Source organism: Xenopus laevis, chromosome 2L, assembly GCF_017654675.1.
Source record: "Xenopus laevis strain J_2021 chromosome 2L, Xenopus_laevis_v10.1, whole genome shotgun sequence".
Taxonomy (NCBI): Eukaryota; Metazoa; Chordata; class Amphibia; order Anura; family Pipidae; genus Xenopus; species Xenopus laevis.
Window position 1 is genome coordinate 97,094,725 of NC_054373.1, and position 123,582 is coordinate 97,218,306.

The window sequence follows — 123,582 nt, forward strand, 5'->3', positions numbered from 1 at the left end:
ACAGTAATATGAAAAAGTTTGAGAGCCCCTCTTAAAGCTGGCCATAGATTTTTAAAAGATCAGATCCTGATCGTGAGACCACGATCTTCTCAGAACGATCGTGTTATCGTACGAATTTACCATCAACTAAAAAGACGAATTTGCCAGGAAAACATAGGGGAGCTGCCTGCTTGGCCCTGCAAACATAGAGAGATTGCACTGGGACCGACAAAGATTTTTTGACCTGGACGATCAATTTCCCGACAGATGTCGGTCGAAAAATCGTAAGATGTACGATCGTTCGAATACCACTAACCGCACGATAATTTTGAAGGATTGGTCGGGCTTCCCTAAAATCGGTCGTTCGGCAAGAAGAATCGTCGTGTCTATGGGGACCTTTATTCTTTGAAATTTTGTTTATCATTGGCTGAGCTTTCAAAGTAGCAACTTCCTTTTAATATATAACATGCTTTATGGAAACAGTAGTATTTCAGCAGTGACAAAGTTTATTGGATTAACAGAAAATATCAATATGCATAAAAACAAAATTAGGTACATAAATTTGTGCACCCCAACAGAGATATTACATCAATACTTAGTTGAGCCTCCTTTTGCAAATGTAACAGCCTCTAGACGCCCCCTGTAGCCTTTGATGATGGCGGTATTTTTGACCATTCATCCATACAAAATCGCTTCAGTTCAGTTAAATTTGATTTGGACAGCCTGCTTCAAATCATCCCATAGATTTTCGATGATATTCAAGTCTGTGATGATATTCAAGACTGTGATGGCCATTCCAGAATATTGTACTTCTCCCTCTGCATAAATGCCTTTGTAGATTTTGAAGTGTGTTTAGGGTCATTGTCTTGTTGGAATATCCAACTCTTGTGCAACTTCAACTTTGTGACTGATACTTGAAAATGATCCTGAAGAATTTTTGATAATGGGTTGAATTCATCCGACCCTCGACTTTAACAAAGGCCCCAGTCCCTGAACTAGCCACACAACAAAATTACAGTAGAATGATATCTTGATTAATGTGAAATTAGGTGAAACAACCTTATCCTGCATAATCATGCACTGTTGATTGTAAGATAATGTTGTGAGATCCAATCTGTTCTTCCTCAACACATATCTGTCAGGAAGTGACCTTCCATGATACCAATTTGGTGTCAACTGTGCCCATAGGCTTGAAGGTAACTTGCTGCAGGACTGTGAAGACTGAAGCACAATGACACACGAGATTAGTTGCCCCCTAGCTCAGGTGCAGGTCTGATTTTCGTGTGGGGCCCTTGTGATCATATATATATATATATATATATATATATATATATATATATATATATATATATAAATATATATATATACACACACACACACACACACACAAATAGCAAATCTACTTTATCTGAGGACATAAAAGTTTGGGAACTGGATATCGGATTAATTAAGAAATACCACAACCTGGAAATTCAAAAATAAGCACCTGCTCTGAGGCCACTGAGAGCAACATCCAAGGGATTAGGGAGCAACATGTTGCTCACGAGCTACTCGTTGGGGATCACTGCTTTAGACCTACCAAGCCAGCTCCACAGTGGTGTCACAAATCTCTTTTCTGTCTTGAACATATTTGGCTGCATAATCTACTTCAGTTGGATCTGTGAGTATTAACCATGTGAATTGTCTTTGACAAGAAACCTAGTTATCTAGCATCTTACTTTTATTTCTATAAAGCAGTAACGAGGTGCAGTTGAACAACACCCTCTCTCTCTCTTCGGGGCAAATTCACTAAGATGCGAAGTTGCGCCAGGCGCAACTTCGCCGCACTTCGCCACACTTCGCCAGGCGTAGTTTCGCCAGGGCTCCGCAAATCCACTAAAATCCGAAGTTGCGCACAGGGGTAGCGTAAGGTTGCGAAGTTGCGCTAGCGTTGATTCGCTATATAAAGCTAAGTTGCGCTAGCGAAGGCTAATTTGCATACGGCGTGAAATTCAAATGCACTACAAATGCCTAGAAAACCTTCAAATCAGCAAATAAAAATTTTATTTTGCCCTACACATGTGCCCACTGTCTAGGTAAGTTGCCATGAGTCAGGAAATGTAGGGGGGAGGAAGGGGAGCCCCAAAAATGTTTCGATCTTTTTCAGCCTATCAGCCATCATGTAGAAAACACGCCAGCGTTTTTTGGGACTTAGAAAAAAAATTTACTTTTTTTTAAACAATCCCTATCTACTCTATTGCGCTTCGCCAGGTCTGAGGTGGTGAAGGAAGTCTAGCGTAAAAGGTAGCGTTCAGTACACTGCGCAAGTTAGTGAATTTGCGTAGTTTCGTCGCTAGCGAAGATTCGCCTGGCGTAAGGTTGCGAAGTAACACTAGGGAAACTACGCCAGCGTTCGTTAGTGAATTTGCGCAGTAGCGAAAATGCCAAATGCTAGCGAATTAACACTAGCGTTCGGCGCTTCGCGCCTTAGTGAATTTGCCCCTTCATCTTCCCCTTAGCAAGGGACCATCTGGGTAAGAGAATCCCATGTGATCCATGTTCTACCTACACAAGCTTGGGAAGGCCCTTTTTAAGCCAAGAGTAGGGTTACATTTACTACTAAGTAATAGCATATTTTATTAACCATAGAATTACTTGAGAAAATTAAAACCACCTTCTTACTCCATATTAGACACACGAATTTCTCATATAGAGTTCAGTTGTTTTATAGTCTATAATTCACAGTTGTGATATTTTAGATTTAACTGGTTAAGAAGCTCCCAATGATTATAAGTAGAACAGTTAAGATCATGGCGGCTCTATTGATTACATGTTCCTATGTTTGTCATTACATGATAACCAGAAACACGTGAACTCAGCCCTAGCAACAGTACATGTGCCAGCACCAACGTCACAGCCTGTCACAGAGCCGATAAGATCACCCACCCACCCTGTCACTGTCCTTGCTTGACTCAGAGCGGAAGTGAAGTCAGTGGGAAATAAGAACGTGGATGGGTACGGTATCCATCTTAGGACAATTGTCTGAAAATCTGAAGCGTGTCCTCCCTCATCGACTGAAATATCTGTATTGCTAAGAAATCCTTATTGTAACCAACCCCTACTGCTGATGACTGTTATGCGATCTTCCCTTACTTTGTGTTGATAGGTCCCACCTGGTCCATTCATCCGCCTCCCTGTGATGTCATCCTTCATCCCTCAATGCAATGTCATATCTAACCCCGCCTCTGAGCGATGTCACGCCACGGCCTTCTTTCATCGTTCTTATAGGCTGTGTAATAACAAGTCTGTAGCCCCTAAGGCGTGACATCGCATAGAGGAGGGCCCAGATGAGGCTGAATGGGGAAGCTGTGACCTGTCAGGAAAAAGTAAGAGGAGCTCGCATAAGTTAAATGGCAGAAGGGAGGAGGATGAATAGGATAGGGCCTGTCAGCACAAAGTAAGAGGAGCTCGCATAACTGTTACCAGCAGTGGCCGTGGGGGAAGTGCAATAAGGATTTCTTAGAAATGCACGGGGTTTAAGGGGAGGGGAGAGGGCAGAACTACTTAAATTCAGTGCGATTTCCTAAAAGGTTATCAATCCGCCTGGTTTCATTCAAGTCTTTTCATCACAAAAGAGCCCGATAAAAAAAGTAGGTCTAAAATCCTATCAGTTGCCCATTCAAATGGAAAGGTTGAGTACATTGCGTCTAATATGTTGTACTGTATCATTTCAGGCTGTAGAGAAAGAACCCGTTTCTCCCTGAAAAAAAGTCATAAAAGAGTAGCGCACTCTTTTGTCTGAGCGGACTGATGCGAAGCAGGGGTTGCTGTGCGTCCTATTAAAGCAGTGTCGCAGCGCTTGTGACGTTAGTGAGAGTTCTGAGGCTTACTGTGGGAGCGAGCGAAGAGGCGGAAAGGAACACAGCCCCATCTGTTTACAAGGTCTATTACCAGCAGCCCTGCTCGTGTCTGGATTAAATATAACTTGGAGCTGTGCCCCAGTCATCAAATAATAAATGTAACCAGCTGTAATACTTTCCAGTTCTTTGCACTTGTAGCCGTAGAGTTATTGTTGGTACATGGTGCTGGGCGAGAAACACAAAGAAACAAGACGACCCTCAACTGTGAAGATTTATTGAGGCTGTTACAGCTGCAGCACCTGTCATCAAGCATTACCCTGAAGCAGCACCCCCCAAAGCACAGGGTCGCAATAGATTCAGCCCCCTAATGTTGCAGCTTGTGCCCTCCCAGTGTGGCTGTGAAAGGGTGGAGACATTGGCTGTCACATTTAAATCTGCACAACAACATGTTTTGACTTCTGCATTCTGAAACACTATGTATTGTGTATCCATGTGCATTAACAGAGGCATGGGAGGGTAGGACGAATATGAAATTCTATCTCTGGTCACCGAGTCAGTAAACTTACACCAGCATCTTGCAGCAGGAGCACCAGCACTCGCCTGGGACCAAGCCCTTCTCCGTTAAGACTTGCCAGTAAAATCTATCTGGGGGTTCTGTGTAAGAAAATAAACCCAGTTCTTAATTCTGAAGTTTACCAGCATCTTCCCTTTACAGCACCCCAATTACCTTGGTTTTAAGATTTATGAGAAATCAAGAAGATTATGGACATTATTTATGCACCGTTTACATGCCGTTTGTGCTGGTACAGTTAAAGAATCCTAATACAATTCTGACCAAGGATTTGTAGATGGATGACCATCATGTTACTGACTTGAGGCATAATAACTTTCACCGTCCCATTGGTGCTCTTCTGGTTTTTAATGATCTTCCCCTCAAATCCATTGAGTTAAGCACAGCAATTTAGAGGGGATGCACAGAATGGTAGCATTAACATTTCTGGTCAATATCTACAGTTTCAAAAAAGAAATATCCCAATTAATTTTGGGGTTGTGGAAGGAGCAAAAGATAAGCTGCCACGGAATAAACTGTAAATTGGAACTTTGAATGAGCTTTTCTGTGGCTACAACCTGAAGGATGGAGGTGGTGGGAGATTTTGAGTACAGCAGAAAGGATCTTATTGGCCATGGGGCGTTTGCTGTCGTCTTTAAAGGGCGTCACAGAAAGGTAATGATATTGCAGAACTTATTTTGCATGGTAATTCTCAAATTATGCTACTTGCGTTGGCTGGTTATCACCTTAATATTCTTTTTCTTTGTGTTTTCGCATTACTGATTAAAGTTAAACTATCTACCATGTTGTTTGGCTGTATGGGCCAATGTAGTTATACGTTACACTTCAATAAACGCACAGGGTTTTACCACACTTGCATGGTGTCTTGTCTGCTGGTAATTCCCTTTTTCCAATGTAGTTATAGGCTGAATGGAAAAAAAATATTATATTTGCTCCTTTTTTTAAATATGTGCACATGTCACTTTATACCTGGTAGTCTCAGAATCAACACAATTAACTAAAGCAGCCAGCTGAAAAATAAGGTTTTCCTTCTTTTAAAAAATTTTACTTGGCAGGTTTGTCTGAAGCGCTACTCCCAGATTTAGTGATCCGTTCCCATGTTGCTTTTAAACAAAGTGGCTGTTTATCTTCAAGGGACAGTAGACCATAAATGCCTTATAGCAGTGCTTTTCAAACCTCTTTGTAGTTTACAGATTGTTCAGTATCACCTTAATGTTTAACAAAGTTACAGCTTTATGAAAACATTTCTGCTGTAATTTCTTGACATGACATGATGTAAATATTTCACTAAAAATATCACTCTTCGTGGCCTTTAAGACTGGACCTTGGGGGAGCATTATGCCTAAAACTCTGCCTCACTGGCCTTGTATATATTGATAATATCTAGAAGAGTAAAATAAGCATTCACTTCAAATCTCATGCTAACTGGCTCTCAGTCTGAACATATAGAAGAGTAAAATTAGTATTAGAGCATGTAGAAGAGTAAAATTAGTTGTCATCTCTAACCTTACCCTAAATGACCTTTAGACTGGACAGTTAGAATTGTTTATTACATCAAAACAAGCATTACACACTGATTAGTCCAGGGGTCCCCAACGTTTTATTTTAACTTGTGAGCCACATTCAAATCTAAAAAGTGTTGGGAAGCAACACAAACATGAATCCTAGGCAGTGCCAAATAAGAACTGTGCTTGGCTATTTGTTGCTGGCATCCTGCAGTGGGCTCTGTTTGGTAGTGCACATGGTGTTTATTCCTCAAAGTCTTGCCTCCAAGCCAGGAAAAAAAAGAACCTGCTTTGAGGCTCCTGGGAGCAGTATCAAATGGGTAGGTGAGCAACATGTACCTGGGTGGCAGCCCCACAGTCAGTTTGGGAGCCTAAATACTTAAAGGGATCCTGTCATCGGAAAACATGCTTTTTTCAAAACACATCAGTTAATAGTGCTACTCCAGCAGAATTCTGCACTGAAATCCATTTCTCAAAAGAGCAAACAGATTTTTTTATATTCAATTTTGAAATCTGACATGGGGCTAGATATTTTGTCAATTTCCCAGCTGCCCCTGGTCATGTGACTTGTGCCTGCACTTTAGGAGAGAAATGCTTTCTGGCAGGCTGCTGTTTTTCCTTCTCAATGTAACTGAATGTGTCTCAGTGAGACATGGGTTTTTACTATTGAGTGTTGTTCTTAGATCTACCAGGCAGCGGTTATCTTGTGTTAGGGAGCTGTTATCTGGTTACCTTCTTATTGTTCTTTTGTTTGGCTGCTGGGGGGAAAAGGGAGGGGGGTGATATCACTCCAATTTGCAGTACAGCAGTAAAGAGTGATTGAAGTTTATCAGAGCACAAGTCACGTGACTTGGGGCAGCTGGGAAATTGACAAAATCTCTAGCCCCATGTCAGATTTCCAAATTAAATATAAAAAAATCTGTTTGCTCTTTTGAGAAATGGATTTCAGTACATAATTCTGCTGGAGCAGCACTATTAACTGATTCATTTTGAAAAAACTTTTTTCCTATGACAGTATCCCTTTAATATTATATACTATGGAATTGATAGTTGTGTGGGGTATTCTTGAGTCAAAGTGAGAACCACTGCAATGCTTACAGTGGAGCAGATTGTAGAAGCAGAATGTTCAGCGTGTGTATTACTCTCTCACAGGTAACTGTTTTAAAACACTTGGCCTCTGTCACAACAGCAGGCTCACACCTTCATTATGAACAGCATATTTGCAGACACAGGCTTCAGTTAATGCTGATGATTTGTCTAAATTATGATTTTGGTAATTCCTCCCACACTTCAAAGGAGAAGGGAAGTTTAATTAGCCCCTGATAAAACTGACTATAATGTGTGTGTGTGTGTTAGGGATTTAAATTTTAATCTCCACTAGTGAAGGGACTGATGTGAAAGATGTGCAATCTTTGTAAAGTGCTGTAAAATATATGTTGGGGCTATAAAACGAAACAGTATTTATGTACTCCTGTTTTAGGGCCTGAAGTTGCCTCACGAGGAAACTTCGGGTGACTTCGGAAATCGAAGCGCCGCGAGTGCATTGGCACAGGCGTTTTCTCATTATAGCAGGGGGAAGGCAGTTCAGGAAGATTGTCGCCCCGCAGAAGAGGCGATTAGTCCCCAGGCAACTAAATCTCGCTGAATCTGTCCGTGTGCCCCTGCCCTTACTTATGTACTTTATTTATTTTCTGTTAACATTGTATCACTCCAAATACATTTACATGAATTAGAGCTCACTGAAATAACTGATTCCAGTACAAACAAAATCTAACAAAATAACTGCCTTTGTACAAATTCTGCATGTAGAGAGACAAGTCTGGTGATTTTAATAGAGTGAGCTCTAATACATCTTCTAGGCAAGAGGAGCCCCCTATAAAATATGTTTGATCATTCATCTGACACCCAACTTCTGAATAAAGAAACAGATGCAGAGAGAGAAATAATGAAGATAAACCTGATTATTTCAGAAACGGTACAGAATTTTTAATTGATTGTATTTATAATGTTTCTGATTTGGGTATGCTGAAGCTTTTATTAAATTTTAATTTCTGCGATAACTCCCCTTTAAGCATGTTTCGAGTGCAGAGCCCTGCATCTGCCCTTCTGAATACAACACTGCCTGTGTTAGGCACACAGTATTTGTGAGGGTTATGATGGGAGCTTCAGAGGACAAAGGCTGCAATGTGGCCCTATCTCACAGGTCTGACCTGCACGCTGTGGTTTGCATGACTTGCATAATGTACCTTGTGTTGTAAAATATGAGAATATTAGAAGTCATTAAGGAGTTTAATGACCATAGAAAGGCACAAGGTTGCAGTTATTTTAGGAAACTTCTAATATTCTTATATTTTAAAGTAGGGGTAACATAATTTACTATAATGTTTACTATAATGCACAAGATTAATCATTAAGCACTGTTTGTATGGTTATATTTTACAGGTTATGTATGGTTTTTGCATTTTATATAACTTATTAATTTTTTCATATTCACTTCTTTCGCTTAGTTTTTAACCAAAAATGTATTTATAAATACAAACTGGTATGGATTTACAAATTTATACAAACTGGTTGTGATAGTCTGTGAGATTTCTGTTTTTTTTTGTCAAACAGCTGAATATGGAAACTATATATATATATATATATATATATATATATATATCTATATATATATATATATATATATATATATATATATCTATATATATCTATATATATCTATATATATCTATATATATCTATATATATCTATATATATATATATATATATATATATATATATATATATATATATATATATATATTGTGAATAAAGTACCCCCTCTTGTAAAATATAAGGATATTATAAGTTACCGAGGAGTTTCATGACCATATAAAAACACGAGGCCGAAGGCCGAGTGTTTTTATACAGGTCATGGAACTCCGAGGTAACTTATAATATCCTCATATTTTGCAACTGGGGGTACTTTATTAATTATAATACACAAATTTCAATGAGTCATGTGAGAGAAATGACATCAGAACTCACCGTTTATAACTGATGACATCAGAACTCACCGTTTATAAGGATATAATTTACAGGATATTCATGGCTTTTGTGTATTATATATATATATATATATATATATATATATATTGTTATTTTATTGTCTGGTGTAGTATTTGGTGTTGTATGATTAATTATGCTTTTACTGCCATTGTAGCATTTAGTCTTTCTTGCGACAAAGTTATATGTGAAAAACAACAGGAAGAGACTGCACTACAGGATGTTTATATAGACAGACACAAAAAAAATCAGTGTAAGAAGTCTTACAAAAGATACAGAGCCAATGTTATATTAGAATGTTCATGTTAGATACAATGGTAATGTTTCTATGTGGGTACTAGATTGCTTCTCTGCACGAGAAGTTTCAGGGGCTATTCCCATTATACACAGTCAAATAAACACTGAATCCTGTAGAGGCCTCTGACCCTCTAACCTGTCCTGATCAGTATCTGAATGTCTCAGTTCAGATCTTCGTTGTGATATGACCAAATCACCAGCTGATATTTATACCTCTATGGTAAGAATGTTGAAAGAATTGTTCAGTGTAAAAGTAAAAACTGGGTAAATAGGTTATGCAAAAAAAAAAATGTTTCTAATATACCGTATATACTCGAGTATAAGCCGAGTTTTTCAGCACCCAAAATCTGCTGAAAAAGTCTACCTCGGCTTATACTCGAGTCAGTATAAAAGTTACCTAGCTAGGTACATGGGCGTCCACAGAGGAGGCAGTGCCGCTTCCCCCTTTCCCGGCCGGATCTTCCACTAGCTGCCCCGTCCTCCCAGTGCGCCACTACCTGGTCCTGGACTGTCAGATATTTCGCGTGTGCGCACTAGCGGTGCGCTGCACACTGAAGCGCATGCAAGGGAAACAGAATGCCAGAGCCCTCCCTTTCCGACTAGCTAGTTCCGGTCTTCTGCCTCCATGGCTCGGTTGCTCCCCGTCCTCCTCACACTGCTTCTTTGCGGCTACGTGCGGCCCATCTCTTTTTCGCTGCTGCCCAACAGCCGCAGCAGCCAAGTGCGGCTAAAGGTAAGACAGTAGAGGAAACAGATGGGGCGGGGAAGTAATTTGTTTGTCCACAGAACGAGCCGCGAGCCTGTATAGGAAGGAGGCTGCTGATGTAAGTAGCGATGTGAGTGACAGCATGGAAGGTTGCCCACATATGGCCTGGTGTGGCTACTCGTTGAATGGAGTGAGCCTCTGCCAAAGGAGAGACAATGCCCATTATTGCCCTGTGTGTGTTACCCGGGGAAATGGAAGATTTCTTTTTGAGGAACATTGCAAGGGGGTGGATAAATGTCATTGCTGCGTGTGGATGCTGTGACATCGCATTGAACACATTGTTTGTTGTTATAATGTATAAAGGCACAGAGTGTTCTCAGAACTGCACTGTTTTTGGATCTGGTTAAAATAAAAATGTCCGACCTAGTTATTTGTCGCTTCATCTGCACAGTTTTATATAGCAAGTATATAGTATAGGTATGCAATGGAACAGGTTGATCTGTCATTTTTCACCCTCGGCTTATACTCGAGTCAATAAGTTTTCCCAGTTTTTGTAGGTAAAATTAGGTACCTCGGCTTATACACGGGTCGGCTTATACACGAGTATATACGGTAGTTGGTTAGCCAAAAATTTAATGTATAAATGCTGGAGTGACTGGATGTCTAACATAATAGCCAGAACACGAATTCCTGATTTGCAGCTCTCTTGGTTTCCGCTTGAGGGGAGGGGCACATATGTCATAACTGTTGCTTTTGAATCTGAGCTGCATGTTGAGGATCAATTGTAAACTCACTGAACAGTTTTGTTCCATGTTGCCCCCCATGTCGCTGTCTAACTCAGAGTTAGAGAGCTGAAAACCACAAAGTTGGGTTCTGTTCTTTTATAATAGCCATAAACTCACTCCTCCAGCCTTTATAGATTACATTTTTGGCTAACTAACTATATTACAAACATTTATTTTGCACAACCTATCTATTTACCCTGTTTTTATTCTTACACAGAACTGTTCCTTTAAAGCCTTGTTTTAATTGTTGACTGTCAACAAAATAATTTGGGTTTCAACTTTGGCTAAAGAGCGTTTGTGTTACTGAGAGGCATAGGCAGTCTGTACGAAAAGTAAACAAATGCAGAGTCAGTGAACCATCAATGTTATTCTATTAAAAAGTGTCTCTTAAAGGAATTGTTCAGTGTAAAAATAAAAACTGGGTAAATAGATAGTCTGTGCAATATAAAACATGTTTCTAATATAGTTAGTTAGGCAAAAAATGTAATGTACAAAGGCTGGAGTGACTGGATGTGTAATATACTAGCCAGAACTCTACTTCCTGCTTTTCAGCTCTCTTGGTTTACACTGACTGGTTACCAGGCAGTAACCAATCAGAGACTTGAAGGGGGGCCACACGGGTCATATCTGTTGCTTTTGAATCTGAGCTGAATGCTGAGGATCAATTGCAAACTCACTGAACAGAAACGTACCATGTGGCCCCCCTTCAAGTCGTTGACTAGCTCAGAGTTATAGAGCTGAAAAGCAGGAAGTAGTGTTCTGGCTATTATATTAGATATAAAGTCACTCCAGCCTTTACACATTACATTTTTGGCTAAGTAACTATATTAGAAACATTTTTTATTTTGCACAGCCTATCTATTTATACAGTTTTTTTTTCACACTGAACTATTCCTTTAAGAGTGTGTGTTAGGATAAAATAATCTGTTGGTGGGATCAAATCCCCAGCTCATGGACATGCTACCTCTTATTATGGTGCTGTTCACAAATAATACCCTTCTGCAAACAAAACAAAAGGAAATTCAGCTGCATATTTCTTGTCCCACAAATATCCAATTGCTGCCACATTGCAATATATCAAACTTAATCATTTCCACACATTTCAACGATGCTTAAATGCCTGCTGGCAAGGATTGGTTCCTGTTTGAAACCAATAACGAATTGCAAAAATGTAAAATCGATCTCAAGCATCAAAAAGAATAGGACAACTTTCAACAGAAATAGTTTTATTGACTTTTATTTACAATATATCACAAGAATGCTGGAATAGTCAATCATTTTTAGAAAAACAGCTCTTTGGTAATTATCAGGCCTGCCCATTGTGTTGTAATTATGAACTTTGATGCTGATGAAAGTACCTCTAAGGCTGGTAAAATGCAATATTTAAAAAAAAAAGGCTCCCCTGCTTTATCTTATATATAGCTGAAGCAATATTTATGTAACATTTGAAGTGTTAAATAAAAACCTTGTTTTCTGTCTGTATTTGAAAGGAATTATGATAGCTTTAGTAATGTTTGCCTTTGTCCTGGATTTGTCATGGAAATATTTATAATGTAATAACTGGCTATTTTTATTAAATAAAGCCGTGTTACTTACATGATATGAACTTTTTAAATGTGAGACTGATTACCTAGTTTGTCTGAAGCCATATTTCTAAGAGTATGCTCTAGAATGAAAATCCCTGCAGCAATATTGATTTCCCGCATATGCAGATTGATAAATAATAAGTAGGGATGCAACGAATCCAGGATTCGGTTCAGGATTCTGCCTTTTTCAGCAGGATTCGGCCGAATCATTCTGCCAAACCGAATCCTAATTTTCATATGCAAATTAGAGGCGGGATGGAAATCGCATGACTTTTTGTCACAAAACAAGGAAGTAAAAAATGTTTTCCCCTTCCCACCCCTAATTTGGATATGCAAATTCGGATTTGGTTTGGTATTAGGCCGAATCTTTCACAAAGGATTCGGGGGTTCTGCCGAATCCAAAATAGTGGATTCGGTGCATCCCTAATAACAAGGATATCATTATATTGCTAGCAGTATTATTTTCCTTTGAACACTCTGCAGCCTAACGTGTTTACATTGATTTAGCATGCTTTATGCAAGTGGAGTGATTTATCTTAAGGTGGGCATGCACTTTAAGATCTGCTTGTTGTCAAGGTAAACAACCAGCTTTTATCAATGCTGGGCCAAGCTTCCAGAGCGCCCTCAGCAACACAACCAGCCTCTCTCCCCCGCACCTTGCATGTGCTGCAGCACCAGAATCACCAGCCTGCGGTGGGGGGGACAAGGGCCTAGGGTAGGCAGCAGAACAGGTAAGTTCCTACCCATAGTATAACTACTTTATCGGGCAGATTTATCAATGTTTGATCTGTAAAACCAGGAGATTCTTGCAAGGTTCATGGATATTCAAACTTTTATGAAATCGGCCCAACTGGCTGGTCGATTGCTAGGCCAGTTAAATAAACTCATATTAATCAATATAGATATTTATCATTGTTCAAACATTCAGGATTCATTACCCTGCAAGTACAACTAAAGCAATGACTGGTTAGAAGGCTGTGTGCAACCCTAATTATTATTGTAGATGGCCCAAACTTTATTACAGATTCAACAACATTGAGAATCCTTCTTATTAGCCTCATTCTAACCTTCTGTTATCTAACCTAGAAATAACACATTTTGGCATAATGATTTTGCACAGTAATTAAAGAGGATTAGGTAGTCCATACTGCTGTTTAGTTATTTGATGGTAGAATTTCTGTTTAATGCTTCCTGTTTTAACTGCACAAATCAGATTTAATTCTCATTTCTAACCCTTGCGAGACAGAGAAAAGTTTTGTTTAACAATGTTTCTTTAAAAATACAGTCTTAATTTTGCTGGACTACAGATCTTAGCCATTTTGATTGGGGTGAAAGTATTTTTGGAGTATGCTGAAACCTATACTTGTTCATTATTAGTTAGATTCAGAAATTATTCTGAAATGATCCAATTGAATCAGATTTGTTATTTGATATACTAAAAAAAAAAAAATTTGGAATTTATGAAGTTGGGCAGGTTGCTTTACCTGGCTCATACATACATTAAAATGCCTGTGTTTTCTTTTTCAAAATATGTTTTTGTTATGCATGCTGCTTATAATCACATTTTCAGCTAGACATGTATTTACTAGTGGTGTTCACATATAAACCATGCCAACAATATTGGACATAACTGACTGTAAATCAGCTGGCAACCTTTCTTGCGGCTACTGCCAGTTTTTCCAAACATCTTTTTGTTAACTGCTTAATTAGTTACAATAATTTCGAACAATTTTTACAATTTTTTTTTATTTTATTTTCTTCAGAAAACTGACTGGGAGGTGGCAATTAAAAGCATCAATAAAAAAAACCTGTCCAAATCACAGATCCTGCTCGGCAAAGAGATAAAGATTTTAAAGGTAAGGTGTTTATCTGAAATCCTGCAGGTTGTATGCTTGTTTATACTAAACTGTGTAGGCAGTATTCTTTATGGCTTCATTAAACAGACACGTCACCTTATATGGACAGTTTGTGCCCCTTCCACCTGGTCTGCCCAAATTAATGCTAACTCCCATTGAAAATGCACAAACTATGGACATCAATGTCAGGAGCATAATGATTAGGGGAAGTGGTAATAGGCATAATGGGGATGGTCAAGATATAGTAGATGCATCTGGAACTTAAAGAGTTGTCTCTGCAATAACAGCTAGTAGCTAGTCCGTAAAGTCTAGTAGGGCATGACAATATACAAACTAGACCACCTCGTTACTAAAATAATGGCTTACTATATTTCATTATCTTCATTTCTCTATATTTTATGCATTGTAGACTGAGCTCTGGGCTCATAATATGAACAAAATGTATTACAGCACAGAGGTTTATATTTGAGCTCCCAGAACTGTATGCAGTATGTATATATATATAATAGATAATACGTTTGAGATTAGGACACTGTAGGATAATTGGCTGTTTTTATCCCGGGCCTTTACCACATTAACACGACCAAGGGGCTAGAAAGTAGCAACCAGGAGGACATAAAGTAAAGGCTTTGTGATGCACCATGATATGCCAGCAAATTAGCCAATCTGATTTCAATACAACAGAAAGACTAAGTACATGCAAAAATACAAAATAGATGGGAAAGTAAGGTATAAAGTAGATGTGTTTTATAGAGGTGGATAGCTGGGGAAATTTGTCAATTATCATTGTTATGCCCTCTGCTAGTTGAGCTGCAAACCTTTTACTGAGGTATCCCTTGTCTGCCTTCTCTTCTTATATACATCCTGTTAGAATTTAAATATACAGAAGCACTTTATTTGTGTCAAACACATGTAACATTTTGGGCTTAACACCAGCCTTTTTATAGAGTATTTGTCAAGGTGTTAAAGGACAAGGAAAGTAGGGATATAAATACAGAGGTAGCAGACCCTGCTACTGCAGGGGGGCACAGGAGGTATAGGGGTCCATTGAGGCCCTAATTTATATACACATTCTATAAATATTGGCAAAACAAGTCAATCTAGACATTTTGGGGACATGGTAAATAATTTGCTGTAGGGCCCATTAAGATCTAGTTACGCTACTGAAGTAAATCCTCTTTGTGCAATGGCGACAAATGTTAGGCATCTCCCTGTCAATAGAAATGCTATATTTGTTCAGCCCAGGAAGTTTCAGTTGCATCATTATGGAGTATTTTGCTTACCTAGTTCCATGGCAGACTTAAATTTAGATTAAGATTCGCCCATGCCCCGTAGTGCAAAGTCACGAACATTGATGCTGCTGCGCATGCGTGAATCTATAGCTGGCAGAGGGCAACTGCAAAAGCATGGTAAAATGGCAGCCGGTACAGTATTTTCTTAGCAGGAGCACCGACCTGCGCGACAAACTTAACATTTTAGTTCACTGTTACCTAAAATGTTGCCCCCCCCCCCCCCCCCCCATGAATAAGGCTTTCCTTGTCCTTTTAGCTAAATCATAGCAGCTTGTTTGTGGCACAAATAAACCAATATTTGCACATTACTGCTGTATATCTGATTTGTTTAGTAGTATGTTATCTATGGCAAGGGTTGTAGAGGTTGCAACTGATACTACAAGTGGAATTAGGGCTCTTTGTAGCAACTTTACTAAAATCTTCCATATACTGTACATGTTGGTGTTATTTGCTACATATGGCATTTTGACACATGATCTGTCATATATTATCTGTTTATTTTTGGGGATCAGACAAACAAAATATTTTTTAAATAAATCAAGCACAAGTTGCGAGATTATGTTTATGGGGAATGTGGAATACTGCCATGGCTAAAAGCTAAATATCTTTACTTTGAATACTGTAAATTCCCAATAAAGTATCATAAATCATTCTGACGTATGATTCTAAAGATATACTGTACTTGTCAGGCTGTTGAATTGGCATGCAGATTGGCTGAATGTTGTTCTGTTAAGCAGTTTTGTGCAAGTTGGTCATTTTTTACATTTGAAAATTGATATTTCTTTTTTTAAAGCTGAAACACGGTTAAAACACTTCACAGCATAAGGACATAGATTGTGATGCCTAAACTTTTAAAGGCCTGTTTACCATTTCCCATATGGTGAATATGGTGACTACACGGTTACAAAAGCCATTTTTATTTAGCCATTTCTTTTCCATCTCTGCATCATTTCTCTCCAAATAATGATTTGCATTGGGAAGGAAGGGTATTTTCTCTGACAGTCAGGTGATGTTTGATAAATGTTGAACTTTTGAAAATCCTTCAGGATTCCCCAGTTTAATATTTACTAAATGTACCTCTGAACCAAACCCCTGTTTGTGTTTGCATCTTAATGCTTTTGTGGTACAGGTATGGGACCCATTATCCAGAATGCTCGGGACTTGGGGTTTTCCTGATTTGGAATCTTTCTGTAATTTAGATCTCTGTACCTTAAATCTATAAAAAAAAATAATTTAAACATTAAAAAAACACAATAGGTTTGTTTTGCCTTCAATAAGGACTAATTATAACTTATTTTGTATTAAGTACAAGCTACTGTTTTAGTATTTCAGAAAAAAAGCAAATCACTTTTAAAATTTTTAATTATTTGATTATAATGGAGTCTATGGGAGATCACCATCCTGTAATTCGGAAATTTCTGGATAACGGTTTTCCGGATAACAGATCCCATACCTGTACTATACAAATAAATAAACCATACACAAACACGTCTTTCTTATACACTTCCATATAATCTTCCATCGTTTTATTTGCTACTGCACGCAGCTTCAGTGCCAAACCTTTCTTGCGTTTCCATGGTAATGAGTGAACTCTCTTCAACCCTGATGGTGCAGCATTCTAGGCAAAATTTGGTTTCAGATAAAAAGAAACACTCTTAAACATGTTTCAGTGTAGAAGCTGTAATATAATCTCAGTCTACAGAATTCTTTAAAATGCATTTTTAAATTTCTGCCTTCAAAACAATGCCGAGGTCTAAATCTGAACACATTCTTATGATTTTTAACTGCCACTGGATTAGAAGAATCTTCTTTCAGTAATGTAACTGGATCAGCATTTGAACCATTTTAATTGCCTTTTTGGTTTTTTTGTACCTAAATCATCACTTTATAACACAAACATATTACAGAGATAATTTTTCTTTAGGATCTGTTTCGTGAACCGTAATATAATCTTCTTAAGTTAATAATTAGCATTTTAAGCAACCATAGGTCTTTAATTTGGTGACAATTCGTAGATGAAAAATCCGCTGCATCAAAAAAAAATGATGTATGTCAAAATTGATGCGCGCATAAAATTTTTGGTGCGTCACAATTATTCAGACGCCCATTGACTTTAATACATTTGGACCAAATAGTCGTGTGTAAAAAAATTGTTGCTCGCGTCAAAATTGATGTGCGTAAATTATTTTGACGACCATTGACTTCAGTTTGTTTCACAAATTTTTCGTTGTATGACTAATTTCACAGTAAATTCTCAAATTTTTTGGCGAAGCGAATCGGCACACATTCACCCATCACTACTCACACACCCTCTTTTGCTATAAATATGTACAAGGACAAAAAGCACAGAAAGTACAGTACACTGTATCCCAGTTAAATATTCATGCACACACGTGCTCTTAAATGTCATGTATCTAGTGTTCTGCTCTATATGGGTACTCTATAAAACTAGACATAAAATCTTCACTGCAGGGAATAACATAATATCAACTTGCATACTACAGGTATGGGATCAGTTCCGGAAACCCGTTATCCAGAAAGCTCAAAATTATGGAAAGGCCTTCTTCCATAGACTTAATTTTATCTAAATAATCCAAATTTTTTAAAAATGTCTAATTTTCTCTGTAATAATAAAGCAGTACCTTGTACTTGATCCAAAATAAGCTATAATTAATCCTTATTGAAAGCAAAACCAGCCTGTTGGGCTTATTTCACATTTACATGATTTTCTAGTAGACAGGGTATGAAGATCCAAATTACTGAAAGATCCATTATCCAGAAAACTCCACATCTCAAGCATTCTGGATAATAGGTCCCATACCTGTACTTGATAAAATTGTTAAGCATCAGCTTAGCATTGTGAATTCTTTTTTATCTGTAATGCTAATAAAGATGTAAATTCTTCTTCTAAAAGGGCCCTCTGTCATAGAAATCAGGTTAAGTAAGTAACCTGATTTCTGTGACAGAGGGCATTTTATAGGCCTGGCAGCTCCGTTAACCATGAAAATATAAGCATCCTAAAAGTTTGGTTTTCATTTATTTTTAAGGAATTTGGCTTGAAATGCTGTTCATCTTAGACAGCCAGTGGCACTGTACATGTTAAATGTGGTTTGGGCAGTTGTTGAGAAGTGACGTTAGGGGTAATTGGAAATCATTAGGAGAAGGTGACGTTACTAGTCCTAGGAGCTAATGCTTCAGGACATATAGAATGCAAATCTGTTGTGCTGCCATGTAATATGGAATAGTATTCATTACTTATGCATCTTATACCATGAATTTAATTTAAAAGAAAAACAAAAAGCGGGCTTAAGTGAAAGTGGCATATGACATAAGAGGTTGGATCAGGTGGAGATGTTTTGTGCTACCAGGTTAAGACAGGATTGGGCATTGGAGCAGATCCAGCATATAAGTGTATGGCCTAGGGGCAGAACAGTTGGAAATTACACAATTGCTGTCAAGTAAAACTAGGGCATGTGCAGTGAATCAATAGAAAGAATAATGAGAACCAATTGGGAGACTCTTTGGGGCTAAATATCTTCACAACAAAAGGGCTGTTTTGCCTTGGGCTTTTACAGAATAATACTACAATAATAAACAATACTCAAGAGCCATAAGTATGTAATATTTCCTCCCACACTCCAAAAATACAAGCAGGTTAATTGATTCTTCTGTGAATGTAATAGGGACTATGACCACCACTGGGACAGGCACTGATGTGAATAATGGATAATCTCTGCAAAGCTAAATAAATACAGAATAATAATTATAACAACACCATTTTCATGTGTTTTTTCAGGAGTTGCAGCATGAAAATATTGTGGCCCTTTACGATGTCCAGGTAATTTAAATCTATAACATAGTCATATCCGCTTCATTCATACTTAAGACACTGACAAATTCTAAGTAAAGAATATGCAAAAAGACTCTAACTGGTGTTCCAGTTACTTATTTTTACAATGTGCTTTACTATTTACTATTTTGATTCAAAGATATATTGGATTTGAAAAGTGATTATTTTGCATGTTGAACATACTTTTTAAAGCTGTGTGTGTACTATAGCAGTTACCCTCATTGTCTTGTTATCTTTCTCCTACTGTCATTCCCAAAGTTTACTTGTTTTTAAAATAATCATGCGTGAAAATGGATGAAATAATCTGAATTTCTTATACTCCAGTAAACCTCTTATAAAGTAAATCATCCCTGCACATGTCGCACTATCCAACCAGTCAGATATCCAAAAAGTTCTCCATAATATGTTCATGTTTAAATAAAACCACTTCTGAATATATATGTTACATATATCCTTTACACATGCCATTCTGTAGAATTTTTGTGAAAGGGGCAAAACAAAACTGCTCAATTCAGAAAGCTTAACTAACTTGTAATCACGAAATATAGTGCTGCAAAGCTATTATTTTTTCACCTTACAGAAGAATCTAATTAAACTTCAGTTTGTTCATAGGTGTTCATTAGTTTCAACAGAAAAAAAACTGTACTTATGATGACCCCCCCTATATAGCTCCACTTCTTTTGGTAGATTATTTGTCATGCCTCACAAAGCAATGTCCTGTGGAAATCATATACTGTAAGACTTTTTTTATTAACCTTGGAGACAAACATCAGTGATGTTGCCCATAACAACCAATCAGCAACCAATCAGCAATTACATTTGAACAATCACCTACAAGTTATAAAACGAAAAATCTTATTCGTTGCTATGAGCTACATCACCAGGGATGTTTGTCGCCAATGTTAATAAACATGTCCCATAATGTAAGGAGCTCATCTGCACATTTGGAATGTGGTATGTGTATATTTATGGCCCCATTTTGTCTGACATTCTTGATACACTGTGTTTGCTCTTTTGAAGTATCAAAATAAGCTTCCACCTTTTTTTTGTGTGTACCTTCCACACCTATACTCTGGAACAGGGATCCCCAACCTTTTGAACCCGTGAGCAACATTCAGATGTAAAAGGAGTTGGGGAGCAACACAAGCATCAAATATATTCTTTGGGTGCAAAATAAGGGCTGTGACTAGCCATTTGGTAACCCATATGTGGACTGTCAACCAACATGAGGCTCTGTTTGGCAGTACATGTGGTTTTTATACAACAAAAACTTGCCTCCAAATCAGTAATTCAAAAATAAGCACTTGGTGTGAGCCCACTGGGAGCAACATCCAAGCAGTTGGAGAGCAACATGTTGCTCACGAGCTACTGGTTGGGGATCACTGCTCTGGAAGGTGAACAATCCCTTTACGGCTTTTCACGCTTTACCCAAGCAAACACTTTTTCAGTTGAGTTATTCAGATTGTTCTCCAGAAATAAATACTTTTTTCAATTGCTTTCCATCTGGCTCTGGTGTTTTGAGTCTGGCAAATGCAGATTCTGTGCTGTTAACATTTTGCAACATGTATTTGATACATTTCTCAGCAGCATCGCTGGAGTATTGGCAACTATTGTATCAATTCTAACAGCTGCCTATAATAAACCCAGGGATCCTGCTCAGCTGGAACAAAGATATGAAATGTATCATCTAAATGTATCAATTAAATGCATCACTTTAGAACAGTTTAGACTCTGAGTTGGAGACCCCCCCCCCCCAGAGCAACTTTAGAAAGGTAAAAAATTACTCTTCATTATTAAAAAAACATGTTGGAAGGTGAACAACCAATTTAAAGTTAATTCTTCACCACTTTATTTTACACCATGTTGTTTCAAATAACATAGGAAGACAAATGGGAGCACTCCCCCTCTCTCACCTGCACGAGTAATTCAGCGAACCTGTATGCTTACACGCAACACGCCCCCGGTCCAGGCCAATATCATGTGAAGACATTACAGAACTTGCAGAGCATTTCGGCGGCTGAATTCATAAAATCTTCATTTATTAAATATAATTAAAAATATAATTAAAAGCATTTATATCATAGCAGTGACATATACCTCATGCTTGACGCGTTTCGTGGCGTCTCGCCACTTCCTCAGAAGCATAAGTTATGCAAACCCCCTGCACCAATTGATAAAGCACCACAAGCCACACCCCATAAAAACATTAACCCCATTGGGGATTTATAGAACTGATAAGTTGATACAAATAAATAACATTGTGCATTGTACAATCGCATTTTAGCGTTCAATGGAGTTTATCTACATAATTGTGGAATGTTACAAATTGCTACTATATGTATATTCTATTAATTATATTTAATAAATGAAGATTTTATGAATTCAGCTGCCAAAATGCTCAGCAAGTTCTGTAATGTTTCAAATAACATGAACGTTGTTTGTTAAGGTTCTTTTTATACAATCCCATGATGTAATTGTCGAATTTGCTGACAACAACAAGCTGACCTTTAGAGTGTTTAAGTTAATTGATTGAAACCTTATTGAAATTGTATATCTGCACCTGCAAGTCACTTAGCTATTTCTACCATCTCAGTATATAGTAAGCATTAGCACACGTACTCATGCTCAAATTTGGGCAGATGCCAAGTTGTTCGTGTTTGTCATGGGACTTCTCATAGGATCAGTGTCCTATTTTCAGTCGGGTGGAAAAGGAGAGATATTTTAACCTGTGCTTGCTGCTGGAAAAAAGTCTCCTTGTGTTATGTAACCTTTATATTCCATGCTTTAAATCAGTGTTATGGAAAGCCTGCACAGAATGTTTATAGAAAACCTGCTTTCCAGCTTCAAGTAGATCTTTCTTGTATAACTAGAATTATCAGTGTTTTGAAATACACCATTTTGCTAATTAAATTGTAAGAGGCTTTCAAACGTACATTAGTTACACATTTCCAGTGAAGTTATTTGTAGCTGTCATTAAATGCATAATCTGTATATCCTTGGCTATTTTCTGCTATTCCTGGAGTAGTCTGCTGACTCTAACCAAGACTTCCGTTCTCACAATGCCTTACACAGCATTTATTTAAAGGCTGTTAATTAAAGAATAATATTGTGGGAATTGGACATGGTTGGAGTTGGGTTGACTACTACAACATTGTTTCAAGAAAATGTTGAAGTTGTTTATAGAATATGGAATAGAATTATGGGACCTGTTGTATAGAATGCTTGCGACCTGGGGTTTTCTGGATTACGGATCTTTCCATAATTTCGATCTTGTGTACCTAAAGTGTTCTAGAAAATCATGTAAACATAAAATAAACCCAATAGCCTGGTTTTGCTTCCAGTAAGGATTAAAGGAACAGTAACACCAAAAAATTAAAGTCTTTTAAAGTAATGATATAATGTACTGTTGTGCTTCACTGTTAAAACTGGTGTGACTGGTGTAGCCATGGAGGCAGTTATTCAAAGCTGAAAAAGGAGAAAGGCACAGCATACACAACTGATAACAGATAAGCTCTGTAGTATACAATAGGATTCTTCAGACCCTATCTGTTATCTATTGTTTATCCTGTGCATGAATGGCTGCCCCCATGCTCACATAGCTCTAAAATTCAACCTTTGATAAATAACCTCCTCTATAATGAGCTCTGCTTTCTTACATCTATATAGCCCCTAATAACTTAGCTAGTTGCAAATATAGCATTAATTGCCACAGAAATAAAAATTCAGTATATATTGTTAAACTATACATTTTTAAGAGTTTTAGTTAATATTATGTATTACATATTTTAGCCACATTGAAGATATTAAGGGGCATATTCATCAAAGTTTTTTTTTTTTACCCCAAATTAACTCGAAACTCAAATAGTATCTTAATAAGAAAAAACTTGAACATCTAAAACTCAAACGAATATTACCAATTCAAAAACTCAAATCGAATTCAGACAAGACCCTGAAAAAACCTCAAATGTCAGGAAGGCTATTAACATCTTCAAATGGGTCACTGGACCTCTACCATTGACTTCTACTTGAACTCTGCGATTTTTAGGTGGCATAATCAATTTCAAGTTGTCCCCAAGGTCGAGGTATGATAAATCTGAAATTCAAATTCGAGTTTGGATTATTCCCAACTTGAATTTGTGAGTCTTGACCAAAAATGCAACTCAAAAATTCGCATTTACCATTCGAACCTTGATAAATATGCCCCTATTTTTTGATTGCCCCACCACTACCTTATCTTCTCTGAAACACTGCTGCAGGGGCTTTGTTTCAGCTTTAGGATAGATAATTTGTTGCTGACGGTTAAAGGGTTAAAAGATATTCGATTTTGTACTGATAGGTTTAGCTGTGATTGATTGTATCTCACACAAATGCCAAATGATATAAAAAGAGATTTGTGTTTTGTTATACACAGTGTGACCTTCAGTTAGTCACAATTAACATTACTATTTTACTGGAAATGTACCAGGAAATGTAATTGATGTATTGCTTTGAAAAGAAATGCTGCAATCTTTATGAAAGACTGTTCTTGCAAAAATGCATCATGTTTTGTGGAGCAGCAAGACAACTTGTATTAACAGGTGCAGTTTGAAAACAAGTTCAAATACCAGAATACAAAATGTACCCATCTTTTCCGTGAAAGAGCTGCTGTGTTAACGAATTTGTACCTCAGTGCACAGAACTGCAGCACTTCACAAAAGTGATTAAGTTACAAGTATATGGTGATTAAGTTACAAGTATATGGTTCAAACTATTTCTTTAAATGCTGAGTGAATTGTTCATGAGAACCATTTGTTCTTACCTGTTCAAAGTTCAAAGTATGTTCAAGTAAAAGGAAAAACAATTATAACCAGTTCCAGGATTTGTGAATTCTGTATTCTACTTTCTGAAGGGGAAAACAAATACCAGTTATTTTTATGGTGGTGTTATATATCTGTGCTGAGAATTTAGTTATGTAATGTCATGAATTTGTGATCAAGCAAACTAACACAATATTACTCTGGATGTTCTATTACGGCAGGTTTCCTAGACTTTAAAGAGGTGCTGCATTTTTTAGGAACAGTTTGACTAGGTCAGTTCAATTAAACTGCTAAATTTCAACATTGATATTTATCATTGGCCAAGCCTTCAGGATTTGCCAAAAAATAACTGCTTTGGGATTTGCCAAAAAATAACTGCTTTGGGATTTGCCAAAAAATAACTGCTTTGGGATGCCAAATCCCATAAATGCTATAGGCAATGACTATCTTTTTAGGGCAGGAATGCCCATATTTTACTGAAGGTCTACTTTTCGTGATATTTTCCCATTATGATCTACATCCATAAGAGTATTGTTAGCTCTTCAAAAATATTACTTAAACATTGAATTATGAGAAAAGGTATATTGATAGATTTAAAAATCTATTTCTTATGTAACCTTAAAATAATAAATATCTGAATGAAAAGCATGAAACAGGAGGGTGATAGACAAGCTGTTTGTTGACAGAGGCTTGAGATCTACTCATCACCAGCTAAAGGTCTACTGGTAGATCCCTGTTACTACCAGTTACTTTTTATACAATGTTGCAAAAGTCTTCCCAATACATATAATAACTTAAAAACCATTGAACACGTGGAATGAATGTATATTGCAAAGTTGCTTAAAATTATGTTTTCTTTTATTAAGCAAAAATTCCTTTTTTGTGGAAAGGACAGTTTTTCTTTATAATTATTTGAGTTCCAGATATAAAATCAAAGAAAAGAAAAATTGAGAATACTGGAAAAAGAAAACAAATATATTGGATATAAAATACCCAATAAAATATAAATATATAACTTAACTGTGGTGTCACTAGGTATGTCACCAGTCCGTTAAAGTTTTACAATCTGTGCCTTACCAACAGTTTGAACCATCTGTTGCTGTTCTCTCTGTCTGTCCAGATGGGTTCAATAAACTGTCTTTGTCTACCTACCTTTCTCTGTGAAAGTACTGAATCAGGAAGGCAAACACCCCAAGATATACAAGTCACCTTAAATAATAAAGTACATTATTCCCTATATAAGTAGTATAGGGAATTTTGTTAACTTGCAGAATTCAACAAAAATATGGCAACTGTACAAAGTAACTTTACTGTACAGATACATAATATAGTCACGTTTCCAGTCCACTGAAGGTGTAATTTTGAATGTTCTGTTCACTATAAGCTATAGCAGAACTATGATTATACTGGCCTGTACTGCAACTTGAATGCCATAAAAAAATAAAGACATGTAAGATCTAGTATTGTTTCCCTTTATAACGATAACAGAATGTTCTCTTAGTCCCTCTTGTGTAACCCCCATCTACCCCTCGACAAAGCTGCTCTTATTTTCCAAGCACTCTAAATAACAGTCTGCTTATTTTCTAGGCTTGACAACAACTTGTTCATAATGGAAAGTATGAAGCGACAACTGTGTATTAGATGTGTGTTGCTTTATAATGAATGTAAAGTGGCATAATGGAATTTTTAAACTAGTCCTTTCAACATGGCTGCAACTGACCCTTCTTTATAGTTACATTTGTATTTAATTAGAATACATCATAATACTACCATAACTTTTTAGCATGCCTCTATTTTCTCTTATTCCATCCTTCTTATGTTTATTTATTCACAATCATTTTTTCTCTCTAGATCTCTGTTCATGGTTTACATGCAATATATTCATAATTAAGACTTAATTCTGCCTTTAAAAACAGCTGTTTTTTATTTCACTATGAAACCTATACTTCTTACCATTGGTATGAAGTCATGATAGGGATGCATATGTTAGTACAGTACAGATATTTCCAACTGTTGTAATGACTTCTTTGTCAATTCATTTATTATCACCATAGACTGCTGTAGCAGAAAAGTCCACTTGTTAGATGGGCCATGCATACACTTCATTAGGAATTCATCATCAGGAAAGGTCATACTATTATTGCAAGATTGTCTGTACACGTCGAGATATTGGCAAAACTTTTGTAACCTATATATACAGTAAAATGAACTGTATTAGAAATAAATGGCATAAGCAGTAACCCAACAAAAATACATTTAACTATATAGCAATGAAGAAGAACTAAATAATTTTCCAGTAACAGAATGTGTAGAATACAGCAACCACTGAAAATAAATAAATGTCCAAGGTCACTTTAAGAGTCCCGAGTGTGCACACTATTTTTGGTCTGTGAGGTTTAATTACTAATATTAACTCTGTATACATACAGAGGTATACGTATAGTTTGGCAACCTGGGGTGTGTAAAGGCAAAGGTATTTTAACAAATCCCAGCATTAATGAAGCACAATAAACCCTGTGAGGCATAGCAGGTTTAGGGGAGTAGTTGCACAGTTTTAATCCATACTTAGACTGTAACAGAGAAAGGTTTTATAAACCCGTGAGGAGAGGCAGTGTAGGGCCAGCGTAAGAGGACTGTTTACGTCGGGCCCCCTCAGTAAATTTTTTGGCGTGGGGGCCGACATTACCAAGTTATTCCACTGATCACAGGGCTGAAGCCCAAAATACTTTACAGGAATTACTGCACTAGGGCACCTACTGTATATTCGTACTGTAACTCTCAGACACACAACACAGTGTTCCCAGCATTTTATGACAGTGGCCCTAGCAATATATTACACAATGACCATTGCACTTTAAGGGGCAGATTCACTAAGGGTCGAATTTCGAAGTAAAAAATACTTCGAAATTCGACCCTCAAATTGAAATCCTTCGACTTCAAATATCGAAGTCGAAGGATTTAGCGCTAAACGTTCGTTCGATCGATCAAAGGATTTTTCGTTCGATTGAACGATTAAATCCTTCGAATCGAACGATTCGAAGGATTTTAATCCAACGATCGAAGGAAAATCCTTCGATCAAAAAAAGTTTAGCAAGCCTATGGGGACCTTCCCCATAGGCTAACATTGACTTCGGTAGGTTTTATCTGCCGAAGTAGGGGGTCGAAGTTTTTTTTAAAGGGAAAGTACTTCGACTATCGAATGGTCGAATAGTCGAACGATTTTTCGTTCGAAACGTTCGAATCGAAGGTCGTAGTCGAAGTAGCCCATTCGATGGTCGAAGTACCCAAAAAATACTTCGAAATTCGAAGTATTTTTCATTCGAATCCTTCACTCGAGCTTAGTGAATCGGCCCCTAAGAGTCAGTGCTCCCAGCACTGCATGGTAGAGTGACTCCAGTATTTTGTGAAGCAATGGCCCCATCAATATATGACACATTAAGCGCCAACATTTAAAGAACAGTGGGGTTTATTTATAAACATTGGGCAAATTTGCACCCAGGCAGCAACTCATGTCAACCAATCAGATGGTTGATTTCAGTGTTCAACCTGCAGTTGACTGGAAAAAAACTAATCACTGATTGGTTGCTATGGGTTACTGCCCAGGTGCAAATTTGTCTGTTTATAAATGAGCAGTGAGTGGGCCCAGCAATGTATGGCATTATCCTTGGCATTATATGATAGTCAATACAGTATTTCATGACACAGTGACTGCACCAATTCCAGCAATATATGATTTGGCAACTCCAACATAGATTTGTGATGGAAAATAATTATTTATTAAGGGAAAAAAGGAACATGTCCCTGAATGTCTTTTATTAACTTTCTGACAGCTACAACAATTTTAGTGAATGATGCTTGGTCGATCAAGAATCTAGATATTTATCATTTTAAGATCTCAACCAATTTAGACGTGTTCTGAATGACAAAAGTGGATACAAACATAAACACAATACAGGTATGGGACCTGTTATCCAGAATGCTCGGACATGGGGTTTTCCGGATAACGGATCTTTCCGTAATTTGGGTCTTCATGCCTTAAGTCTACTAGAAATTCATTTAAACATTAAATAACCCCAATAGGCTGGTTTTGTTTCCAATAAGGATTAATTATATCTTAGTTGGGATCAAGTACAAGCTACTGTTTTATTATAACAGAGAAAAGGAAATCATTTTAAAAAATTTGGATTATTTGGATGAAATGGAGTCTATGGGAGACAGCCATACCGTAATTCGGAGCTTTCTGGATATCAGGTTTCTGGATAAGGGATCCTATACCTGTATATACATATCAAGTACATAAAACATTTCACCATTCCCAGGGTATGGAGGGGGGCAGTCGGAGCATTTTACTATGGGAAAGTGTTAGTTGTAAAGGGGATTCTGGCACACCTGTCCAGCATGACTGTTGGATATCACCTGTTCTAGGTGGATCAGCAGGACAGTGGAGGATCCCCTGAAGGTAAAGGCAATAGCTGACAAGTTTCCAGGTTTTGCACGGTGCAGCATGCTCTACTGTATATACTTCACCTGCAGCTCCGCCACTGGATTTGTGTGGAAAGTCTCCCGTGGCGACTGGGTGGGATTTAAAAAAAAATATTTTTTAAAAATATGTATTTATCATTATGGCACCCGATGGTTACCCCCAAAAGCTGCCGCCCTAGGCACAGGCCCTCAGGTGCCTATCAATAAATGAATTGCTTAGGCAGTCCATTCATAAAAGCAGTTATGGCCTTATAAACTCTGAACTAACAGCAAGAGTGAATGCCTCTGGCATGACTTCTCAGACATTCTCCCTAACTAATGGCACCAGGTAAGCCTGCCCCCACTCTCTATTTATTTTTGATTTAACTGTAGAGCTACTATTGCAAACAATAAGACAAACTGATTCCATTCAGGGTCTTCATTATGCAGGCTTAGAACACAAGAAATGCCTGTATGCAGATGATTTGATTATAATCACCATAAACCCGCAAACCTCTATTCCACACATTCTGCAAAACGTAGAGTATTTCGGTGCAGTATTATACTACAAAATTAATGCTGACAAAACACAGGCACTCCCCCTAGGCATTGGCGGGGAGATAGTAGATGCCTTGAAACAAGCCTTTGAGTCTGACTGGCACATAGACTACCTTGATTATTTAGGGGTCTAGCTGACCAAATCTGTTCATAAATGTAACCATAACAAGATGTGTACCAAGCTTTCAAAAGAGTTGTAACAATACAAATTGACATAAGTATCCTGGATGGGATGTTTAGCTCTTATCAAAATGCTTATTTTACCTAAGATACTCTAATTATTGAAAGCAATCACTTTTTCTGCTAAAACTTGTTTTTAGTTAGTGTGTTATTTATGTGCTGTGAGCTTTTGATTATAAAGACTGCTTCTTTGTAGCTCAGTGTCATAGGACTGGTTTACTGCACTTCTTTTACTCATACGTGAAAGGCGTCTTTTCCTCAGGGTCTAAACACTTGCTGGACAGTTTTCGAACACTTTAAGCCAGAACTGTGACTTTAGCTACACTGAACAAGCTTTTTTTTTTATAATCTGAACTTGCGGTAGGTTAACAAATGCCTTCAAAGGCTACATTTTTTTTCTACGTCTGTCAGAAACATTGCCTTTCCTAGAAGACTTCTTTCTAGGAATTCAAGCCCAACTGAGGAATCTGGGCGTTTAAAAATTGAACCGCTGCATGTGTCAAAATATGCTTAAAATGAGCAAGTGTGCACAAATTGCGGTCTACATATACCTGTATTTTGTTGTCCTTTCTTAATTAACTATATCATCGTGACTTTTTAGGGAATTAATCTATTACTCCAAAGGGTTAAGCTTGTGTACGTTCTGACCCTGCCAGTATAATCTTGTGATTGTTCAATCACACCAGTACAGCTCCAAGCCAAATCCAAGTCTTTGAAAAATTGGAATCCTGGGCTAGAAGGGCTAGAATTTGGCCAGGAATTAAATGCATGCCTCCCTGTGACTTTTTCCACATAGATAATCTGAATTTAACAGAGACTGCTAGTTTGTGATATATAAAAAAAGGATATATATATATATATATATATATATATATATATATATATATATATATATATATATATTCTTTTTTCACTTTTTTTTTACTTCAATTAAAATGCAAAGCAAACACTTTATATTGTATATTGTTAATTATAGGATAAACTGTGTCCTTTAGTGGCATTGTGTTAGCTGTAGGCTTTATTTTCTTTACAGGTTACCAAGGTAATGGCGGTATGTAAATATGTCATTTTTGAAAACCAGGGGAAAAAAAATGCATATTTGACTAAAATCCTGATGATGATCCTGGAATTTCAGTTACCTAGTCAATGTTGTATATTTTACCCATAGCTCTAATTACCTGTATTCTTATTTTTTTTCAGGAAATGCCTAATTCTGTTTTCTTGGTTATGGAGGTATGTTTTTTTGTTGTATAAAATTATAATATTTTTATTGTAAATATTACATCTATAATGATTACACCAGCTTGATGCTAAAGTGCAGGCTAAGGCAGAAACATCACCATGTTGTGAAAACAAATAAAAGTAGTAAATACTGTATCCAGTGCTACCTTAAAGTGATACTAATAGTTGCCAGGTTTTTATAGGAAAGTGTCTGCCTTACTAAAAAAAAAAGGTTCCTTACATTAAGTGGAGCATTTAATACCTTGCTTCCTCTCAGAACCACTGTTACTCACCTATTGGTCAGAAACAACTCTTCATCTATGGCTGCTGTAGTTTTTTTGTAGGACTGAAGTACATTTTGTTTTTAATCTTAGTTCGTAAAATTTCCACTTTAGAATACAAATGGGAATCAAAAATGTAATTAAAAGGAAAATTTTTAATGCCAATGTCTACCAAAAAACTTTTTTTTGTTGCTTAATAAAATAGAATTGTGTTTTATTTTTAATAGTATTGCAATGGTGGAGACTTGGCTGATTATTTACAAGGTAAGTGTGTCTGGCTCCCACACAGCCAACTTGCTAATACTTGCTGGCTGATTCTAACTATTTTTAATCCACATATTACACGTACAAAGGCACTTCGATTATGGAGTATTGTAACTAGATCCTGTTGTTTTCTCAGTTTCATTGTCTTGGCTGTTGTGGAGCTGTTGTTAAAACTAGAGAGCACATTCTACATTTAATACAGTACTGAGCCTGCAGCCCTTATTACATTGCAACATAGTGCTCTAATTCTTTGAAAATCAAAATGATCAGAAATGGTACATATGTTTTATAGCGACCCATAATGTTTTATGTTTTTATAAATTATATTTCTAAAGAAATTTAGCTCTTTAAAGGAACTGTAACTCAAAAAATGAAAGTGTTTTAAAGTTATTAGAACACTGGTGCAGGTAATAATTGTGTATTTGCTTAAGAAACAACTACAGTTTATATAAACAAGCTGTTGTGTAGCAATTGGGGAAGCAGAAAGGTGCAGGTTACATAGCAGATAACAACAGATATGCTTTGTAGAATGCAATGGGTTTTGTTCCTACACAGGAAGATGGAAAAGAGTCTGATGCCATTCATGGATCACTGCAGGGCTACAGAGTAAAACCGTTCCTATATAAAATAAGACATTGGATCAACAAACAAATTTAAATTTATCAAAATAGTTTTACATTTTTGACATTACTGTTTGTTTAATAGGTTGTAATATGATGATGGGGTTTGTATATCCCTTTTGGAGAACTTTTAGTTGCCAATGTGTACTGACCCATGGAAATCATAAGATGGCCTATGGAACTCTGTGTTTAAAGAACAAATTGCAACATAACACTCTTCCAAAGTAAATAGGACAACTGGCCATACATGAGACATTATAAGTTAGAAACTCTGCACCTCCAGAACAAGTCATCAGCATAGTGCCCCATGCATGTGGTGTGCATTACCAATATGTTGCAAAATTCATCCACATATCTGTTGGGCAGGTAAGAAAGTTATTTTGGAGAGAACGGCATCAAACCATTAATGCAGTCCTCTCACTAAGGCTGCATTCATTGACTAGTGAGCCAAATTATAGGATCCGTCCAATTTGGCCCAGCACATGGGTGCCAAATAGAGCAAAGTTGTTGGTAACCATTTTGGCAAATGAGTGGATCTTTATGAATATGCTCCACTTAACATATCCTTCTGCATAGGCATACCTAACCCTAATTTCTAAAGCACTTTTTTGCTTATCTTTGCCTTTACAAAAGAATATATATGGTAGCCATTTATTTAAGGTCTCTTTGAGCAAACCTTTGGCACTTGTGTGGTGAAGATGAGGATAACTGTGGATTAGTATGGGATAAGTATAAGAAACAGTCCATGATGCAATTATTCTTTAAGACTTCTTAGACTAATTTAAACATGTAAAAAGGGCAATTTACCATTAAGACAATGTTTCAGTGCCCTTAGATGTCATAGACATGTTACACTAAAGTGGAAACACTGGTTAGATCACAGATATCTTTGTAACTGAAGGGAAAAATATTAGGTAACAGGCTAATTATATCACATGGGCATGTTTGCTATTTCCTACAGACTGGTAACCTGCACTTCTGCAGCTATCATGTATCAGCATGTCTCACAAAAAGTTTTGTTTGCATACTGATTATTGTTAAAGGGAATCAACGCCAAAAATAGATCTTGCATAATGAAAAAAAATTAATTCTAAGCAACTTTCCAATAAGTATTAACATTTTTATTGGCTTTATTTGTAATTACATTTTAAAGCAGTATGTGTTAAACTGTGTCCGTTCTCTGGTTCTGACTTTTAAAACAATGCAGCAGAAGTAAGGATTCATCCAGGTTTGGTAAAATAATTTCTGCTACATTGTTTGAGGTGTCAGAACCAACAAAGGCAAATATATAAACAGTCAGAGACATAATGCTTTCAGTAGGACTTTAGTTTACAAATACCTGTAATATCACAGAAATTTTGTAATTAATGGGCAAATGCCATTAATTCAAATATATGCCAAAGTCAAAATAAACTTTATTGTCATCTCAGCAGTATAGTATCTATATGCTGATACAGCTGCATTGTTTTTTTTATCTCTGGTGTCAGATTCACCAGTATAGGTGGCTAGCTGTAGAAATGCCCCCCTATACCAGGACCCCACCAGTGTGAACCTGTACCTTAAAATGGACCTGTCATCCAGACACAAAAATCTATATAATAAAAGGCCTTTTTAAATTTCTATTTTTTATTAAAGCATTCATAGCTTTTGTAAGCTCATATAAAAGCTCAGCTGTCAATCAAATATTGTCTGCCCCTCCTCTATTCCCAATTACTTTCACTTTTCATTCAGCACTTCCTAAATGTCACTGCTCACCCCACATTCCCCCGTTCTCTTTACCATAGCCAGAGCAGGGGGATGGACATTTGGTCCCCCATTCTGGTGCACAAACAAGATTCTGAGATGATGCAAGGCTTGCATTAATAACAGTGTCCACAAAATGGCTGCTGCCTGCTTGCTATAATTATAAATTCCCAGATTGAAGGAAACAAGATTCAAATAAATTATACAGTGTCATTAAAGTTCATTTTGCTTGACTAATGTGATAAAATAGGATTTTGAATCATTTTTTTTGGTGACGGGTCCCCTTTAATACTGTTTGCTGCATGCATGACCAACGGAAACTGCAACACATCAATTTGCTTAGGTAACTCCTAATAGAAGAATGTTCTTTTATGGAAAAGGGGTATGTTGGAATAGTAATGAAAACCATTTACTGCATCTAGTTCCATAGCACGCATATCTCCCAGCATATGGACCTCACAGAGGTCGATATGCTGATTTATCAAGGCCTCGAAGTGAATCGAGGGAATTTTCGAAGTAAAAAAATTTGAAATTCAAAGTAATTTTTAGGATACTTCGTCCATCGAATAGGCTACTACGACTTCGAATTCGATTCTAAGTAAAAATACTTTGACTATTCCACCATTCGATAATTGAAGTACTGTCTCTTTAAAAAACTTCAACTTCAATTTTTTGCCAATTTAAACCTGCCAAAGTGCTATGTTAGCCTATGGGGACCTTCTAGAGCATTTTTCGAAGTTTTTTGAAGTCGAAGAAAAATCGTATGATCGAAGGATTTTATCGTTCGATCAAATGATTTCATTGTTCGATCAAATGATTTCATCGTTCCATTGAAGGATTTCATCGTTTGATCGAATGATTTTACTTTGACCACAAATGGCCAAATTCGATGTAAAAAAACTTCGACTTCGATATTCGAAGTCAAAGTATTCCAATTCGCTAGTCGAATTTCGAAGCTTTTTCTACGTCGAAATTTGACCCTTGATAAATCTGCCCCTACGAGTGCTTGCATACCAAGCAAATCATAAATAAAAGGGATAAGCTTAAAGGTTTTTAAAGGGATAGTAGAGGGGATAAGATTGTCAAAGACAGCAAACTCACTTTTTTTTATGCCTGTTAAGTCGTCTTGATGATGGCCTATAATATGTTTAGCAACTGCAGATGTTTTTTTTTAGTGGCATGGTAAGCTAAACTTATTTAAGAACTGAATATATTGGGGCTCATTTATTAACACTGGGCACATTTGTACATAAGCAGTAACCCGTAGAAACCAATCGGTGATTAGCTTTTTTCAGCCAGCTGCTAGTAGAAAATTGAAAATCAGCAATCAATCAATGACTGGCTTTTTTAAGTCACCTGCCAGTTGTGCAATGTAAGCAAACCTATGATTGGTTGCCATGAATTACTGCCCAGGTGCAAATTTGGCCAGTATTTATAAAAGACCCTCCAGATATGCTAGTTCAGCAAGCATTAAAAGAGTTGTTCAACATTAGTTTAACTTTAAGTACTATGTGGAGATAATATTCTGAGACAATTTGCAGTTGGTTTTCATTGTTTATTATTTGTGTTTTTTTTTTTAGTTATTTAGCTTTTTATTCAGCAGCTCTCCAGTTTGCAACTTCAGTAATGTGGTTGCTAGGGTCCAAATGACTCTAGCAACCATGCACTGATTTGAGTAAGAGACTGGAATATGAATAGGAGAGGGCCTGAATATAAAGATGAGTATTACAAAGTAGCAATAAATGTGTAGCTTTATGGAGCATTTATTTTTTTTAGAATTAAAAAATTTACCTTTCTGTAACATAGTAAAAGTTAACTTAAAGATGAAACCCCCCTTTTTTAGCTTTCGTTTTTATTTGATGTGAATGCCTCAGGTTTGATCATTCTTCCCAAGGGCCCCAGTGATGCCTGAACCTATTCCAAAGTATTTCATAATCAAGATGTATTAGGCAGCTAATTTACCTCACGGAAGAAAGTCTGGCTTGATGGCTGGACAGTAGATTGGCAGTGTTCCATTAAAGTAACTTGGCTTTTATTTATTTATTACCTCAGATATCCGGTCTAGATTGTGAGTTAAGTATAAGAGTAAAGTAATTTGAATATTTGTGATTTCATTATTGCTATATGTATCCATCTTTTTTGGTTGGTTATGTTCCATCAAATAACAGCCTTTACTGCTATGGTGGCTTCTGCTCATCTTTGTTATTGAAGCCACTGATATCCCCATATGACAGCAGCAGGTTATAGTGCAAACTAGCCATATGCTCTAGATATGCTTTATTTAGCAGCTTTGCTACATTCAGTAGCTCAGTATATATTGAACTCTGTAGGGCATGGCTGAGTAATTTAATTTGTCTGCAGGATCTTTGATTTATATAGGGCTTGAAGCAGATCAATTGATTTCTATGCAGCCTTTAGTTTTTCATCACTGCTTAAGCTATAAGAAGAAGAAACAGTGTGATAACCCCCCCCCAAAAAGGATACATTTATTTACATTTACTAATGAATTTCTTCTAAACAAATTTTAGCACCTCCTGCAGTGTTTTTCTGTCACTTTCCATGGTAATTGAAAGGTAATGTGACATCTTGGTATGGGAGTTTTCCATTAGAGATCATTAGAAAGTATTTACAAAACATATAAATTGCCTTATTGTCCACCATATCTTGACATTACACTGTTTATCCTGCTTCTCCTAGATTGTTCATATTTCTGCCTGAATATCTCCTTTCACACAGTTTTAATGTAATTATGATACTGGATGTCATGGGGAAAAAAATACAGTATCCGTAATAATATTTAGGGCACCGTGGACTTATTTCATTTGGTAATATTGCTCTGCTGTTGTATGTTATGTATTTTTATCTTCGGTAGTGCTGACTGCTATTGTATGTGTCCCAAAGTAAAGTGTCTTCAAAACCCTTGAATGTGCCTTTTTATAGACCTACACAGTATTCGCTCTGATCCTGCTTGTGTACCTGGAAGTCAATCCTGCTTAGAAACACTGATGAATTTCTGAACAATTACTATAAACTATCATAAGAGGCAAATTTCAATGTTTTGCTTGTGAAGCTGCAATCTGGAATCATGAAATGTTCTCCCTCAGTACACTGGCATATATTTCTTGTTAATTATTTAAGTTGTTATTTAGGAGGTTTGAGGGACTGTGGAGAAAAAAATTGCATTGTATGCATTGATTGTTTAGTTCCTGTTTAAAGACAGCTTTCTTCTGTATTTTTGCTTGTGGGGCGGTTTATTCTCCAGAATAATGATCTCTGCATTTGATGTAGCATCACAACATTTTATTAGAAGCATGCTTGTCTTAGTGCATTCGGTGTTAAATATTGCTTCACTGTTTCCTTATTGTCTAGAGTCACATTGGCAGGGTAAAATATAGCTAGCACCTGGTTTATCTTGCAGCTCAATTGGTAAACATTTGTTTTTCTGAACTGAACCTGTCTTAATGTAGCATGGAAATACTGAGACAGCAAAACTTGCAAAGGGCATATGATTCTATAAAATCTCTTTATTAATGTATTTTCTCCTCAAACTTGAACATTCATTTTGATAAACAAATTAGAGGTTTATAAAAATCTTTGGCAAGAAGGTCATAGCCTGTTTTTTCACATGCTCAGTGAGTTAAAAACCGTTATAAAAATGCTGTTCACAGTTACAGTTTATAGTACAGGTATGGGACCTGTTATTCAAAATGCTTGAGACCCGGGGTGTTGCGAATTAGGGGTCCCTCCGTAATTTGGATCACCATACTTTACATTTACTAAAAAAACACTTAAATATTGAATAACCCCAAAAGGATTAATTATATCTAAAGATGAACTACAAGGCACTGTTTGACCAATGGGTTCCAGATAATGGATCCTATGCCTGTACTGTAGTTCTTTATTTTGTGTTCTTTTATCGGACAATGATACCTAGGGATCCCTACTCAAACTAAACATGTTCTTCAGGGGGAACTTGCCACCCAGACATTAAAAGCTGTCTAATAAAAGTACTTTGCAGAATTAAACATGAAATCCAAATTCTTTTTTTTTTATTAAAACATGCACAACTGTTATAAAATGTTTAAAAATCAGAGCTTTCAATCAAATATTGCCTGCACTCCTGTCATTCCCCCTCCTTCCTCATGGTCTATAATTATGCATCCTCTGTACTGGCATGGGCATAAGATCCCCCATTTTGGCACACACACAAGATTGTGGGGCTACACACACAAGTTTTGGCTACTTCGACCATCGAATTGGCTACTTTGACCTTCAACTTCGAATCGAACGATTCAAACTAAAAATCGTTCGACTAGTCGACCATTCGATAGTCGAAGTGCTGTCTCTTTAAAAAAAACTTCGACCCCCTAGTTCGCCACCTAAAACCTACCGAGGTGCCATGTTAGCCTATGGGGAAGGTCCCCATAGGCTTTGTAACAATTTTTAGGTCGAAGAAAAATCGTTAGATCGATGGATTTATTTGCGGTAAATCCTTCGACTTCGATATTCGAAGTCGAAGGATTTACAATCAGCAGTCGAATATCGAGGGTAAATCTGCCCCATAGTGTATGTAATATAGATTTTATGTTTCTCTATGATAATTTGGCAAAAGCATCTTAAAATGTAAGTTAACCTCTAAATAAAGTTTAGTATCATATAGAGATACCTATTATAAACAACTTTTCTACCAGTCTTCATTTTTTAAATTTTATTATTAGCCTATTTTTGGCCAACAACTGAAGAATACTGTGTGGTTGTTGAAGTCACTAACCCGAGCAACCAAAACATTTATCACTGCCTATAAGTTGGTAAGGAGCCTTCACAATCAGTTAATTTAAATAAGATATAAAACAAAAAACCTTAAATAATTTGAAAGCCACAACAACCAAAACAAAAACGCGTCATGCTGATTTTTTTGTAATAGCCCCAGGGCCGGATTTACATAGCTGGAGCCCCTGGGACAACTGCTGTTCGTCGCCCCTGTCCCCTCCCCTTTTTATGCAAATTTTCATCATCGGGACCGGAGCCGTGGATATTGGTGCACGGGAAAATAAAAAAATTATTTCATCTCCTGCGTATCCCCAGAGTTTTTTAACCAATATGGGTGTGGTTGGGCAGAATGCCGCCCACTAAAATCCTGCCACCCTAGGCCCTGGCCTAGATGGCCTTTCCACAAATCCGGGTCTGAAGAGCCCTGTCTACAGTATACTAAAAGTTAATTTAAGGTGAACAACTTAAAGAAAGAAGAAAAATTCAGTGTGAAAATAAAAACTGGGTAAATAGATAGGCTGTGCAAAATAAAAAATGTTTCTTAAATAGTTAGTTAGCCAAACATGTAATGTATAAAGGCTGGAGTGACTGGATGTGTAACATAATAGCCATACATTATACTGTACATTACATATTTGGCTAACTATATTAGAAACATTTTTTATTTTGCACAGCCTATCTATTTACCCAGTTTTTATTTTTACACTGAACAATTCCTTTAATGCAGCTTTATTTCATGGGTCTAGGCCTCTATGTTGTATTCTTAAATGTGTTTCTTACACAGTGTAACAAATTATCTGCATATCTGCCAGAGGATATCATTCAAAACCAAAAGACAGTTCTTGTAAATATAGTATTTATTAATATATTATTAATTAGATTCATCTTCTGATTTTACATGAGCAGCCAAAGGGACGCTGAGTGAAGACACCATCAGAGTTTTTCTAAAGCAAATTGCCGCTGCCATGCGAGTTCTACACAGCAAGGGCATTATCCACCGGGACCTAAAACCACAAAATATTCTTCTATCTTATGCCTCCCGGAAAAAAGCTACCTTCAGTGGTATCCGAATCAAAATTGGTAAGCCTAAATCATTAGAAGTTCTACACCAAAGGAAATAATAAAAGCTTTGTTAGTCGGAACTTGTCATTCTATGAAATTATTACCTTCAATACCAATTGTCTGCAGAGCTTAAGTGGAAGAGCATAGACCAGAAAATGCAACGGTAGTGCAAAATCTTGCTTTGGCAGTAATTAGAAGAAATATAAGTTATTAAACTTTGATTTGTATTAAATTGACAACTGTATATAAGGAATAATGTGGACAGTCTTTCATATAATAATAGGAAGGGAAGTCATGACCGTATAAGCAGCCATCAGCTATATCCATTACATGGGTAATAATACATTGGATGCTGAACAACTTTGTTATAAGAAATAAAGGTAACACCTAAGAGTGATATTTTATGTTCAGATTTCTTTTCTATATCCCTGTGATCCATTTGCTAGTAAGTTAAAGGGATAGTGACACTTCTCAGGTTTTAGCATAATTGAATTCTTCATCAAAATATGCTTATATGTCCTTTAGACCATTTTCCTCGATGTGACCTCTTTCTATGTAAATTTGACATAGGTCACTTCTCCTTTAAGAGAGTGCCAGACTCTTGACACGTTCTTATGGTCCCCTGAAACTTTTCAATCAGAGCTTGCAAGGCTGGAAGTTAAATGCTTGACTGACAGGAAGAATCTGGCAACACAGTTAAATGGTGTTGTTGGCTTATACTACATAGCCACACAGGGTCAGGGTTTACAGCCTTCTTATAACAGTACTGCTGCTTCCTTTCATGTTCAGGTATGTGACAATACAATAACAATCCAATATAAGCACCGCTGACAGTAATACATTTTGTAGTTGATTAAACAGCTCACTACTGTTTATTGCTCAATGAATTTTAACTTTATTACGTATGTGCTGTTCTTTCTTAGCGGACTTTGGCTTTGCACGTTATCTGCAGAGCAATATGATGGCTGCTACATTATGTGGATCCCCAATGTATATGGTAAGTTACACATATTTATGGTTTTCTCTAGTTTGCTATATAACTTATACACTAGTGTAGTGATAGTGTGTGTACAAATATATGAAAATGTAAGGTACTTTTTTCTACTTTTTTTTTTTTTAATAAACGTATAAAAACTGAAGCAGGAATGACATATTTATGTACTGTATGTTATGTTTTGGGTAGCCGAAGATGAGTAGAGTATAACAGTGCTTTATTAGCAGAGTCATGCAGGCATTACACAACAGTAAGCTTTCACCTTTAAGCTACCTGGAAGTATGCACAGTATGTCTGGGCACAGTGACATCTACAGACCATTTGTATAAACACCACACTGTAACTCCTTGAATTCAATTATTTGCCCAGCCCGAGAATAGAACATACTGAAATTTATATAATGTCGTTTTTCCTGTTTTTTTGTGTCATACACAGGTTGCAATTTTAGAATCATGTTTTTTTTAACATGATGGTTATAGTGGCTTCTTATTTTGCTATAATTTGAAAGGTCATGACACTTATTGAAAAATGCTTGGTGCGTAGGGTCTCAGAACATGGGTTATACTGTGATATTAATAGTGTACTGCAGTGCCAGTATGCTATAACTTGATTTATATCTTCATCTTAAAAAAATGGTTTTACAGTAAGTTACACTTGCATTGTTTTGAACTGAATTTACATGAGCAGTATATTACTAAGCTGAGATATGCTGAATAAAAACATAGTTTAATGGTAAATGTGGGTGCTATGTAATTTATGTCAATTTTGTGCAATTCATGTTTAGTATAACCTTTAGTGTAAATATGCTATATGCTAAGTGTGATTGGAGACATGCATTTTTTTCATTTTTTTGCCTTAGAATATTCTTCAATAAAAATATATTGACCATTAAAAAACTCTTTATTCCCCCCACCCCCCAAAATACAGTATATTTGTCTTCTTTACTTCTTTGCTCTAAGAAAATACAAATTTGCACATTTGAACACTGCCACTGAGATACATGAGCAGAGTGTTCTGCTCTGGTCTACTTGATGATGTGCATGTGAATCAGTTGTGCTGCACAGCTGGCAATTATCAGACATACTGCTTCTAAATTATTGCAATGAATTTATGCTTCTTAATGACTAATTAATTGATGTTTCAGTTCTACAGATTTATGTATTGATTGTTTCATCTATTTTTCTTTCTAGGCTCCTGAAGTTATAATGTCACAGCACTATGATGCAAAAGCAGACCTGTGGAGCATTGGCACTGTCATTTATCAATGTCTTGTTGGCAAACCACCCTTTCAGGTAAACTGTGTTAGTTTGCTGCATGTATCCTTTCATCATAAAATTATTTATTGATAGAAGGGCTGGCATCTTGTCTTATGGCATCTTGTCTAGCTAATAAATACAATGCTGGCATACACCCTAATATATTTTATTCCAAGCGAAGACTGGTTTTACATGGTGAAGCATTGTATTGTCATTTGGGCAGGTATAGGGTGTCATGATTAAAATATGTGTGTTTTTAATGAATGTTACATAGCACATGTTACATTGAAACATCACTGAAATAAGTCTGACTGCTGCTCTGCAGATGATCCAAAAAGTACATTCAAAAGAATAAAAGCTGAAATGTATTCTTACTTAAAAGGGATCTCCATCCAATATGATCTCCATAATATGATAAAGAAGACACTTTTCTGTTGATTTTTGCCTATGCTGAAAAGTATGACCATTCAGGTCAGTATTATAATTGAAACCCCAATTTATAGTGCAATATATGGTCACCCATCACTTCCCTCATAACATGGATACAGATAAATGGATGCAATATTTTGTATCCCGTTAGCTTTATAGTCATATTATTTATTAACTTTTGATCATGGATACTGCTCTGTATTAAAGGAACAGTAACACTAAAAGATTTTTTATTAAAATATCCATTTCCTCCCCACTAATAATAGATCTACCCTGCATAAAGTTTATTAATATTAAAAAAATACTGTTTGAAAACACTGGTTCCTGTCTACTGCAAAACGGCGATATGGCGACTCGCTCTGCAGATCTGCGCTCCACACCTTCCCCCTAACCCGACATCTGCCTAAACCGGAAGCTAGGCAGGAAGACTACTTCCAACTGAAAATGTTCAGCAGCACTAAGGACAGAAAACACTTTCTGTTTCCACCAATTTCCAAGCTTTCTCTATGTAGCCCATTCTTACACAGCATACAAGCCTTATTTTGCGGGAAGTGTCAGAGATCCCCTCTTTTCCCCAGCTTACCCCGTAGTGGCAGGACTGCGGAACACTGAGCGCTGCCCCAGTGCTCTTTCCTATGCTAGCAGGCAGCTGATGACAAGTCCGTGGTACCTGAGGAAAAAAAGAAGTCGGCACGTCGGCCCCGCACCCGAGCCCAGAGTCTGCAGCAACTGCTACCCCAGCTCAGACAAGAGCCCCTCAAAGCCCCTGGCAGCAGAGACCAACAGAGCCGGGAGTCGTCGCTAAACACAGAACGCTGGTCTGCAGCCTTCCAATTACCAGAATCCAGCCACACGCCTCAGAAGAAAAAAGCGGAACCGGAGCCGGCCAGAGAGAATGCAGAGACTCACAGCCGTGATCCAGCCTCCATGTGCAGTCTGCCTCTATTTTACTCACCTGCCTCGTGAGTGACTTTGTTCCAGCATGTTCGGCCGCTGAGGATGTTGAAGTGTTTCGAACAGTGGCTGCAGGTTGTGGGACAATGGCCGGCTCCGGTTCCGCTTTTTTCTGGAACAAAGTCACTGGAACAAAGTGACTCACTTTGTTCACTGGAACAAAGTCACAGACTTATAAAGCTCTTTTCTGTAACATTGATTTTTACAGTGTTAAAAAGAGCATATCTTGAATTGTTAAATCTTCCTTTTACCTACATTGTGTTAAAAATTAACACAATTCTTATTTAAAGTTTTGGTGGAATCTTGGAAGTTCAATGTTGCTGCTAAGTTCTAATAGCCAATAGCACAGAATGGTGTTTGACTTCTTATTATGACATATATTGTGATAGATTGAAACATTTATTAAAGAGGTAAATACTTAAATGTGTCAATTTGTAAACTTTCCTGACAGGACATATCCCTATAGATTCTGATATTTGGTATAAAAAGTATAATACACATACAGAGTTTGACATATGTGTTTATGATAAGACTATAATATTTTATTTTTTTAACCGTAGAATTTGATATATTTTACAGTCTGTGCTAAATCCTATTTTATTTAACCTAGTACCATAATTTTTTTACAGGCTAATAGTCCACAAGATTTGAGACTGTTTTATGAGAAAAATAAAAATCTTGTCCCTAGGTAAGTACAAAATTACTGTTTTAATATAATTCTATTAGCATATACTTTTGTTACCATATACTCCTATATTATGATTTATTTCTATAGCCTCTTTGTATTTATTTTTTATGTACTAGACTACATAAGGTAAAGCACTGCGTATCTTGACAGCGCTAATAAATATATGATGATGATAAGGCAGCACTGCTTGAACAATAATATTGTTTTACCATACACCTTATATTTGAACACTATGCTTACCTAATACATATTTAAAGGGGTCCTCCAACCAAATCCTATTTTTGCATGCAAGCAAATGGAAGCAAATTTCCAGGCAGCATCTGCCTTGCTTTTTACTTTCTCTGCACTCTTGGCACTGACTCCTGAACTGAAGAAGCTGCTCGGATGAGTAGTGAAACGTCTTCAATGATTACTCAGCAAGTCCAGTTGTTTTTAGATTTACCTATACTAGATATACCATGACCTGGATGAATGAAAATCTTCATAGTCATAATGTTGTAAGCTGTTTGACCTGGATGAAAACTGACTCCTTACATTGTTTCAGGCCCTGGGAAGAGGAGGGGACATATAAACAATTGCAATTACAAATACCTTTACCACCAATTAAATGTTTTGACATTTTTTTACATCATGCAAAAATAATAGTTTTGGTTTCTTCTGTATTTGCATGATGCTGTAACATCACTTTTCTTACCCCCATGTTCCTCTATGAGGGGGCTGCCATATTTGTGCAGCAGTAGTCGGTTAGCATTAGAAACTCTAACTGACAGACTGAGATGGGACAGTCAGGTTGACAAAACAGTTAGGTTTAGGAACTTCAAGTAATAATTACTTACAAAAGCAGAACTATCAGCAAAAAACACATCAAAATTACCTTTATGTAACTTTTAATATAGATTAATATTTTGAAAAGAAATTTTTTAGTGTTAGTATCATTTTAAATTCACTAGATAGCACAGTGCAGACATGGGTTTAACAAGAAAGAAGTTGCAGACAGGCTAAGGTTAAAATGTGTAGGACTAGGGTATATAAAGGCAGATATAGAGGGTGCAGTGCAGCCAAGTGTAATTAGTGAAGCCTGGAACATTTACTGAATTAGCAAAGCTTCGGTACAGTAAAGCCAGGAACTTGAAGCCTGTCTCTATTATCCAGTGGCAAGGTCAAAAAGAGTAGTTTTAGAGCAGAAGGTCTGGGTTAAAGTTAGTACCCAGTGCTAGACAGTGGGCTGCTTGTTACATTACTATACAGTGTTCATCACACTGTCATCTAAAGGGAAGCCAAGCAGACAAAAGGCATTTGGCCCACTGCTATATATCAAAAGTCACATTTGAACTTCTCCCAGTCCTGTGTTTGTAGAAGCTGTGTTTGCTTGCATTCTGATATTTATAGCTTAGCCCTTCTTATTTTATTCAGATGTATCCTTAATGGAGTATAGTATATAGCTGTAAGTGTTAACATTTTGTGAAGTAATATATGTTGTACATGGGACTCTTTCTCCACAATGTGACTGAATGAAAATGGGAGTCAGAAGGCAGCACCAGCTGGTCTGGACCTCATGACCTTATTACTGTATCTACTTGCTGGAATTTACACTCTGCTATGCAGCTGCTCTCTCTGCTCTTGAGGGACTGCACACAGACAGTGTTGGCAGGTCAGCTTCTTGCTATAGTCAGCAATAAATGTATACAGCTTGTGGTGTGTGCTTTCTCCTTTTTAACAGGAACCTATGTGCTGCTGTGATTGGTCCTCCACCTTTCTAAATGTTAATTCTATGCACAGAAACTTTTATTTACTCTATATGTTAAAGAAGCCTAGCAAACAACAAAATTCTAGTGTATTTAGTCAAGCAGATGGGATCATTGTAAATGTCAGAATGTATCAGTAAATTGAAATATTTACTTAAAAAATGCCACTGCCACCTGGAGACACACTCTTTATATTCCAAAATATAAATGGAGCCCTACCTGGTAGTTTCATTTATATTTCTTATAACCATCAACCTATTTCCTTCTATCGTCCCTGATTCAACTTCTTATAAACTATCAATATGCTTTGTATTTACAGCATACCAAGAGAAACATCTGCCTATCTGTCTGACCTACTTTTGGCATTACTTCAAAGAAACCAAAAAGACAGACTTGACTTCGGTATGTGTCAGTTTCTCAGAAATATCAATTTGTTAAACAAAAATGTTAATGCACGACTCCATGACAGTTATTGAAACTCAATGTATTATATTATAAAACACAGTGGGGCAAATTTACTAAAGTGCGAAGCGGCTAACGCTAGCGCAAATTCGCCATAGTGACGTCATTTCGTTACTTCGCCGATTTACTAACGGGGGCTGGCGTAAATTTGCTAGCTAAATGGACCTACTCTAGCGCTACTTTGCACCCTTACGCCAGGTGAAGTTGCGCTATGGCGAAGGGACGTAAGTACACTAATTCACTAAATTGCGCATTTTACTGAACGTTACATCTTGCGCCAGACTTGCCTTTGCCACCTCAGACCAAGCGAAGTGCAATAGAGTAGATAGCGATTGCTTCAAAAAAAGTTTAATTTTTTTCTAGGTCCCAAAAAAACGCTGGTGTCTTTTCCTTTTTTAAGGGTGATAGGCTAAAAAAGATCGTAAATTTTTATATTTATATGTATAGTATTAATCAGGGCCAGGGTAGGACTGGGAAAAACCCGGTGGGCCCCCGGCTCTTGTGGGCCCCGCCAGCCCAGATCCTCATCTTGCTCTTCTACCTGCCGCAACTGGCTGATCTGATACCTGCCGCAACCGGTAAAAGAGTACTTGTGCGCACATCCGCGTTCGGCGGCCGGAGGGGGCCCAGAGACAGCAGCCTCGGTGGGCACCTGGCCCCCCCAGTCCCATCATGTTTTTTCTCCACTGATTTTATCTATGCTAGGGAAGAAAATGCCCGGTCCATTTATTGAGAAGTATGGCATTGGCCTGTTGGCATAGATTTTAGCGTGGAAACACGAAAAAATGCATTATGGCGCCAAAATTCATCTGCCCAGTCTGTTAATAACAGCCATTACCATGCCTGTCCATGAACTGTGATACTATATCTCAGCTGTGGATGAAGTGGATCAGCATTCTCTCATTCGGTTTAGATACACCGGATGTGATATCACCTTAAAGGAATTGTTCAGTGTAAAAATAAAAACTGGGTAAATAGATAGGCTGTGCAAAATAAAAAATGATTCTAATATAGTTTGTTAGCCAAAAATGTAATGTATAAAGGCTGGAGTGATTTGATGTATAACATGTCAGTCAGAACACTGCTTTTCAGCTCTCTTGGTTTACACTGACTGGTTACCCTGGTTACCAGGCAGTAACCAGAGACTTGAGGGGGGGCCACATGGGTCATATCTGTTGCTTTTGAATCTGAGCTGAATGCTGAGGGTCAATTACAAACTCACTGAACAGAAATGTACCATATGGCCCCCCTTCAAGTCGCTGACTAGCTCAGCGTTATAGAGCTGAAAAGCAGGAAGTTGAATTCTGGCTGTTTTATTAGACATCTGTTCACTCCAGCCTTTATACATTACATTTTTGGCTAACTAACTATATTAGAATTTTTTTTTATTTTGCACAGCCTATCTATTTATTTTACACAGTTTTTATTTTCACCCTAAACTATTCCTTTAAGAAGTGCAGCAATGGTTTAGTAGCCTTTTTAAACATGTACAATATTCTATTAGTCTATTATTATTCTATTCGTCAGTGTTTTTCTTCTGCAAAGTTCAGTGGATGCTATGCTTGTAAAATTGGGCACTGAAAATGAAAATTTAATTCAGTAATCTAATTTTATATACATATTTTGTTAACCAGTGCTATTTTTAGGCAACCATTTTATGCTGAATGTATTTTGCATTCAGTGTGTTATGACCTTTACTGATGTTCAGTGAGCAATCAGCACGCAAAGAACATTTTGTTCTAATTTGCAAAGCTTTCAAGCTATCTTGACTTAGTTGGCAGGTTATCCTGTTGGTGTGAAAAGTGTAGCCTTCTGTAGTGCATTTGTCATTGTTTGTATAATTCTGGAGAAAGCATTAATGTTTCTGGCTTAATCAGTTGCTCATTATTCTAAAACCAGAGTGAAAAAACAGCTTTCAATGTACAAAATACCTGGCTTGAAATACACAAGGAGCTATCAAGTAAACTTCCAGACTAGCAAAAAATACTGTAAAAGTAGGATTTTAAATTAAGATGCATTTTTTGTTTCATAGATTATTTTCCATTTTGCAGCTTTGAGAATTGTGAAATAATAAAATTAACTAAAACCTCAGACATTGTTTTTTTCTAATGTTTCTCAACTTACCAAAATATCCTTATTTTACTTACTTATTATACTAGCATGGCTTCATAATCTTTTAAAATACTAATCATATTAAGTGACAAAACCAGAAGTGTCAGTGCTGGAAATTACTAACTTTAAAGTGGACCGTCGCTCAGACACAAAAAGCTATATAATAAAAGTCCTTTTTTAAATCAAACATAAAATCCAATTTCTATGTTTTATTAAAGCATTCATAGCTGTTGTAAGCTCATTTAAAAATCTCAGCTGTCAAACAAATATTGTCTGCCCCTCCTCTATGCCTTAGGAGCAGACCATTACTTTCACTTTCCATTCAGCACATCCTAGATGTCACTGCTGTCCCCACATTCCTCATTCTCTTCACCGTTTAATTGTGTAGCCAGTGCATGGGGATGGACATCAGCTCCCCCATTCTGGTGCACAAACAAGATTCTGAGATGATGCAAGGCTTTTCTTTATAACAGTATCCACAAAATGGCCCCTGCCCCAGACTGAAGGAAACAAGATTCAAATAATTTATATAGGGTTATTAAAGTTCTATTTGCATGACTAATGTGATAAAATAGGATTTTGAATAATTTTTTTGGGTGATAAGCTCATGTATGCAATTTAACAGAAAATTATTGTAGTGCTTACTACCTTTAGATACATAAATACCTTTAGATTGGCTTAACATATCAATTATAGCAACTGCTTATTTCTTAACATGATATTGTGCATGATATGGGCAAGTAACTTGTGTTATATTATATTACTAGACATTAAGCCCGTTAAATTAACGGGCGCTAGAACATATGTAGAAAATTCACCAGAGACGGTCCGTGGGGCACATGCGCAGTAGCGCCAGAGACGGTCCGTGGGGCACATGCGCAGTAGCGCAATCCCACGGACACAGGGACTGGACGCAGAGACACTTCAACTTTATTATATAGGATATGTATTATTTTTTAGTAGACTTATTTATCAAAGGTTGAGTATTAGAGTTTGAATGACCTCGAAACTTGAATGGTATCTTAATTAGGAAAACCTCAAACGTCTAAAATAATGTTACCAACATGAAAAATCAAATAAAATTTGAATCAAATTCGAACACAAACTAATCTTGTTTTTCTTCTAAAAAAACTTGAATGTCAGGAAGGCTATTAACTTGTTTAAATAGGTCAGCGGACCTGTGCTGTTGACTTCTACATGAACTTGGCAGGTTTTAGGTGGCGACCTACCAAATTAGTTACTTCCAGGGTAGGGGGATGATACATTTCAAATTCGAAATTACCATTTAAAACTTAGTAAATCTGCCCCTATCTGGAAAACTCCAGGCCCTGAACATTCTAGACAAGAAGTCCAATAGCTGTAGCAAGATGTACAAAAAGTATCCTATCACAGTGGTTTCAACTATTAGGCCATAATATGAGTACATGTCTAACCTTGTGGCGAGTGGTCAGTCCAAATAATTCTTCAGAGCTTGGCACCCATACATGAAATGCTTCCAGACCGATACAGAAACCTATTATTTAAAATAGTTTCAGCACAACTCTTTATATTGTTTGGAATCAATGAACAGGGGCAAATTAATCACCCACAAATCAGCAAAAATACAGTTTGCTTACTTAACCATTATGTTTCCTTATACACCATTACCAAGGAAGGAATTTTAATAACATGCCAGGGACTTTTATCCCAAAACTGCAGCTTCATTTTTAAAGAGCTCATTACTGCACTCCTCCAGTCATTCTTGGTTCTGCTAATGTTTTGGTGGCAAGATAGTCTGTTGTGTGGCTTTTTTTAACATCACTCATTACCTTTGTTATACTTTTATATGCAGCATTATGTTTATTTACTCCATCCATGATATATTGTAGGTGTGACTATGACCATAGAATTACCCATTACTATTTAGTAGTACCGCCCAAATAAAAGTAATTATTCTACATTAACAAAAGCGGGATGTAATACAAGAAATACTGAAGAAAAACCTTTAGAGGAGAAGGAAAGCTACCAAGGCAGTTTATTGCAAATAGATTAGCCACAACAGTACAAGCTAGAATACCATTTTTATTCTTTAGAATGCTTTTCCATACCTAAGTAAACAGCTCTAGACTCTGTCTCTGTTTGTTTAGGGTACCAGCTGCCATATTAGCTTGCTGTGATATCACTTCCTGCCTGAGTCTCTCCCTGCTTGCTCATAGCTCTGAGCTTAGATTACAGCAGGAAGGGGAGAATTGAAGGGGAGATGAGCAAACTGAGCATGCCCAAGCCCTGGAGGTTCATGCTGAAAACAGGAAGACTGATACAGAAGTCCATCTGTACACAATAGAAGGAAATAAATGTGACAGAGGACTCTTACTTTGAGGGTTTACTGGTGTATTTATATAGACCTGATAAAGCTTACTTAGTTTTAACCTTTCCTTCTCCTTTAAACAGCACAACGCATATTTTGTGTTGTCTTTTTTCATAGGTATAGTTACCTATGTGTAGTGTAGTGTCAGTGGTGCTGTTACAGTAACGCTAATGGTCATTTTAGAATTGTAGAATTGCATATAAAAGTTAAAATTTATGATAGATTTGTTGTTCAAATGAGTTGTTCACCTTTTCAGATAACTTTTAGTATGACATAGAGAGTAATATTCTGAGACAATTTGCAATTGGTTTTCATTTTTTATTATTTAAGGTTTTGGAGTTATTTAGCTTTTTATTCAGCAGCTCTTCAATTTTCATTTTAAGCAAACTTGTAACTAGAGTCCAAATTACCCTAGCAACCATGCATTGATTTGAATAGGAGACTGGAATATGAATAGGAGAGGCATGAAATGAAAGATGAGTAATAAAAATTAGCAATAACAATACATTTGTAGCCTAACAGAACATTCGCTTTTTAGAAGGGGGTCAGTGACGCCCATTTGAAAACTGCAAAGAGTCAGAAGAAAAAGCAGAAGAAATTGGCTTAGAATTGGCCATTCTATAACATACTAAAAGTTACCTTAAAGGTGAACCACCCCTTTAAGTGAATGTTTTTCTTTGGAGATGGGGATTATATGGATATAGATATGGTTCTAGTTGCTCATTCTTCTTTCCCTGCACTTCCCTGTTTTGTTAAAAGGCTGATTCATTGCTCTCACCAAGCACTGTTTCTTTCCCAGTTATAACCACTTAATTGCGCCCCAGGAAATACTGCTAACACTGTTCCTATTCCTGCACTTAACACTGCATCTTTGCCCAGTTATCACCACTGTCCTGTCCAGATGAAAATCCAGTGGTCACTGCTTCATCTCCTCTCTACTGTATCAGCTGGCCTGAAAATGAGGGATACACTTGCTAGAACCAGTCATTTTTGAAAACACTAATTTTTCTTAAAAAAAAAAAAAAAGTTTAAATAAGAACTTTAATTCATTTTACGGTACAGGTATGGGATCTGTTATCCAAAAAGTACCAAAATATGGGTAAGCCATCTCCCATAGAGATAGAGATTGAAATCAACTAATTTAAATTTCTAAATTTCCTTTTTCTCTGTAATACAAAAAGCAGTACCTTGTACTTGATCCTAAATAAGATATAATTAACTAATTGGAGGCTAAAAGTGTTTTTGCACCACTAGCCAAATGATCATTTAAACACTTGTGTTTTAGTAAGGGGAGTGCTCTTCTACTCACCCAAGAAAATAGAAAATGTCATAAAATAGAAAATAACTGGTGATCTACTATGTCAAAAGCAATTTACTACATTGAGGGGGTTATTTATCATCGGTTGAATTTTAGAGCTATGTGAGCTTTTTTAGACCTCAAATGAACTTACAACTCGAGTGGTTTCTAACTTAAGAAACTGGAATGGAAAAAATTTGAATCAGTGTGTTCTGGGTTAACAATCCGAAAACTCAAATCAATCGAGTTTTCCACAGGGAAAAAAAACTCAAATTGGTCGAATTGATTGAGTTTTCGAGCGAAACCCTCTAAAAGAAAATGAATGGTTCAAGGGACCTCTACCATTGACTTCTAAATGACCTTGACAGGTTTTAGATGGTGTATTTCCGGATTCAAGTTATTTCAAGGGTCGGGTATAATAAATCTTTAGTTTTTTTTTTATTAATTTGAGGTTTTTTTAACCTGAAAAATCTATTTTTTTTACTCCAAAATACCCTTGAAAACACAAACTGACCCTTAATAATTCTGCCCATTAAAGTGGCAGACAAATTTCGGTATATGGATGTAATATGACTTAGTAATAAGCACTCTGTTTTACAGGGGCAGGGGCACAATATTAAAAGAAGGCTTCACTTATGTGTACTTTATAATACATGCACTTTGTATTCATTTGTATTGTTGTAGATGCTGCAATAATGTATGAAGTATTGTTTTTGTAGAGTATGATGCTATTTTGCTGACTTGTGCAGAATTCTTAATGACTGACGGGCATTAAATGTGAAAGATCACCATATTTATACATTTAAACAATGCACATACAAAGTCACTGGAACTGCAGTGTTTATTCTCAGCATCTACTGCAAGTGCTAGCAGAACTATTCTTTTCTATGTATCTTTATTTTAATGAATACCTTTGCTAAGAAAATATACTTTTAAAGCAAAATTTTATTTTGAATACATTGTATTGCTCCCTATGTTTTCCAAACTAACTAGATGGAAATGGTATACTATAGTTGAGGTGATAAAAATATCTTATTCCTTTTTATGGTTATGTAATAAAATACACAAAGCAATTTATTTGACTATCTTGAATGGCTTTGGTTATTCAGACAAATTTTAGGCATCAGCCCAAATCCCTAAGAATTTCTTGCATTTTTAGTAGTGATTTTTAGGTGTCTGTAGCATATAATCTGAATTCATTTTGTTGAATAAGACTTTTTATTGACACATTTCCATGGTTTTAAAGTAAAAGCTTTTATGCTCATGAGAACACTCTGTCCCCGAGTCTTTATTGTTAGATGAAGAGATGGGAGAAAGTACATAGCTGGTTTTGCAATTCCCTTTTTCATGACAACAAAGCAGAGTGGTACACGCTTTCAGAAACCCACACCTTGTCTTGGCTGCTTTCTATGAAGTTAATTATTAGGTTGTTTGGCCTGAATTCTAGATATGAGCTCTGGGCAATGTTGTGCTTTTATATAAAAGGGAACTAATTAAATCACATGAATATGCTTGCAGAAAACTCTGCACAAGTCTTTCTCCTGCATTTTACCACTAGACTATTTGTACTTTATGCTTTAGCTTTTCTAGACTGAGTGGTGTTGGTATTCTTATTAATTCTTATTCGTTTATCTAGTTTTTCCTGCATTGTCCTCATGCAAAATAGTCAGTATAGAGGTTTCAAAAATATATTAATTGTCTAGTTTGTAATCACCACATAAATTTATTTAGGAGAGATCATATTTAGTTGGTAGCATCTAATATGTGGGATTCAAAATAGGCCCTGTCACTTCAAGTATGTTCATATGCAAATTAGGATTCAGATTCTGTTTGGGATTCTCCTGAAGTATCCATGAAATAGTTAGGATTTGGATGAATCCCAAAATAGAGGATTCGGTGTATCTCTATTTTTAAATGACCATTTCGGGGCTGATTCACTAAGGGTCGTATATCGAGGGTTAATTAACCCTCGATATTCGACTGGGAATTGAAATCCTTCGACTTCGAATATCGAAGTCGAAGGATTTAGCGCAAATAGTGCAATCGTACGATCGAAGGATTATTCCTTCGATCGAACGATTAAATCCTTTGAATCGAACGATTCGAAGGATTTAAATCCAACGATCGAAGGAATATCCTTCGATCAAAAAAAGTTAGCCAAGCCTATGGGGACCTTCCCCATAGGCTAACATTGACTTCGTTAGCTTTTAGATGGCGAACTAGGGGGTCGAAGTTTTTTTTAAAGAGACAGTACTTTCGACTATCAAATGGTCGAATAGTCGAACGATTTTTAGTTCGAATCCTTCGATTCGAAGTCGTAGTGGAAGGTCGAAGTTGCCCATTCGATAGTCGAAGTAGCCCAAAAAATACTTCGAAATTCGAAGTTTTTTTACTTCGAATCCTTCACTCGAAGTTAGTGAATCGGCCCCTTCAAGTCAAGGGGATATGCTGAATCCACCAACCCCTGTTCCCCTGTGGAGTCTAGCAGTTTTTGCCTAACCGCATCTATCACTAAAACTTGACTATTTAATTTGTAATTTAAATTGGGTTAGTGTTATTAGCTTAGCTGAACTCTCAGGGAATTTTATAGGGGATGCTTGGCAATTTACTGATAAGTTAGCAACTGATGCCATCAGGCAGGAGTAGCTAGATTCCACTACTGTTGTATGTTGGTGCGCTAGACTATTTCCACTGACTTAGCCCTGGCATTTTGCAACATTTTAGTGAAAAAAATAATTGAAGATTAGGTTGATTGTCCAATAAAACACTCAGGCATGATATCTCCTGTAATTTATAATTTTTCTGGTTGGCTATCTTTCTTTCAGGCAGTGTCCTTTTTCCTTACATCTCTTAACACATTGCACTTATCATTTGTAACCGTATGTTTATCTGTTTTGGTTAAAAAAAAATTATATGAGATTACAAAATAGGATGTACTTAATTATGCCATTAATTTAATAACTCCACAGTGCTACAAACAGCATATATGCCAGCCTTCTGTTAACTTTTTTGTGTTTTCTTGCAGAGGGTTTCTTTATCCATCCTTTTCTCGATCAAGTGTCTACAGTGAAAAAGTGTGAGTAGACCCACATTAATTAATATTGTATAAAGTATTGTGAATGTTAAACTGTGAACTTATTTTTCTTATTATGAAAGCGAATTTAAAGAGCAAGTCAACCCCAAAATAAAAATGTGCCTAATAAAAGAAAACATAATTCTAAGCAACTTTCCAATATACATTTATCAAAAATGTTCTGTGCTTTTGAATTTATTTGTAAAAAAATTTGCAATTGAAAGCAGCATTTGCTTAACTCCTGCCTGTTACTTTTTACACAATGTTGCCAAAGTCTTAGTTCCCCAACAAAGACAGGTCTGATAATCTGCTGCCTTGTCACTTGTATCAACAGTACAGAGAATACAGGGACAGACCAACACTGCTTTCAATATCAATACATATACAGTACAAATAACTGTATATTGCTTAAAATTATGTTTTCTTGTATTAGGCAAAACATTATTTATTTGGGTTGACACATGTCAGTGCCTGTACACTGTATAGAAAACAAATAGTAGCAGCAAATTTCTAAACTTATTGCGTTCTACACATCCATATTAATAAAGCTAATATAGGTAAAATAGTGAGAAATGAAAGGAAACAATTGCAGTAGCCATGTATTGAATTTCTGGTCCCTTGTTATTACAGTAAATATAATTTTTAGCACATTGTGGTATATTATACATGCCTTATGAATGTGTTGTGTTGTTTAATGCAAGCAGTTACTTTTAAGTACATCATCTGTGCATGAATTTCCACTTAAGTGTCTGAAGAAAAACATAGGCATTTGGAAAAGACAGTTTGTATTGTCTGGAAAATATGTGCAGGCTCCTCATAAATAGCAGGTGGTTTTCCATATAGCTACCCTGATAAAATTCATGCAACCTGAATGGCCAGTTTGATGTAATGAACCAGTCATTTTTTTAAAAAAAAAAATGTATATATGGTTATAGGTCAGTGGTTTTGAATACTTGTTTAGTTTGTTAAAGCGATACTGACACGTTCCTATGAAAATCATAGGAATGTGTCAGTATCAAGTAAATGCTGCACCCGGAATTGTTCCCTCAAAAAAAATTGAAAATTACATCTTGTATTTTAAAAAAAAAAAAATCCTTCAAATGTATGTTTCTTGTGTTCTGTCCCCAGCCTGTCCAGTACCGGTGCCTACCTCTTCTGGGTCCAGTATTTCAGGCAGTTCCTGTGGAAGCTCACCATCTTGCCGTTTTGCCTCGCCACCTGTGAGTACAGATTAAATAACAAACTGAATTCAATTTAAAAGAAGTATCCTAATGTGAGTTAGTAATACTGGAGTCAAGTCTTGCCCAACCAAACCAGGATGCTTCAGCACCTATGACAGATGTAGTAAGGGGTCACTTACAACTATGTGGGCAGTGTGCAAAGTGCAAAATGGGTTCACAGAGACTGGAAGTTCCCCCCTTAAATAGATCGCTGTCTGTGCCCCACCTCCTGTCCCCTAACTTGTGCATTATTCAGATGCCTGAATGAGCAGTTCTGCCCTAGTCTCTCCTATGTGAGCTTACCAGACTTGCACTTGGAGTTATTTTCTGGCTGATGTTGCAAGTTACAGTATTTCATGGTACGCCAGTGTCCTATTTTTACTCTGTTATACTTTTGCCTGCCTTGGTTGCAACTACATTACTCAGCAGCTGAGTGATCAAGAGGTCAAATGGTTACCTGGAGTTTCTAATATCAATCAAGTTATCGCAACATCTTTGTTTACGTGAACTTTAACTAGTTTGTTAAAGAGGTTATGTCATTGTGCTAAGATCTTGGCAGGCTGTAGGCTCCAAGGCAAGGCAAGTGTTTGTGATTTAAGTACATCTTCAAGGGCATAAAGGGTGTATATAAAATACGTAAACCAATATTAAAGTCTATCATTGAGGACATTTCAATTAACATTGCCTTATGTCAACTTCTTTTGTCATTTTATCTTTGTGGCTATTAATAACCATGATTATTTCTAACTCTAATTTTTTTAAATTATTGGAATTTTATTTGCTGCAGACAAACTTGTCACTGTATCCATAGCATAAACTAAACCTCCAGATAGAGATGTGAGAGTGAGATAGAGAATAGTACAGAAGCTGTAATGTAGAGTATTCTGCTGAAATCAAGTGCACAGATGTGGATTTTGGCTATATCCAATTTGAAAACCATATACAAGTATGGGATATATTATCTAGAATGCTTGGGACCTGTTGTTTTCTGCAAAAGGGGATCTTTCCATAATTTGGATCACCATATTTTTTCTACTAAAAACGAATTTAAATTCAATTCAATAAACCCGATATTACTGTTTTGACATCAATATGAATTAAAGATATTTTAGTACAAGTCAAGTGCAATATTCTTTTTTATTATTAAAGAGAAGAAAAAAAAGAGAATTATTTGCTTATTTGGGAGATGGGCTTCTGGATATTCGGTTTCCAGATAAGAAATACCATACTAGCATCTTAGGATTCTTTGAAAAATTAAAACTGTAATCTTTTTGCACAACATCACAAATTCTACTGTATTGAGTCCTAAAACATCTAGTAGAAGTCAGTATGTTCCTGGATGATGGTACATTTCAAATAATCAACTAGTCTTAAATGAGCTACTTATGCCAACAGGCTTAAATAATATAATATTCAGTAAACATTTTTAATTTCAGTAAACATTTCAGTATTACGTTTTAAGGAATGCATCCAAAGCAACCATTACTTTATTTATTTTTAGTCACTGCCAGACATGCAGCATATCCAGGAAGAAAATCCGTCTTCCCCACCACTGGGTCCACCAAACTACCTGCAGGTGTCCAAAGACTCCGCCAGCACTAGCAGCAAGAACTCCTCTTGTGATACAGATGACTTTGTCCTGGTTCCCCACAACCTATCATCTGACCACTCCTGTAAGGATTTTATTATTACAGATCTTAATACAAAAACCTTGTGGGCAAGTGTATTAGATTAATTGCAAGATGTATTGTTCTCCACTCTAGCATGTCATGGTTTTTTTTTTGAGTAATTGAATGCGCCTTAGAAACAATAGTGGCATTAATTTATCTAACTTTGATAACATTACTCATGCTGCTAGCATAAAAAAAATCTTGTTTGTTTCTGCTTATTCTTTCATCTACATAATAGGGTTTTATGGGCAGCAGCTAAAATAGTGCATTTAAACATTTTTATCTTTTGTTTAAATTAGAAAATGTGTTTATTTGTGATTTCTTACACTACACAGGGTAAAATTGGAAAATGAAAGTAAATTAACATGCTTATTCTTTTCCCTACAAGCAAGTTCAAAACAAATCTGCAATCCACTCAGAAATCCTCTGTATAAATAACCCCTCCATTTTCCATACAGTCCTCATCTGACCATACCAATATCAAAATGAGCCCTGATTAAAAATTGTTCAATATATATATAATGTATTATGAGGTTCCAATTCAGCGATCTCTTAGTTTAAGTACCACTTTAATCAAAATTTGTATTTTGTCATCCCCCTTTACTCATTTAAAAGTAAGTTACTATTCTCTTTAAAGGAGAAATAGATTTTAATATAAGCATATATCAAATATCAATTATAAATATTTGTTTCTCTTATCCTTTTGAAAGTTCAACTGCCATAACTTAAATGTTATTTGCATATTGCAGATGATATGCCTACAGCAGCAGCTGGCCGGAGAACATCATCCAGTGAGTTTCTGATGTGTGGAGGGTAAGTTATTATCATCTGCTAAAGTTTAAACTAAACCTAAATGTGACAGATTAGGTTGAAGTTGCAAGCAGACTAGTACTGTTTATTAATGGAATAATAAATTGTGGTTAGTAGAAAATTTAATGCACTTGAATCACTTAATTAATTTTAAAGCTTTACCTAATCTGCATCTTTACTGTGACGCCTGTTTCTGTGTGCTTTGGAAGAAAACAGTGATGTTTTCAAATCACAATATCTTTTTATTAACAGAAAAGGCATTAGTTCATTTCATACTTTTTAATCCGATTATTAAAAATATAATTAAGTAACTTTCTAAAATACCTAACTGTGTGGCACATGTTGAACTTCTACTTTTAATAAATGCATCTAACCCCACACCAGCTTTGTGTTGTGTTATCTGGCAAATACTGTGCCCCACAGGAATTATCTTCCTTTTTAGCAAGTTTTATGATAGATTGATTCATTCATATTAGTCCTGGTATCCATCTATATTATTTTTTGGTGTGGTGTTCTTTGTACAACCTTGTATTAGTCATCTTCCTTTTAGGCAAGTTTTATGATAGATTGAGTCATTCATATTAGTCCTGGTATCCATTTATATCATTTTTTGGTGTGGTTTTCTTTGTACAACCTTGTGGTACTTGACACAGTTGCTGTATGCTGGTTTGATGTCTCAGATTGTAAAATTTGTTTAGATTATGGGCATATCAGATGTGTGCAATCATTATAACCTGGACATTTTAAAGGGCTTCGCCAAATAGACATCTGTCCACTTTTCAGCCAGATACTAGTCATACAGGCCAATGGGAGGAGGCGAATAAGCTGCCGACTCAGTCTGGAAGGCCAGGTCAGCAACTTATATTGGCCTGTGTTTGGGCAGCTTTAGGAATGCAGCTGAAATGTCTGTAAATACAAGACTTGATACTTATACTTGATACTTTTTTTTGTTTTTGCATTGTGGTCTCTTTACAGGCAATCACCACTGAACACATCAGGAGGCATGGGGAATGTGCAAAAACCTTCTGTTAACACCTTACGTTGTGGTTCTTCATCTGTGGCTGCCAGGTGTGTTTTGCCTTACTTTAGAATATAAATGTTTTTGTAGCCAGATGTTTTCAGTGTGGCCTTAAATATCTTGTTTTAAGATAGGCATTTCAATGTAAAGTTTCCATGCACTGGATTATATTATACGCCGGTATATAATATCTGTGGTTTCTGAAGATTGTTGTTTTTTTTTGTGGGGGGTGGGTTTACAATATCAAGTCTGAAACCACATTTCAAAATATTATTAGACTTTCTTTTAAAATGTGCAGTTTATACCACAGACCATCTGGCAGTGAAAAAACATTTACAGTAAACCTCTATAGGTCTACTATTAATATTAATGCAACATTCATCTGACTAAAATAAACTGCTTAGTATATTCATGATAAGGAATTAACAAGTACAAGAGCTGAGTTTTTCTATATGTATACATATCTGTGATCCATATTCACCTATGCAAGGGATGTGTCCATAGATTATAAAATCAAAATATAATGAGTACAGATGTTACCAGCTATGGATAGAAGTATACATAATATTTGGTTAAAAGCTGTGCTCTTGTACTGGGCAGAATTGCCAATTAATACTTGTATTATTGTGCCGTAGAACACATAAAAATGCACCACACAGCAAATTCAAATTGAAAAACCTTTATATAATTATATAATACAGTATTCCAAGTTCCAGTGAAATTTGGGCAGAATGTCTTACTTGCACTGCTAGATACATTTAAAGGCCAACATGACAGTCAAATAGAGTGGGATTTAGTGCAATCACGTATATGGTGCCATACTCTTGGGTGCATGTTTGATACGAAAGTTAGGGGGATCCTGCAAAAATCTGGTCTTTTTAGGGGGGGCTTAAACTGAAAAAGTTTAAAACCTCTGCCTTCATTGTAATTGCCAGTTATTCACCATTGTCCTGATGGGTAAGAGGCTGCTTAAGTTTCTTTTTTATGTTTAATGGATGCCTGTTTCTCTCCATTGCAAACCTTCTGCTATAGTTTCTGGCTACCTGTATAGTTTGCTATGCTTTTGGTGCTCTTTAGGCTGCATAGTTCTTTTCATTTAACCTTTGGCTTCACAGACAAAACGTCATTGAATAATTTGAAATGTCATTAAATGTGGGTTTCTTGATTCTGAAGATATGATAATACTGTGAACAATTCAGTGGACATACTAAGGTGGTAGTTGAGTTATTAACTAGAGTCTGTAGAACAAACTGTTCTAAATGATGGAATTGTTTGTAATCCAGTTGTGTGCTTACATAATTTATTTTTGTATTTTACCAACTGTGCACACATAAGGTTTATGCAAACAGTACGGCTGTTCTAAACTTGCCATGAACTTCCTGTTCTTCCAGGCAGCTGAGTTTCCTAGAATTACGTTGTTTTTTCCAAGCAGTATGTGGTGCAGTCCTGGAGGGAGGGACTTAGTCCCGCTGATTTTCAGAGCTTAGTGAATGAAGCAAAGATTTTACCTGCATTCAGGCTTAGAAACCAGCAACAGGGAGCTATAACTGCTGTAGCTAAGTGAAATTTGTTTTTAGTAGGAGAAATATTGTTCTTCTACCACATTGGATAGTAAACTGTTTACTTGACATACTGTGTGCAGCATTGCAAATGGTTCAGATAACAAAGAGATCTGTCAACAGGGATTTTTTTCCCTTCTTCATTACTTTTGAATGCAGACAAGGTCAGCCTCAAGTATCACCTCGCAGTGAAACTGCTCCCATCCCTGTCCCAACACAGTTACGGAACTACCAGCGCATTGAGCAAAATCTTACCACTACTGCCAGCCCAACATCTAACCCTCATGGATCCCCAAGGTACAGTTAACCTTTGTCTTTCTAACGTAATACAATAGTAATAAGTAGTATTTATTTACCAATGTGTCTCCTGAAAGTGTAACTCTTTGCAGTCATTTCCTACTTTTTTAACATACCGTACATACCATAACACTATTTTGTATACCTATATTCTCAATGCTTTATGCGTTTTATTAGCTGATCAGGTAAATAGAATGTATTGCAAGAGGTGATGCTCTACTTCTGCCAGTGGTTGGCAACTGTAAAAATCCTCTGATTTGTAACTGCCCATTTTAATTTTATAAGCTACCATTTTCAAGTGGCCACTCTCATTTTTATAAGCAAGGAACTTATTTTAGCTTATAATCATAAGAAAGCAATGCTAATGAATTATATTATAATGGCAATAATTCTGTAATGTAATCCTGACACCTTGCACTCAATACCACCCCATTTATTCAATTAAAGGAGTGGTTCACCTTTAACTTATCTTTTAATGTGTTCTAGAAGGGCCAATTCTATGGAACTTTTCAATTGGTTTTAATTATTTATTTATTGTTTTACAGTTTTTTAAATTATTTCCCTTTTACTTCTGACACTTTCCAGCTTTCAAATAGGGGTCACTGACCCCATCTAAAAAACAAATGCTCTGTAAGGCTACACATTTATTGTCAGTGCTACTTTTTATTACACATATTTCTATCAAGGCCCTCTTCTATTAATATTCCAGTCTCTTATTCATATCAATGCATGGTTGCTAGGGTAGTTTGGACCCTAGCAACCGGATTGCTGAAATTGCAAACTGGAGAGCTTCTGAATTAAAAGTTGAATAACCAAAAAAAACACAAAAAATTAAAAATGAAAACCAATTGCAGATTGTCTCAGAATATCCCTTTAATAAAGGAAGGCACATCATGCTTGATGAATTCCCTCAAAAATATGGGTTGGGTTAGCGTAGCACAGACTACTGAAGGAACCAGACTTTCTGTTGTTTGGCATAGCAGCTGTAATTACATTCCCCTGGTAATTGCTGGCTATGCTTCAAAATTAATCAAAGAGGTGGAATTTTTCAGGGAAGGATGACAGTATCATTTTATTGCCAGTCTCTTGTTTACTGTGTACAGTTTAAAATAATTGCATTCAATATTATAATGAACACACGGGGGCCTATTTATAAACAGGGGACCTGGGCAGTAACCCATAGAAACCAATCACTGATTATCTTTTTTCAGCCAGCTGCAAATTGAACACTAAAAGCAATCATCTGATGTCATGGGTTACTGCCAAGGTGCAAATTTGCCCACTGTTTATAAATGACCCTCCCCCCATGATGTTTTAACATGTTATGATAAGTAGTAAAACATGAATTAATTTTTTTGCTCACTGTTTCTTTGCAGATCGGGAGCAGTGCGACGTTCTAATACTAGCCCCTTGGGCTTTTTAAAGGTTGGATCTGGTTCACCCAGCTCTGCTGACATGGTGCAAGCTGTTGGACGCCGCTTGTCCACTGGTTCCTCACGGCCTTACTCTCCTTCACCGCTAGGTAAACAATCAATTCCTTCTTCATATGGGACAGATTTTATTAATGAATTTGGCACACACAGCACATTAGCCATATTACTGGGGAAATGCATGCAGCCACGCACCCCCACTCTGCTTAATCTGTATGTCTGCTCATTTGTCAGTTCCATAACTCATAATGAATTCTCCTGTAATGGAAACTGTAAAGTATTTTGCCCCACATACTGTATGTTTAGCAGATCAGTGCTGGAGGGAAAAATCTGCAGAACTGCATTGTCTTTGTGTCTTACATTCCTGAGATGCTTCATTTGTCTTTCTTTTCCTGTTACACATGTGCCCATGTAGAGCATTGTGTTTACTGCTCCAGTTTTAGGTTTGAGCTACATTTAGATGAGAAGTTCAAGTAGGATCCGCATTTTTACACAAGTAAAAGGAGACAGGGTAGGAGTTTCTGCTGCTCCTAATGAGTTTGCCTCAGGCAGTTGAATCACTGCAACTCTTCTTCCATGTTGCTCTCATTTGCTTTAATTGTCAACGCTTATAAAGCAAAGTAGAACAACTTCTAATATTTTAAGTAACTTGTGAGGGGGTGGGAAAAATAATTAACCATTTCTTGCTGTTTTTTTTTTCATAGTTGGGACTATTCCAGAACAGCTCGGACATTGTTGTTGTGGATATGCTCAAGGACACGAATCAAGAAGCAGAAATTCTTCTGGGGGTAAGATTGATTCCGCTGTTTATCAGTTTACGTACTGCTCAGTATACAGTATTTTTCAAACACCATTATAACCAGTTGATCGTGTGTAAGGAATTTTCTGTGGAGAGCACATAGTCATAGACTTACTGTAGCTATCTATATTGAATACCTTAATGGAAGCTGGATATGCAAAATCCCCCTCAGATTTATAAATAAATGCAAAGTAGAAATAATAGTTTTGGTGTTGGCAGTAAGCCATTAATGTACATTTAAGAGAAATAAATAAAAGGCAATCCTCTACCAATAAATGGGATATGTATTCTCTTAAAGAAGGAGCAGGCAATGATACTGATATTATTTGATGTTTATCAGATAACAAAATATTATGAAATATATGTACAATGAAAAACTGAGTATATTTGGATCCAATGCCCTTGTATCGGGAAAATCAAAACGGCACTGTACTGTTGCTGAAGTTTTTCTCTGTTTGTGAAGGTTCTCCAGTTCCACAGTCCCAGTCACCACAAGCCTTGCTGGGAGCCAGGCTGCAGAGTGCCCCAACCCTCACTGATATCTATCAGAATAAGCAGAAACTGCGAAAACAGCATTCAGACCCTGTGTGTCCTTCCTACGCCGGACAAGGCTTTGGCCACTCTCCCCAGCCTGCTCGGCCGGTCAGTCTTGGAGCTTCTCCTACAAAGCACATGGGATCATCACCAAGGAGCTCAGAATGGCTGTACAAAACTCCATTACCTACAATTATCGGATCTCCAACCAAGGTTGGTTATGCACCTAAATTAAAATCTTCTTTATCTAGAATAAGCTGTTTTTAAGAGTTGGTTTCAAAATGGAATATGTTGAATACCAAATTGTTAAATCTGTTCATTAAGAATCCCCATTGCTTCTGGCATTGGCATGGCCAACATGCTGAAATGAACCTATATGCATCACTAAGGGCTTAAAGAGGCACAGCCTGGTGTTCATATACTGTACATCAAATCAAATGTAACAATTTGATAGATCTGTATAGGAATGTCCCTGAGCAAAATTACATCTAGAACGTGCTGATTGATGCTTACATTTTTAAATTGAAGATTAAAAAGATAGAAATAAACATGTATATATGTATATTTACATAAAAAGCAGTGCAGACATATAAAAATGCTACTACCTAAGAGAAAACCAGAGCAAACATATCACTAGTATAAGATATTTGCCTCAATGTAAACAGACTTAGAATATCAGGTGACAGGGGGTATTAAGTTAAGTTCTTTTTTTTTCCATCTTGGCCTTATGTTGACTGCTTGATCCACTTTCATTTTTTAATTCTTTACTTGACCCACTTCAATTTGTTTTCATCCTCTGCATTCTGCTAAACTGCACTAACTGAACCCTTAAATGACCTACTGTTTCTTGATCTTTGGTTGCCTTTGACCTAAATTTCCCTCAAACATTTTATTAATACGTATTTTGATAAAGCTATCTCCTAGTAAAACTCATAAGTTTTACCTGTTCCTTTCACTCTCTTTCATGGATAATATTAATTTGTTCCTTGAATGTTTTCTTTATATTATAAAGAGATACTAACCCCAGTCAAATCAACTCTTTTAAGGGTTTATGTAATAAAAGATACAAAAGTTTGCTACAGGTCTAGATGCCTATGACTAAGTGCCCCTATGGCACGAAACGCGTAAGGCCTTTGCTGTGATGTTTTTGCTTCAATAAAAAGACATTTTACTACATCCATTTTTGGAGTGTGATCCGGTTTGTGCCATCCCTTTACTATTAACTATTTGCAATATTGCCTTTCTGAGCTGAAGGTCTGGGGTTTGTGCACCTGGATACCCTTTTATTTGGGTAAGTTAACCCCTAAAATTACTATTTATCGCATTGACACTGAACGTCAGTAGGTTGCTATGAGTTGCTGCGCCTGGTCAAACTTTGTGTCATTTATTACATGTGATTATGCTTATGGCTATGTTTAATATGTTGCCATTCCAATGTGCCTTCTTCATTTTCACCACCATGCTGACTACACTGCTAATACTTTGTGTACTTTTATGTCCATTTTAAAGTAAAAGTACACAACTTCCATACCCAAGATGCACCAAAGGAAAAGCAAATGTATAATCACTATAATATTAGGCACCCCCAGTGATTATAATTGCTTACATGACTCCCTGGGCCAATGTTCCCGTTAGCTGAAAACTGCACCAGTCTGGGGTATTTCTGTAGGAGCTTGTTCTTTTCCATAGACGCAACGATTCTTCTTGCCGAACGACCGATTTTAGGGAAGTCCGACCAATCCTTCGAAATTATCGTGCGGTTAGTGGGATTTGAACGATCGTACATCTTACGATTTTTCGGCCGACATCTGTCAGGAAATTGATCGGCCAGGTCAAAAAATCTTTGTCGGTCCCAGTGCAATCTATCTATGTTTGCAGGGCCAAGCAGGCAGCTCCCCTTTGTTGTCCTGGCAAATTGGTCTTTTTAGTTGATGGTCAATTCGTATGATCGTTCCGAGAAAATCGTGGTCTCACGATCAGGATCTGATCTTTTAAAAATCTCAACATCTATGGCCAGCTTAGTCATCTTTATGTTCCAGTCTGGGTGTGTATGTTCAGTAGAATGAAAAGCGGCACTTTAGCTTTTCATTTTACTGCGCATGCACACCCATCCTACGGCCACATCGATTATAGAAAAAGTGGACAAAAGTACTGTATGTATCTCTCTGGCACTCCTACAGAAGTACACTGGGAACACTAGGGTCTCCGGTAAGCGATTATAATCAATATTTTGGCACCCCCTAGTGATCATTCCTTTGTACTCTTTTAATCCACTCAATAATTATTTTCTGTCTAGTTCCCCCCCCCCCCCGAAAGTCACTGACACTTTCACAATGTTCGCTTACTTTTGCCTGTTTGTCTACATTACTTTTAGATACTGAGTCTTTGTGCAAGTGACGTGTTTTTATGTATATTACTTTATGTAAAGTGCTGCATGATATGATAAACATAATGCAGTTTCGTTTACATATCTGTCTTTGGTGGACATTTATCATTACAGTTTTTCCTTTTGCTTTCCGCATCTATGCTGATCTGTAATACTGTATATACTGTGAGATAAGATGTTGCTGATGATAATTGTTTTAGTGTACTTTTGTTTTGGGGTCAGCTACCACGATGTAGTAGATTTTATTTTTACTACAGTTTTAGTGTGTATTATCTTTGGCTTAAAGAGTGGCATTTGAAAATCAATGGCCTTCTGCCAACAGTACCATCTGTAGATATTTCCAGATGGCACTGAAGTGTATTAAAGTCTGCTTCACTTACAGTTAAATTCAATTTTCAGGCAACTGCTCAATTCAAGATCCCTAAAACGCAGGCATCTTCGAATCTGCTAGCACTGGTTAATCGTCAGGGTCCTGTAGACACTTCTGTGCCAGCAAAAGGTACATTAGAAGCAAGAGAGTTTTCCCAGTTTGTCTGCACTTATGGAACAGAAAAGCAGAAACCACTTGAACACGGCAAAGCCACATTTGGAAGGTAAGATCTTGCTTTCAGTGCAACATGGCCATATATTTGCAATACATAAACACAAACTATGTGATGCTTTATAAACAGTCCAGAGGAGTGTACATATTGAAAGGTTTTCATATTGGAAAGTATAATAAAAACTTCTAAATGAGTACATGGCACAACATAGGTCAAAACTCGGCAGTCTATACCTAGAATATAATAACACTCCTCTGATGTCTGCAAGGTACACATTTTGTACTGTACATGGAAGACGCCTGTTTTGACAGAGGCATGAACAAGTTCAATTAATAGTAAAATCAATTAATCCCATGTCATACAGATCTGTAAGTGCTGGAAGGCTTTCAGATCAGAGCGGGAGAGCTACTCTAGGAGGACAGCATTATCAGGGCAGCACAGACAGTCTCAACGCAGAACGCCCAATGGATACAGGTACAGCTATAATAACAGTTATAAAAACAAAGAATAACAAATAAATGATATCAAACAATAATTCTCAGTACGGGTATGGGATATGTGATCCGGAATGTTTGGGACTTGGGTTTTCTGGATAACAGATCTTTCCATAATTTGGATTTTCATAACTTAAGTCTACTAGAAAATCATTGAAACAAATTAACCCAATAAGCTGGTTTTATTTCCAAATATATTGTCGTTTGGATAAAGTAAAAGGTACTGTTTCATTATTACAGAGAAAAAGGAAATAATTATTTAACATTTTGATAAAATGGAGTCAATGGGAGATGGCATTTCCTGAATTTGGATCTGTCTGGATAACGGGTTTCCAAATAACAGATCCCATACCTGTACAATTTATACATATTCTGGGAGATGTGTGCCACTTGACTTAAATAGAATAATAGATGCCTGCTATTAACAGGTTCAAAATATTTGCTGTTAGTTCTTTTCTGTAAAATAAAGAATAACAGATTCTACTTTACTTGGCTAACTAGGATGCAGCTATAGTACCATCTAGTGGTTCTTAATAGAATATGTTGTTGCTGCATATGGAAAATTGTTTGGGTAATTTCAGACAATGTAAGAATTGTGACTGCCCTTAAGTATGGTGAAGGGGAATATGTGTGCCTCTCTCTGCTTTAATTGGAGAGGAATTTCTAATGTCTATTATAGTATTTAGAATTAGTACATTGAAAATGAGGCCCTGTCAGTGTCGGACTGGGCCGGCGGGACACCGGGAAAAACCCCGGTGGGCCCCGGGCTCTTGTGGGCCCAGATCCGCTACTTAGTGGGGCGGCGCGACCCCACTTTGTTCGGGGTCGCGGTAGAATAGAATATCTGCGCATGCGCATAAAGGTAGCGCCGCGCGCACGAAGGCGGCTCCGCGCGCATGCGCACTAGTCCCCTGAAGCACTCCGGAGCAGCAGCGGTGGCCGGAGGGGGGCCCTGGGGCAGTAGCCCCAGTGGGCCCCACGCCTCCCAGTCCGACCCTGGGCCCTGTCAAAAAAGTTACTATTTACAGGATGTGTATGTCTCTTGTGTATAGCAAAGCTACATTTACCGTACCAGCTATTTGTGGATTTTGGATACAAGTGTGGGATTGGTTATCCAAAAACCCATTATCTGGAAAGCTCCAAATTACTGTAAGGCCATCTCCCATAGACTTCATTTTAATTAAATAATTAATATGTTTTAAAATGTGTAATAATAAAACAGTACCTTGTATTTTATCCCAACTAAGATATAATTTTATTGTCCTAGAGGCATAACAGTTCTACCACTTTTAATTAATGTTTAAATGATTTTAGTAGACATAAGGTATGGAGATCCAAATGACAGAAGACCCCTTATCCAGAAAGCCACAGTTTCCTAGCATTCTGAATAATAGATCCCATACTTATATTATAAGAGTATTATTAGTTATGTGTGTCTCAAATAGACTGCCCATACCTATTTATGTCACTGTGCAAGTAGCATAAAGGGTATAAAAGTTATCTTTTAATCCTGGAAGTATATGCACTTTTAGTATGTGACTAATGGTTCTACATGGGGAATGAGCTGGTACCTATACACAAAACTGGCATCAATATTAATGAACACTAGCTACAATGCTAAAAATGTCCCTCATGGTTTTATTTATTTTCTAGTTCCTGCAGGTGCAAGCGGAACTGCACTGACTGTGCCCTCTGTGGGAAGCAGAGGAGTTATGTTCACTGTTGGATCTCCTCCTAACAGTTCTACTCCTCCAACCTGCACCCACATGATGATGAGGACAAGAACTACTTCAGGTAAGTACTGCTTATTTACTCAGCATTTACTATTCATCTGTGCTTGTCTGGCAATCAGAGTATGTGCCTGTCACAGTTGGCCACCACCATCATTTTACAGGATAAATGAATGTGGTATTGGCCTGCCAATGATTGTACCCTTTACTCAGCTATTTTAACATAGATTGTTAAGAACTGTGGGTAATGTTTGAAGCACAATTTGCCATGTATTACTGATAAAGCTACATGCAATGGCTTTATACGTTTTACTTTTGTAATACTTTAAGTAATTGCAAGGAACCGGGAAAACCCAAACATATTATTTAATAATAAAAAGGAAATTAATGAAGTCCTGGGAAAGGTGAAGTTAATTTGTACTGAGCAATACTGTGTAAAATGTTCTGTTTTTAACGGCCTTCAGTTGACTCCTTGTAGTAGCTCCACAGTAAGATTCATCTTTATGGGATAATTTTTTCTCTATATGTGTTCACATTGTATATCTGTACATCATATATTAGGAAATCATCCCGTAATGTGCATTATTGTTTTTGTATGCTGCAGTTGGATCAAACAGCTCTGGGGGCTCTCTCTGCTCCATAAGTGGTCGTGTGCTCATGGGCTCTCCATCTACTTTTAATATGGGCTCCTCTCCCCCTGGAGCAGATGCAGCTCCAAACCTGAAATACATGTCCTATGGCACATCACCACCCAGCTTGGAAGACTTTATCACGTTTGAGGCCCCAGAACTTCCTGAAGAAACTTTAATGGAGGTAAGAGCAGCAATAAAATAAACATTTAAACAAACCCAGTACCTGTTATCTTAGAAACTATTAGCAAAATAAGGCTTTTTAAAATACTGTTCAGACCAAAGGAAGACAAATATTTTATTCCCCACAGAGGGGTAAGACACAATTCATCCTCAGTCATTGTTTATTTTCTATTAATAATAACTATTAATGTCATATCTCGCAAAAAATAATTACAACTTTTATTGAACCCATAAATTAATTGGAAACAACCTTTTCTCTGGTTAAGAACCCTTCCTATAGGGATCATGAACACTCCTTTTCCTCATTCTCTATGTATGTCCTTTTACCATCTTCACCATATTAATGAAGGAAAGTTTATTTCACCAGTCTTTATAAAAGGTTTTGGGTACTTGCCCAAGCTTGCAATGCTTGAATGTGGTTTAAATATATAATGATTGCTTCAGGAAAATAAAACCTGCCATTTAAAAATCTAATTTCGAAAAAAAAACAAAAGTGGTAAATTTAATATGATATTAATTGTTTTGTTCAAGAGAGAACATACAGACACACTCCGCCACCTGAACCTCATGCTGATGTTCACAGAATGTGTAATAGAACTGACAGCAACCAGGGGAGGGAACCCTGAGCTTTGCACCTCTGCTGTGTCCCTTTATCAGATTCAGGAGAGTGTTGTGGTTGATCAAATAAGTCAGCTGAGTAAAGAATGGGGGTAAGTCCAAAGGTGGAGCAAAAAATGTTTGTGGTTCATCTGCCTTTTTATGGAAACAAGATGAATTATATTTGCCTCTGCATGACAGGCTTCATCTGTATTGCTAAAATAGACTGAGCAGGGATCATAACCTCCATTTCTTTGCAGTAGAATATACTGGAAATATGTATACTTACTGACCAGACCATGACTATAGCACATTTTGTTGGGGGCAGTGTCATGCCTAAACCTACTTGAACAGAAGTGAACCCATATAGGATCAGATAAGATATGTATTTTTCATTAAGCTAGCCAGCCAATTTTTAGAAGCATGTAATATAGTAATGGGTGGGGTAATTTAATAAAAAGTCTGAAGTTTGTCCACATCTAGTAATCTATGGAAAACAATCATGCCAGTAAATGTCTCTTTCTCCTTTAAAATAGTCTACTCTTAGTTGTTACGTGCTGCAGGTTAAGATATACTTTATGTGTAAAGGTGTCGTCAATTTAACTTTACTGGTAGATATAGTAAGTTTAATACATGCATTATAAGCTGTTTTTATTATTGTATTTAATATGACTAAATGAATGGATGTTTCTTTGACATAGTTTTCCCTAGCCTCTCTAAAATTGTTAGTGGAGCTTGCAAAAGATTAATAGATATGATTGCTAAAGGACTAGGTTTGTGGACAGTTTGACAGCACACACATATGGTTCTCCAGATTATTTTACAGATTTATGCATTGAGTGGTCAGCTAGGAGTATAAACTTTGAGCAATAGTTCTCCCAATACAACTGATATCGATTTTACCACTGATTATAATCAGTTTAATCCCAAACCATTTTCTGTCAGGACATTGTGGAAAGATGGCTGGCCTGTTTAAGGGGGATATTTACTAAAACTTCCATTTATCTTGTTTTTTTTTATTAAACCAACATAACTCCCATACACGAATTTAACTCGTTTAAATCGGCTAGAAAAAGTTGGTGCCGGCAACAATCGTGCGACAATTCGAATCGTTCAAATTTTTAGATTTTCCACCTGAATCGCTTGTTTGTTTGTTTTTTTTAGAAAACCCAGACTTTTTCAAATTCTAGTACAAAAACCAGAACAGATCACAATGTTAAGAAACATCTTCAGGAACACCTGCCATCGACTTCTACAGTATATGACCTCAACAGGTTTTACATTAGAGTATTTTCGAATTCGGATTTTTAGCAGCTTTGGGATATAATAAATAACTAAAAATTAGAGTTTTCCTCTTTCAGCCATAAAAAAATCAAGGTTTAATAAATAGGCCCTTAAATGTTGTGAACTGCAAGACTATGTTGTACCATATGTGGTAACATATGTGATTATCAACTCAGCAGTCAGAGGACAATATTCTTGCATATTTATTGAAATATATATATATATATATGTTAACATAACCAAATAACACATGACAGTTTTAGGCACAAGCATTTAAGTGTTTATTTTGCACTTTTCTCTTACAGACAAGTGGAGCAGTTGGTGCTATATATGAAAGCTGCACAGTTCTTAGCATCATCTCTACAACTTGCCAAATCCCAAATAAGAGCTGGAAAACTGACTCCTTCTAGCACTGTTAAACAAGGTTAGTTACATTGTTAATTTGTTAATGTTAGCAAGCAATAGTTTAGTAATTTGTTATAGCTCGTTCTCATTTGTCCCAATAGCACACTGCAAGTGCTATGTTAATTACCCACAATGTTTCCCCCAGAATTCCATCAGAATATCAGGTGTGTTTCATAAAGTGTGAGCAAGTTGTGGCAAACTTTTTAGTATGTCTCTTTTGGCACTCGCTCTTAATACTGGCATTAGCATTCTGCTTCTCTTTGCACAACCCATTCATGGAATGTTGGAATTACTGCCGTGGCTATGCCGACAGTAGTTCCAAGGTCCTCTGGAAGTTACTTTGAGCATTTATTAGTTCAAGTACCTTTGTCAGTGACATCAATGTGCATTAAGTGTTGCACACTTATGCTTGCCACTATGCACTGGCACAGTGGGGCTTCAGTTTTTACCTTGAAATAAGGGTAGGCTGAAGTGTCATCACCTTACACACCCATCATACCACCACAAAGGGGCACACATCAATAAATCCAGCACATAAACAACTTGCCTTTACTCATGGCTGTACAGGTTACATTGTAGTCTAGAGCATTAGGGGTAAATTTACTAAAGGGCGAAGTGACCAACGATGGCGACGATTCTCAGTGTTATAGTTTTTAGGCACTTTGCTGATTTACTAACAGGCGCGGGCGTTATCTGGTGAATTTTCGCTCTGGCGAATGGATGTTACTCCGCAAATGAACTAAGATGCGGATTTTACTGAATGTTACCTCCTTCGCCTGACTTGCCTTCACCAGCTCAGACCAGGCGAAGTGCAATGGAGTGCATAGATCTTCCTCAATCTTCTGTTACTTACATCATCTTTTTAGTGGAAAAAGCCCCAAAAAACACTAGCGTATTTTCTTTTTTTTCATAGTGATAGCCTGCAAAAGTCCTTAAAATTTTTTTTGGGGTAACTGGGTTCCCTTCTACATTTTCTAACATATGGAACATAAGCTATCCAGTGCAAATTAGCCTGAGTGAAGACCTCTAACAGGTGCGCTAGGCATAATTGATTCCTAGCGCATCTTCGCTTTGATTGCCAAAGTAACGCCAGCGAAAATTCACCAGCGTTCGGCGCCCAGAACGCAACTTCACATTTTAGTAAATTAGCATCGTCGGTGGAATGATGTAGCGATGGGTGTGAAGCCGTCGCTAGCAAAGTTTCGCATATTTGTACATTTCCCCCTTATGTATTAATAGAGGGTGTACTGCCCAAAATCCCATCATTTATGTTGATTTTGGCAAAACTCTGTCTCTAGCTAGATGCCTCCTAGTACCTAAGGATTTCTAACATTATAATGAAATGAATGCTTCAAATGAAATTAATTTCACATTTAGTGGTTATCATTCTAATTTATTATATTGTCCTTTGCAGTTGTGAAGAGTATGAATGAGCGGTATAAGTTTTGTATCAGCATGTGCAAGAAGATGACTGATCAGCTGAACCGCTTCTTCTCAGACAAGCAGACATTTGTGGATGAGATTAACAGTGTCACAGCAGAGAAACTGATCTACAGCTGTGCAGTAGAAATGGTGAGACCTAAGCATTCATAAGCATTCAAACCATGATCTGATAATTCCCTGCATCTGTGACTGCAACTGTAATTAATAAATTCACGACAGCCAACCCCCCCCCATTTATCTGTGTGCTTGAATGAAACTTCTTACTCCCACATGATACCTTAATATTAAACTGCCATTGTTTTCAGGTACAAACTGCAGCACTGGATGAGATGTTTCATCAGACAGAAGATATTGCATATCGTTATCACAAAGCAGCGCTGCTTTTAGAAGGCTTAACAAAAATCCTACAGAGCCCAGCAGACATAGAAAATGTGCACAAATGTGAGTATAGGCAGATTTTGCATAATATTTTAAAGTAAAGGTATGGAATCCACTGTCAGGAAACCCGTTACCCAGAAAGCTTAGAATTACGGGATTTGTATTATTTTATCCAAATAATAAACATTTTTAAAAATGTATTTATGTATATTATTTCTCTGTAATAATAATAAAACAGTACATTGTATTTGATCCAAACTAAAATATAACAATCCTAATTGGAAGCCTACAGGGTTTATATGAAGATCCAAATTACAGAAAGATCCATTATCCAGAAAATCCCAGGTTCCGAGCATAAAAAATCCCAGTTCTGTATAAAATTTAAAGTAATAATTTCTCTTTGATTTGCATCTTTACTAATGCAGTAAAAGTAACTACTATACATAACATAAGCATAACAAATTTCCATGGCTGGGGTTTATGAACAATAATAGTTTACTGTTAGGATGCTACACAGACTGACTTTTCTGCAGTAGTTTAAACTCAAAGAGAAGTCATTCAATTTATTTTAGAATGAAGTAGCACGCACTGAGAGAATTAAAAAGCTCTAAAAAAAAATATTTAGCCACTAAATATTTGTAACAGTTACTAATAGGTTTTCCTAAGGAAGGTGCTTCCTTAGGAAAAAAAAAATTTAATTCATTGTGGCTACGAAAAAAGACAAAGAAACATCTCTTCATGCATCTTTAAGTATTCCTACTTTTTAATTAGAGTTCTATGACAATAATCTACCAAGTGTCCCGGGAACCTAGGCACCACAGAGATATTTTATATGAAAGGAACACGATCCATTATTAAAGGGGAACTTCACAAAAACATAACTTAAGCTTTTTGAAAAGTAAACATGATTTATTCATACTTTTTGAAGAAACAGGTAACTGTGATGGCTATATTAGGGGTTTCTGTGTTATGTGGGCCTCTTTATCAAATTTTGGTTTGGAAGCCAGAGTTCCCCTTTAATAGCCCAACAATTAGTTTTAAATCTGAGGTTAGTTGCCAAATGTCATTCATTGCTTTGAACACCATACCACCGAAGTCTTTTAACACAACATAACATATTTATGGGGCTGAAAGAGTAGAGGGATATGGAAAGGTTGCTTCCTTTCTATTTCTCTCTGTGTATGACATGAAAAGTTTCTTTTCTGAACACAATGCTTAACTTGACTATTGTTCTCACAGATAAAGCCAATGTGGAAAGCCGTCTGTCTGCACTCTGCTATGGGACTGTAGCTGTGTATGAGTAGTAACAATATCATCTGGACCACAGGACTATAAATAAAACAAGGGACCACTTTGTTATACTGTACTGCTACTACTAGTTGCACAGTCTTGAGATGACGTCAAAAGGACCCAGACTACAGCACTCAATGCTTCTCAAGGAAAATAAAGTGGAGTAGTGAAAATCAACATTGTACAACATACCCAGGAAAGCTGCCTTATATTAGACACTCCTCATCTGTCCTTGCAGGAAGAATATATGCCTTCAGCATAAAAATAGGATGGGAGGAAACATGTACAGAAATTAACTAACATGGATATCTTGCAAGGCTCTTTTTAATATTAAAAGACAATTAGGAGCAATAGTGGATGCCCCCAGTAGCAAACCTTTTGGCAAACACTGACTCAGTAATCCAAGTGGCAAGCCACAGGCAGATTTATGTTTCTTTAAATTACTTTTTTTTTTCTAAAGATTTTCACTATAATGTGTAAATCTGAAAGAAGCATTCAAGTTATCAAATAAATAAAGCACTTTATGTTGAGTAGGAACTGAGTAAAAAAAATCCAGCAGCTATGTGACATGTTTCATTTATTTTACAGTCATTTCTGACATGGCTACCAAACGTTCTACATTCAAACTAATTTATTTTGCACTAATTTCTTACGACTGTAAATTATAATCTTATCCATATTAAAAAAAAAGGCACAATGGACTTACAGAGAAGTTATTGTATTGTATGCATCAAAATCATCTTTGATATGTAATATGTATCTTCCTAAAAACTCCACAGACTACAAACCAATGTACCTGCTACCCTTTTTATACCCATTTTACTACTTACTTCAGATCTGTTTTCTCTGACATTTATTTGATGTTATTGTTTTGCTGTTTATTGCTTTCTATACAAGTAGAGTGTTGTGCATGTGCTCCTTTGAACTCTTCTGGGTGTTAAAGCTAATCGTAAATGTGTTTCATGGACAGTGTTAGAGGAGGAAAACTGTACTGTCAGTTTGTTTGTGGATCTACTAACATAGTGCAATAGGTGTTAGAGAATTAGAACTTCTGTTATACAACTGATTTACATTTACAGTAGATTGGCCTGCCAACTCGGATAAACAACACACAAGATATACGGATTGAATGCAAGGGGGTCATAGCTGTAGCTGCCATGTTTCATGCAATAGCAGAAAACCTGGCTGCTGGGATGCCATTTTTTAGAAGGTAGTATTTATAATAACAAAACCAGTGGTGCTACTTACCTGCATAATGTGTTATGTGATACACTTTGCTTTGCGCTGTGGCTCTTCCAGTATAGCTTTAAACATATTTTTTGTGTGTAATTAATCATTTTAAAATTGCATTGCTAGCGCAGAAGAATTTTTGTCAGTGCTAAGCTTTTATTTCCCATAAACTTTTAGTAGTCTCTGTACATTATAAATGTCACTGAGCTATCATTGCTATCTTTGTTAGGAATTGGGTGTATGTGTGTGTGTGTGTGTGTGTGTTTCAAATATAATACAAGGTGTTAAATAGGTGAGTATGAATAGCCAACCCTTGTTACTTGTTACTCTACTGCCAGAGCTGACGTGAGACATGCTGGATTTTGTACTTTGCTAATACAACATCTGGAGAAACAAAGGTTGCCTGCTGCTGAGACATACAAACAGTAGCTGAATAGTTACCTGCTGGTGGGGGGAGTAATGGGATATATATTGTAATCTGTGACAAAAGATAAAGGGGGATTCACCGTAAAGTTAACTTTTGGTATGCTGTAGAATGGTCAATTGTATGCAAAATTGGTCTTCATTATTAATTTTTTATAGTTTTTGAATTATTTGCCCTTTTCTTCTGACTCTTTCCAGCTTTCAAATGGGCATCGCTGATCCCATCTAAAAAGCAAATGCTATATAAGGCTACACATTTATTGTTATTGCCAAGTTTTATTTCTCATCTTTTTGAAAAGATCCTCTCCTATTCATATTCCAGTTCTGTTCAAATCAGTGCATGATTGCTAGGGTAATCTGGACCCTAGCAACCAGATGGCTGAAATTGCAAACTGGAGAGCTGCTGAATAAAAAGCTAAATAACTCAAAAACCACAAATAATAAAAAATTAAAACCAATAGCAAATTGTCTCAAAATATCACTCTCTACATCATACTAAAAGTGAAAGTACATTCTGTATCCTGTACATTCGTTCAGAAGTGATGAGGGGTGCCTGCTGTTTGGGGTTGAGAGGGAAGATTTGTACCGTACCACACTTCTGCATCAACATTCTGCAGTGGCTACGATTGCCTGCTGACAGGGGCATAGACAGAGTTGAACAGCAGATGGCAGCAGTTCTAGTGACTACTGATTTATCCATCCTATAATGTACCATCTGAAAGGGCACTGCTGTTTTAAACACAAATTATTGCTTACTGTCAGCCAGAATAACAGGTCAAATATTTACTTTTTTAGGATCTGACTTCTCTAATATTGTACAGTACTAGCAAATAATCCTGGAGGCCCTTTCTGTACTTTACCTTTGGAGTAAAAAAAAAAAAAAACACATTTCCATCTGAAAGCTCAGCAGCACGTCTGGAATAGCTTGCTTGTTTTTTACGTTTTGTCATGCATTTTTGTATTTGTTTCTTACATATTTAATACTTGAATGCACCAATTTTTGTTTCAGGAATCTTCTTATAATCCCACCTCCCATACTGCTGCCAGAATTGGCAAGGAAATAACACAATTACACAACTGCAAATCATTAATCATTTCATTTTAATGTTCAGAAGCAATGTGGTTTTAATATACTTGACAGACATTTTTATGTTATTTATCAAAGATTCTGCCAATTAATTTGAGTGTTTATTTATATACTCGCTTGTGATATATATATATATATATATATATATATATATATATATATATATATATATAATACACACACACACACACACACACAAATGCATATATATGCATTACTTGGTCTTTAATACCATGTTTCTACCTCCTGTTTGTAAACTGCATGCATTATTCTTGACGCTAGTTAACAACTCACTGAACTGTTGTAAAGTAGCCTTTTTATTATGGCTTGTATAAATGTACATTAAGAATAAATAAAACCAACAGAAAACCTCAGGCGGTGTATCATTTCCTTTTGTTTAGAATGGAAGAATCCAGGCCAGATTGGCTGCACTGCTGATTCATTTTGTATGGATGCCACATCTGTGAATGTGTACAGCTGGGTGCTTCAGTTCTGAAATGATGAGCTATATTTTCACTGCTAAAGGGCTGTGATTCTTCTTGGGCCCATACAGAACCCTAAAAATATACTGTGCAGAATTTCTAGCCTACATCTTTGCTTATTATAAAGGGCCGAAGCACATCATGTTTTACTTCCTTGTAATAAAGATTTTATACAGTGAGATTTTATACAAGGACTGACAATTTCTTTTTGTGTTTTTAAGGGCTTGGGTATAGTCAGTCTGGGGTGTCTGGTCATGTCATGCAAATTTTGCAAGTTGCACTTAAAACACAAGGAAAGTCATATTCACAGGTACCAATTTAAGTACCAATAGCTTACTTTTTACCACTGTCTGCAACTTTCAGTTTAAAACCCAGTGAATATGACTTTCCTTGGCCATTCACCAGCTCTTATACAATGGCAATGTAGTATGTAATTTTTTAAATATTCCATTATTTTGAAAGGGACACAGTTGTCAATATAACGGGACACCTATGGGCAGATTAATCATGGTCAAAGTGAATTTTCCAATGTTTTGACTGTCAAAGTCGACTAGGGAATTGTTAAAATTAGGTTTGAGTTTTTTTTTAAAATTCGATTTTATCATACACTGGCCCTTTCAGAATTCAAATTTGACTATACGCCACCTTAAATCTGCCGAATTGCCAATAAAAGACGTCCTGGGATCAATTTGGAGTTGTTTGCAACTCTTGTCCTAATCTGTACTTCCTGTCTTTTTTTTTTTTAAATTCATGGGCTCCAGACTACTGACATCTGTATCTGCTTACCCATCCTGTCTTTCCTGTACTTGATTCTGTCTCATATGTCTATTCACTTGTCTCATCCTTATCTGAACAGTGCCTCTGTACTGTAAAATTCTGCCTCTCTATATTCTTTGTGTAAATACATCAAACCACACTGACTGCCCTTCTGGGTGCCATGAGAACCCCATGCAATAAGATCTGGTAGTAACCAAATAGACAAACAAGGGAAAGTTGTGCTCACCACTAGTTTTTAAAAACATTAGGCGGGGGTGCAATGAGGGTGTGACCACAAAATACATATAGACAAATACAAGATTCCTCTGCACTCAACCCATTATCAATATATTTAAGACAGAGACATTTTGTGCATACTGCTACTGAAAAATGCCTTACCCTTTAAACAAAACAGGGATTGTTTGTCCATATATTGCAATATATTTAAGCTGGCCAACTACGTCAAAGTCATCCCATATCTGGCCAGTCCTATGCTCAATTTTCATCTGATTCATTAAGAATTCTATGGTTTAATTATACATTTTATAAAAGGGACGAATACGTTTTACCTGCAACTTACTAGCTGCTTTCAAAGTAAAACTCCCAAACTTGGCTGCCCTTTTATTAGACACCAGTGGGATCACCTGACTATAGTTGGAGGGGGTGGGAGCTACAACATAGAGCTGGTCACTGCTCTTGTAGAACTATAACAAACAAGGGAAAGTTGTGCTCACCACTAGTTTTTAAAAACATTAGGCGGGGGTGCAATGAGGGTGTGACCACAAAATACATATAGACAAATACAAGATTCCTCTGCACTCAACCCATTATCAATATATTTAAGACAGAGACATTTTGTGCATACTGCTACTGAAAAATGCCTTACCCTTTAAACAAAACAGGGATTGTTTGTCCATATATTGCAATATATTTAAGCTGGCCAACTACGTGCAGAGGAATCTTGTATTTGTCTATATGTATTTTGTGGTCACACCCTCATTGCACCCCCGCCTAATGTTTTTAAAAACTAGTGGTGAGCACAACTTTCCCTTGTTTGTTATAGTTCTACAAGAGCAGTGACCAGCTCTATGTTGTAGCTCCCACCCCCTCCAACTATAGTCAGGTGATCCCACTGGTGTCTAATAAAAGGGCAGCCAAGTTTGGGAGTTTTACTTTGAAAGCAGCTAGTAAGTTGCAGGTAAAACGTATTCGTCCCTTTTATAAAATGTATAATTAAACCATAGAATTCTTAATGAATCAGATGAAAATTGAGCATAGGACTGGCCAGATATGGGATGACTTTGACGTAGTTGGCCAGCTTAAATATATTGCAATATATGGACAAACAATCCCTGTTTTGTTTAAAGGGTAAGGCATTTTTCAGTAGCAGTATGCACAAAATGTCTCTGTCTTAAATATATTGATAATGGGTTGAGTGCAGAGGAATCTTGTATTTGTCTATATGTATTTTGTGGTCACACCCTCATTGCACCCCCGCCTAATGTTTTTAAAAACTAGTGGTGAGCACAACTTTCCCTTGTTTGTTATAGTTCTACAAGAGCAGTGACCAGCTCTATGTTGTAGCTCCCACCCCCTCCAACTATAGTCAGGTGATCCCACTGGTGTCTAATAAAAGGGCAGCCAAGTTTGGGAGTTTTACTTTGAAAGCAGCTAGTAAGTTGCAGGTAAAACGTATTCGTCCCTTTTATAAAATGTATAATTAAACCATAGAATTCTTAATGAATCAGATGAAAATTGAGCATAGGACTGGCCAGATATGGGATGACTTTGACGTAGTTGGCCAGCTTAAATATATTGCAATATATGGACAAACAATCCCTGTTTTGTTTAAAGGGTAAGGCATTTTTCAGTAGCAGTATGCACAAAATGTCTCTGTCTTAAATATATTGATAATGGGTTGAGTGCAGAGGAATCTTGTATTTGTCTATATGTATTTTGTGGTCACACCCTCATTGCACCCCCGCCTAATGTTTTTAAAAACTAGTGGTGAGCACAACTTTCCCTTGTTTGTTATAGTTCTACAAGAGCAGTGACCAGCTCTATGTTGTAGCTCCCACCCCCTCCAACTATAGTCAGGTGATCCCACTGGTGTCTAATAAAAGGGCAGCCAAGTTTGGGAGTTTTACTTTGAAAGCAGCTAGTAAGTTGCAGGTAAAACGTATTCGTCCCTTTTATAAAATGTATAATTAAACCATAGAATTCTTAATGAATCAGATGAAAATTGAGCATAGGACTGGCCAGATATGGGATGACTTTGACGTAGTTGGCCAGCTTAAATATATTGCAATATATGGACAAACAATCCCTGTTTTGTTTAAAGGGTAAGGCATTTTTCAGTAGCAGTATGCACAAAATGTCTCTGTCTTAAATATATTGATAATGGGTTGAGTGCAGAGGAATCTAGTAACCAAATAGACAACAGTTTCCTTTGGTTAAATTGAGCTGGGTTCCTTAAGTGCCTGCTGGCTTTTGGGTTGCCCCATATGACAACCTGTGATTGGGGTGATACTGCTCAAAATATTGTCCACACTAATCCTCTTTATTTTAAAAAATACATTGGGGATAATTAATATTCAACAACCACAGACTGTTGCCTACTCACAATGGCTTGTATTTACGTTGCCTCACTCTGCTGGCTTTGTTACACCCTCCAAGTGTAAAGGCAAAAAAATAAAATCCCATTTTAACTTTCTTTAATTAAAAAGAAACCTATCTCCAATATACTTTAATTAAAAAACGTGTACAGTTTTTATAAGAAACCTGACAGTGAAATTCACCTTTTCGTTTTACTTACTCTTGACAGCTGCATATAGGAAACTAAAGATGGTCCCAAAATGCTGTCCATGGAAACAATCATACTTTCAAACGACAGGGGGGAGCCTCCCACCTTACTTCCCAGAACTCAAGCAGCTTTGTTTGTTTCCCTGTAACAACTGTGTAGATTTGTATCCACAGACCCAGTGCAGTCTGTATATTCTGATTATTAATCAGTTTTGCTGTATCGGCTTCTGGCAGATATTATTTGACGTGTGCTGTTTTGATCATTTATGACGATCCCTACACTTAGGGGCCGATTCACTAACTTCGAGTGAAGGATTCGAAGGTAAAAAACTTTGAATTTCGAAATTTTTTTTGGGCTACTTCGACCATCGAATGGGCTACTTCGACCTTCGACTACGAATCGAAGGATTCGAAGTAAAAATCGTTCAACTATTCGACCATTCGATAGTCGAAGTACTGTCTCTTTAAAAAAAACTTCGACCCCCTAGTTCGCCATCTAAAAGCTACCGAAGTCAATGTTAGCCTATGGGGAAAGTCCCCATAGGCTTGGCTAACTTTTTTTGATCGAAGGATATTCCTTCGATCGTTGGATTTAAATCCTTCGAATCGTTCGATTCGAAGGATTTAATCGTTCGATTGAAGGAATAATCCTTCGATCGTTCGATCGAACTATCTGCGCTAAATCCTTCGACTTCGATATTCGAAGGATTTCAATTCCTAGTCGAATATCGAGGGTTAATTAACCCTCGATATTCGACCCTTTGTGAATCGGCCCCTAAACCTCCCAACTGCAGCCCAGACCACACTGAGCATGTGCGTAGTCTTGGTATTGCGAAGATGTTTAACAAAGTTACAAGATGACAGCCCCCTGCGCCAACTTTTAAAGCATAAATCATTTGTTTAATTGGACTTCTGGTGCAGTAAGTTCATGTTTATATTAAGTATACACAATACAGCATTTCTAACATTATTCTAGCCTTTACATTAACTTTTAGTATGTTATGCTGATTCTTAGTAAGTTTTCTATTGGCCTCCATGTTTTATAGTTCATGACAATTCGCCTTCTTCTTCTAACTCTTTACAGCTTTCAAATGGGTGTCACTGACCCCATCAATAAACAAGTGCTCTGTAAGGCAACGAATTTACTGTTACTGCTACTTATTAATCATATTTCTATTCAGGCCTCTCCTCTTTATATTCTAGTCTCTTATTCAAATTAATGCATGGTTGCTAGCAGGTCTGGACTGGGTGTCAAAATAGGTCCTGGCATTTCCAGTACACATAAGCCCAAACAGCCCCCCACCAGCCCACTGAATAGTTACTGTCTGTGGCAACTTACAGCAGCCCCTCTGGAATTTGCCAGAATCCACAGATTGCCAGTCTGGGCCTAGGGTAATTTGGACCCTTGCAATCAGATTGCTGAACTTGCAAATTGGAAAGTTGCAAAATAAAAAGCTAAAAACTTGAAAACCACAGATAATTAAAAAATAGAAACCAATTGCAAATTATCTAAGAATAGCATTCTAGTCTACATCATACTAAATGTTAGTTTAAAGATGAACAACCCCTTTAAGGGATTCTATAGAACCATACAACTGTCAGTTCAATTACCACAAATTATCCTTCTGTGGCAAAAATAATTTAGTACTTGAAATGAATTTCTAAATGCTAGCAAAAAAGGTTATTGAACTGCATTTGTATATGACAGTAGGATGACGGTAGTACTAATGTATACTTTGCCCTGCTTTATCTTCCTCCAGGTCGGAACACCTGGACCCTCCAATATGTAAGTGAATCCTGTTAAATATTACAGCAATACTAGAAGACTATGCAACTTTTGTTCGTATTTGTTTTTCCATCTTAAATGGGATGTTCTTTATAATATTAAATAATAAAAAACTATAATACTCTTGCATATATGAGATGGCAATTCTGCCCATGGTTGTAGTGGACTGCTCACTGCATACTGACTCTCACTACGGTCTACAGTGGGGAAGCCAGCCAGCTTTTTGACAGGGGTTAGTTGGAGCGACAACTGACAACAGAATTTTGCCAAATATGTAGCAAGGTGTAAACACTGTTACACTATTAAAGTGGACCAATCACCCAGACACAAAAAGCTGTAAAATAAAAGTCCTTTTCAAATTAAACATAAAATCCAATTTCTATTTTTTATGAAAGCATTCATAGCTGTTGTAAGCTCATTTAAAAATCTCAGCTGTCAATCAAATATTGTCTGCCCCGTCTTTTGAGCGACTATCTCCCCGAACTGCCTCAGCGTTTTTCCCCATAGGCTACAATGAAAAGTCGCCTGAGCTAATGCACATGCGTTGATGCGTTTTCAATAGTCGCCCAAAGTTGCCTCAGTGAGGCAACTTCGGCGAATATAGAAAACGCATGTATCATAATTATTTTGCCATAAAAGTATTTACAGATGCTTTTATACAGGCCCAGATTTGTGGAAAGGCCACCAAGGCCCAGGCCTTGGGTGACAGGATTTTAGGGGACGGCATGCTACCCAACCAAATCCACATTGTTCCAGAAACACTGAGGACGCACAGGAGATAAAATAGTTTTTACATTTCCCTTGCACCAATCCCCATTGCTCCTGTCCCGATGATCAAAACTTGAATGAATAAAAGGGAGGGTATGGGGGCAACGAATGTCAGTGGGCCTAGGGGTGCCCACTATGTAAATTCAGCCCTGCTTTGACATTAACCTATCTGATCCCCCATGTTACTCTCTGAGGGGGCTGCCATATTAGAGCTTCAGCAGTCTGTTAGCATTAGAAACTCTAACTGAGAAGTTGAGAAATGAAAGGTTGGCAAAACAGTCAGATTTAGGAACTTCAAGTAACAATTACTTCAAAAGCAGCCCTATCAGTGAAAAACGATCAACATAATCTATAGGTAACTTTTGATGTACATTAATATTTTGAATAATAATGTTTAAGTGTCAGTATCACTTTAAGGAGATGCAGTGAAGAGGCAGACAGGTCACACAGTATGTTAGAATCAGTACTGGCAGAAGAATGAAATCTGCAGAGTGCAAATTGCTTGCTGTATTTAGGTGCCACCAAAAAGTGCTCAAGGTTTTGTAGTGCTGTTTAAGTGCCACAAGACTACACTAAGGATGGGCCATGGCATTCATTGTATGCCAGTGAAGATGCTCACTTGCTTGCAGGATAGTATTTATAGGGACATTTGCTACATAAAAAAAATCAGTGTGCTAACATCAATGTACAGTATTGAAGCTGAAAAGAGAATTATCTAGGCCCCCGTGCTGGCATGTACATGATTGCATCTAGTTTCCCTAAAGCAAATATCAATTTCTAGGTTTTTAACTGTTAAATGTGTTGTTTGTAAATAATGTCACTGCTTGTCAATCTGTACGTAATGTTCAAAGGCAGACTTCAACACCACATACTAGACAAAGCAGCTGCAGCTCTCAGCTAGCCTGCTATGGAATCTGTAGCTATTTGTCTTAAGGAAACACACCAATAGCAGCTAAGAGTTGAGACCCCCCAATCAGGGTCGGACTGTCCAGGGCCCCCTCTGACCCCCTACCGTCAGGCCTGAACTGGGAGTCAAAATAGGCCCTGTCATTCCAAGTACACAAAGGCCCAAACAGCCCCCTACCAGCCCACTATATGGCAACTTTTTATGGCATTTGCCAGAACCCACAGATTGCCAGTCCGGGCCTGCCAACCGTGATGCGACAAGCACACGGATTGCCTGCTTAAAAGGCGCCGATTGGCGTGCCTGCTTGAATGGAGCTGTGTGCATGTGCAGATAGTGCTGCGCGGCCCCTAAAGAAAACCTTTTTTTTAACAAAAGGTCAGGAGAGGGGTCTGGCCCGGCGGGGGCCCATTAAGGGTCAGGGTTCACCGGGTTTTTCCCCAGTTCCCCGCCGGGCCGGTCCGACACTGCCCCCAATAGACACTATTTTTTTTATGACTTTGTTAGGCACACTGCATCTGTCAGTGTTAAGTATGTCACAAGGACACAGTGTTCAAGAAACAATGCATACCTCCCAACATTTTGGAAGGAAAAAGAGGGACATTTTATCCACGCCCATTTTTGTGGCCACACCCCCTAAATACCATGTTCATTTTACAAAATTTAGCAGGTTATGAAAGTTTGAAAATATTACAATTACTTATTTTCTTATCTCAAAATTGTTACGAATGATCTTATTTGCTCCTGTTAGCTGTTCTGCCAAAAGCCAATTAAGTTAGAAACTTTGTATCCTTTTCTTGCTGTTCAGTGCAGAGAAAATAGGGACTTTCCAGTACAAATGAGGGACTGCAGGTTGAGCTTTCAAAAGAGGGACTGTCCCTCTGAAAAAGGGACAGTAGGGAGGTATGGAATGTTTGCAGCTTTTCAGCATGTCAGCTCCTTAGTTAAACGTGTTTTCTGAATTATGATTCATTTTAACCCCTTTACTGCTATTAAGATCATATGGGTATTATATAATGCATAGTAAAAAGGTTATGCCTTAGCCCTTATAATACCCCTATTATCTCAGTAAGGGGGGGAGGGTTATCACAAAACAAGTTTTAAACCACAGTGACAACTAAAAAAACAACAGCAACCTTCTTACTTATCCAAAAAGGCTGAAAACCCCTCCTTCTGACCCTCATCATGCTTTGGAAGTCTCCTTTATTGGGCACTTTCAGACAGTAATGGCTTAACTGAGTCCCTACAAAAAACACTGTCTGAGTACTAACTTTTTAATAGCAATAGGAATAGGTTCCTATTTTGTCACAGTTCACTCCACTGCTTCTGGATCACTGCAAGCAGCAGGCAGGCTTTTTCTGACACTGAGGAGACTACAGAAGAATGTCAGGGCAGACTTGATGGACCTGTTCAGTATCTCCCTCTTTCTCCCTGCATTGAAATTAGCCTATTGAGTGACAGCAGGGGCGGGTACTTTGGGAGGGCTACGTAATGTGGGCAGGCATAACTAAGTAGTGCTCTGTGTTACGACATCAGGAGGGGGCCAAGGGTGGTTCCGGAATCTGGACAGAGAGGAGAAGAGGCTTGTGCTGCGCCTGTAGCTATCGGATACCTTGCAGACTTACAGGACAGGTTGGGAACACTGACACTCGCAACAAAGGGGAGAACTTTAGCTTTAGCTGCATATATTTGTCCGGTTTTCAGAAGTCAGAAAACAGGAAAGGTGGTTTTGAACTGGACAGTTCCCTGGAAAACCTGACTGTCCAGTTCAAAACCGGACAGGTAGCCACCCTATAAATTCCACATTACGTGTTCTACGGGGTGGAAAGCAGCTGGGGAGCTTTGTGCTTGGTACTGCCCGCTGTCACTATTTGCTTCTAGCGCTGAGCTGCGGGGTCATTGGCATCTGGACTATTTCACTTACACAGCAGGTAACAGTACAGATGGATGCAGGCGGACCTATACATATATACATATAGATAGATAGATAGATAGATAGATGATAGATAGACGAATAACAGATTGCCTGGGTTTATGCTGAAATCAAATAGCGTTAGCGTTATGTGTGGGTATATATTCCGTGGGAGACATCCTTCCTGCAAACTTGCCGTCTGCTTGGTTAGACTTCTGTAAACTCTTAACTGAATGTATTCCCACTTTTATTTATTTAATACTGAGTTCTCGTGTGTTCGTTTTATTATGTTGTGCAATGTATAGATCTTCAGTTTCACCACCAAGCGGTGGTTTCATGAGTCAGATCACGTGCTAACAGGTTGTTGGTATAATACTGTGTGTGAATGTGATAAGGACCTTAAATTGTAAGCTCCACTGCCCCACTGAAACATGGCTAACGTCAGTTCTCTGTATTCTGTTCTTTTAGCCCAGTGCCTGACACATGTTTTGCCCCTGTTGGTTTTGTCCACAGATCATGTCTTGCTGACAGTGTAATGGGTTGTTCATTTTAAATGAACTTTCAGTATGATGTAGAGATCAATATTCTGAGACAATTTGCAGCTGTTGCAGCTATTTTGAGTTATTTGGCTTTTAATTCAGCAGCTCTCCAGTTTGCAAATTCAGCAATCTGGTTGCTAGGGTTCAAACTACCTAGCAACCATACATTGATTTGAATAAGAGACTGGAATATGAATAGGAGGGGGCCTGCATAGAAAGACGAGTAATTGAAAGTAGCAATACCAATACATTTTTAGCCTTACAGAGAATTTGTTAGAAGGGGTCAGCGACCCCCACTTGAAAGCTGGAGAGAGTCTATATAAAAAAGAAAAAATTTAAGCCAAAAATAAAAATTACTTAGAATAAACCATTCTTTAACTTATTAAAAGTTAACTTAAAAGTGAACCACCCCATTAAAGAAGAAGGAAAGCTACGGAGGCATTTTATTGCCAATAGATTAGCTGCAATAGTGCAAGCTAGAATGCTATATTTATTCTGTTGAATGTTTTACCATACCTGAGAAAAAAGCTGTAGAATCTTTCTGTTTGTTTAGGGTAGCAGCTGCAGTATTAGCTTGGTGTGACATCACTTCCTGCCTGAGTCTCTCCCTGCTCACTTATAGCTCTGGGCTCAGATTACAGTAGAGAAGGGAGGGGGGGAGGAACAAACTGAGCATGCTCTTGCCCAGGGCAATGAGGTTTAAGCTGAAGGCAGGAAGTCTGATACAGAAGCCCATGTGTACACAATAGAAGGAAAGAAATGCAGTGTTTCTTTTGACAGGGTACTCAGAGCAGCACTACTTTTTTAAACTTGTTTTTATTTAAAGATTTGTACAAAATATTTGTGCAATCATGACTAGACATAGTAAAAATCCTGTAGTGTTATGTTTGCATTATGTATCTAGTTTCTTATGTCATAATATAGTGAATAAAGTACCCCCTTTTGTAAAATATAGGGATATTATAAGTTACCGAGGAGTTTCATGACCATATAAAAACACGAGGCCGAAGGCCGAGTGTTTTTATACAGGTCATGGAACTCCGAGGTAACTTCTAATATCCTCATATTTTACAACTGGGGGTACTTTATTTATTATAATACACAAATTTCAATGAGTCATGTGACAGAAATGACATCAGAACTCACCGTTTATAACTGATGACATCAGAACTCACCGTTTATAAGGATATAATTTACAGGATATTCATGGCTTTTGTGTATTATAACAATATTAACTACAGTATATATAAACTATCAGCTCAAATGTCAAATGACTAATAAGATCCGATTGAGGAGTCTGTAGCTAGGAGGCTAGTGACCTGTTAGTTAGGTGGCCCCTGGGGGGTTCATGGCTCGGTTCTCGCTGTTCTTGTAGCTGGTCTCTGTGGTATTGGGACGACTCCATGACCAACGGCTGTTCTGTAAATAATGCTGTATCATACCATGTTGTACATCTAAATGTGTGTACTGCAAGGTAATTTGTTGTGGAAAAGATTCCATGTATGTTGTCCATAACTTAAAAAAAATTTGCTCCTTTCTGGTTATTGTTTCTAGCCAATCCATGTGAGTAGCACTACTTTGAGGGTTTACTGATATATTTAGGTGGAACTTACTTAGTTTTAACCTTTCTGACTATTAATCAATATGTGATATTTGAATCAATTTCATTGTAGAGGCCAGGGACCAGTTAGCCAGTGAAATTGATACTCGATTATTATAATGCAACCGTATATACTTCTTGGTAGTGATCTTCTCCGAAATGTTATATTTAAGCTTTGGGTGGTGAGCACATTCATTTCTGTATTTAGGGTGAACATGTAATTAGATGGTGTTAAATAAACCACACATGTAAAAAGCTTGCCTAAAAGGGGTTAAAACAAATACCAAGTAGAAAGAAATAAAAAAAAAATCTGAGGGAGATCCAGGAACAGGGCATATTATCTGTGAGGCTTTCCACCACTGATATCATTGAAGGAAAGGTGCCACAGGATAAAGGCTCAGACCCAAGACAATAACCTCTTTTATGAAAAGGGATCTAAGGGAGGTTACAGATGGATGTCTGACTTGTGACCTACAGTGTGCAGATGAGAGTGTGTTTGCATCTCAGGCCACATAAACATGGAATTGTAAGGGCAGCTATGTTAGATGGTAGTGGTATGCTCTGTTTTCAAAATATGTTTAATAAATCTGTAATTGTGTCCAGTTTTGTAAAATGTGTGTGTGAGTGTATATGTAATTTACATATACCGTGCATCATTTTCTAATGGGGAACCCTCTGGATTGTTTGTTCTTTTATTAGCCTCACCAATCGACAACATGAAGCAAATAGTGGACAAAGCAAGGAAGGCCTTTCTCACAGGGAGGACACGTTCTATAGACTTCAGAATCCAGCAACTGCAAGCCATGCGAAGAATGCTCACTGAAAATGAAGCTGGTTTTGTTGAAGCACTGATAGCAGACTTGCACAAGGTTATTTTTTTCATCATATAATTGTGTTCACTGAATTTACCATGCTGATATCATATAATTCCCCCTAAATTCGCCTTGCACTATACATGGGCTTATATTGGCTTTCCTGACCAATATCCGTCTGAAAATCGGCAGATCTTGATTGGGCAGGTTTAAAAATCCCATCATCAGCTCATTGATGCGGTTCTCGCTCCGACCGTCTGCTTGTCCTGCATTGTGATCCAGATATCATCTACCTCAAGATGGGCATATCGGCAAAAGATCTTTACCCGTATGGCCACTTTTATTCATGCTGTAGGGAATCTTGAGCACTCTAGATATTGCACAGCAGCTTATATCTATCACTTTATCAATAGGTGAGCTGCTGGTTATATTTTTGTGACATTTGAAGTAAGCAATTCCTTATAGTTTTGTCTTAAATTATAGATCCAGTTTTACAAAATATGTTTAACTATCTTTCACTAAATTTTTATATACAGCTATTATATATATTTTATATTAAAACCATGATATTGTACAAAGGCTTAAAGCGAACTATAATGCCGACTGGATGCAAAAAAAAAGACCATATTTAGCCCATAGGACTCCAATTAGTCATACAAGTCACAGTCATTTTTGCGGAACTGTAGAATGCAACAAACAAAAAACAAATCAATAGTTAGAAACAAAGATTAGAAGTTATTATTTATAAGAGCTTCTCGGCTAGAAGTGATACAGCACAATATCAGCAGTTTTCATTTGCGGAAGTACTGTATGAGTTGGTACAATACTCAATGTGAACTGCTTTTCATAGACAGTATCACTGAATCATTTGTAAACATATTTTTAATTACCATTAACCAAAAACTTTGATACCTTTTGTCACTATTATAATGAAGTCAGTGGTCCATGGACTGTAGTAGAGCTAGCTTTCTTTGACCTTGTCATAGTGTCATAATATTAATCTCTTTGTTTATGTGATGTTTTTCTGTAGAATAAATGCACTGCTTACAGCTATGAGATTATGGGAATGCTTGGTGAAATCGATTTGGCCATTGAAAATCTCCCGAAGTGGACAGAGCCTAAGCATGTTAAAAAGAACATAATGACTATGGGTGATGACGTGTATATTAATTATGAACCTCTTGGCGTTGCCCTGGTCATTGGAGCTTGGAACTATCCTGTGGTGGTTCTTTTGCAACCTGTAGTGGGGGCCATAGCAGCAGGTAAAATTGTTTCATGATATGGCTTATAAATGATTTATTTATACATGTGCTTTATTAAAAAAGACTCTTGCAACTCTTGAAATTCCACTTTATCTGAATCGTATCAACTATAGTTGTACATTTTAATAATTCTAATGTGTATCTTTTCATTGTCAAGTACTTAGTGACACAGTTTTATAATATGACTATGTCTAGACTGCCCAGTGCAAGGCTTTTTATACTAAAGATAACCAATGGCAATGAAAAGAGAGCTTATACAGTAAATAAAAAAATGTTTACAGGTACCTGTATTAAAAAAACTATACATTTTTGCTTAGAATATCAATAATACAAAACTGAACTCTGTGTCTTAATATTTTATTGTATTCTGAGCTTTCCCTGCTCTTGGTCTGAGTTGAACTTTCTCCTACATTCTTGGGTGTTACACTCACTAGCTTTGCCAGTATATTGGATGTGCTCCCAGTTCATTACCTACAGTGATGTCATCAAATTGGCTGTCAAAACAGCAGTGTGCATGTTGTCCTAACCCAGACATTCTGTGAATGCAACTAAAACATTGCAGGCATCATCCACAATTTATTTTATTGTCTTTGTTACAAAACTGTGCTGCCATTGACCATTGCTTAATATAGATTTTGGCATTGGTGTGAGCGATGGGTGGAAATTGTGAAAGTTCAAGTGGCATGTGTCTCACTCTGTTTTTTTTTTTTTTTAACCCTAGTACCAAAAAAAAAACTATTGCTCTGTGAGGCAACAATGCAGTTAGTTATATTTTTGTTCTGGCCTCTCCTTTTTATATTCCAATCCTCATTCAAACCGCTGCCTGGTTGATTTGCGGATTTTGATTATAGCAACCAGATTGCTGCTAAACTAAAAGCTGTAGATTTAGAAAATAAAAACACACACAAAAGAAAAATGCTTAAAAGAATAATAGATAAAGATCAGTTGCAGACTGTTTTAAAATATATAATACTAAAAGTAAATTTAAAGGTGAACTTAGGTGTTCCAAAGATTAGTGAATAGAGCATGGCGAATATTTTACAAAGCATGCCTTTTCTTGAAGGGAATCTAAACTCAGACATTAATGCAATGCTCTTTAGAGTCCTCCTCCTGCAGTTTATGTCATTTCTTTATCTTTAGTGGTTATGCAATTTTTTAGATCATAATGTTGTGTTTTTTTAATTGTGCCCAAAAGGCAATGCTGCTGTAATAAAGCCATCAGAAGTCAGTGAGAACACTGCCACGCTTTTGGAGAAACTCATCCCTCGCTATTTGGATAAGGTCAGATCATTTTATCATGTGGCAGTTTCATTTCTAAGGAAGACTATAACAAAAATTTAAACTAATAATTTTTTGTACCTAAATAAGATTCAAAAGTTGTCACCAATTAGAATCTGAGAACCTGCAGGATTCTTGCCTCAGAGATATGCAGTTTGCAGTTTTTGCACCTTGGAATAGCATATGTTTTAAATGCTTACAAGAATGCTATCATCATGTTATTCACACACTTACTCACAGTTCTTAGAGTTATTGTGCAGTACAGTAATGAACTTACCAATCCCAAACTGGTCCTCAAAGTGTGGACTGGACTAGAGCATCTTTCTGCAGCTTATGGGGTATTGGGGTTGAGGAGTCTTTAAAATTAATTTCATGCTGGAACCTTTCTTTCAACTCATTTTAAACTATACATTGTGATAGACAATGTGTTGAAGAAAGTAAGATCCAGTATAGAATATTCTCTCTTTTAAAACACACAAAAAAACCATTTCAGTTGGCATTGACTTCTACTATCACCCACTCAGTTGGTTTTATTTACAATTTAAGCCATAGAGACATAAAAAGTGAAAATACAAATGTATGTATTTTCACTTTTTATGTCTCTATGGCTTAAATAAAAATTGTGCTTTGCAAAATTGATGTATTCTGTTTTTCAGTTGAATGAATCTTTAAAATACTATAGAAAAATAGAATCATTTTTGACAGTAAGGAACAGTACAATAGAGAATAGTATAAAGTTGAACATTGTAGGAATATCACATACATTTCTTGCCTTATTCAGTGATGAGTGTAGAATTCTGATTTTTGTGTAGATGAGCACTAATAACCTGCTAGACAAATCAATCAATTGGATTAGTAGAATTAATAATTCACTTCTTATTTTATGTTGATGCTGTAATTCTTTTAAAACAGATGTAATTACTGTTGCTGTTTAACATTGTTGTCACTTTTCCCTTGCAGGAGCTGTACCCTGTAGTAAATGGTGGGGTTTCTGAAACTACTGAGCTGCTTGCACAAAGATTTGACCACATCTTCTATACGGGCAATACCAGTGTTGGCAAAATAATAATGTCAGCAGCTGCCAAGTTCCTTACCCCAGTCACCCTTGAACTAGGAGGGAAGAGTCCATGTTATATAGATAAGAACTGTGATATTGACATAGCTAGTAGGTGAGATGTACTGACTGACTTTGAAAACTAGATAAAAGTCAATAAACATGTTGTCCTTTGATCTACTTAAACTGCAGTAAAAAGAGAAAAATGTTGTGTCCTGACATATTAAGTTTAGTGACAGTAACTATTGTAGCATTACAGGGCACTAATAGTAATTCCTGTTTTTAGCCTTTGTCCTCATGACAAAGTTTTCCCTTGTAGAGTTAAAATGCAGAATTTGTTAGAACATAATATTTATCCTCCTCTCGTATGTATGTAGGTATAACTTTACTTATAAAGTTCTACAAGGGTACGCTGCACTGTACAATCTTACAATGTACAAAGTACACAGGGAGGACAAGTATTGTAATAAATACAAAAAGTATAAATACAAAAAAATTAAGTGTCGTGGGTAGAGACACAGTTGGAAGGAGGTCCCTGCCTTTTTTCCTACCACAGACAAGTTCCCAGCAAGACAATTTTTCTGTGGGGGAGATGCGTAAGTGCATTTCAGGCTTGTCAAAAAAAAATCTGTCCAAACAGTACTTTGGTCCTTGCTGCAACAGTAGAAAACTTCCTGAGCTTCACACAACTGTTGTCATGGCCATGGAACGTTAGGGAGCTGGGACTGCAGGTAACTGGGGCCTTTTTCATTGTTTTTGGAGCTATTATAGACTGCAGCCGGGACCAGAGCTGGCCTGGTTCGGTACAGCCCGGCACCGGTCCGTGGCCTGGTGGTTGGGGACCCTGCCGCAGAGCTTACAGTCTAAGTGGGTGAATAACATACTGCCACAAATTAGAGGACAAAGTTCAAAAGGTTTGGGCAATGGCCAGCAGTAGACTAGACTATATAATGTTCTAGTGATCCAGAAGGTAGAATCTGAGTTTTTTTCTTAAAGAGATTTAGAGAGTGTTCCTTACGAAGGAATTTACGGATAGATTTCCATAGGTAAGGAGCAACAAGATAGAAAGGTTTGAGGAAGTGCGTCTGTAGCCATGCTTGTTAAAAGATTTTGTCTGATATTCAATAAAGGTGAAGCTTTAACAGACATGCAATGTAGCATGGTTGGTGGTAATATATGCATAATAATCTCCTGAAAGGGATTTAATGGACTGCAATGTCTTTACGTCTTTTATTGTTTGTCATTATGATTTATTGTTTTTATGTCCATGTCTAGTGTACATACAAGTTAAATATCTTTAAAAAAAAACAAAAAAAAAACACTGTCTGGGCAAATAATATTGTTGATAAGTGTATTTTATGTACGAGGCAGCCAGTCCAGTGTGCCTGGGAAGCCTGGGGGCTTGCAACCCCAAAATTCCAAATAATAGCCAGTTGTCTTAGGGGCAGATTTATCAAGGGTCAATTTCCAAGTACAAAAAAAACTTCGAAATTCGACCATCGAATTGAAAAACGTTGAATTCGAATATTCGAACGATTTTAGCGTACAATCAAAGGATTTTTATTCAATGTGTAAAGACTTAGAAAAAGTTTGTAGAAGGTCCCCATAGGCTAACATAGCAATTCGGCAGGTTTAATTTGGCGAAGAATTGAAGTTGACGTTTTTTATAAAGAGACAGTACTTTTGATTATCGATTGGTCGAATATTCAAACACTTTTTATTTTAAATCGAAGTCGAATTAAATTCAAAGTCGTAGTATCCTATTCGATGGTCGAAGTATCCAAAAAATTACTTTGAGATTCGAACTTTTTGTACTTCGAAAATTCACTTGAACCTTAGTAAATCTGCCCCTTAGTGTCTTTTTGAGTCAGGTTGTATAACTAGAGCTTATACCATGGTTTTTCATAGTGCTGAACTCTGAAATCTCCAGATATGTTGCCAATAATTTGTCATTACTTAAAGCAGCATTGGCTTTTTTAATGACAGGTATTTCTAATTTTCTCTTTAAGACGGATAACATGGGGAAAGTTTGTCAACTGTGGCCAGACTTGCATAGCTCCTGATTACATTCTGTGTGACAAGTCGATCCAGGATAAAGTAGTGGAAAAGATTAAGGAAACACTTAAGGTATGTGATAGATACAAAAGTATCTTCTGACTTTGATACATTGTAATCTGTAAATTGTGTTACCTGTGTTACTATTGTAGCTCTTATGCAAGCTATAATCACTCCATTATTAGCAACATTATATTGCAACGTTTTTATTTTAATTTGTCTATGATATCAGAATTTTTCATTGGGTTTTCACTTTCAGGAATTTTATGGTGAAGATGTTAAGAAGTCTCCAGATTATGAAAGGATTATAAACAAGCGACATTTTAAGCGCATTCGTGAACTGATGGACGGACAGAAAATAGTTCATGGAGGGAGTTATGATGAAGAAACTTGTTATATAGGTACTATATCTGCTATTTTGAATTTACAAAACCTATTTAATGTGTTTAGGAGCCAGGCACACTTCATATTTGCTCAATAAAAAGTTTGTAAGCCCCCACTATTCTTGATGTGGTCTGGGGAGTCTCAGGTTCATGCATTGAAGGCTGCTTCTTGCAGATCTATATAGTTGCAGTCATGCCTCCTATTCATAATAGTGGGCAAGTGCGGGTATTAATGCAAGGGAAGGATCCCTGGAGCTACTGTCACCTTAAGATTGTCGCTACTCCTGGGTTTCCTCAGCAGCCAGCATCAATAAGCACAGCAGACTTGCTCCTAACAAATCAACCACAGGTGCCATTTTGAGTGACAGCTTCCGGACATACAAGTGATTATAATTAAGTGATTATAATTGTGCATTCTGTTATTAAATTACTCTTACATTTGTTTAAGCAGCTACCATTTCCTGTATTGCAGAACCAACTGTCATGGTGGATGTGAATTCAGAATCCAAGGTTATGCAAGAAGAGATTTTTGGGCCCCTGCTTCCTATTGTATCAGTGAGAAATTTAGATGAAGCCATTGAGTTCATAAACCATAGAGAAAAACCTCTTGCCCTCTATGTTTTCTCTAAAGATAAACAAGTAAGTCAAATTACTGGCAACATTCCAGATTTACCAATGGCTACAAATGAGTTTTCATGTAAACACGCCTTTTATATAAATTGAGAAGCAAACATGTTTTGTTAAACCCCTGAATAGGCGGCAATGTCCTAGTCTAAAGGAAATGATCTTCTCCATCTTTGGAATTTGAACATTTCCAAGCAGACTTCTGGAGTTTTGGTTTTGCGCATATTTCCTGTGAATACACTTTATGGCAGATGTTTAATTTAATGTAATTGATATTGTGTCTAGGGCACCTGAGATGTCACCTCTAGCACATTAATCCATATAGGGTCTAGCCTTCCCCAGGATGAGGTGCATTCAGTAGAGGACCAAATGATCAGAGTTAGGGGTATATGCCCTGAAATCCATTGTCTTGCATTTATCAACATTAAGGGGCACATTTACTTAGCTCGAGTGAAGGATTAGAATGAAAAATACTTCGAATTTCGAAGTATTTATTTGGCTACTTCGACCATCGAATTGGCTACTTCAACCTTCGACTACGACTTTGAATCGAACGATTCAAACTAAAAATCGTTCGACTATTCGACCATTCGATAGTCGAAGTACTGTCTCTTTAAAAAAACTTTGACCACCTACTTCGCCACCTAAAATCTACCGAGCACCAATGTTAGCCTATGGGGAAGGTCCCCATAGGCTTTCCTAGCAATTTGTGATCGAAGGAAAATCGTTTGATCGGTGGATTAAAATACTTTGAATTTCTTTCGTTCGTTCGATTCAAATTATTTAATAGTTCGATCTAGTGATTTTTCGTTCGATCGAAGGAATTCGGTAAATCCTTCAACTTCGATATTCGAAGTTGAAGGATTTAACTTTGATGGTCGAATATCGAGGGTTAATTAACCCTCGATATTCGACCCATAGTAAATTTCGACCCATAGTAATTTTAGTACCCAAGGTTTTTCAAATAATTGAACTATTGTTTTGCACCATTTTGTATCATCAGAAACATAGAGCCAATATAACACCACTTCAAAGTAGCTTTTGAATAAAAATAGACCTCGGAGGTACCTAACTAACAGCAATGGTCCAGCTAGAAAATGATCACATCCATAATCACTCTGTAAAATGCCAGTATAGTTTTGGAAGACCAAATGTAAGACTTTCTGACGTATAGTATTTTTATGTTTCAGGTGATTAAAAGAATGATTGCTGAGACTTCCAGTGGTGGTGTCACTGCAAATGATGTCATCATGCATTTCACAGTTACAGAATTACCATTTGGAGGAGTTGGTATGTCATTTATCAGAATCTTGGGTGATCTTTAATGCTGCTGCTATCTGTTGAGTTAAACATCCACATCAGATATTTGAAGGCAGAGGCATTGGGTGTAGCAATGTTTGGATAGAAGGGATTGCTAGAATATATAAACACTAGTGACACAATATTTGAATTCGATTGTACTGGCAGCTCACTTGCCAGTCTGTAGTTTTACATTTGCTCATTTTGTTTAGTGTTTTTCTATAATGATCGTTTTTTTTATATAATTATTCTTTGTGTCCTCTCTTTGTATTTTTCCTTGCCTAATCTTTCCATCTTGATTATGTTTTACCCTTATGTTGTCTTGGTATTAAGGCACACATATCATAACACAAACATATCAGCTATTTCTTATGTTAATACTCTTGCCTAACTTGACTGTTGGGTCTTTACTGCCAGGATTGGTCTATCACCACAGCTTGCAGTTTGACCATTATCAAGCATGACACACAAGAACCTTTTTCTGTATTCAGTGTCAATAGCAAAATATTCCAGGGTATGAATATGTTACACTCTGGCCCTCCCAGCATTAATAACAGTTAGCTGTCTGGTAAATGCTAGTTCTGGGGCGAGAAAATGTTTAAAACACATTATTAAAAACAAATGTAATATTATTGCTATTTTAAATATTCATCTTTCTATTCAGGTTCTCTTATATTCATAGTCCAGTTTCTTATTCAGATCCTTGTCATGGTTGCTAGGGTAGTTTTGACCCTAGCAACAGGATGGTTGAAATTGTAAACCGGAGAGCTGTTGAATAAAGAGCTAAATAACTCAAAAAAACACAAATAATAAAAACTAAAAACCAATTGCAAATTGTCTAAGAATATCACTTTCTACATCATACTAAAAGTTAACTCAAAGGTGAAAAACCAGAAAAAACAAGCATGCACTCCTGGAGCTAGCCGATGAGGTTAAGTAAAGTTTATTCCATAGTATTAAAAGTTATAAACCTAGATTTTAACCTCATCGGCTGGCTCCAGGAGTGCATGCTCGTTTTTTCTGGTTTGGGGCACGTCACCTGAGCCAATTGCCATCTTTGGTGAGTGCGAAAAGAGCTGGTTTTATCTACACTTTGTACAGTGTACAGATTGAGTCCGAAGGTGACTGACCTGGGGTTTCTACACCCAGGTCATTTTCTCCATCGGGTGAGCTGCAGTTTAATTTTAATTTGCAGCTTTAGGGTCTACACGAGCACATTCGGGGAAGTTGCCGAAGTTGCCTCACGAGGAAACTTAGGGCGACTTTGGAAAACAAAGCTCCGCGTGTGCATTGCCGCAGGCGATTTTCATTTTAGCCGGCGGAGGGCAGGGGGAAGGCAGTTCAGGGAGATTGTTGCCCGAAGAAGAGTCGATTTGTCGCTGGGGCGACTAATCTCCCCGAATCTGCTTGTGTGGACTGTTTCCACGCTAATACTTATTTGATTAGTAATTCACAGTTCAGGGATTAGAGCCGGCTGTATGCATATGTTATCAAAGGTGAACAACCCCTTTAATGAAATGTACACCAGTGATTTATTTTGTTTGCTTCCAGGTCACAGTGGAATGGGAGCCTATCACGGGAAGCACACCTTTGATACTTTCTCACACAAGCGCGCATGCCTTATTAAGTCTCTTGGTATGGAAGGTGTAAACAAGATCAGGTATCCCCCATACAGTATGAAAAAGGTGGAGTGGGCCAAATTTATTTTAACAACTAAACTGAGCAAGAAGAAGCTTGGTTTGCTGCTTGTACCCATGTTTGCAATTGTGGCAGCTGTAATTCTGAAGGTAAGGAAAATTTCAGTAAGTGGTTATTGGTATGAATGCCTGTTTGTGCTCACAGCTATAAAAATGTAAAACTCTGTTATATGGGTCATCTGGTCAGCCAATTTTGTTGCCTTGCCTTGTAGCCAGACATCTCTATTTTTGGGGTTCCTTTGGCTGATTTTGTCCTATTTGTCCAACCAGTTGTCAAAAATCCTGGCAGTTAATTCTATTCCTGTGTTTGAGTAATTAGCTGTCAGAAAGTGACATATAAGAGTCTATTTATCATGCTGCGTAAAAAGTGGAGTGAAACATTACTAGGCCCCTTAGTGTGACATTTTTGAGATAACAACCACAATGTACAACTACATTTTTTTAGCAAATTGGATAACTTCGTAGAGTACATTGGAAATCCAAATACATTGATTTTGGCTTCTAGTAAGATGGCTCTTGCTCAGCAAGCAGATGCGTTCCTTCACCCGATAGGATTTTTAAACCTGTCTAATCACCCTGTCCAGGGAGGCCTGGCGGAGAAGCCCACACACAGCAAATCAGCTGCCAACCTCACCTATCAGCAGCTTTTCTCAGCTTGTGTACAGTAACCTTAAATTAGTTATAGGCCGAACACCATTCTACTTTTTACATAATATGCTGTAGTTTTAATTGCTACATTATCTGGCTACTACTAACCTTCTCAATCTGTCTCAGCTAAATACATATACACATAGTTTCTTTGTTGTTGTTCTGTGAGGACAACCTGATGTAAATCCAAACTACCTACATATAGCTTTGATAGCCAGGGAAAATGCTTTTATATTTAAAACAGTACATATTACAACTGTAGTCTGCATATATTTGTGTACAATTGTGGTCTGGCCTTAATGCTGACTCATTTTGGGTTTTCTCAGGGTTAAGGTTGGGAACAGGCAGAGAGATGCAACTTATGCTGGAATTTCAGAGGATGTGGTATAAGCAAGACTGAGAGCATGGACATATGACTGAGAGTGTGTGTGTTCATGTCCAAGAGAAATATACTGTATATATACTGTATATGTATTCATTATTTGAGAGTGAGCCTGGGTCAGTTTAATATTGGAATTGTGAATGCTAGAATTAGTGAGAATGTCTGCAAGTTTGATTGCATGTACAGGTGTGTGCATCTGTGTTTAGGCATAAGATTTAGTAAAATAATGTGGGAGTTTCACATGGTATAGATATATATGGTTAGAATAAAGATCAGGTTGTTTCACTGTCTTACAGTGAATGAATTTTGTTCCCTTTTGAGCCTAGCACTGCAGTTGCTGGCTACCAATGGAGTCGGCTTTGAGTTGGGCAGTCACAGTGCTTTCTTACGCTATATAGAAACAAATATGACGGCTGTTTTCAAGTATAATTTCAGGTATTTTTTTTTTTTGTTTTGCAGCTATTATAAACCTGGAAACTGGAAAAGCAATGCAGGAAACTTCAGCTGTTGATTTCATCTTATAAACAATATTAAACCACTGTATAATTAGCTGAATTGTCCATAATAGGAATTCTACTTTTTCTGACCATAAATAAGTTGGAAATGATAATTTCTCCCATATTTTATACTAAAGTGTGACTACAAAGTCTTATATTACACAAACCTTTAAACTGTACCCATTCTTTTTATGATCATTCATTTTTACGCTTTTGACAACAGCAAATAGAAATCCTTTTTCTGTTTAGAAATTTTCACAGCTTAAAATGCAGATACATCATGAGCCGAATGATGTAAGTAGTGATGTAAGGTTTTACCAGCTTATGTATAAAGTTAAACTATGCAACAATATGATGTTCATGTATGTAAATTGTTGATACACTAATTCCACAGAAGGAACCACTGATTATGTTATGTAAACTGCATTAAAATTGATTTCTCTGATTTGTAAAGGCATTCCTCTTTCTTACTGTTAAAGAGCTGGGATAAATGTAGTGAAGTACCATCATCTAGGATTTACCAAAATTTAGAATCCTCCCTGTGTAACTTATTTAATACAAAACCTATTTTGGTCTAAGTCAGTGGTTTTCAAATAATTTCCCAACTGCAAAGACTTTACATGCTTATATGGAATACATGTACAGTCCCCAGTATTTACATTGTTTTTTCTTGGCCCCATTCAGCCAAGCAACATTTTTCACCCCTGGATTTTAAGTTTTCCTGTCCCCTGGGAAATGTAAAGCTGGGGTTCTACTGTAGATTTCATCTATTTTAAACATAACTTTACATATTAAGGTATGCAGCTGACACATAAAGTATTACAAATGGAAACTAGTTATACCCTCTTTAGCTATGCAACCTATAGCTAAGAGTTAGTTCAGAGCAATAGCCTCGATTAGAATATTATACAAGTGTATGAAAAAATATGGGAGCATATTTGCACCCAGATACAATGCCAAAAAATGTTCCTACTATCACCATAATTTCCAACAAATAGGAAAAGATAAACTTATTATGCTATTTATTGAATTTAGGGGACCAGGCATAATGTTTCAAGGTTAAAGTTCCCTTCTTTTGAGTTTCTTGAGAAAGTACACTCAACATACATAAAGTACACTCAACATACATAATGAAAACATACTTTATCTCCTGGCTATATGAAATGGTGTAAAATATTAATACAGGTATTGGATCCATTATCTGGAAACTCATAATCTAGAAAGCTCTGAATAGAGCTACATTTGCCATAAACTCAATTTTATCGCTGTAATTATAAAACAGTGCCTTGTACTTGATCGAAACTAAGATATTATTAATCCTTATTGGGGGCTAAATAATCCTCCTGGGTTTAATTTGTGTTTTAATCTTATTTTAAGGTAAAGATAAAGATCCAAATTACAGAAAGATCTATTATCTGGAAAACCCCACATCCCAATCATTCTGGATAACAGGTCCCATACTTATACTGTATTTTAAGCATTAAAAGCAAAACATTGCAACATTTTGGTGGGTGAATTTGTCTCATCTTTGAAACTGAGTTGCATATCATTGCTTTGCCATGCAAAACTGGTATTTATTGACCTTTTAAAATTGTGTCGTAAAAAAATCCCTGATGACCATTGAAGAAAAAACTGTCTAGTTTTATTATAGGACCCTATAACAAACCATTTACTGTGCAACAAATAACATAAATACAACAGTTTAACACTATCCAGTATGCACATCATAGGATTAAATGGCAGAATGTTGCAGCCCAAATTGAACATTTCGTTGTGTGAAGCCATTTTTCAAGAGTTATTGCTGGGAATGTACAGTTAGACGGATAATAAGTCCAATAAATAAAAGAGACACGACAGCAAGTGATTCAAGTGCCCTTCGAATAATGAGCTTCTTCTGCGAGCGCTTGTCTTGTTCTGTTGGGTACTCAGACTGCGCTTCTTCATGTTGTTCACTCTCACTGCTTACTGAGTCCAAAGCAGCATAATTCTTTAATTCCAAATTATCTGTAATGCCAAAAAAAGATCTATTCAGAACCAACTAATCAGAATTTGATTTCTGATGGCGGCCCTGAGCTCAGTGCAGCTTTGATGGGGCTTAGTATCCTCAGTGTCTTTTGCATAGGTCAATGGGCCACAACACATTACTAAACATAAACTCTGCACTTCTTAAACTGTTTGCACCACAACATACTAGTTACAAACTTGCTCATGTTTATGAGAACATTAACCTGGACATAGAGTAGTCTTTCTGTAATACAATCACTTACCTGGGGTGTTGATCATCTCTTCATCAAATATGGCACCTTCTGTTTTCATGGCAGACTTCAAGCCTACAAGTTCCTGTGCCTACAAGTAATAAACAGTTATAATATATTAAATACATGTACTTTAAATAACTATGTGTGAAACAAACATCCACTAAATGTTAGTGTGTTTTTTATATTATTGCCCGTTCCCCATTAATATTAACATTGTATTGCATTGTATTTAAATTATTATTTAAAAATGTATTTTATTTAAATTAATTGCCAATTCAAGTGTAAAAAAAAAACAACAAAACTTAAATATTAGAGATACTTTCATAAAAATATACATTTTGTTGTCTCAGATGAAGTACCATCTTATTTACATATATGGAAAACACATAAAACATTATTAATCCTGGAATTAGCAGGGTTCTGTACAAAATGTATGCAACATGTATGAGTCTATTGCTATTTTTCAAAGACTCATTTCATAGAATTACACTGATGTCAATTTGCATTTCACATTTAACTCAGATACCTTTTCAGCTATATGTTGCCAGTTTGCTCTCCAGAAATAGATAATAAAATAAATATTTATTACAACAAATCCAGCAATTATCCCAATCCAGAATCCTGGCAAGAAAAGGAAAACACAAAGTCACATTGGCATTGCAGTTCTTTTATGGCTCACTAACAGAGACTGGATAATTTGGGGAAATTAGAAATGTACTGCGGGGCCCTTTGATCAAGAATACATTTTGTGCCATTTGTTAGTATTTAATCTTTTGTTAAAACACGCATTTTGTTTTGACAACTTGTACTGCATTCCTAAGGGTTAAAAAGTCCAGGACTATTAGGGGGTTATTTACTAAACCTCAATTTTTTACTGGTCAGACTTTCTGGGGCAAAAACCCAACTTTTTCATGGAAAAAATAAACTAAAACTTTTTTGAGATTTATTTTACCCTAATGCTCAAAATGCTCAAATCCAGCTCATGTATAATCATGTAAAATTTGAAGACATCCTGGTCTGCTCTGGGTTTAGCCCAATAATCTGGAAAATTTGGGGTTTTCAAGCGTTGACCCAAATCAATTCAGCGATTCGGGAGTAAAGCCTGAAAAATTCTCGCAAGTTTTTTCCTGACCTGAGTTATTTTAATGATAAATAAGGTAAAATTGTGGATGGGAGTTTGGTAAAGCTTTGTTTAATAAAAAAAAAAAAGAGAGATATAGTCCAGTTTTAGTAAATAACCCCCATAATGTTTGATTTGGTTAAACCTAAAAATAAGTGTTAGAAAAATAATAAAACTTGTTTTTGCTACTTTTCATGTATAGTTACAGATACAATTACATTAACAGATATATTAAGTGAACAGTTTCTAATGATTTCTGCAGTAAAAATTATGTAAAAAGTGGTGTAAAATAAATTATGTATTATTAAGTGTGTTTATTTTCTTTAATGCTCCCCAGACCCTATACTGCACGCCATTATTTTACACCACTTAAGACCTTGCATAAACTATTAGGGGCAGATTTATCAAGGGTCGAAGTGAAAATTTGAATTTCGAGCTATTTTCTTGTGTACTTCGACTAGGGAATAGTATAAATTCAATTTGAATTTGAAAAAAATTTGAATATCGAAATTTATCATGTACTGTCTCTTTTAAAATTCGACTTCTAAAACTTGCCAAATTGCTGTTTTAGCCTATCGGGGACCTCCTAGAACCCTTTTGAAGTCAATTGGTGGTCTTTGAAAAATCAAAGTTTTTTTTTAATGCGCTATTAGTTTTATTCGTACAATTCAAATTCGAATGAAATTGGCCTATTCAACCGAAAAAAACGTATAAAATAATATATAAATTTCGGTTGGTATTTTTTTATTCGAATTTCGAAGGTTATTTCATTCGAAATTCAACCCTTGATAAATCTGCCCCTTACAATCAGTAGGAAAAATGTAGGTAGTACGTAAAAATGCTGTCATTTTATACAATCAATACACAACTTTAGAAATATACCGGTAGCATTTTCATGCGGCAATGCCTGTTGATCAGGTGGTATATTTGATCACAGTTTCACACAGCATCATAAATAAGTGTAGATGGCTAAAGGTCACTACAGATACAGTATAAGGATGGGATTGTGTTATCAATCATTTGATTACTGTGTCAATCAGTATCTGTCTGAAAATTGTGATTAACTGGCTTTTATAAAAGTGTCACGAACAAAGCCCAAGATTTAAACAGGTTATTCTCAGACAATGACGATAAGCCTCAGAATTATTTATAAAAGTAGGAACGAATGTAACCAAGGCATTATACAGCTTTCAGGATAATAGGTGATTGCCTGAGCAACCTCTTAACAATGCAGTTGGAAATCACCACTAACTTCTTACACCCGAAGCTTGCAGATGCCTATGTAGAAATATACACATGCTCAGTAAGAGGCAAGATAAAATTAATTAATAATAAGATGATTATATAATAATTAAAATAAAAATGTTGCAAATTTGGGATAAAGATATAGGGCATTATCAATGGCTTCTCATCTCTATCTCTTTGGCTTGGCAAGTGTTCTTGACAACTGTATGTGATAAGTGCTCCTGTGAGCCATACGCCAAACTGATGACAAACAAAATTGATGGCCATTGACTTTTAATGGGTTGTTGTGATTTTCCGTACAAGGCACTCGATATTCTCATCACGTTCGGCACTGTTCCAGGACACGATTAGCAGACTACAGCATCGGTGCAAAAGGTAGGCTTTATTTCAACACACACATGGTTGGGATTTACAGCGGTGGGTGTGCAGGGCTGATTGACTTACGCGTTTCTTGCCGGATCTCCCGGCACTTCCTCAGAGTCATTTAAAATCACATGACTCAAGACTTAAATGCTGTAGTCTGCTAATCGTGTCCTGGAACAGCGCCGAACGTGATGAGAATATCGAGTGCCTTGTACTGAATACCGGCGGGAAGTGGCTGGCGTCTCACACAGGCTGCGACCAGGAGGACACAGCGATACTGGGTGAGCTCCGATGCGGATCGCATCAGTCTTTATATAATTATCTGTTGTGATTTTCCCAAAGGAAAACAAACTTGTGGGCTATTATCCAAAATTTTCTTAACATCGATTTCATAGCTGCCTTTTTGGCCTTAAACCTAAAGGGATTCTGTAATGGGATGCCGAAACATCTTATGATCCACACAATAAAGGTGATCTGCAGGTTGGTTACCGCACATTGTAATCCATTTATTTCATCCATTATACTTGAATACAAAAGGATAGTGACGGGGAGTGTAAGGAAAACTGTGACAAACAAGACATGGTAAAGGTCCCACTTTTGTATTTACAAAAAACAGTAAAATAAACCCAAAAACATGTTTTTCAGTTAATATTGCTCCTCCAGCAGAATCTTTCACTGAAATCCATTTTTTTTTAAAGAACAAACTGATTTTTTTTATATTTAATGTTACAATTTACATGGGCTAGACAGGTTCTTAGTTTCTCAGGTTCCCTCAGCCATGTGACTTGCACTCTGATAACCTCAGTCACTCTTTACTGCTGTGCTGCAATGACGAGTGATTTCACCCATATCCGCTCCCCTAATTTGCCCATCAGCAGAATAATGGATAGGTAACAAAATGACAGCTCTCTTACACCTCTGCTAAAGGATTCATCTACCTGAAATGATAGCAACTTATTTTTATGCTGCTGTCTCTCTGCTTTGGGCTAATAGCCCACTGGTAGAGCCTTTCTTTAGCAAGTGAGAAACAAGCAAAAATGCCATACTGCTTCCATTTAACTTTAGGGGTGACATGCGGAAATATGTTGCCCATGGGAAATCATCACTACCCCTCAGGCAACAAGTCTCCTAAATTTTTTTTGGATTGATGGATTATGTCAGTGGGAATCTCCAGCACTGAAATGTTTAAATCGCTTAACCATCAAACCACTTAATTTCCTGCCACTGCTGAAAAATCAGGGATATTTAAAATTGCCCTGTTCGTCTGTCACGGTTTCTTATAATATGAAATACATTGTGGATGATATACACAGAGTACTGTTTTCAAGTGGAGTCTATGCTGAATTTGTATACGTCACCTGGATGTTTATCCTATTTTTCGCGTGTCCTCCAATACTATAATATATAGTATAACACAAGAAAGGGCAAAATGATCTGAGATGACTGCCTACACATCAATATTATAACTAAATAATACAATTATTGGCTCATGAATAACATTTTAAATGGTAGAATTAGTTATTTGCGATGTACACAGTGTCATTTAGTAATAAAAACTACCCCATAAAAATCATTTCATGAATGCCTTTAAAGAGGCCCTGTCACCCAAAAATAAAAAACCTTTTTCAAACTTAACATCGAACCCAAATTCTTTTTTTTAATTAAAATATGTAAACTTATTATATATTGCCTGCCCTTCCTCTATGCCTCCAGCATAGAGGTAGGTTAGGCAATGTTTTTCACTTTCCATTCTGCACTTCCTAGATGGCACAGCACACATTCCCTCTTCCCTCCTCACACAATATAATTGTGTAGGGAACTGTGCATGGGCATTAGGTTCCCCATTTTGGTGCATACACAAGATTATGGGATGATGCAAAGCTTGCCTTAATAACAGTGTCCAGAAAATGGTGCCTGCCTGCTTGATGTGATTGCAATTTCTGAGTCTAAAAGAAACAAGAATTTAATCATTTATATGGTGTAAGTCAAGTTTTTTTCCTTGTGTAACCTCATACAATAGCATTTGGAATTATTTCTTAGGATGACAGGTCCCCTTTTAAAGAAAAGTACCAAAAATAAATTGCAATGTGAATGTTATAGGTGTGTTATTTCATTTGGTTTAACTAAAATTTATATGCGTTATTTATTAAAGCTTGAATTTTAGAGCTTTGTGAGCTTTCTTATACACCGAATGAACTCACAACTTGAATGGTTTTAATTTAAGAAAAAACTCGAATCAGTGTAAATTGATTGAGTTTTCAAGCAAAACCCACGGAAAAAAACTCAAACATCATAAAGGCTATTAACATCTTCAAATGGTTCAAGAGGCCTCTGCCATTGACTCCTGCATGACCTTGAAAGGTTTTTTTTCGGATTCAAGCTATTTCCAGCTTTGGGGTATAAAAAATCTCAAACAATTAGAAGTGTTTTTTCTTGATACAGTTAAAAGCTTTAAAATACCTTTCATTCCAAGTTTTGCAGTAAACATTAGAGGTACTGCAATGGGAAATGTTATTAAGCAGTAAGTTAATGCAAAAATGGCAGCTCCAACCTCTGGCTTTCCAATTCCTCTGGCAAGTCCAATAAAAACAGTCTGTAGAAGACAAGGAAACCATTTACACCTGATTAATAAACCAAATGTGAGCAAACCAACCATTTATTTAATTATTTAAGCAAATAAAAATATTTCTGTAATTTCAATATTGTTTACCCCTAGTACTAATTCTAAATACACTCTAAAGTCTAATATTTGCATGAAAACATGTTAATTCCAGGCCTAGAGCATCAGTGACATACATTTCCATCACCATCAATTAAATGCAGTATTGCCATAAAATTATTGCATTGTAATATAGAAATGGTGCAACTCTTTTTAAAAAATTAGAAAACTGTAATAGTATAGTGGTTCAGTGTTTCACTTATTGAAATATTTAAAATGAAATTATTCATTGAATACTTACTGCTGGCGAATCCAAAACATGAAACAGGGCACAAACTGGTATTACATCAATAACCAGTGACAGTATTCCCCTAGGAAATAGAAAAGAAATAACACCAACATGAAGCTACAGTGGGGTGATCCCAGTGGTGACCAATAAAAGGAAAACCATGTTTGGGAGTTTTAACCTTGAAATCAAGCAAGGGCACTTAGTCCTTGTGTTAAAAGTATAATGAAGCAAAAGAATTCTTAAAGGGATTGTTAAACTGTTAGTATGATGTAAAAAGTGATATTCTAAGACAATTCTAAGACAATTTTCAATTGGTTTTCATGTTTTATTATTTGGGGTTTTTGAGTTATAAAGGTTTTTTATAGCAGCCTTATATTTTTCCATTTCAGCACTCTGGTTGCTAGGGTCCAAATTACTGCAGCAACAATTAATTGATATGAATAAGAGACTGAAAATTTAATATGAGAGGGCCTGAATAGAAAGAGGAGTAATGAGTAATAAAAAGTAGCAATAGCAATAAATTTGTAGCCTTTCATAGCATTTGTTTTTTTAGTGGGGTCAGTGACCCCCGTTTGAAAGCTGGAAAGCTGGAAACAGTAAGAAGAAGAAAACAAATAATTCAAAAACTGTAAAAAAGAAAAAAATTGGGCCAACTGAAAAGTTAACTTAAAGGTGAACTAATGAATTAATCAGATGAAAGGGAGTGTAGGACTGGCCAGATATGGGATGACTGACATAGTTGGCCATATTAAATATATTGCAATATATGGACAAACAATCCCTGTTTTGTTTAAAGGGGAGGGCATTTTCTAGGCTTAATGCACAAAATATCTTAAAATCCTTAATATAGTGAATACAGTACGCCCTATTGTAAAATATAAGGATATGAGAAGTTACTGAGGGTGTTTCATGACCATATAAAAGCATGAGGCCAAAGGCCCGGATTTCAGGCTTGGGTGCCCCTAGGCCTGCTGGATCCTAGTGCCTGGCACCCTCGTGAGCGCATCCTCCCTGCAAGCGCGAGAGAGCACATGTGCTGGTGTACTAGGAATTACATGTACAAGAATATGCTTCCCGGTGCTCCTTAGTTTGCGGCTGGGGGGCATGCTGTCCCTAAAAACTTGCTGTCCTAGGCCCGGGCTTTTGTTGGCTCACCACAAATCCGGGCCTGCAGGTCATGAAACATCACTAAGCTCCAATTATAACCAATGACATCACTAAGCACTGTTTGTAAGGATAGAATTAACAGAATATTTATGGCTCTTGTGTATTATATATCGATAATGGTTTGAGTGCATAAAATGTAATAAAAGTAGCAAAGTTTGTACCAGGTGTAGTAGCCTATAGCAACCAATCAGCAGGTATTATTTTGGGGAGACTTTATTTTAAAGCAAATATCAGATTAGTTACTAGATGTAATGCAAACATTGTGACCTTGTAAACTCAATATATTTTAGGAACTTCCTTGGCCTGAGCACACATTTCCCTGCCCAAAGCAAGCATGACATAGTCATTGAAGTAACCCTGTTGGATCTTCGTGTGACTGTATACATTTTAAAATAAATTGCAAAGTTACGTGAAACTGCAGTGAATACATATATGTCTGTGTTTCAAATCCAATGTAAGTTGACATAGAATAAGTAAGATTACATAGTTATTATAGTAATAGATAGGATAAGTAATAACTTACTTATCATTAGTGAAAATGCTTGCAATAGGTTTCCTTAGCCCAGTCAGTATGCAGAGACTGACTAATGTAGGTATTGCTGTAAGATACAAATGTACAGAGTTCATTCACTATATCATTTGTCCACTGGCAATTAATATTTTACATTTTATATGCACAGCCCAATAATCACTTCAATGAAGGAAGGGTTTGGATGTGTTTATAAGTTGCTCAAATGAAGCCTGATCCATCTGTATAAGGGATAATGTGCTAAATAGATGAAGGATAATGACAAATGCCTTTATTATGGTCAAGCAACTCCATTATTATAAAGCGTATGCCTCATAAACAATCACAGATATCTTCTGTGACATCCAATAAATGTTCAAGATACAATAGGAAAACAATATATATACTAGATTTCTGCTTTTTAGCTTTTTCCATGTAGTGATAAGTGAAGCCTTCTGAAATCAGAAGGTATTTACTCGTCTCATGCCATACACACAGCACTGCCTAAATACCAAAAATGAGAGTTTTAATTCTCCCATAAGACATCATGGACTGAGACATGCAAATCACTCCTTTGTGTTCCTTTGGCCAACTACGCACCCAGAACCGCTGGTTTATAGCACAAATACAGCCTAATGGTTCAGAGCCATATAGCCAAACTTGCAGACAGCCTGTTTTGATCATAGTGGGGGATTATTCAAATAAATGATATCATTCAATGAAGTCAGTAGAGCTCATGGGAATTCTGGGGTCCATAACATTTGATCTTTAGTAGTGGCATTATCCCTCTTATCAAAACCAGGTGCTTGTCCTGCATAATACTGTGTGTTGTGAAGGCAACATATAAATATATATTTTCTTCTGTTTAAAAACATATTGGTCAGATTTTTTCTATGGTCGATCATAATCATGCTGATCCATTTGCCATTTCTCCGTGCCTTCCTACCTGTTAAAACAAAGCTCAGTTTTGCAGATTTCTTGGCTTGCTCTGTCTCCCCGGCACCTAGAAAAGTACCAACTCTAATGCTAACAGCCATGCTGAGGGCAAACGGAATCTGTTGCAGAGAAAGGATAAATTGGAATAAATAGAAAACAATGTGAACAAAAGCACAGAAATCAATGACAAAAGACTGATTTCCGATGCAGTGACCTTGTGGATTAGGATAATCATCTGATACAAGATTGTCTGGGCTCCCAGCTCCGCCAAGCTAATGAGACCTAAACAGAGCAAAAAATAAATACATAAATAAAAATATCTCTGCATAATGAAGCTCTTGTAGGCAATCTGTCAATGATATATATTAAATCTATGCATCTGAAAATTACATTCTGTGGTTCAATATTAGCACCAGCCTGTATAAAGTGTTATTATATTATTGTTGGAGTCAAATTTCAGATGTCAGATGTTTTTCATTGTTATGCACCTACACATCCTTTCATTTCATATAGGGCATTTAGAAGAAACACAGGTTTGGATAATGCTGCCAATTACTGGCGGCAAAGTTACACAGTAATTATGATACAGTCGCATTGAGTGTACATATTTAGGATTTAAATGAGTAACCTGTTAATATGATTGCTATCTCATATGCCCAAGATTCTATGCCTGTCATCAGCATATTGGGTATTCCAAGTGCCAAGAAAACTCTCCATTCCTTTAGACATTCAGTAGTCCAGCCTATATATGAAAATACAGAAAGATGTGGTGCATTTTACTTACATTAAAAAGGACACCAAACATGATGATCCTATGAACAGTGCTAGGCAAAACCTTGACACTGATACTATACAAGGCAAACATATGAATGTATATTAACGTGGATTTTCACCCAAAAAATGTTTGTATAGCAAAAGAAAATGAAACAGAATATGTCTGGATTGGTTTAAACTTATTATTATTATTTATAAAGTACCATCATTTCCTGTAACACTTGACAGAGTAAAGGGACACAAATACAAGTCCTTTAAGTTTAGATATATAGACAAAACATTTCACCAAGATAGATGCACAGTTACAATTGGAGCCCAGTTGGTAAGAGCATACACTCTAAGTGAGAGTTGAAGTGAGACATACGATGAGGGTAACCAGTGTGATTGTAGAGTTCCTGTTGGCTAGGATAGTAAGGATAACTGCATAGAGAAAAATAGAACTATCATTTGTGTGTGTGTGTGTGTGAGTGAAGAGTAACAGGATAAGATGGCTGGTCAAGTTCATGAGGCCTTTTGCAGAGTGGTCAACAAATTTGGGCAATGAGCAATTTTGCAATTTACATTTATTTTATATTTTAAGTGATTTCTGAGATATTCGTAGTTTTAGACTGTTAGGCAGGCTTGGCTCATTAGCTCTTTTTGAAGGCGCAGAGTGTCAGCGACCCTACCTGTCTATGCACTTCCTATACTCAATTAACCATGGGGTCGCTTACTTCCAGCAACCTTAAAATATAAATATTCCAGAAACCACTAAAAATAGCAAACTAATGTAAATTAGAAAAGTGCTCAGAGAAGCATGCGGAGGAAGTTTACATAAAATCATTTTCAGGTTTAGATCCCTTTTAATAAACTTGGAGGAGATGTGACTCTTGTTTCAAGACCAGAAAGGGATAAACAAAAACTAATTTCAACTGCAATTATATTTACAAATAATTTTAATAACACCCACAGGGCAATGTCTTTGGAAGCTATTCTCCGGAAAAAGAGGAAAACAAGTGGAAATGTTGCCTCAGGCAGCACTTTGCAGGGGTTACAAAAAAAGGCTGCCACTAGTAAGTTTATAAACCAAATTTCCAGAAATTTAGCTCCACCAGTCAAACTGCCCCCTCAGCAGCTGATCCAGACATATCCCCTGTATTGATGACATACCTTACACTTTGCACTGAAATGATTCTTATCACTTTTTCCCCACTGGATAAGTGATTGGGAAAAAAAATCACTAGAAAATGTTATACATTCTGTAAGTCTTACAGAAGCTACTGCATTATCATGCGTTTTGTAAATGCACCTTACCTGGCCATGTCTCTACATGAATCTTTTTGAGCCAGATATAGAGATACAAAACTGTACATTCAAAAAGTGAGCCAACTGTTATTGCCACAGAAGCCCCTCTGAAAGGAAAGTAAATGTGGATGGGATTATTGCTTTGCTCAGTGATATTGTATTTTGGTTATGATAGTGTTCTAAAACATACACACAAACACATACATATAAAAAAAAGATATATTAGGCCACCTGCTGGAAAATCCAGGTGTAACAAGGATGTTACTTAATTGATTATCCACAGTTCTTTACAAAATAAGCATTATGTTTACTACTTCCTTTTTTATTATTTTATTACTCTGAAGTATAGCCTTTAAGACGACCATGGTTTTCTATATTGGTGGTATCAGAAAGGAGCAAAGACTTGATCCGGCAGATGATCTAAGAGAGGCAGGGTTGGATTTACATAAAGGGCACCTTTAGGCCCACTGCTATTCGTCACCCCTGTCCCCTCTCCTTCATTTGTGCCAATGCAAACATTTTCATCATCAGGTTGGGAGCACTGGGAATTGGCGCACGAGAAATTAAAAAAACTATTGTATCTCATGAGCAGCCCCAGAACTTCCGAACCAATGTGGATATGGTTGGGCAACATGCCGCCCCCCTAAATTCCTGCTGCCCTAGGCTTGGGCCTTGGTTGCCTTTCCACAAATGCGGGCCTGAAGAGAGGTACCCCTCTCTTTGCAATGTGTACTGTGGTACTGTGCATGTGCCGATTACCAATGGGAAGAGGACAGGCTGAGTTCTGGTGCATGGGGCAGGACTGGACCTAAGGACAGCCCTTGTCATGGACTGACCCCAGTTTCATTGATTGAGACAGGTCTTCCAACCTGAACAGTTAATAGACTAAACTGTGGGTGAAACTACATACAAATGTTTGAAATTCATAATCGGATCAAATAGTTACTTCTAAGCTTCTTTTGCCATTTTTTTTACTGTTCTATTGGAGAAGGAATGCTCCAGAAATAAAGCTTGCCACCCAGTCTTTATGTGCTGTTAATCTCGCTATGTATAGCTATCTTTATACTAGCAGGCTAAGTGCCCCACACCATGCATACGGTAAGAGGACTGCATATTTTGCAAGTACAGCTAGTAAAAAGAAGACAAACTTTGAAAAGAATATACTTACATTACCCCGGTTTTTAGTACAAACAGCAGAATGTAATTAAAGATTGCGTTAATAATAAGTGCAATAAAACTAATTAAGTTCTGCGGCCAAATAATTCCCTGAAACAAAAAAGAAAAAAGTAAATATAATAAATAATGACTGCATTTTGTTGATTCATATATTTATAAAGGTACACACATAAGGCTTATTTAGAAATGCAAGCTTATATGTAAAGCTCAAACTTGCTCAGAATTTTGTGCCTGGTTACTCTCTGTTAACAAAGATACTTAAAACCTATATACACCTGGTGCCAAGCTGCAATACCCCAGTTCAGTTTGTTTTGATAAATTGTGCACAACTGCATGCAACAAACAGAGCAAAAGGCCCACTGACACAAGTGAGCTATGGAATTAACACCTGGCTAGAGGGGGCTTTACTTCTATGGTTCCCTTATTACAGTGGACCTGTTGTGCCTATTTTTTGCCACCTTCGAACACATACTATATGTCCCCACCCCCCGGGGACTGGAAATTTCTTAATCCCAATGTCACCCAATCTCCATCGATACTCCTCTATGCCAGCAAGTGTGATTGGGAGATTTTTCCTTTGTACTGCAGTTTAGTGAAAGGTGTAAGAATCCAAAACCAATGTGCAGCTGCAATGTGCAACTACAACGTTAGAAAAGTTACATGATATTGATATACTGTACCTGATTTTGTAAGTATCGAAGTCCAAGTTGGAAAAAGCAAAATGCCTGTTAGGAAAACAGAAATATTACTGTTAGAGCAGCGAGTTTCAGATTTTTCATGTTCAGGGCTGCTTAAGCTTTTAATAAATCCAGAGGTATTTGAAAAAATTTCTGTAGCAGCCATAAATTCACGATTATCTGGGACAATAAATATGTGTTGCTCTTTCTGATTGGCTTCCAGTAGTATGTAGGAAAACAAACAGGCATTCTTGCAATATAAGAGCTATTATAAACTCACCTGCATAGTATTCTCTTTCTTTGGACAACTTACATCTCATTATAACATTGATAATTTGGATGCTTGGCTTTAAAAATCACCATAAAGAAGTGGAGTTTGGTTTTTAGTATTGTTCTCTCCTCATGTAAAATGTGATGTGTTTCAACCCCTCACTCACCAGGCTTCACATATAGTAGTTAGATTGTATGTAAGCTTTAAAAAAAACATTACTTATTTCTTTGTAATAAAAAAGCAGATGTCATGTAGAGGCACCTGGAACTTCTGGCCAGTAAAACATAAAATCATTAATACTAAAATAATTTCGAATATTATAAATTGAAGGCTGGAATAAAAAAAAATACAAATAAATCAATAAAAGTAACTCTAAATAGCATAAAAATAAGTGAAACAATTAAAAGTATTGGTGGCTCTTTAGTCCTAGAACATCCATCTAGGACCCCCCCCCCCCATTACTTCTGAACAGAGTATGTTACATGTAATGGAGTCTTTAAAGTACTGCAGGGGATACTTACAGGTAGAGCTGGAATATTCACCAACATACATAATTCAGCCAACCTGCCAACAATATTATTGTTAATATAAACATAAACAATCTTACAATTAACTTGAAACTAAAGCATCATTATGCATCCATGAAATATCAATTTCAGGATCTATATAGTAAAAATTATCAGCATATCAAGCACACAAACCAGCATGAACATGCAGCTAAGTGAGAGTGAACCATGTGATACCATTTACTGTTCCTGTTCCTCCAAAACAACCCACTTTTCTGGGATGTCAAATCCTGTTTGATCAAAAAAATGCAGGAACTGGAAGTATAATATACTCAATCTAATTAAAAAAGTCACCATAATTACTGTACCTTGCCACTTCTGGATTTTGTCCGAGCAACACAAAAATGTTTTTAGTGTTGATATATAATGCCCAACAGGGAAAGCAAGATAGAGACAGAATGACGATGGCACGCTGTAGAACAATTCCAATCAGTTTTAGGTTTTTCCCTCCATATAACTTGAAAGAAAAAAACACATATTTATTTGCCTAATGGGATATACTGTATATATATAATATATATATAACAATAAGTATTTAGAACATAAGTACTATTAAACTTATTCTATTCTACCTATCCAAACCACAGTTGGATGACCATTTTTCTTGGCATAGGGCATCGTTTGTTTGAAGGTGAACTAAATTATCGTGTAGGATTTATTTCACTAAATAGATCCTTATATAAACATGATATTACTCTATAATTCGTAGTTCATATAAATTGTTCAGTTTATTTAATGTGCTAATAAGTCACTTAATTCCTTGGGGGTCAGTGGCATTTACCCTAAGTATAAACACTATAGGGGGTTATTTAATAAAAGGCATTAAGTTTGACTTGGTGCAGTAACCTATAGCAATCAGCAGGAAGCATTTACTGGTCACCTGTTTAAAATCAAACATCTTATTGGTTGCTATGGGTGCCTGCACCTGGGCAAACTTAGTGCCTTTTATTACATATGGGGGTATGTACTAGAGCTATTGTCATTGCTTCATATGTAAATTGCATATGTTTCTAGGTAAGTTATGTAAATGTAGTATATTTATGTAGGTTTCTACCCAAGTTACTACCCCTCTTGTCAAAATTTGACAGGGCCTCTGACAATAGTCCCCACTGCTCCAGGTTAGGTTATCGGATGGTTCAGTTTACAATTATGGCAGCTGGCAGGACTGATATGTAAGGTGATCCTCACATGGGAAAATCTCTATTCTACCTCGAAACTGCTCAGCCCACCATTCTCAACAAATGTTGCATGTCACATTGCTAAGCATGTTCAGGCACTGAAGAAGGGTCTAGCCAACATGCTGCTTTCTGCTAAGTAATTGTGCTTTGAATTATTTGAAACGCTATACAATCTTAAATCAACAAAATGAACCCGTCTTTCTTTTTCAGGGCTAAGAGCCCCCAACCTTCTTATGGGATACACAAATAAACACCATCATTTTAATACAATCCAACTCGCAAATATGTTGCGTAATCGGCCATTACATTTAAAAAGTGGGTGGGCCTTAAACACGTCAATAAGTACAATTTTAATTCATAATAAAAAAACATACTGTATAAAATTATTTCCTCACTAATAATGTAACTAGAAAATCTATAGGAAATAGCTCAGGCTAAAGATTGTCTACATGTTCCATTTTGCTCCTACCTGTGAGAGAAGAGTATCACATGCACCACACAAGCCCATTCCTACAGACATCCCAGTGACAGCTGCAAACTGACAAAGTGCAAACACAGTTACAACAAATCAAATACCAAATATATTGTTGTATAGTTGTGATCATTTCATTAATATCACAACTATTGGTTATTTCAATCCTTTCAGTAGAAGAGCCAGGAGAAATGTTCTTTGTTGCTTGTTAGTTGGTTTAGGGAATGGGCCATTAAGTTAGTCAGTTATTAGGAGGATAAAATCCTTCCAAGATATACGATTAATTAATAAATGTAGCAAATTCAAGTGAACAGTTCAGAGCTAAATCAACAGGTTTTTTTCTCAGAATTCCAGCATCATTGCAGGCAGTTGCATCCAGTGCATGTTTTCTTGAAGTGGGCACAAGTTGCGTCTAGTTTATGGAGAGTGGGATTATTTCTGGAGTGTAATGCACGAGGAATAAATGTGAAAATTGTTAGGGACAAGTCAGTAACTTTTGATGCAAACCATTAGTGAAGTACTGGCACATCCAGGCTGGCAGAAATTAAACCATTCATGCAAGGGGGCTGGGTGGGTACACTGGCTCTGCCTTCATGAATGGTGTTAAGTCAGTGCATGTATTTGCATTCATTTTTTACTTACAGCATTGGCAAGCATTATTGCATCTAGTTCCATCTTTCCAAGGTGTCCACAGAACACAGCAGTTACAATCATTGGTGCATAGTCCAAAAAATTGGTGATGATCTAAAATAAAATAATTTATATTAGGTTTGCATTTTAGAAGTTGCGGTTGAAGGAATAGAGAACATGAAGCCAAATATACACATATGAGGTGATATTGTCATTGGAAGATTATTTTGCATTTATGTAGCCATGGTCTCTGGTATTACAATTATGTTGTTAGGCTACAGCCCCCAGCATGCTTTAACCTTTCTTTATTTACTGTGTGTGCCAGTGCATAAGTTTATTTCCAGACCAAAGATATGAATTTGCTGCTATAACAGCTACTGTTCTGGTAAGAATTTCTACTAGATTTTCCTGCATTGTTGGAAGGATTTGCTTTGCTTCATACACAAGAGCATTAGTCAGGTTGGTCAAAGATAGGGATGAAGCCTAGTTTGAAGTCAGGGTTGCCACCTTTTCTTGAAAAAACTACCGCCCTTCCTATATTTTTATGCATTTCCACTATTAATAACATTGGGATCAAGCTTTATTTTTACAGGCCAGGCCGGTAAAATACAGGGCAGGTGGCAATCCTATTTGCAATATGTGTTCCATTTCATTCCACAGGTTTGATTGAGTTGAAGTCAGTGCTCTGTGCAGGCCACACCAGTGGACAAGCGGCGTCCAACAGCTTGCACCATGTCAGCAGAGCTGGGTGAACCAGATCCAACCTTTAAAAAGCCCAAGGGGCTAGTATTAGAACGTCGCACTGCTCCCGATCTGCAAAGAAACAGTGAGCAAAAAAATTAATTCATGAGTCTCTTACATGGTGTGGTATTAAAAGTGCAATCCAGGACGTAATTCACCATGTTTTTTTATCCACTATGCAATGCTGTCCCAATAATTTCTAAGTGTCCGCAAGTGGGAGTTCCGTGTGATGCCGATGCCTCAAAAAGTGTGAAATCTCAAACATTTCGATTAATTAGACACATTGACCTGGAAAGTTTTTGGAACAGGGATTGCATCACTTATGGTGTGCCAAAATGCCAACATGTTATTCTTTAAACTCGAGTTAGCAGTGCCTGTTGATGCAGCTCACAAGGAGAACCAGACATCAATTTGAAGGTGGCTTAGCTTCAGAGTTTCCCTGTGTGCAGAGGCCCCATTTGTGTGACCAGCAATGAGCGCAGCTATATATATATAGTTACATAGTTAGTTACATAGTTAAATCGGGTTGAAAAAAAGACAAAGTCCTAAAAGTTCAACCCCTCCAAATGAAAACCCAGCATCCATACACACACCCCTCCCTACTTTCACACAAATTCTATATACCCATTTCTATACTTACTATAGAGTTTAGTATCACAGTAGCCTTTGATATTCTGTCTGTCCAAAAAAATCATCCAAGCCATTCTTAAAGGCATTAACTGAATCAGCCATCACAACATCACCCGGCAGTGCATTCCACAACCTCACTGTCCTCACTGTGAAGAACCCCCTACGTTACTTCAAATGAAAGTTCTTTTCTTCTAGTCTAAAGGGGTGGCCTCTGGTACGGTGATCCACTTTATGGGTAAAAAGGTCCCCTGCTATTTGTCTATAATGTTCTCTATTGTACTTGTAAAGTGTAATCATGTCCCCTCGCAAGCGCCTTTTTTCCAGAGAAAACAACCCCAACCTTGACAGTCTACCCTCATAATTTAAGTCTTCCATCCCTCTAACCAATTTAGTTGCACGTCTCTGCACTATCTTCAGCTCATTTATATCCCTCTTAAGGACTGGAGTCCAAAACTGCACTGCATACTCCAGATGAGGCCTTACCAGGGACCTATAAAGAGGCATAATTATGTTTTCATCCCTTGAGTTAATGCCCTTTTTTATGCAAGACCAGGGCCGGAATTACATAGTGGGCGCCCCTAGGCCCATTACCGTTTGTCGCCCCTGTCCCCTCCAGTGGCACAGTGGGGATGGCGCACTGGAAATTTAAGAAATTATTGTATCTCCAGCGCATCCCCAGTGTTTTTGAACCAATGTGGGTGTGGTTGGGCAGCATGCCGCCCCCCTAAAATCCTGCCGCCCTAGGCCCAGGGCCTAGGTGGCCTTTCCACAAATCCAGGCCTGTGCAAGACAGAACTTTATTTGCTTTAGTTGACACAGAATAACACTGCCCAGAATTAGACAACTTGTTATCTACAAAGACCCCTAGATCCTTCTCATTTAAGGAAACTCCCAACACACTGCCATTTAGTGTATAACTTGCATTTATATTATTTTTGCCAAATTGCATAACCTTGCATTTATCAACATTGAACCTCTAAAGCTTGAATTACAGAAAGATTTTACATTTGAGACGGACAAATCCATCTTACTTTTCATTTAATAAATTACACATTTTTTGAGGTTCATAGTAATAAGTAGAATCCATGATTTTTAGCTCTAAAAAATCTGATTCAGGGAAAACTAACAAAATACGAATGTTAGTAGATTGGCCCCTTAGGCCATAGATAAAGAGATGGGTAAATCTGACCCATTTCTCTTCACTGAGTTTTCACTGTTCGAAATGCATTGACGTTTTTGGGCGACAACATTTTTTTGACATGCAACAAAATCTTTTTGATGCAAAACATTTTTTTTACCCATTGGAGTCTATGGCTGTCATTTATGCAGTGAAACTTGCCAATAAATTTCGCTCATGACTAGATATTACACTAATCAAATATCAGAGTGAAAAACAAACTGCTATAGAGTTTTTCTGACAGAAAACCTATGTGTAAAGCTTCCAGTTTCAGTAGGAACAAAGTACATGGCGCCAGATTTGCACAGATCACTGGAGGGTTCTTTTGCATTTTTATGGCAACGCTGGCCCTGTCGACCCAAGGATAGGTTTTCTAGAGCAACATTGCTTTAAGGCTACAGCCCTGCTGTTTCTTTTTTCCAACTCCCTATTTGCTTTAACTATGATAAGTATGCTGGAATTTGTATTTCAGTAACACCCAAGTAAACAATATTTAGATTCTCTTTAACACTTTTATTTTTCTATGAAAGTTAGTGTTTTAATGAACTGGCATATTTATCAGACACCACTCAAATGTTCTAGTTAATCAGAGCTTCTAATCTAATACTTTTAAATATTAAATAATATTAAATAACTGCAGTGATACACTAAAACAGGGCACCATTTGTAAGTCTGACCTCCTCTGGGGGTTTTCAGCTGTAACCACTGTTGCCATGCAAAAACAAAATACCAGTTAGTAGTAAATTTGCCCCTGTAACAAATGTAGTTAGGACCCAAAACACTAGTTAGGGCTTTATTTGCATCAATAATTTTATTGGCTGTGTAACATAGAGAGAGTAATCAATAAAACACTAATTCAACCCCCTGTTGGTCTGCATTTCATTTACTACTGACGGAATTCTCATTAACCCCATTGATTCAGCACAATACTTGGGTAGTTTTTGATTCTTACTTCTCCTCTAAATATATTGATACCACCAAATACTACCAAATCCTGTTGCTCTTTCCTCTGGATAAATTGTCAAGCTCCATCCCTTTCTTGCTGTTCCTCACCTCTGGGATTCTACCCCTTAATTCTTCCATAAGGAATTCTCCCTTAGCCTTTTCAAACTAAGCTCAACTTAATGCCACTTAATCTTTATTATTGTGTATATTTATTATATATTTATTGCATATGATTGTCCCTCTCTGTACACTATTACTGCACTGTAAACATGTATAGTGCTGGATACACATTACAAACATAAATACATTTCTAGGGCTTAGAAATCCATCAAAAACTGGCCAACATCATTTTAGCATAAATAAAAAGTGCCTTATTTTGGATAGGCAGAAATACACCAGTTACTTACCAGAGGTCCAGAAAACCATAGCAGCATTTTCAACTCTGAAACATTATCCTGGAACAGCTTTCTTATCCTCCCTGAAGCCTTTCCACAACCTCCAGGGGTGCAGTTCCATGGCATGGTGACACTTCTCTTCACTGCACCTCTTTGTGCATTTAAAACTTATTAGGCAAATGTCTGATCAGAAGAGTCCATATCACTGCGATTGTTAAAGGGAGAGTCCATTTCTAAAATGCAAAGATTATGTGGAAGGATGAACATTTCAAACACCAGGAACTGCTGTGGCCAAACAGGTTTTTCAATCTTCAGATAAAGTCAGATTTCTTTCTTTACACTCTACCCACAGAAATATTTGCATCTGACCGCAAGGGAAACGTCTCCACTTTCACTTTTATGTAAATGTTAACAAAGTAACTGGACCAGGAGCCTTTATAACTCTATCTACAAACATACAACCCTGATGTTGGTGGCCTACAGCTCCCATCATTTAATTGGCCTTCTATTCTTCATTT

General features: G+C 36.9%; 3 protein-coding genes across 4 annotated transcripts; 2 read left to right on the forward strand and 1 right to left on the reverse strand.

The window, feature by feature from the left end:
- The first annotated feature begins 3,244 nt into the window (after nt 1-3,244).
- On the forward strand, nt 3,245-78,437 carry ulk2.L (unc-51 like autophagy activating kinase 2 L homeolog). Of its 2 annotated transcripts, none has more exons than XM_018246851.2 (29): nt 3,245-3,344; nt 3,693-5,043; nt 14,078-14,170; nt 19,259-19,300; nt 30,508-30,540; nt 31,037-31,073; nt 39,113-39,286; nt 40,192-40,265; nt 41,453-41,554; nt 43,531-43,589; nt 45,654-45,736; nt 54,578-54,628; nt 55,754-55,845; nt 57,347-57,518; nt 58,265-58,328; nt 59,301-59,393; nt 61,062-61,199; nt 62,576-62,721; nt 63,334-63,417; nt 63,892-64,175; nt 66,748-66,941; nt 67,255-67,364; nt 69,038-69,178; nt 69,719-69,927; nt 70,458-70,636; nt 72,113-72,231; nt 73,627-73,784; nt 73,961-74,096; nt 75,273-78,437. In XM_018246851.2, the coding sequence occupies exons 2-29, from the start codon at nt 4,954-4,956 to the stop codon at nt 75,335-75,337; spliced, it is 3,222 nt and encodes a 1,073-aa protein (XP_018102340.1). In that variant the 5' UTR covers nt 3,245-3,344; nt 3,693-4,953; the 3' UTR covers nt 75,338-78,437. The 2 variants fall into 2 exon arrangements, with proteins under 2 accessions (XP_018102340.1, XP_018102339.1); XM_018246850.2 differs by having other exon boundaries at nt 3,299-3,608.
- An 8,681-nt stretch (nt 78,438-87,118) lies between these two features.
- On the forward strand, nt 87,119-102,048 carry aldh3a2.L (aldehyde dehydrogenase 3 family member A2 L homeolog; the record flags this gene model as incomplete). Its single annotated transcript, NM_001095471.1, is given in 11 exon segments — nt 87,119-87,193; nt 90,312-90,481; nt 91,455-91,686; nt 92,882-92,967; nt 93,925-94,133; nt 96,028-96,145; nt 96,333-96,474; nt 96,929-97,095; nt 98,271-98,370; nt 99,931-100,166; nt 101,566-102,048. Coding segments are annotated over 10 exon segments (1,452 nt in total). The 3' UTR covers nt 101,575-102,048.
- Nucleotides 102,049-103,223: 1,175 nt separating this feature from the next.
- On the reverse strand, nt 103,224-123,361 carry LOC108708294 (multidrug and toxin extrusion protein 2-like). The gene is made up of 17 exons (XM_041582230.1): nt 123,077-123,361; nt 119,189-119,290; nt 118,544-118,612; nt 117,205-117,353; nt 116,852-116,894; nt 116,063-116,107; nt 115,375-115,472; nt 114,216-114,313; nt 112,777-112,890; nt 112,363-112,430; nt 112,159-112,267; nt 111,228-111,303; nt 109,550-109,619; nt 109,050-109,182; nt 104,388-104,482; nt 103,871-103,949; nt 103,224-103,607 (listed from the first exon to the last, which is right to left on the reverse strand). The coding sequence occupies exons 1-17, from the start codon at nt 123,188-123,190 to the stop codon at nt 103,399-103,401; spliced, it is 1,671 nt and encodes a 556-aa protein (XP_041438164.1). The 5' UTR covers nt 123,191-123,361; the 3' UTR covers nt 103,224-103,398.
- Between the last annotated feature and the right edge of the window lie 221 nt (nt 123,362-123,582).

Coding starts and splice junctions, on each gene's coding strand:
- ulk2.L (XM_018246851.2), top strand. CDS start 4,954: ATGGAGGTGGTGGGAGATTTTGAGTACAGCAGAAAGGATCTTATTGGC. Junction 41,555..43,530: donor TTGGCAAACCACCCTTTCAG/GTAAACTGTGTT, acceptor ATTTTTTTACAG/GCTAATAGTCCACAAGATTT. Junction 63,418..63,891: donor AAGCAGAAATTCTTCTGGGG/GTAAGATTGATT, acceptor CTGTTTGTGAAG/GTTCTCCAGTTCCACAGTCC.
- LOC108708294 (XM_041582230.1), bottom strand. CDS start 123,190: ATGCCATGGAACTGCACCCCTGGAGGTTGTGGAAAGGCTTCAGGGAGG. Junction 112,431..112,776: donor GATAGCAATCATATTAACAG/GTTACTCATTTA, acceptor TGCTCTGTTTAG/GTCTCATTAGCTTGGCGGAG. Junction 112,268..112,362: donor TGATTATCCTAATCCACAAG/GTCACTGCATCG, acceptor TCTCTGCAACAG/ATTCCGTTTGCCCTCAGCAT.